Below are 112,548 nucleotides of genomic sequence, written 5' to 3' on the forward strand. Positions count from 1 at the left end.
AGACCCCCGCGCCCCCCGGAGCCTCCGGAGCCCCCCGGACCCCTGCTCTGGGGTTCGGGGCGCTGGGCTGGGGCACCTCTGCCCTGCCTGCTCTGCCCACTGTCCCTACCCGCTGTGCCCTCCCACTCTCTCTGTTCCTGCCCGCTCTCCTGCCCACCCTCCCTGTTGTCCCTGTCCGCCCTTATCCCTGCCTGCTGCCCCTGCCTGCTCTCCCTGCCCGTATCCCTGCCCACTGTCCCTGTCCCTTGTCACTGCCCCTCCCTACCCGCTCACCCTGCCCTCTATCCCTCTCCCCTGTCCCTGCCCGTCCCTGTCCATGCCCGCTATCCCTGTCCCTGCCTGTCCCCCGTCCCTGCCCGTCCCTGTCCCTTCCTGCCATACCTGTCCCTTCTCACTGTCCCAATCCCTGCTTGCTCTCCTGCCCACTCTCCCCGCTCGCTGTCCCTGTCCCTGTCTGTTCTTCCTGTCCCTCTCCCCGTCCCTTTCCCTGTCCCCGGCCCTGCCGGCTGTCCCTGCCCGTGTCCCTGTCGCTGTCCGTGCCCAGGTGGAGGTGGGCGCACAGCTGGGTATCCGCACGGTGGCCGTGCTGTCCCGCATGGATCAGCCCCTGGGCAGGGCCGTGGGGAACGCGTTGGAGGTGCTGGAGGCGCTGGAATGTCTGGACGGGGGCGGCCCCCCCGACCTGCGGCAGCTGGTCACGGCCCTGGGTCAGCGGGGGACAGGGAGGGGACACGGGAGGGGGGTGAGGGGGACACGGGGGGGACGGGGAGGGGACACGGGAGGGGGTGAGGGGACACGGGGGGACAGGGAGGGGACACGGGAGGGGGTGAGGGGGACACGGGGGGGACGGGGGAGGGGGACACGGGAGGGGGGTGAGGGGGACACGGGGGGACAGGGGAGGGGACACGGGAGGGGGTGAGGGGGACACGGGGGGACGGGGAGGGGACACGGGAGGGGGGTGAGGGGGACACGGGGGGACAGGGAGGGGACACGGGAGGGGGTGAGGGGGACACGGGGGGACAGGGAGGGGGACACGGGAGGGGGGTGAGGGGGACACGGGGGGACGGGGAGGGGGACACGGGAGGGGGGTGAGGGGGGACACGGGGGGGACAGGGAGGGGACACGGGAGGGGGTGAGGGGGACACGGGGGGACGTGGCCCAAGGGCGGCACACACGGGTCCCGTTCCAGTCCTGACCCCTCCCGCCCTGGGGTCCCCCCTCACACCCGGCCTTTACCCCCCCATCCCCAGGGTCCCACTCACCCCAGCCCTGAATCCCCCCTGTCCTCGGGGTGCCCCTCATCTCCAACCCTGCACCCCCCAGATTTGGGGTTGCCACTGCACCTCCCCGCCCTCGGGGTGCCCTGAACCCCCCTACCCCACGTTCCCACTCCCCTCCAGCCCTGAACCCCCCCCCAACCTTGAGTCCCTCGAAACCCTCCAGCCTCAGGGTCTCCCCCCCTCTGTCTGTTCCCCCCAAGCCCCTCCCGGGGTCCTGACCCCCCTCCCCTTCCCCCTGAGCTGTCTCCCTGTCCCAGGGGGTTGGGGGGGGGAGCAGGGGGGTCCCTGGGGGGTCCCCGCGGTGTGAGGGGGGGTCCCAGCCCGTGCCGGTTTCGGGGTGCAGGCGGGGTGCTGCTGTGGCAGTGCGGGAAGGCGGCGGGGGCCGCGCAGGGCCGGGAGCTCCTGGGGCGGGCGCTGGACGATGGCTCAGCCCGGAGCACCTTCGAGGCCATGCTGGGGGCACAGGGGGTGCCCCCCGACACCGCCCAGCGCCTCTGCAGCGGGACCCCCGCCCAGCGCCGCCGGCTCCTGGGAACGGCCAAGGTCTGCGAGGAGCTGCCCGCGCTGCAGGAAGGTGAGGGGGACCCCCACCCCGAGAGTCCAGAGTCCCCGTGCCCCCCCTCCGTTCCCATCCCCTCCTGCCCTCCCCACCTCTGCCCCCTCCGGGATCCTCAGGGCTTCCTTGGATTATTCCCCCCGAACGCCGGGGGTTCTCACCTGCACCCCCCTGCCCCCACCCCCTGTGTTTGGGGGTCCCCAAACCCCTCTGCCCCACACCCTGCACCTCTGGGTGTCCCTGAGGCTCCATCCCCCCGACCCCGAGTCCCCACCTGCACCCCCTGCCCCAAATCCCCCAGTCCTTGGGCTCTCCCAGCCCCCCCGTCCCTGACTCCCCCAGGCTGGGGGCTCCCCCCGTGCCTCTGACCCTCCCTGACCCCCCCAGGCTGGGGGCTCCCCCTCCAGCCCCCCACGTCCCTGACCCCTCCCGTTCTCCTCCCAGGTTGGGGGCTCCCCCCTATGTCTCCCATGTCTTAACCCCCCCCAGATTGGGGGTCCCCCCCCACGTCCCTGCCCTGCCCACGCAGGGGGTTCTCCCCCTGTGCACCCCATGTCCCTGACGCCCCCAACCTGGGGGCTCCCCACTCGTGCCATCCTGACCCCCCCCCCCGTCCCCCAAGCTGGGGGTTCCCCCTCGTCTCCCTGACCCCCCTGACCCCTCTGGTCCCCCCTGTCCCCCCATACGTCTCTGACCCCCCCCCTGCCCCCCGCCCCCCCCAGGCTGGGTGCAGGAGGTGCGGGCGCTGCCCCTGGCCCAGGTCCTGCACGGGCTGGGCGCGGGGCGGGCGCGGGCCGGGGACCCCGTGGACCCCCTGGTGGGCGCCGAGCTGCTGGTGGGAGCGGGGCAGCACCTGCGGGCAGGTAAGGGGGCTGGGGGGGGCTCAGGGACCCCCAAACCCCCTGATCACTCCCTGGTGTCCCCCCCAGGCGAGCCGTGGGTGCGGGTGCACCACGAGGGGGTAGGAAGGGTCCGGGGAGGGGGAGACGTGGGGGGCTCTCTGACCCCCCATAAATCCCCCACGTCCCCCCCCTCCCCAGGCGCCCCGCGGCTGCGAGTGCACCACGAGAGCGCGGGTGGGGGTCTATGTGCGGGTCTGTGGGGGGCTCCCAGACCCCCGTAACCCCCCCATGCCCCCCCTCCCCTGCAGGCGAGCCGTGGCTGCGGGTGCACCACGAGGGGACCCTCGGCGCGGGGGGGCGGCGGGCGCTGCAGGACGCGCTGTGCCTCGGCCCGGAGCCCCCCCGGGACCCGCCGCCGCTGGTGGCCGAGACCGTCGTGCCCGAGGGGGCCGCCCCGGCCCCCCAATAGGGCCCATTTTGGGGGGGGGGGGGTCGGGATTTCCTCCCCCTTCCCCCCCCCGGGGGTCCCGCGCGGGGCGGCGGCGCCACCTGCTGGTGGAGGCGAGGCCTGCAGGGCGCGAGGCCACGCCCCTCTCCCTTCGGCCACGCCCCCTGCCGCCAAGGCCACGCCTCCTCCCCAACAAGCCGCGCCTCTCCCGCTCGAGCCACGCCCCCGCCCGGCTCCTCTCTCCCAGGCCACGCCCCCTTCGGTCCCGATCACGCCTTCTTTCGATCAGGCCACGCCCCTTTCAGTCCAGGCCCCGCCCCCTCCCCGCTCTCCCCCCTGCCAGTTCCGGTTCCGGCGGCGCCGGCGCGGCCGCAGCGGGAGGAGAGTCCGGGGACGGGGCGGGGGTCGGAGAGAGAAGGTGAGCGGGGCTGGGGGAGCGGGGCTGGGGGAGCGGGGCTGAAGGTACCCGGGGCCGGGGGGCAGCGAAAGGGACGGGGCTGAGGGGTCAGAGAGGTCCTGGGGGTCACTGAGAGCAGCGGGAGGAGCGGGATGAGGGGTCACGGGGCATCTGGGGCGCTGGGCTGGGGGTCGGGGGTCGGCAGAAGAGGGAGGGGCAGGGTGGGGCAGGAGGAGCAGCAGGACACAGGGCGGGGGTCACAGGATGGGTGGGGGTTGAGATGGGGGGTCAGGACAGCAGGAGAGGGTCGAGGGGTATCTGGGGGTCAGGGGGCAGCAGCAGGAGGGAAGGGTCAAGGGGGTCCTGGGGGTCTGGGCTGGGGGGAGGAGCGGGATGAGGGGTCAGGGGGTGTTTGGGGGTCAGGGCTGGGCGGTCAGAGGGTCCCTGGAGGTCAAGGTTGGGAGGTCAAAGGGGCAGGAGGAGGAGTGGGCTGAGGAACCAGGGAGGGGCGGGACGGGGGTCCAAGAGCAGCGGCAAACAGGGTTGGGGGCTGAGGGTGGGTGTGGCAGTGCTGGGGGCTCCAAGACCACCTGGGGGCGGGGGCGGCTTTACCTCGCACCCCTCTGACCCTCCCGCGCCCCTCCCCACAGCCCGCACCGCCCCCGCCGCGATGCTGCGAGCCCTGCGCCCCTGCCACCCCCTGTGCCACCCCCTGTGCCACCCCCTGTGCCACCGCCCCCCATCGCAGTCCCGGAGCGCCGGCCCCGCTGCTCCGGAGCGCCCCGAGCCCCCGCGGCTGCCGCTGTGGCAGCGAGCGGCGGTGGCGGGGGCGGTGGCGGGGCTGGCGGGGGCGGGCTGGCTGTACCTGCGGCGGGAGAAGGAGCGGCGGCTGCGGCAGCGGCGGCTCCGGGACCTGCGGGCGCTGGCGCTGGGCCAGGGCGACTTCCAGCTGCAGGACACGAACGGAGCGCCCCGCTCCCGCGCCGACCTGCTGGGCCGCTGGGTGCTGCTGTACTTCGGCTTCACGCACTGCCCGGACGTGTGCCCCGAGGAGCTGGAGAAGCTGTGCCGGGCCGTGGAGCTGCTGGAGGCCGTGCCGGGGCTGCCGCCGGTGCAGCCGCTGTTCATCACGGTGGACCCGGCGCGGGACGACGCGGCGGCGCTGGGGCGGTACCTGCGCGACTTCCACCCGCGCCTGCAGGGCCTCACCGGCACCCAGGAGCAGGTCCGGGCGGCCGCCGGCGCCTTCCGCGTGTACGTGAGCGCCGGGCCCCCCGACCCCGACGGGGACTACGTGGTGGACCACTCGGTGCTCACCTTCCTGCTGGGCCCCGACGGGCTGGTCCGGGACTGCTACGGCCGCTCCCGCACGGCCGAGGAGCTGGCAAGGAGCGTCAGGGGGCACATGGAGAGCTACGAGCCGCTGCCCCCCGGGTGACCGGGAATAAAGGGCGGGGGGAACCCCCGGAATGGGCCTGGTGTGGTTTGAGGGGGGAGAAGGGGCAGAGGGAGGGTGGTGACATCCAGGGTTGTCGTGGGGAGGGACCTCCGACAGAGCCCAGTGACCCCCGGGGGTGTCACTTGGGAACCGAGGGACCCCCAGCAGAGCCCAGGTGTGTCCAGTGGGGGTGGGAGGGACCCCCTGACAGAGCCCAGTGACCCCCAGGGGTGTCACAGGGGGAGGGAGGGGCCCCTGTGGCCCCCACCCAGGTGTGTCTGCTGGAGAAAGGGACTCCTGACAGAGCCCAGTGACCCCAAGGGTGTCACCTGGGGAGGGAGGGACCTGTAACAGACCCCACTGTGGCCCCCCAGGTGTGTGTCATGTGGGGACAGAGACTTCAGGTGGGCAGGTGGAGGGACCCCTGACAGATCTCAGTGTGTCCCAGGTGTGTTCTGGGACCAGGAAACGACCTTTGAGAGACCTTGGTGCTCCCCAGGCGTGTCCCAGGGGTAGGGAGGGACCCCCAATAGGCCCCAGTGCCCCCCAGGAGTATCCCAGAGGGAGGGAGGGACTCCTAACAGACCCCACTGTGGCCCCCCAGGAGAGACCGCAGGTAGGTGGGTGGATGGGCCCTCAAAGCCCCTGTTGCCCCCAGGACTGGTTGGGGGGCTCTGTGAAGGTAAGTGAAGTGACTGCCCCCTCCACCCCCTGCAGCCCCCCAGGGACCCTCCTAATGAGGAGGGAGAGCAGGAGCAGGTGAGTGAGGTGACCCCTCTAGCCCCCCTGGACCCTCCCCACGAGGAAGGAGGCCTTGTGTAGGTTTGTGGAGTGACCCCTCCCACCTGCAGTCCCCCAGGACTGTCCTGTGGGGAGGGAGGACCCCACACCCTGGAGCTGCCAGGACCCTCCCCACAAGGAGGGAGAACAGGGGTAGGTGGGCAGAGGGACCCCAGGCAGTCCCCAGGACTGTCCCCTGGGGTGGCACCCCACAGGCAGGTGAGCGGAGCGACCCCAACAGCCCCCGTACCAGCCCCCGCCACCCCCCACCAAAGACACCTTTCCCTCACTCTCCACGGCTGCTCCTGCACACGGGGGGTTTATTGGGGGTGGGGGTCCCTGAGGGAGGGGGGCTGGAAGCCCTGGAACCTCTCGTGGGCGGGGCGCAGGGTGAGCAGCCGCAGCCGCGCCGTGTCCAGCGCCGCCTCCAGCCCCTCGTCCTGCTCCAGCTCCACCACCCCGTCGTTGGCCTGGGGAGGGGGGCACGGGGGTGGGCGGGGGTCCCGCGCACCCGGGGACCCCCTCGGCCCCCCCCCCGAGTCCTTACCAGCTGCAGCGAGGCCAGCAGGTACCGGCACACCTCGAAGGGGGGCTGCCCGGCCACCAGGCTGGCGAGGGAGTGCCACCGCCCCAGCCCCCCGCAGCGCCCCGCCAGGGCCAGCCCGTACTCCCGCATGTCGAAGGGCGCCCGGGCCTCCTGCGGGCACGGGGGGCACGTCAGGGCGGGCAGGGACGGGCTGCCAGGGCCCCACTGGGGCACTGCCCTCCCCAGGAGGTCCGTGCCCACCACAGTCCCTGCCTGCCTCTGCCCCCTGTCCCCACTGTCCCACCCATGGAGTCCCTGCCCTCCCTGCCCAACCTCTTCCCTGCCCACCTCAGCCCCCTGTCCCCAGTGTCCTGTCTGGGGATCCCTGCCCTCCCTGGGTGATCCCTGCCCATCCCAGTCCCTGCCCACCCCAGCCCCCTGTGTCCCCCTGCCCTCCCTGGTGGTCCCTGCCCAGCTGGAGGTCTCTGCCCCAGCCCTGGGGGTCTCTGTCCCAGCCCCTGCCCTCCCAGGGGTCCCTGTGCCAGCCCTTGGGGTCCCTGTGCCAGCCCTGAGGGTCCCTGCCTTCCCGGGGGTCCCTGCCCCAGCCCTGGGGGTCCCTGCCCCAGCCCTGGGGGTCCCTGCCCCAGCCCTGGGGGTCCCTGCCCCAGCCCTGGGGGTCCCTGCCCTCCTGGGGGTCCCTGCCCTCCTGGGGGTCCCTGCCCTCCCGGGGGTCTCTGCCCTAGCCTTGGGGGCCCCTGCCCTCCCGGGGGTTCCTGCCCCAACCCTGGGGGTCCCTGCCCTCCCGGGGGTCCCTGCCCCAGCCCTGGGGGTCCCTGCCCCAGCCTGGGGGTCCCTGCCCTCCCGGGGGTCCCTGCCCCAGCCCTGGGGGTCCCTGCCCCAGCCCTGGGGGTCCCTGCCCTCCCCGGGGTCCATGCCTGCTCCTGCAGCAGTGGCTCTATCCGCTCCTCCCAGCGCCGGATGTGCTGGGACAGCTCCGTCTCCTGCGCGAACTTCTGGGAGCTGGCCATGAACAGCTCCTGTGGGGACAGGGCAGTGCAGGGGGGCACCCCCAAACCTCAGGGGACACCCCAACTCTCCTGGGGGCACCCCAACCCTCCCAGGGAGACCCCAACACTCTGGGGGTCACCCCACCCTCCTGGGGGCACCTTGACCCTCAGGGGACACCCCAATGCTTTGGGGGCTCTCCGACCCTCCTGAGGGCATCCCCAACCCTTTGGGGGGTACCCCAACCCTCTGGGAGCACCCCCCCTCCCCACACTGGCACCTACCACGTTCCTGCGCACCAGCTCCTCGTATCCCAGCTCCGGGGAGTCTGTGGGAAAAGGGGGTCACGGTGGGGGCAGGGGGCACAGCACACAACTACACCCCCACACCTTTGGGGGGCACAGGGGACCTGCCAGGGACAGATGGGGTGGGGAATCTGGGGGAGGATCAGCAGCTCACCCAGGGATCCTTCTCCCAGCTCCTCTGGCACCTCGGGCTCCACATCCTCCTCCACATCCTCATGCTCCACAAAAGCATCATCTGCTGGGATGGGGAGACCCCTCAGTGCCCCCTGGGCCCCCCCCAGCCCTTGGAGGGGGGAATTTGGGGTGCCAGTACCTGCCCCTTGGTCGCAGTCAGCCCCACGCTCCTGCTCCAGCTCTGGCTCCCACAGTGGCTCCTGGAGGAAGGGGAACAGCCCTGAGCACACCCTGAAGACCTCCAGAGCCCCGGGGGGGGGGGCTGGTGTCCCTCTGCCCCCCAATTTACCCCCCAGCCCACTCACCCCCTGGCTCCTGAGCTTCCTCTGTGCCGCCAGCCGCTCCTTCAGCTGCCGCCAGTACAGCACTTCCAGGTCTGCCGGGACACAGGGATGGGGAACACGGATCTGGAGAGCACCCGCACCCAGCAGAGCCCCCCCGGCACACCATGGTCTGGGGGGGCCTTCCCAGGCTCGCCTTGCACGGTTTTGGGGTGCCCTTCCCCTCCATCCTCCCCCCACTGCAGAATCCAGGCCCTGGTCTCCCCTGGGACTGGGGACTGTGGGAGATTCCACCCTGAGGGTGCCACCTGTGCCACGTGCCCCCCTCACCTGCGAAGGTGGGGCCTTTCCTCCTGGTTTTCCGGCTGTCTGTGACGTTGTTGTCTGGGGGGAAGAGATTGGGAATCACTGGATGGCAAATCCATGGAATTGTTGAGGTTGGAAAAGCCTTCTGAGCCCGTGGAGTCCCCCCAGCACTGCCACGGCCACCCCTGCCCACGTCCCCACGTGCCACATCCACGGGGCTGTTCAATCCCTCCGGGTTTTTAAATCCTCCTGAATTCCGATCCCGGCAGGATCCCGTGGGAACCACTCACAGGCTGCAGAGAACCACCTCATGAAGTCCTGGAGCTTCCTCGGGCCCCTCCTCTTCCTCTTGCCTCCCACCATGTCGTCCAGGTTGCGGACATCAGGAAGGGCCTCCCTGCAGGTGACACAGGTGACACAGGTGACACAATGGCACTGGGGGCACGGCCACCCCGAGGGGCCGGGATGGGAAGGGGCCCCTTCCCACATCCCTCTGGATGTCATGGGGCTGGGAATGACCTGTCATGGGAAGGGGACACTGAGGGACACGTGGCTGAGAATGACCTTCGTGGGGCTGGGAATGACCCGCTGTGGGACTGGGAATGACCCGCTGTGGGACTGGGAATGCTAAGGGATGTGTGGCTGGGAATGACCATCTGTGGGCCAGGAAGGCCCCTCCACGGGGCTGGGAATGAGCTGCTGTGGGCCAGGAAGCCGAGCTGTGCTGTCCCTGCACCCCAACCCCCCTGGAGCACCCCCCCCTTCCCCGGCACCCCTCCCAAAAATTACCTTTCCTAAACGGCTTCTCCTCGGAGTCTCCGAAGGGGTCGAGGCTCTGCCACGGATCTGGCACCTCCTGGCACAGGGGTGAGGATGGAGCACAGATCCCCTGGGATCCCCCCACTGTCCTGGGGGGGGGTCACATCCCACCTGGACTCCAGAGCCCCCCGCTCCAGGCCCCCCTTACCTTGCTGTGGGCTCTGGGTCCTGGCTGGGGGGGTTTCTCCCGCAGGACGTATCCCCGTGTCCGGGGTGAACTCTGGGACACAGAGAGGGACAGTGAGGGCTGGTACCTGCAGGGCTGGGGGCTCTGGGGGTCCAGAGGTTGCAGAAGGAGGGGGGGGGCTCTGGGAAAGGAGTGAGGAGTGGCGGGGAAGGAGCGAAGGGATGTGGGGGAAGGAGCGAGGGGATTCCAGGGCCCAGGGAAGGAGTGAGGGGCTCCAGGGCAGGAGCAGGGGCAGCCCCCCAAGCCCTGCCCACACGGACCCTCTGTGCCTCAATGTGTTCATTCGGGGCCAGAGTCACTTCCACGTCGTCCCCCAGGGCCCCGGGAATGTCGTTGTCATCATCTGGTCTGCAGCACCTGGGGGGGAACAGGCAGAGGCTGGAGAGGCTTCTGGAGGCTTCCAGCCTGGCTACCAAAGAATTCCCTGGGTGCTTCTCCTGCCAGGGCCGAGGGGCACCAGAGGGCAGGAGAAGGGAATCATGGAGTTGGTTGGGTTGGAAAGTCCCTCTGAGCCCATGGAGTCCAACCAAGGCACTGCCAAGGCCACCCCTGACCCACGTCCCCAAGTGCCACATCCACAGGGCTTTGAAATCCCTCCAGGGATGGGGACTCCACCCCTGCCCTGGGCAGCCCCTGCCAAGGCCTCACCACCCTTTCCAGCAACAAATTCCTCCTCAGCCCCAACCTGACCCTCCCCTGGCCCAGCCTGAGGCCGTTTCCCCTTGGCCTGGCCCTTGTTCCCTGGCAGCAGAGCCCGACCCCCCCCCGGCTCCCCCCTCCTGGCAGGTGTCTCTCCTCACCCTCCTCCTCTCCAGCATTCCCAGACAGACACATGGACACAAGGACAACCACCTGGATCCCCCTCAGCCAGGTGACACCGCTCACCTGCCTCCTCAGAGAAGCTCAGTGCCCGGATTGGAGCCACGCTGGCACTCGGATGCTCCCACACCAGGACCAGATCCCGGAGCTCTGCCAGGGCACAGCGACAAGTGACAGTGAGAGGTGAGTGGCCCCCCCACAGACACCCCCCCGGAGCCCCCCAGGTACCTGTGGCTCTCCTGGGGCTGCCCAGGCGCTGCTCCTGCAGGTGTGTGGGGGAGAGCCCTGCCAGCTCCAGCAGGAACGCTCCCGTGGCGTGGGGGGTGCAGGTGTTCATCCGGAAATCCTTCCGGCTCGCCAGGACCTCCCCTCTCAGGCTGCGGGAACATCCTGTCAGGGACCCCCCTCACCAGGCTGGGGGGTCCCTAAAGCCCCCCTGCTCCAGCCTGGGCTCACCCCAGCCCTTTCACCGGCACGGTCCTGTCTGGATTGCCCTGCACATCCCTGGGACCCTCCTGCCTCCCACCAGAGGCAGATCCCAACAGGAATTGTGCAGCCATGGGGCTTATCCTGAGGGACTGAGGGATCCCGAATAGAGCAGGGGAGGGGGACGTTGGGTGCTCCCACCCAAGGGTCCCGACTGGAGCAGGAGAGGAGACACAGGACACTCTAACCCAGGGATCCCAGCTGGAGCAGAGGAGGGGGAACCCCCCAGCAATGGGGGGACACAGTCCCCCCACCCAGAGGTGGCTGGGGGGGTGGTGGCACCTCAGCAGGGGGTTTTCCTTCTTCTCCATCTCTTCCGGGGGGACCAGAGACATGGGGTCAAGGGAACGACGTTCACAGCCTGGCAGGGTAAGGGAATATGGGAAGGAGCCTGGGAAAGGCCCTGGCACAGGGTGTCACTGTCCCCAAGGCCACCACTCCTGCTGGAATGGCCCTGGGATTCACCCAGGAAAACCCTTCCACAGGGAGGGATATGAAAGGAGACGGGTCCCTCTTACACTGGGCCGCTGATTGCTGCTCATGTCCACGCTGGCCTGGCTGGTGTCCTTGATGTCATCCAGGGACAGGAACTGCCGGGAGAGCCACGGCAGTGTCACCCCCGGCACACCGAGGGGTCCCACAGGAGCAGGGCAGGGGGACACGGGACATTCCACCGAGGGGTCCCACAGGAGCAGGGCAGGGGGACACGGGACATTCCCACCGAGGGGTCCCACAGAAGCAGGGCAGGGGGACACGGGACATTCCCACCGAGGGATCCCACAGGAGCAGGGCAGGGGGACACGGGACATTCCCACCAAAGGATCCCACAGGAGCAGGGCAGGGGGATCCAGAACATTCCCACCGAGGGGTTCCCACAGGAGCAGGGCAGGGGGACACAGAACATTCCCACCGAGGGGTCCCACAGGAGCAGGGCAGGGGAAAGGGGACATTCCCACCGAGGGATCCCACAGGAGCAGGGCAGGGGGACACGGGACATTCCCACCGAGGGATCCCACAGGAGCAGGGCAGGGGTCACAGGACATTCCCACCGAGGGATCCCACAGGAGCAGGGCAGGGGGAAAGGGGACATTCCCACCAAAGGATCCCACAGGAGCAGGGCAGGGGGATCCAGAACATTCCCACCGAGGGATCCCACAGGAGCAGGGCAGGGGGATCCAGAACATTCCCACCGAGGGGTCCCACAGGAGCAGGGCAGGGGGAAAGGGGACATTCCCACCGAGGGGTCCCACAGGAGCAGGGCAGGGGGACACGGGCCACAGGACCCCCCTCACCTGCTCCTGCACGTCTGTGAAGGTGGCATCGTCGTCCCGGCCGTCGGGTCTCAGGGAGGTGGGCAGCTTCTCCCTCCTGAGGGAAAAACGTGGTCAGGATCCACGGGACGGGTGGGAGAGGGGGCTGAAGGGGTGGGGAGAAGCAGGAGGTCACACCCCGAATCCCAGGGGCAGTTCTGGGCCCTCAGACAGGAAAGACCTGGAGGGGCTGGAGCGTGTGCAGGGAAGGGAAGGGAGCTGGGAAGGGTCTGGAGCAGCAGGAGGGGCTGAGGGAGCTGGGGGGGCTCATCCTGGAGCAAAGGAGGCTCAGGGGGGGACCTTCTGGCTCTGCAAGTCCCTGCCAGGAGGGGGGAGCCGGGGGGGGTCGGGCTCTGCTGCCAGGGAACAAGGGACAGGCCAAGGGGAAACGGCCTCAGGCTGGGCCAGGGGAGGGTCAGGTTGGACACCAGGAGGAATTTCCTCATGGAAAGGGCTGTCCAGCCCTGGCACAGCTGTCCAGGGCAGGGGTGGAGTCCCCATCCCTGGAGGGATTTCAAAGCCCTGTGGATGTGGCACTTGGGGACATGGTCAGGGGTGGCCTTGGCAGTGCCTTGGTTGGACTCGATGGGCCCAGAGGGATTTTCCAACCTCCAGGATTCTGTAATCCCATGATTTTTGCAGATCCACACTGTGGGACACAAGGCAGAGCTGCTGGAGACAAACTGCACGTGGCAGGTAAAAATAAACAACTAAAAATGGCCAATCATGCAGGAGCCACCAGATCTCATTGGGAATGGGAAGGGAATGGGAATGGGAATGGCCAGTGATGATGGGAGCACCGAGGCAGAGACCCACAGCAGTGTTTCCATGGGGCAGCAGCCCCAGCAAAACTCCCTCTGGAAGGGAAATTCCCACTTACTTTTTATTGGAGATGCAGTCAAGTGCCTGGCAGACAAGCATGTACAGGTACTCCACCTGGAAAACAGCACCTGGAGCTGGGAAAGGTTGGGAGCAGCTTCCAGGAAAGCTACCCCACCCGATGAACCACCCTCCCCCCACCTCCCATTATCTCAGGACAGCTGGAGTTCAATTCCATGAATTCTTGTTGTTCTTTTCCCTGTTTCAGCCATCCTGAGGCCAGATTTGGGGAAATCCCTGGAATTTTCCAAAGCTAGTTTGAAAGGTCTAGTGGAAGGTGTTCCTGCCCGTGGCAGAGGATTGGTACTGGATGGGCTTTAATGTTCTTCCAACCCAAACCATCCCGTGATTTTACGAGGAAATAAGATTTTATATCCCACCCTCTGCAGAAAAATGGAAGAACAGCAAAATCCCTGCCCTTTCCCGGGCTGCCAACACCTACAAAGGAATTAAATTTAGGAAGGGTAAATCCCTTTGTTCCCGTTAATCATTTAACTCGGGTCTCTCAAAGCCAAGGGGGGGATTCCAGGGTGACCCCACGGAGCTCAGGGCTCGTGGAATGGGCCTGGGCTGCAGCAGGGCCCCCCTGGGTGCTCACCTTCCTGCTGTAGATGCAGGCAGAGCCCTGGATCAGCAGCGCCGCCTCCGTGAAGTTCATGGTGGTTCTCCCGTTGTCGAAGGAGATGCAGATCTGATCCAGCTGGGAAGGGCAGGGACGGACAGGCTGAGTCCCAGGGGGATGTGGGGGTGGAAGGGAGGGGGACGGGGCCAGGAGCCCCCCGTTACCTCCTCCAGGTACTCCCCGAGCTGGGGCGGCCACGTCCACCTCCCAGTTCTTGGTGAGGTCCCGGATGGGCTGGAGCAGGTGCAGGAATCGCGATTCCACCTCCTCCATGGCGGGATCCCGGCGGAGACACCCGGGGGGGCTCAGACCAAACAGCTCCGGACAGGGGATGGGGGCAGGTCAGTGGGATCCCGGGAGAGCTGGGGCAGGAATCCCAGATCAGCTGAGTTCAACGGAAAGGCAGCAATTCAGGTGATGTGGGATCACTGAGGCTGGAAAATCCTGACCCTGATCCTGATCCCAATCCCGATCCCAGCCCCAATCCTCACTCTGATACAATCCCAACCCCACCCAGACCCCACTCCCAATCCCAACCATGGATCACAACCCCAGTTCTGTTCCTGACCCTGATCCAGACCCTGCCACCAACCCCAATCCTGATTTTGACCCAGTCCTGACGCCAATCCCAATCCCAACCCGGGGTCACAACCCCGACCCTGACCCTGATCCCGATCCCAACCCCAATCCCGACCCTGACTCCAACCTTGACCCCCATCCAATCCCGACCCCAATTCCAACCCCACTCCCCAGACCGACCCCAACCCCGGATCCCAACCTCAATCCCGACCCCGACCCAATCCCACTCTCGACCGCATTCCCAACCCTGATTCTGACCCCCGACCATGATCCTGCCCCTGATCCTGATCCCAATCCCGACCGCATCACAATCTCGACCGCGGATTACAACTCTAGTCCTTATCCCAACCTTGATCCCGATTCTGATCCAGATCCAGTTCCGGTCCCGACGCCACTCCCAACTCCGATCCCAGTCCCGATCCCTATCCCCAACCAGATCCCATCCCCAATCCCGACTCCAATCCCGATCCCGAATCACAACCCTAGTTCCCGTTCCCCCTCACTCCCCTCTCTCTCCCATCCCCTCCCCGCTCCCCTCCCCTCTCTCTCCATCCCCTCTCTCCCATCCCCTCTCTCTCCCATCCCCTCTCTCTCCCATCCCCTCTCTCTCCCATCCCCTCTCTCTCCCATCCCCTCTCTCCATCCCCTCTCTCTCCATCCCCTCTCTCTCCCATCCCCTCTCTCCATCCCCTCTCTCTCCCTCCCCTCTCTCCCCCTCACTGCTCGCTCCCCGCCGCCATGTTCGCGTTTCCCGCGCGCGCCGCGCCGTGACGTCATCGTTGCGCGCCGCGGGGGCTCAGGGGGGGCCGCCATGGCGGAGGCGGCGCGGCCGCGGGCGCTGTTCCTGGCCGGGCTGGCCGCCGTCTATGTGGCCGCTTTCGGCTCCCTCTACGTGCAGATCCCCGGTACCGCGGGGGGAGGGACAGTCGGGGGCCGCGGGGGAGGGCCCGGGCAGCGCCGGGATGGGGCTGGGGGGGGTAGGGGTCGGGGGTCGGGAGGGTCGGGATGGGCGGGACGTGGCCGGTGGAGCCGGGATGGGGACGGGAGAGTCGGGACAGAGCCAGGACGGAGCTGGGACGGGTCCGGTAGAACCGGGATGGAGCCGGGGCAGAACTGGGAGGAGTCCAACAGAACGGGGATAGAGCTGGAAGGGGTCCAGTAGAACCGGGATGGAGCCAGGCCGGGTCCGGTAGAACCGGGATAGAAGCAGGGATGGGGCCGGTGGAGCCGGAATGGAGCCGGTACAGAGCCGGGACGGGTCCAATTGAACCGGGATAGAGCCGGGGATGGGGCAGGTAGAACCAGGAGAGAGCCAGGACGGGGCCGGTAGAGCCGGGATGGAGCCAGGGATGGGGCCGGTAGAGCCGGGATGGAGCCAGGGATGGGGCCGGTAGAACCGGGATGGAGCCAGGGATGGGGCCGGTACAGAGCTGGGGCGGGTCCGATAGAACCGGGATAGAGCTGCACGGGCAGGTAGAACTGGGATGCAGCCGGGATGGAGCTGGAACGGGCCAGTAGAACTGGGATAGAGCTGGGAGTGGGAGCAGTAGAGCCGGGACGTGACCAGTGGAGTCGGGAGTGGGACTGGTGGAGTTGGGATAAAGGCTGGAACGGGGCCGGTGGAGCCGGGACAGAGCCGGGACGGGGCTGACAGACCCCCTCGGGGCCGCAGGGCCGCCCCTGCCATCCTATTTCCCTCCCCATAACCTGATCTCTCCCTTACTGGGAAGACCAGGACTACTGGGGAGCAGCTCCTCTGCCCCCTCCACCCTCCTCAGGGGTCCGGGGGGTGCTCGGGCCCCCCCTGGGCCCCCCAGCCCCCTGCCCGCAGCAGGCAGAGGGGTCACCTCTGTCCACGTGGCCGGGCTGGCTGTGGCAGCCCCTGGGCTGCACCCGGGCTCTGCCCACTGGCTCCCGGTTCCAGCTGGGAAGCTGGGATGGGGACAGCCCGGAGCCCCCCAGTCAGCACATGGACGAGCCGGAGGTGCCGCAGGGATGAGGCCGAGGTGCTGCCGGGGGGCTCCCGGCCGCGCCGCCCCGCTTTTCCTGGGAATGCCTGACTGGCGCTCCCGTTGCAGGGCTGTACGGCAGGGAGGGGATCCTGCCGGCCCGCAGGGTGCTGCGGCTCAGCGGGAAGGGGCTGTGGGAGCAGCTCCGGGACTCCCCCACCCTGCTGTGGCTCAGCCCGCGCCTGGGGCTGGACACGGAGCAGGGCATGGAGCTGCTGTGCCTGGTGGGCATCCTGGCGTCCCTCGGAGCCCTGCTGTGCGAGTCCATGCGGGATTGCCTGGTCTTCGCCCTGCTCCGGGTGCTCTACCTGTCCCTCTACCAGGTGAGGGGCTGGGGGGGGTCCCTGGAGGGGGGTGGCACCGTCCTGTGAGCTCCTGGTGTGCTCAGATTCCCTCGTGGGGCTGGGGAAGGCGTTGGGAGATACAGTCAGGGAATCCCAGGAAGGTTTGGGCAGGAAGGGAATTTTAGTCCCGTCCCAATCCAGCCCCAGGGGCAGGGACACTTTCCACTAGCCCAGGTTGCTCCAGCCTGGCCTTGGACTCTTCCAGGGATCCAGAGGCAGCCACAGCTTCTCTGGGAGATTCATTCCAGCCCCTCCCCACCCTCACAGCCAACAATTCCTTCCCCATATCCCATCTAACCCTGCCCTCTGGCACTGGGAAGCCATTCCCTGTGTCCTGTCCCTCCATCCCTTGTCCCAAGTCCCTCTCCAGCTCCAGGCCAGGTTGGACAGGGCTTGGAGCTACCTGATCCAGTGGAAGGTATCCCTGCCCATGGCAGGGATTTGGACTGGGATGGGATTTAAGGTCTCTTACCACCCAAACCATTCCATGATTCCATGAATCCTCCCTCCTGCCACCCCGGGAGCTCCAGTGAGTCAGAGCCGGCTGCTGTGGGGGGAGGAGGAGGGTTTATCTTCCCTCTGGAATCAGGGAATTACAGAGGGATAAATCACCCGTGTTTGGCCATCCCCCCCTGGGGTAGGGAATCGTCACCTCCCAGGGTGGGGGCTGTCCCCTTGGAATTCTGTATCCCGGTGTGGCTCTGGCTGTTCTGGGCCCCTTCCCTCCTCACTCCCTTCCCTCCTCACTCCCTTTTACGGCAATGCTGGAAGCACATCCCTGGAAGCACATCCCTGGAAGCACATCCCTGCTCCTCCCCCGGGCTGGGCTGTGGGCAGGGAACACTCCCAGTGTGGAATGGCCCCCCCGGGACCCCCCCCTCCCCCCGAGCATTCCCGGGCTGTGATCCCAGTGCTGCTGTTCCCACGGCTCCTTGGGATTGGCCTGGAGCCCCGTGCTGGGAAAGGAGCTGGGGGGGGCCAGGGGGGGCTGTGCCCACCACTCTCCATGTGGGGAAGGGTCTGGGGGTCAAACCTGCCCCACTCACCCCCCGCTCCCTCTCCACAGGTGGGACAGGTCTTCCTGTACTTCCAGTGGTGAGTCAGACCCCCCATCCTTTGGGCCTTCTGGGGGGGCTGTGGGGGGCTCGGAGCTGGGGGAGATGTCCTGCACCCCCTGCAGCCCCCAGGGTGGGGGGCACAGCAGGATGGGGGCTCTGGGTGCTGGGCAGGGGGCACAAGGGGGTGGGGGACTGTGGGGACCACAGTGGGGGGGCACAGCAGGATGGGGGCTCTGGGGAGCAGGGCAAGGGGCACAGTGGTGTGGGGGGCTCTGGGGACCAGGATGGGGGCTCTGGGGGTCAGAGATGGGGGCTTGGCAGGACAGGGGCTCTGGGGACCAGGATGGGGGCTCTGGGGGTCAGGGATGGGGGCTTGGCAGGACAGGGGCTCTGGGGACCAGGCAGGGGGCACAGGGCACTGGGATGAGGGGCACGGTGAGACAGGGGCTCTTGGGACCAGGGCAGGGGGTGTGGGGGGCTCTTGGGACCAGGGGGGGGATATGGGGGGCTCTGGGGGACAAGGCCAGGGGACACAGTGGGACGGGGGGCACAAGGAGCCGGAGTCCCCAGCCCCATGTAGGGGGGGGTCTGTCTCCCCCGAGGGGGGCAGGACAGGCCCTGAGGGGTGCGTGGCACTGGGGGTTCAGCTCTGTACCCCCCCAGGGACAGCCTGCTGCTGGAGACGGGGTTCCTGGCCGTGCTCGTGGCCCCCCTGCGCCTGCTGAGGGGGGGGTCCCCCTCCTGGAGACCCCACGACCCCGTCACCTTCTGGGGGGTGCGGTGGCTCCTCTTCCGCCTCATGTTCGCCTCGGGGGTCGTGAAGCTGAGCAGCCGCTGCCCCACCTGGTGGGGGCTCACAGGTGAGGGGGGGGTTTAGGGGCTCACAGGTGAGGGGGTGGGTTTGGGGGCTCACAGGTGAGGGGGTGGGTTTGGGGGCTCACAGGTGAGGGGGGGGGTTTGGGGGCTCACAGGTGAGGGGGTGGGTTTGGGGGCTCACAGGTGAGGGGGTGGGTTTGGGGGCTCACAGGTCAGGGGCAGTGGGTTTGGGGGGCTCAGGTGAGGGGGTGGGTTTGGGGGGCTCAGGTGAGGGGCAGTGGGTTTGGGGGGCTCACAGGTGAGGGGGTGGGTTTGGGGGGCTCACAGGTGAGGGGGTGGGTTTGGGGGCTCACAGGTGAGGGGGGGGGTTTGGGGGCTCACAGGTGAGGGGGGGGGTTTGGGGGCTCACAGGTGAGGGGGTGGGTTTGGGGGCTCACAGGTGAGGGGGTGGGTTTGGGGGCTCACAGGTGGGGGGGGGTTTAGGGGCTCACAGGTGAGGGGGGGGGTTTGGGGGCTCACAGGTGAGGGGGTGGGTTTGGGGGCTCACAGGTGAGGGGCAGTGGGTTTGGGGGGCTCACAGGTGAGGGGGGTGGGTTTGGGGGCTCACAGGTGAGGGGGGTGGGTTTGGGGGCTCACAGGTGAGGGGCAGTGGGTTTGGGGGACTCACAGGTGAGGGGGGTGGGTTTGGGGGCTCACAGGTGAGGGGGGTGGGTTTGGGGGCTCACAGGTGGAGGGGGGTTTAGGGGCTCACAGGTGAGGGGCAGTGGGTTTGGGGGGCTCACAGGTGAGGGGGGTGGGTTTGGGGGCTCACAGGTGAGGGGGTGGGTTTGGGGGGCTCAGGTGAGGGGGTGGGTTTGGGGGGCTCACAGGTGAGGGGGTGGGGTTGGGAGCTCACAGGTGAGGGGGGGGTTTGGGGGCTCACAGGTCAGGGGGTGGGCTTGGGAGGCTCAGGTGAGGGAGTGGGTTTGGGGGCTCACAGGTGGGGGGGGTTGGGGGCTCACAGGTGAGGGGGTGGGTTTGGGGGCTCACAGGTGAGGGGGTGGGTTTGGGGGCTCACAGGTCAGGGGCAGTGGGTTTGGGGGGCTCATGGAGGGGGTGGTTGTGGAGGCTGACAGGTGAGGAGGGTGGGCTTGGGGGGCTGACAGGTGAGGAGGGTGGGTTTGGGGGGCTCAGGTGAGGGGCAGTGGGTTTGGGGGCTCACAGGTGAGGGGGGTGGGTTTGGGGGCTCACAGGTGAGGGGCAGTGGGTTTGGGGGACTCACAGGTGAGGGGGGTGGGTTTGGGGGCTCACAGGTGAGGGGGGTGGGTTTGGGGGCTCACAGGTGGAGGGGGGTTTAGGGGCTCACAGGTGAGGGGCAGTGGGTTTGGGGGGCTCACAGGTGAGGGGGGTGGGTTTGGGGGCTCACAGGTGAGGGGGTGGGTTTGGGGGGCTCAGGTGAGGGGGTGGGTTTGGGGGGCTCACAGGTGAGGGGGTGGGGTTGGGAGCTCACAGGTGAGGGGGGGGTTTGGGGGCTCACAGGTCAGGGGGTGGGCTTGGGAGGCTCAGGTGAGGGAGTGGGTTTGGGGGCTCACAGGTGGGGGGGTTGGGGGCTCACAGGTGAGGGGGTGGGTTTGGGGGCTCACAGGTGAGGGGGTGGGTTTGGGGGCTCACAGGTCAGGGGCAGTGGGTTTGGGGGGCTCATGGAGGGGGTGGTTGTGGAGGCTGACAGGTGAGGAGGGTGGGCTTGGGGGGCTGACAGGTGAGGAGGGTGGGTTTGTGGGGCTCAGGTGAGGGGCAGTGGGTTTGGGGGCTCACAGGTGAGGGGGTGGGTTTGGGGATTCACAGGTCAGGGGGGTGGGTTTGGGGGCTCACAGGTGAGGGGGGGGTTTAGGGGCTCACAGGTGAGGGGCAGTGGGTTTGGGGGGCTCACAGGTGAGGGGGTGGGTTTGGGGGCTCACAGGTGCGAGGGGGTGGGTTTGGGGGGCTCACAGGTGAGGGAGGGGTGGGTTTGGGGGGGCTCAGGTAAGGGGAGTGGGTTTGGGGGGCTCACAGGGGGGTGTTTGTGGAGGCTGACGGGTGAGGCAGGGTGGGTTTGGGGGCTCACAGGTCAGGGGGGCTCAGAGGTGAGGGGGGTGGGTTTGGGGGGCTCACAGGTCAGGGGGGTGGGTTTGTGGGGGGCTCACAGGTCAGGGGGGTGGGTTTGGGGGCTCACAGGTCAGGGGGGCTCACAGGTGAGGCGGGGTGGGTTTGGGGACTCACAGGTCAGGGGGGTGGGTTTGTGGGGGGCTCACAGGTGAGGGGCTGCAGGTCTGGGGGGGCACAGCCGTGCCCCCACACTCGAGGGGATGGCAGCCCCTGCCCCAGGCCGTGCCCCCCGGGCAGCCCTGTGCTCTGGGGCGCTGGGCCCTGCTCCCTGGGGGCTGCCCCTGCCCTGAGCCCCCCGTGCCCCCAGCGCTGACGTACCACTACGAGACGCAGTGCATCCCCACGCCGGGGGCCTGGCTCGCCCACCAGCTGCCCGTGTGGTTCCAGAAGCTCAGCGTGGTGGCCACCTACGTCATCGAGGTGGCCGTGCCCGTGCTCTTCTTCACGCCCCTGCGCCGCCTGCGCCTCTTCGCCTTCTACTGCCAGGTGGGGAGGGGGCACCGAGGGACCCCCGGGGTGGGGGGGTCACCAAGGGGCCCACCGGGGCTGGGGGTGGGCTCCTGGCTGTGGGGGTGCTGGGAGAGGGGGTGGTTGTGCCACTGATGGTGGTGGGGGGGGTGCCCAGTGCCCTCTGCTCTGCAGCCCCATGACCCCCTCAGCTCTGGGACCCCCGGGACCCCCTTATGCCACACCTCGTGCTGAGGGGACCCCGGGGGGGCTCCCCAGGGGCTGGGGGTTGGCTCCTCGCTCTGTGGGCACTGGGACACAGGGTGGCCGTGCTGGTGCTGGTGGTGTTGGGGTGCCCAGTGTCCTCTGCCCCCCAGCCCTGTGACCCCCTTGAGCCCCCCTCGTGCAGGGGTGTCTCCAGGGGGACTCCCCTCGGGCAGGGGGTTGGCTCTCTGTGGGCAGTGGGATGTGGGGTGGCCGTGCTGCTGCTGGAGGGATGTCCAGTGTCCTCTGCCCTCTGTCTCCATCACCCCCCAGCCCTGTGAGCCCCCCAGGCCCCCTCTCATGCTGGGGGGTGCCCAGGGGGTCTCCCCAGAGGCTGGGGGTCGGCTCCTCGCTCTGCTGTCACTGGGGGATGGGATGGTGGTGCTGGGGGGGGTGCCCAGTGTTCTTTGCCCCCCAGCCCCGTGCCCCCCCAGCCCTGTGACCCCCCCACCCCACCCCTGCTCCCCCCCAGGTCCTGCTGCAGGTGCTCATCATCCTCACGGGTAACTACAACTTCTTCAACGCGCTCACCATCGTCCTGGCCTTCTCCCTGCTGGACGAGGAGCACGTGGGGCGCTGGCTGGGGCGCCCCAAGAAGCGGCAGGGCAGCGGTGAGACCCCCAGGACCCCCGGGTTGGGGGGGGCTGGTCGTTTCTGGGGTGAGGAGGGGACAGGGGACAGGTGACGTTGTGGCTCCACTGTGGGAGCTGCTGCCAGCACGGCCCCTCCCCACCCCCATGGGACACCCTGGGAGGGCTCAGGGAGGTTTGGGGGGGTTCCCAGCCCAGCTCTGAGCCCCCCAACCCTCCCAGCCTGGCCCCCCAGCCTGGGCTCTGTGCTGGCCACGCTGCTGGAGCTCAACACCTACGGGCTCCTGCTCTACTGGACCGTGCAGTACTTCGGCCTGGAGATCAACTGGGACAAGAAGCTGCTGGACTCCAAAGTGGGTATGTCCAGGGGGGCTGCTGACCCCTCAGCCCCCACCCTGGGGGGCTGGAGAAGCCCCTCCCTGATGCCACAGCTTTCCCTTGGCTCCAGCCTTCACCTACCACGAGTTCACGACGTGGCTGCGGACGGTGACGCTGCCGCTGGTGGGGGTGGCCTTCCTGTCCCTGTCCTGGGAGATCCTGCTGGCCATGTACCGGTGGGTGTCGGGGGGCACTGGGGACCCCCGGGGTGCCCTGAGGGTGTGGGAGACCCCTGGGTGCTGGGGGAGCTGGGAGGGGGCTCTGGGAGCTGGGAAGAGGGTGATGCAGCTCCGGGAGTTGGGAGTGTTGGAGCAGTCAAGCACAGCATGGGGGGGCTCTGAACCCCTCAGCTCACAGCTGGAGCCCCCCCAGACCGGGGGGTGGTGCCTCTTTGTCCCCTGAACGCCCCATTCGTGCCCCCCAGCTGTGCCTGTGTCCGTGGATGCTTCTGGAAGCTCTGGGCCACCCTCCAGTGGGCCATCATGGCCACGGCCACCGTCAGCTTGTTCGCCGTCAGCCTGGTGAGGGGTCGGGGTGTGGGGGGCTCTGGGGGACCCCCCGAGCCGCGGTGACAGCCCCCTCCTGCCCCCGCCAGGTGCCCTTCACCTACATCGAGCACGAGTCCAACGGGAAGCTGTGGCCCGGCGTCCACCGGCTGTTCGGGGCGGTGGAGCGGTTCCAGGTGGTGAATTCCTACGGGCTGTTCCGCAGGATGACGGGCGTCGGGGGGCGGCCCGAGGTGGTGCTGGAGGGCAGCTACGACGGGCACAGCTGGACGGTGAGCGTGGGGCGGGCACGGGATGGGCACGGGGGGTGGAAGCCAAACCCTCCCCCAGCGCTGCCAAGGCCCCCGCTGAGCCGTGTCCCCAACTGCCACATCCACAGGGCTTGGAAATCCCTCCAGGGATGGGGACCCCACCCCTGCCCTGGGCAGCCCCTTCCCATGTCTGACAGTCCCTTCCAGGAATGTTCCCGATATCCAGCCTAAACCTCCCCTGGCACAGTTTGAGGCCGTTTCCTCTTGTCCTGTCACTTGTTCCCTGGTTCTAGAGCCACCCCCAGGTCCTTTCCCTGCCGGGCGGTTTTCCTGCCACCCTTTCCCACATTGCCCCGTTTCCCCCTGGAACGCTGCCCGGGGCTGTGAGGTGTCCCTGTCACAGAATCCCGGGATGTTTGGGTGGGAAGGGACCTTACAGACCACCCAGGTCCACCCCCGTGCCATGGGCCACCTTCCCCTGGAAGCTTCCCCCTGGCTCGTTCCCCTCTGGAGCCCCCGGGGTGGGCACTGGTGACTCTGGGGGTGGGTGGGGGGCTCCATATCCCGGTGCCAGCCGCTGCCATCCCGCAGGAGATCGAGTTCATGTACAAGCCCGGGAACGTGAGCGCGGCGCCGGCCGTGGTGGCCCCGCACCAGCCCCGCCTGGACTGGCAGCTCTGGTTCGCTGCCCTGGGGCACCACCACGGCAGCCCCTGGTTCAGCGCCCTGGTGCTGCGGCTGCTGCAGGGCCAGCGTGATGGTGAGGGCCAGGGGGGCACGGGGGGCACAGGGCGGGGGGCCCGGGGGGCTCTGGGGACGGATCGGGGCGTCCCCGTGGTGGTCGGGGTGTGCTCACAGTGGGCTGTGGTGTTGTCCCCCTGCAGCACTTTGGGGGGTGTCCCTGCAGTGGTTTGGGATGTCCCCCCGCAGCAGCAGTTTGGGGGGTCCCTGTGGCAGTTTGGGGGGTCCCTGTGGCAGTTTGGGGGGGTCCCTCCGGTTCATTTTGGGTGTCCCTGCAGTAGTTTGGGGTGTCCCTGCAGTTCTTTTTGGGTGTCCCTGCAGCAGTTTGGGGTGTCCCTGCGGCAGTTTTGGGTGTCCCTGTGGCAGTTTGGGGTGTCCTTGTGACAGGTGGGGTGTCCCTGCGGTTCATTTTGGGTGTCCCTGCAGTGGTTTTGGGTGTCCCTGCAGTGGTTTTGGGTGTCCCTGCAGTAGTTTGGGGTGTCCCTGTGGCAGTTCGGGGTGTCCCTGTGGCAGTTTGGGGTGTCCCTGCAGCAGTCTGGGGTGTCCCTGTGGCAGTTTGGGGTGTCCCTGTGGCAGTTTGGGGTGTCCCTGTGGTTCGTTTGGGGTGTCCCTGCAGCAGTTTGGGGTGTCCCTGTGGCAGTTTGGGGTGTTGCTGCAGTGGTTTTGGGTGTCCCTGTAGCAGTTTGGGGTGTCCCAGCAGTTTGGAGTGGCCCCATGGCAGTTGGGGTGTCCTGCAGCGTTTAGGGGTGTCCCCCCACAGAATTTCAGGATGTCCCCATGGAGGTTCAGGGTGTCCCCCTGCAGCATTTCAGGGTGTCCATGTGGAGGCTCAGGGTTGTCCCTCCTTTGTTTTGGGGTGTCCCTGTGGTGGTTTGGGGTGTCCCTGTGGTGGTTTGGGGTGTCCCCCTGCAGCAGTGTTGGGTGCCACTGTTTGGCTGTCCCGCAGTGATCCGGCTGGTGCAGGTGGACGAGTCCCGGTACCCGTTCAGCGCCCGCCCGCCCACCTTCCTGCGGGCCCAGCTCTACAAGTACTGGTTCACGGGCCCCTCGGAGGGCAGGTGAGCGGGGACGGGGCCCCCTGCACCCCAAACCCCCAGTGGTTTGGGGGTGAGATGTGGGGGCTCAGCTGAGCTGCCCCTCCCCAGCCCGGGCCCGGCGCCGTGGTGGCGGCGGCAGCACGTCCAGGAGTTCTTCCCCACCGTGTCCCTGGGAGACCCCACGCTGGAGAGCCTGCTCAGCCAGCACGGCCTCAAGGTGGGCTGGGGGGGCCTTGAACCCCCTCCCTGCGCCCTGCCCTCCTTCCTTCGTGCCCCTGATCCCCCTGCCTTGATCCTGAACCCCCTCCCTGCACCCTGATCCTCCTCCCTGGGCCTTGCCCTCCTTCGTTCATGCCCCTGATCCCAGTGCCTTGATCCTGAACCCCCTCCCTGCACCCTGATCCTCCTCCCTGGGCCCTGCCCCCCTTCCTTCATGCCCCTGATCCCAGTGCCTTGATCCTGAACCCCCTCCCTGCACCCTGATCCTCCTTCCTGGGCCCTACCCCCCTTCCTTCCCTGCCCCTGATCCCCCTGCCTCGATCCTGAACCCCATTCCTGGGCCCTGAACCCCCTTCTTTCAACACCCCTGATCCCCCTTCCCTGGCCCCTGAGCCCCCTCCCTGGCCCCTGACCCCCTTCCTTCATACCCCCACCTGGCCCCTGACCCCCCTGCTTCACCCCTGACCCCCTTCCTTCATACCCCCACCTGGCCCCTGACCCCCCTGCTTCACCCCTGACCCCCCTTCCTGGCCCCTGAGCCCCTTTTCCTCACCCCTGATGCCCCTGCCTTCCTCCTGATCTTCTCCATGGCCCCTGAGCCCCCTTCCCTCACCTTCCCATGCCCCCAGCCTCCCATCCTTCGCCTCTCACTCTCTCCCTGACCCCAACTCCCCTTCCCTTTCCCTTTGCCCTCCCCATCCCTTCCTTTGCCCCTGACACCCCTTGACCCCCTTCCCTCACCCCAACACCCTTCCCTAACCTTGATCCCCCTCCTTGACCCCTGACCCCCCTCTTCCCTCACCCCAACCTCCTCCGACCCCCTTCCCTCACCCCTGACCCCCCTTCCTCATCTCCCCTGGCCCCTGCCCCCTTCCCTGCCCCCTTCCCTGGCCCTGACCCGCTGTCTCCCGCAGGACAAGCCCCCCGTGCGGCGCCGGTCGGAGGCGGCCCTGCCGCGGCTCCTGGGCTGGGTCCGGGGCCTGGCCCGGCCCTTCTCGGGCCCCGCCCTGCTCTGGACCCTCTACCTGGTGGCCGCCACCGTGGGGGTGCTGCGGGCCCTGGGCCCCCGGGCACGGGGGGGGCCGCCCCCCGCCCGCCACAAGGCCCGGGGGGAGCGGGGGGAGCGCAACGGGGTGCGGGGAGAGGGGCGGGGCCGGGCGGGGGGCGAGGGCCACGGGGAGGGGCGGCCCGGCCCCAAGAAGAAGAAGTAGCACCCGCAGCCCCCCGCCCGTGTGCCAGCCCCGGGGGGGCCCTGGGTGGGGGGTGTCAGCTGAGCCCCGCCCCGGGGGGCTCCCGCTGTTCTCCCCCCAGTGCCTTCAGCACGGTGTGGCCATGCGGGGGGACCCTCCCCACTGCCTTGGGGACCCCTCCCTGCGGCCCGGGGACAGCTGGGGACCCCTCCCCACTGCCCAGGGACCCCTTGGGGACCCCTCCCTGCGGCCCGGGGACTGCTGGGGACCCCTCCCTGCAGCCTGGGGACCCCTCCCTGCGGCCCGGGGACCACTGGGGACCCCTCCCCAGTGCCCAGGGACCCCTTGGGGACCCCTCCCTGCAGCTGGGGACCACTGGGGACCCCTCCCCACTGCCCAGGGATCTCTTGGAGACCCCTCCCCACTGCTTGGGGAGCACTCCCTGCAGCCCAGGGACTGCCGGGGACCCCTCCCCGCTACCCAGGAAGCCCTTGGGGACCCCTCCCCACAGCCTGGGGACCGCTGGGGACCCCTCCCCACTGCCCGGGGACCCCTCCGGGCCCCGCAAGGACAGGGGGGTTCGATGTGGCTGGGGGTGCTCAGCACAGATGGGGGGCTCCTTGCCAGCAGGATAGAGCAGTTTGGGCAGTGCCAACCCTCCTCCTTACCCTGCCCAGCCCCTCAGGTGCCCCCCGGGCAGTTTGGGGTGGCTCCCCCCCGTGTCCCCCACCCCGATGGGCTCTGCCCATCCCGCGCTTCCCCCCCCGGCTCAGCCCCAAGCTCAGAGGTCCAGAGGTTTCCTATAATTTTCTAAATAAAGCCTTTGACATTCCAGCCCCACGGCTCTCCTGGGATTTGGGGGGCTCCTGGGCCCTGTCCTGCCCCCCCGTACCTGGGGTGACCCCCTGTGGGGGGGGGAGGTGACTGGCCCGGGGGGTGCGGCACAAGCAGGTTTATTGGGGAGCCCCCACGGTGGGGTCTGGGGGAGGTGCTGGGTGCTGCTGCGGGTGAGGGGCCCGGTGGGGTCCCAGCAGGGTGGAGGGTGGTCCTGGCAGGGTTGGGGGTCACCAGCAGAGCTGCCCCGGGCAGTACTTGTCGATGAGCGACTGGTAGTACCCGCGGAGCTGCTGCACGTCGGGCAGCTCCTCCTGCTTGGTGTACAGGTCGAACTTGCTGGGGGAGCACAAGGGGGGTCAGGCCGTGGGTGCACCCTCGCCCCCCCTCCCCCAGCCCCGGGGGGCTCAGCTGAGCCCCCGGTGCCCCCCGGGCACGCACTTGAGCTCGCGGACCCAGGGCAGCATGCGCCGGTCCTCCTCGGAGCAGAGGTGCCCGTAGTCCCCGTGCGCGTGCCAGGGGTAGAAGGAGTGGAAGCGAATCATGTAGAAGGCCTGGGGGGGGACAGGGACGTGCCAGCCGGGTTTGGGGGGCCCCGCCCCACACCCCCGAACCCCCACGGGGGGTCCCTGTCCCCCCAGGTGCCCCCCGGTCTGAGCTCACCTCCTTGGGCAGGGCGAACTTGTTGAACTTCATCACTTGGTACATGTACTCTGGGGAGGGGGCGGCGTGTGGGGAGGGGCTGGACCCCCACCGGGGGGGCACCCCGAGAGGGGCAGCCCCCCCTGAAAGCCACAGCCGCCCCCCGGGGAGCTGCAGCCCCTGCCCCATACCGAGGGCTCCAACCCCCAGGCAAAGGGGGCAGTGTGGGGGCAGCACGGCCCTCCTGGGGGGTCAGTGCCCCGTTTGGGGGTGGGGGCCCCTTCCCCGAGGAGGGGACGCCCCCGGCCCCCCCGGCTCACCATCGTGGCCCCAGGACATGAGGACGTTCTCCAGCCCACAGCCAGGTTGGTACATCCCACACTCGGTGCTGGGGATGGAGGGGGGTGGGGGGTGAGAGGCTGGACCCCCCCTCTGGACCCCGGCCGGGCCCTGGGGTGCAGCCCCCCGCCCCCAGCACCCCCCGGGCTCACCTGTAGCGGGGGTCCTTGGTGTCGGGGTTGTCGTGGAAGGTGGAGTCCCCGTAGACCACCGAGCTCTGCACCTTGCAGCCCACCGGGAAGGTGTCCCCCACCACCGCCCACTGCGGGGGGCACGGCGGTCACAACGGCCCCCGGAGGGTTCCCCCGACACGGGGGGCTCCCCCGTGCCCCCTCCCCACCATCCCACTCACCTGGGGCTCCCCGAAGAGCACCAGCACCTTCCCCAGGTCGTGCAGGAGCCCCACGAGGTGGAACCAGTCTGCAGGTGAGTGAGATTGTCACGCCCGGGACGGGACCCTGCGGGGCTGGGAGGGGACGGAGGGGGGGTGTGGCCGTGCCTTTGTCGGGGTGTGCCCGGCGGATCCCCTCGGCCGTCTGGAAGGCGTGGAAGGAGTTGGGGAAATCCACGTCGGGGTCCGACTCGTCCACCAGCTGGTCCAGCAGCTCCAGCGCCTCCATCACGCTCATCCTCCGCAGGGAGCACGGCCCGTACTGGGCTCTCTGGGGACACCCGGCTCTGGGGACACCGAGGCACCCCCCGGCACCCCCCCGGGGCCCCCCGTGGGGCTGGGGGCACGGGTGCCCCTCAGTGTCCCCCCGAACAGGCTGGGACGGGGCACCGGGGCTGGATTTGGGGTGCAGGGTGGGAGGGCTGTGACACCCCCCTGCTGTGGGGACCCCAGGGGGGACAGGCCGGCCCTGGGGGGGACAGGGTGACCCTGGGGGGGACACAAGGTGACCGGGGGGGACACAGGGTGACCGGGGGGGACACAGGGTGACCGGGGACTCCCACCTTCCTGCGGACGAAGTCCACGGTCTGGTGTGTGTGCATGAGCAGGTACGTGTGGTACACGCGGTCGATCAGCTTCCCCTCCTGTGGGGCAGTGGGGGGAGAACGGGGGGGTCAGGGGGGTCCGGAGAGCAAGGGGAACCCCCCAGTGTCCCCCCACCCCAGCCTGGCATGGCAGAGACCCCCAGGGCTCTCCCAGCTGCTCCCAGCCCAGGGTGGGACCCCCAGTGTGGCCACTGGGGACAGACGGGGACACAGGGACTCACTGTGGGACCCCGGCACCCACGGGACCCCCAGCACTCACCTCACACCATAGGACCCCCAGGACCCTTATGCAGGCTCCCCCTGACACCCCACCCGGTTTTGGCCCCCCCCTGAGCCCCCCTGAGCCCCCCTCCCCACGTGGGATCCCCTGGGACCCCCCAAACTCACCGTGTAGTTCCTGAACTCGGACTTGTCCTTGCCGGGTTTGGGCTCCTCAGAGGGGTCGGGGCCCTGAGGGGTGACAGGGGGGGCTCAGGGGTCCTGTCCTGTCCCCCAGCCAGGGACAGGGGCAGGGGACAGGGGCAGGGACAGGCAGAAGGGGCTCAGGGGTCCCATCCTGCCCTCTGGCCTCAGCACCGTGGGACAGGACAAGGGGTCAGGGACCGGTGGTCAGGGACAAGGGGACAGCGGCACCCAGGGAAGACCTGGACACACGGGGTCACCTGGTGCTGTGTGGGGTCACAGGGTCACACGGTGTCACACAGTGTCACAGACCATCAGAGTCACAGTGTCCCACAAAATCACGCGTTGTCACACACTGTCACTCACATTGTCACACATTGTCACACTATCACACACTCACATTGTCACCCATTGTCACCCATTGTCACCCATTGTCACCCATTGTCACCCATTGTCCCACACTGTCACACACTGACATTGTCACCCCAGTCCCACACTGTCACATTGTCACACACTCTCACACACTGTCACATTGTCCCACACTGTCCCACACTGTTCCCCCAAGGCACAGAGGGGACCCAGGGGTGCTGCCCCTGGTCCCGAGGTGGGTTCCAGCCCAGGGTGCCACTAGGTGGGGGCAGCAGCTCTGGACCCTGTGGGGGTCCCTGCACAGCCCCAGGGGTGCTGTGGGACCCCCCCAGACCCTGCAGCCCCCCAGGGCTGGCACTGACCCCCCACCATTGCCTGGGGGGTAGAGAGCAGCTCCCCATGGTTGCGGGACCCCCCTCCTGCTTGGGGGGTAACCATTGGGCTGGGACCCCCTCGGGGTGGAGTCCCCTGGGAGTGGTCCCCCATGGCACTGGGACCCCCTCGGGGTGGTGTCCCCATGGGGCAGGTCCCTCATGGGGTGACATCTCCACTGCAGGGAGGATGTCACTGAGGGGTCTCCTCTGCCCCCCAGGTTTGGGGTGACACAGGTAGGTCTGTCCCCCCCAAATGTGGGGTGACACTGTCTGCCCCCCAGATTTGGGGTGACACAGGTAGGTCTGTCCCACCCCCAAATGTGGGGTGACACAGTTGTGTCTGTCCCCCAGGTTTAGGGTGCTGGGGCTGACCCCAAATGTGGGGTGACACACTGTGTCTGCCCCCCAGGTTTGGGGTGCTGGGGCTGACCCCAAATGTGGGGTGTGTCTGCCCCCCCAGGTAAGTGGCCCCGGCCCCCCCTGCCCGCACTCACCTCCTGGAGGCTCCTCATGGTGGCTCCGGGGGGCTCCCAAGCTGCTGGGAGGCCGCGGGACCCCCGGTTTTGTGCTGGGGGGCGGCGCGGGGGGGCCCCGCCCGGCCCGGCGGGGACAATCGGTGACCAGTTAACCCGCCCCGGTTAATGTTTGACCCCGCGCCCGGCCGGGGGCTGCGGCTCCCGGGGGGGGCTGGGGGACCCCCAGCCCGGCCCCGAGCTGGGGACACCCTCCCCGACATGGGGACCCCCGGGTTGGGCCCCCCCGGCCCCGCTGCCCGCGGTGACCCCTCGGTGGGGGCACAGAGTGACCTCCGGGGACACGGGGAGCGGGACCGGCCCCGCGGCCCCGGGGCCAAGGGGCACTTGGGGGGGGCTGGGGGGCACAGCGGGGGGGCAGCGGCCCGATGTGGCACCCACCACGTGGCCACGGGGACCCCGAGTGCCCGAGGGGGCATCGCGGGGGGCGGGCACGGGCGTGACGGGGCACGGACACGGCCGGGCACGGGAGTGTCCCCTCCGGGCCCGCACGTGTGCGCGGGGGTGACACGCACACGTGTGCGGGAGGTGTTGCTGTTCCCGCTGTCCCCACACCTGTCCCCACCCCTGTCCCCCGCGGGGGTGACACGCACACGTGTGCGGGAGGTGTTGCTGTTCCCGCTGTCCCCACCCCTGTCCCCGCACCCCTGCGGGTGCCCTCACCCTCGCCCATCACCTCCTGCCCCCGGGACCCACCCCCGGCCACGGCAGCCCCTCGCCCCCCGCCCGCCCCCCGTGCCCGATCCCCCCGGGAACACCGCGCCCCATCCCAGGCTCCTCCTCACTCGCTTTATTCCACACAGACCAGAATTCCCGGCGGGAAGCAGCGACGCTCCGAGATGCGCGACACGATCGGGTCAGGCACCCGCCGGGGCACCCGGGGGAGGGGGCGAGGGGGTGACGGTCCCCACGCGCCCCTCGGGTCCCCCCCACCCCTTCGCTGGAGCCTCCTGGGACACCCGTGGGAACGACGTGGCTCCGGGTGGCACCCGTGGGATCCTGTCCTGGGGGCCTCCCGTGACACCGAGGGGATCCCGACCCAGCGACCTCCCGTGACACCCATGGAAGGGGCGCGGCTCCAGGTGACCCCCCCGTCCCAAGAAACTCATGGGACACCCTGTTCCAGCCCCCCCCGTGGCACCCCTGTCCCAGGAACATGCTGGGAAGCCCATGGGACACCCCATCCTGCCCCGGGAAGGAGGAGAGGGGGACCCAGGGCAGCCCCCGGGACTGCTGAGGGCTGGGGGCTCCGGGGAATAGGGGTGCTCTGGGGGATTGGGATGTTCCTGAGGGATTAGGGGTGTTCCTGAGGGATTAGGGGTGCTTGGGGGGGACTGGGGTGCTCCTGGGGATTGGGTTGCTCTGAGGGGCTGAGTGTGCTCTGTGTTGGGGCTGGGGTGCTCTGTGGTGGGGTTGGGGGTGCTCCTGGGGGGCTGGGGGTGCTCCTGGGGGGCTGCCCAAGTTGCTCCCAGGATGGGACTTTGGGAGGGTGACCTGGGGTCACACATCCCTGTCCCACCAGGCCACAGGGTGCCACTGGGGTGACACCAGCACTCTGGGGTGACAGAGATAACCAGGGTTCCCTCATGTCCGTGGGCCTCCCCCCCGTGCCAGCCCCCACTGAGCCCGTGGGGACACAGTGTGGGTGTCCCCGAGGGTGAGCCAGGGGACGGGGAGGGGACAGGGCAGGGACAGGAGCAGCCGTCCCACCCTGGGCAGGCCCGGGGATCCCGGGGGAGGACAAGAGGTGCTGGGGGTGCCCTGGGGGTGTCACGGGAGTGCTCTGGGGGTGTCACGGGGGTGTGTCCGTGCGGGCCGTGGCAGGCACTGGATTGCTGAGTCAGCGGGACCGCGGCCGGGGGCAGCGTGGCCGGGGGGTCTTGCACAAGGCGCCGGCGCTGCTGCGCTCAGCGGGATCCCCGGTGGCCCTTGGACCCGCCCCGGACGGACCGGCCACTGCCAGACAGCGCGGGTCACCACGGGCCACCACCAGGGGCCACCCTGAGCCACCAAGAGTCACTGCGGGCCACCACCAGTCACTATGGGCCACTGCCGGTCACTGTGGGCCACGGCTGGCCACCACGGGTGACCTCGGTCACCACGGGCCACCATCACTCAGCGATGGGCCACCTCGGGCCACCGCCAGCTCCTGCGGGGCATCACAGCCCACCATGGACCACCGCTGGCCACCATCTCCCAGCTCCGGGTCCTCTCTGCTCCCTGGGGTCCGGCTCAGGAGGTTCTCACGGCAGGAGCCCCCCGGGGACCCCCCCAGCCCCCGGCGTGGCCTCAGACGGCCGGTGCGGAGGAGCCCAGCCGCGTGTGCCCGTGGAAGCGCTTTAGTGGGTCCCGCGGGGCAGGGCGGGGGGCGCGGGGCCCCCCCCCCGCTCAGCCGTAGCTGTGGGGGCTGTTGGGGTTCATGGGGGACGAGTCCCGGCGCCCCGACTGGCCCCGCAGCTGCCACAGGCGGTGGCTCAGGTTCTGCACCTGGCACGTGCCCAGCACGCAGCCCACCCGCACCGGGTGCCCCCCGGTGTGCCGCCGGTGCCGGGGGTCCCGCCGAGGGTCCCGCCGCCGGTCGTGCCGCAGGAGGAGGCGCTGGACGCGCCACGGGGGCCTGCGGCGGGCGAGCAGTCTGTGCCGGGGGGCGACCCACGGGCCGTGCCGGGGGTCCGGGGGTCGGTGCCGGTGGGCCGGGGATCGGTGCCGGGGGTCCGGGGGTCGGTGCCGGGGGTCCGGGGGTCGGTGCCGGGGGTCCGGGGGTCGGTGCCGGGGGGTCCTGGCGGGCGGCAGCAGCAGCGCGGGGGGCTCGGGGCCAGGGGGGTCCCCGAGAAGAGAAGGGATCAGCTCCGGGGGTCTCCGGGCCGGCGAGTCCCTGCAAGAGAGAAGGGGCAGCGCTGTGGCACCCGGGGAGGGGAGGGTGGCACCGGACAGCGGGAGAACGGCGGGGACGTGGGGGCACCGCGAGTGCCCGGGGCTGCCAGAGGAGGAGGAGGAGGAGGCAGAAAGGGGGAGGAGGACGAGGAGGAGGAGGAGGAGAAGGAGGAGGAGGCAGCAGCCAGGGCAGGGGAGCCGATACCTGCAGCCACACACGTACTGCCAGCGCAGGCACACGCGTGTGCCAACACATGCACTCTGTAACCACACACACGCACACGCACATACGTGTCCCAGCACACACACACACACACACGCACATACGTGTCCCAGCACACTGTGTAACCCCCCCCACACACACTGTAACCACACACACACACTGTGTAACCCCCCAAACACACACACACACACATATCCCACACTCACACACTCCATAACCTCACACACCCTCCTGCCCCCCCCTTTGCCGCCCACCCCGTTCCCACGGCCTCTGCCCCAGCGCCCACGTGCCCCGACTGTGGCACCCACGCCTGTGCTCCGGGCACCCGGGGGGGGTCGGGCCTCAGGGCACCCCCACGGTGGCTCAGAGCTCCCCTCGCCCCTGCAGTACCCCTGTGCCTGAGTCCCCCCCCTTGCTGGCACCCTCTTGCCCCCAAGCCTCAGTGCCCCCCTCCTAAAGACCCCTGTGGCTCAGGGGAGCCCATCCCTCTGGGCCCACCATCCTGGAGACCCCCGAGCCTCAGGGGACCCCATCCAGGGGACCCCAGGGCCTCAGTGCCCCCCATTCTGGCACCCTCCTGCCTCAGTGCCCCCTGCCCTGGAGAACCCCGTGCCTCAGTGCCCCCTCCTGAGGACCCCCTTGCCTCAGTGGACCCTCAGGGGAGCCTCAGGGGACCCCATCCCCACCCCACACCGCCCCACAGCCCTTGTGGGGGTTGGGGTCCCCCGGTCCCACCTCATCCATTGCCCTGGCAGGGCCCCCCCTCCAGCCCTCCCAGGAACTGGCAGATCCCTCGGGAGCAGCCGGGGATCCCCAGGGCACCGGGATCGGCCCAGACCCGCCCCTGGAGCAGCGGCAGGAACACGCATGTACAGCATGTACACACACACACACGCATGTACAGCATGTACACACACACACACGCATGTACAGCATGTACACACACGCATGTACAGCATGTACACACACACACACGTATGTACAGCATGTACACACACACACACGCATGTACAGCATGTACACACACGTATGTACAGCATGTACACACACACACACGCATGTACAGCATGTACACACACACACACGCATGTACAGCATGTACACACACGCATGTACAGCATGTACACACACGCATGTACAGCATGTACACACACACACGCATGTACAGCATGTACACACACGCATGTACAGCATGTACACACACACACATGCATGTACAGCATGTACACACAGATGTACAGCATGCACACACACACAGAGTGCACACACACATGTACAGCGTGCACACACACACACGTACAATGTGCACACACACGCGTGTACAGTGTGCACACACATGTACAGAGTGTGCACACACACACACATGCACACACATGAGGGGGTTCTGTCCCGACCCGAGGTGCCCCTTCAGCCGGGGGTCCCATCACCCCGTAACCCCCTCCCCGGGCCCCCCCAGACTGGCACAGGCAGCCCTCGAGCTCTGCCCCGATCTCCATCTCCGTCCCAAGTCTCAGTCACCCCTCCCACCCCTCCCACCCGCCCCCCGAGATGTCCCGCGGCCCCGGTGCCCCCCAGCCCGCAGCCCCCATCGCGGGGCTCCAGGACCCTGCAGCCCCCCTGCCCCCATGTCCCCCGGGTCCCCGCGGGCAGGGGTGGGGGCCCGGCAGGAGACGGTGCCCGGGGGACCCCCAGACTCCCCCCCGGGCAGCGGCAGGGGCAGACGGGGAGGGTGCGGGGCCGGCTCCGGGGCAGGGGCTGCGGGGCCGACCCGGGCAGGGGTGCGGGAGGCGGGGGCGGGTGCAGGGAGGGTGCGGGAAAGGGAAAGGGGGGGCAGCCGCCCCGGGCAGGGTGCGGGCAGGGGGGGCCGGACGGGGGGGTCACCCCGGGCAGGGTGCGGGCAGGGGACACGGACCCATTCCGGGCAGGGGGTGCGGGCAGGGTGCTGGTAAGGATGCGGGCAGGGGGTGCGGGCAGGTGTCCGGGCAGGGGGTTCGAGCACGGGGTGCGAACAACAGGCAGGAGTTCGGGCAGGGGATGCAGGTGGGCAGGAGTCCGGGCAGGGGTCTGGGCAGGGGGTGAGGGCGGGCGAGAGTTCGGTCAGGGGTCCGGGCAGAGGTGCGGGCAGGGGATGCGGGTGGGCAGGGGGTCGAGCGGGGGGCGCGGGCAAGGGTTTCAAGCAGGGATCCGCGGAGGGGGTGTGGGCGGGCAGGGGGTTCGATCAGGGGATCGGGCAGGGGACCGGGCAAGGGATTCAGGCAGGGGGTTCGGGCAGGGGTTCAGGCAGGGGGTTCGGGCAGGGGTTCAGGCAGGGGGTCGGGCAGGGGTTCAGGCAGGGGGTCGGGCAGGGTCCCTCACCTGCGGGGCGGCAGGGCCCGGCCGCGGGGCAGCTCCAGCAGACACAGCGCGAAGCTGACGCAACCCAGCGCCAGCGGGGCCGGGGCTCGCATGGCCCGACGGGCCGCGACGGGGCGGCGGCGGCTGCGGGACAGACGGGGCGGGGGGTCGGGGGGCTCGGCGCGGGGGTCGCGCTGGGGGCCGGTCGGGCCCCGCCCCTTCTGTCCGTCCGGCCCTCGCTCCGCTCCCTCCCCGTCCCGCAGCCCGCGGGCGGTGCGGGGTCCCGGCGGTACCTGGCCGGGGTCGGGGCTGGGGTCGGGGTGCGGTGGGGTCCGGCCGGTCCCTGTTCGGCGCCGTCTCTCTCCGCCCCGGCCCAGGTTAAATATCGCCGGGGCCGGCGGGCGGGAGGAGCCGAGCGGTCGGGAGGGGCCACGGGCGGGAGCAGCCCCGCACCGCCCCTGGCTCCGCACCGGCCCCGGACCCCTGGCCGAGCACCGGCTGCGCACCTTCCCCGGCCCCGCGACCCCCCCCAGCCCCTCCTTCACTGCCCCCTGCCCCTCGTTCCCTCACTGCCTCCGCACCTCCCTCGTCCCCGCACCGGCTCCGCAAACTTTCCAGGCCCCTCACCGCCCCCGGGCCCTCACCGGCTCCTCCCGCTCCCCGGCCCCGCACTGGCTCCGCACCTTCCCTGGTCCTGCACCAGTCCCACAACCCCCCCGACCCTGCACGGCCCCCGGCCCCGCTCCGACCTCGCCCCTCCCAGCCCCGGGACGGTCCCGCAACGTCCCCTGTCCCTCACCGGCTCCGCACTCCCCCCCGGTACCTCTCGGACCCGCATCATGCCCTGTCCCGCTCCGGCCTCGCTGCCCCGCACCCGCCGCTGCCCCCGGGACCCTCCCGGCGCTGGGTGGGGTGGGCAGGGGGAGCGTTCCTGGGGCTGGGATGGGGCTAGGGGAGCGTTCCTGGGGCTGGGATGGGCAGGGGGGGCGCTCCTGGGGGTGGGATGGGCAGGGGGAGCGCTCCTGGGGGCTGGGATGGGCAGGGGGAGCGCTCCTGGGGGCTGGGATGGGGCTGGGGGAGCGCTCCTGGGGGTGGGATGGGGCTGGGGGAGCGCTCCTGGGGGCTGGGATGGGGCTGGGGGAGCGTTCCTGGGGGTGGGATGGGGCAGGGGGAGCGTTCCTGGGGGTGGGCTGGGGCTGGGGGAGCGCTCCTGGGGGTGGGATGGGGCTGGGGGAGCGCTCCTGGGGGCTGGGATGGGGCTGGGGGAGCGTTCCTGGGGGTGGGATGGGGCAGGGGGAGCGTTCCTGGGGGTGGGCTGGGGCTGGGGGAGCGCTCCTGGGGGTGGGATGGGGCTGGGGGAGCGCTCCTGGGGGTGGGATGGGGCAGGGGGAGCGTTCCTGGGGGTGGGCTGGGGCTGGGGGAGCGCTCCTGGGGGCTGGGATGGGGCTGGAGAGCGCTCCTGGGGCTGGGATGGGAGAGGCTGGGATGGGGGGGCCAGGCGGGGGTAGCGCAGTGGGGCTGGGCTGGGGCTCTTGGGGGGCTCTGGGTACCCCCCAGCGCCCGGCGGTGGCCGCGGGGCCGGGCAGGCGGTGCCCGGTGCCACGTCGTGCTGTGCCCTGCCAAGCCCGTCTCCCTCCTGGTACCGGCGGGCAGCGGGCCCCCCCCGACCCCCCCGCTGCCCTGGCGGGGAGGGCAGAGCCCCCCGGCTCCGTCACTGTTCCCCACACTCGGGGGGCAAACCCAGGCTGGGGCCGGGGCTGACCCCCCCTGCCCTGCCCAGCGCGGCCCCGTGCCCCCAGTTCGGGCAGCCCCTTCTGCCCCCACCGTGCCCTCGGGGGGCAGCACCGCGCCCCCCCATCGTTCTCCCAGGGCGGATTCCATGTTTTTAAGCATCACATGGGGCCCTGTAGAACAATTCAGGAATGTAAATCCGCGGGGATCAGACCGGTCCCGCTCCCGCCGGGAAGCAGCTCCCCCAAACTGGGGGTGGGGGGTGTCCGGGGGTGCCAGGAGCTGGGGAGCTCCTGGGGGGCTGCTCCCTGAGCCGGGCGGCAGGGGAGGGGTCCCCACAGCCCCCCTCACTGGGAGCCCTGGCCAGAACCCCCAGCTCCTGCTCCGGGATGGGGTCTGGGTGTCCCCGGTGGGAACGGGGCGAGGAGCCCCCAGCACCGCAGGGTGCCCAAGCCGGGGTCCGGACCCCAGGGTGGGGGTACCCACTCCCCCCGCCACGGCCTCCCCAGGCCGAGGGGCCGGGGGCCTCCGCGTGCTCCGAATCGCTGGGATTCTTCCGCATTATCGGGACACAAAGGCTTCACACACCGTGCCCGGTGCGGGGGGATTTGGGGCAGCACCTGATCGGGGGGCGGTGGGGACCGGGCGAGGGGCAGCGGGACAGGGCTCCTGAGCGGGGCGGTGGGCACGGCCGTCCCCAGCGCCGCGACCCCCGGCTCCCGCACGGCTCCCGGCGGGAATTTCTGAGGCATTCCCGGCTCTTCCGCTGGTTTGTTGTTGGATTATCCCGGCGAAAGAGAAACCTGGCTCAGAACAGCCCGGAGAGCTGCGGGGGTGGGGTGGGGGGGAGCGGGGCACCCGCTGCCGTGAGCCCCCCGATCCCCTCGTCCCCTGCCCCGAGCCCCCCGTGGTGTCCCCACGGCCGTGCCCGGGGGATGTCACCCTGCGAGGGCTGGGCAGGGATGTCACAGGGTGACATGTCACCCGGCACGGCTCCGGCACAGCGCCAGCGCCCCAAAGGGGACCCCGGCAGTGCCGTGCTGGGGGTCCCGCCTGGGGTCCCCTCCCGTGTGTGTCCCCGTGCAGGGCAGTGCCAGCCGCTGTCACCGCAGGGACAAACCGCCGTCACGGGGGCAGTGTCACCAAACGAGCCCGCACGCGAGAAGGGGGCTCTGGGAATGTGGCCCGGGTGCAGCCGAGCCCCCGGATCCCACCGCAGGGGCAGAGCCCGTCCCTCTGCCCTCCTCCTCCTCGGGGATCACCGCTCCCGGGGCGCTGGGACGGCCCCCGGGTCCTGCCGTGCTCACGGCCACCTCGGCATCGGGTGTCCCGACGGAGCCACACCGGGAGCAGCTGCCCCTCGGCCACCCCGTCCCTCCCTGGGGCCCGGCATCCCGCTCCCATTCCCATTCCCATTCCCTTTTCCTTTCCCTTTCTCTTTCGCTCTCCCTTTCCCTCTCTCTGGCTCCCAGCCCTGGGAACCCAGGAGAAGCTTTAATTACCTTAATTGCCTCCTGGCTGGGGCCCCGGGGGAGGGCGGGGTTTGGGAGCAGCTCCCGCAGCCCCGCTCCGCTGACCCGCTCCCCAAAAAGCGCCTTTGGGCGCTGCTGCGGGGGAGGGGGGTGGGCTGCGCCCCCGGTGTGGCCCGTGTGCCCCGGGAGGGACGGGGGGCAGAGCCAGGACCCCCAGGCAGGGCGGGACCCCGTACCGGGGGGCTGAGACCCCCCCTGAGCCCTCCGGGACCCCCGTGGCCGGTCCCCGGCCCCCCCGCAGACGGGCACGGCTCCGGAGCCTCGTCCCGCCGGGAGAGCCGGGCAGGAGCTGCTCCGGGGCACCGGGGTCCGCGGGACAGCCGCGGGAACAGCCGGGAACAGCCGGGAGAGGGGACAGACGCGTCCTCCAGCCTGAAAGCACGCGAGTGTCCCCAGGGTCCCCAAGGGTCTACGGTGTCCTCACTATCTCCAGCATCCTCAGGATTCCCGGTGTCCCCAGCACCTCCAGGATCCCCAGGATCCCCCGTGTCCCCAGTGTCCTTAGGGTCCCCAATGGCTCCAGCATCCTGCAGATCCCCAGGATCCCCAGGTCTCCAGTGTCCCCAGCACCCCCAGGATCCCAGTGTCCTCAGGATCCCCCGGGTCACCGGTGTCCCCAGTGATCTGGGGCTGTGCCCACCCCAGGGACAGGGTGGGCGGGGAGCAGGGGCTGCCCCCGGAGCCCAGAGCCCCCTCAGTCTGGCAGCAGCTCATGCCCAGCCCCACGAGGGTCCCGGGCACGTGGCACAACGGGGTCTGCACATGCCTTGGGTCCCCGTGCCCACGGCCCTGTTCCTGTCCCCACCCCTGTGCCCGGTGCCACAGGGCTCCTGCTGCCACTGCGGGTCCCACACAGCCCCTGTTCCTGTGTCACCACTGCCACCATGACCCGTGGGTGGGCAGGACCGCGGCCCTCGCAGCTGGCACCGACCCCTGTGCTGCTGATCCCTGCAGTGCCAATGCCCCCGGTGTCTCCGTGCCCCTTCCACCCTGGCACAGGGCAGGTCACACCCCGCACACCTCTCACCCCTGGGCACTTCCAGAGCAGCTCAGTCTGGTTTCCTCGTTCCCACCCTCTGGCATTGCTCCAGTCCCATGTCCTGGCTGTCACTTGTGCCAGCTGCCCATCCTTCGGGCTGTCCCCAGCCTGTCCCCTTGTGCCAGCTGCCCATCCTTCGGGCTGTCCCCAGCCTGTCCCCCTGTGCCAGCTGCCCATCTTTCGGGCTGTCCCCAGCCTGTCACCCTGCTGGTGATCCAACAGTTACCTCGGCACATCCCTGCCCTGTGCCACCCTCCCATGGGATTGCACCCAGAGCCCCACCCTGACCCTCGTGTCCTCCTTGGCCACACAGACTGCACTCTGTTGCCTCCAAGCCAGGATCTGGCCGTGGTTCCAGTTCCAGCAGGTGCCCACCAGTCCCACAGCCCTGGCACTGCTGGTAGGGCAGGAGTTTGCCCATGGCAGCACCTGGTCCTGTGCGTGGGGACACAGGGATGTGGGATGTGGGGACATGGGGACGGCCATCCTGGTGCCAGACCCCCACCCGGCCCCATGGAGCAGGCAGGCAGCCCTTGGCATGGCACATGGCACATGGCACTTGGCACATGGCACAGGGACACCTGCAGTCACTGGCCAGCACTGTCCCAGCACCAGGGACCCCCGGCACCCTCAGGAATCCCCCTGTGCTGTGGGACTGTGGCCTTTTCCTGGGTGAGCTCTGCTGGGAGGGGCACCAGCCCGGTGTGGGGGAGCGGGGGGCTCTGCGGGGCCCCCGTGGTGGTGCCTGGGCTGTGGCAGCAGTGCCGGGGATGGTGCCCCTGGCACGGAGGTGAACCCGTCCCGACACCGCACATGTCCCGACACGCGGCCGGTGACGGGGCAGGAGGTGCAAGGGCCGGGCGGGATTGCATCACACCCGGGGAGGGGGGTCAGGGGGAACCCCCGCTCTGGGGGGGCTGCTGGGGCCGGCTGGGCACCCCGGGCACCCCTCCCAGCCCGGGGGACCCCGGGATCCCGGGGGGGTGAGCCCCAGGGCCGGGGTGGGCAGTGCCCGGTGCCGCTGCAGCCCGGGGGGTTGGCACGGCCGGGCCGTGGCCGGGTCACTCAACCCGGACCCCCAGTGCCCCTCGGGGGGGCGAGGCCGGGAGGGGCCGAGCTGCCCCCCCACCCCGCACGCACCCCACGTCCCGCTCCCGCGTGGGAGTGGGAACGGGGATTTTCCCGGATGAATCATGCCCGGCTGTGCCCCGGCGTGTGCCCGTGACCCTGTGCCCCGGGACGGGCACGACCGGGGGGAGCTGAGTGGAGGCTCCTGCCCGGGACCCCCTGGGCACCTTCCTGGCCCTGGCACAGGTGAGCTCCGGGGCACGGGGGAGGCTGCTGCCGTGGGGTGGGGTGGGGTGGGATGAGATGGGATGGGATGGGATGGGATGGGACGGGATGGGATGGGACAGGACGGAATGGATTGGGATGGGATGGAATGGGATGGGATGGGATGGAATGGAATGGGATGGAATGGGATGGGATGGGATGGGATGGGACAGGATGGGATGGCATGGGATGGTGACGGGATGGTGATGCTGCCGCTGCAGCTGCTGCTCTGAGCCGGTGCCACCGAGGGCTGTGCCAGGGCTCGCTGCCACCTCGCCCCCCCCTGCATAGCCCCGGCCCTGTCCCCAGAGGGGCTCGTGCAGGTGTGGCCTGGTGGGAGCCAGCGGGGCCGAGGGACGGCGAGGACAGATCCCAGGGCGAGGACAGACCCCAGGGCGAGGACAGATCCCAGGGCGAGGACAGATCCCAGGGTGAGGACAGACCCCAGGGCGAGGACAGATCCCAGTGCCCGGGGGGACTGTGCCCATTGCACACGTGCTGCCCGTTGGCCGCGGGGCCGCTCCTGCTCTCCGAAGGCTGATCCCAGCTCCAGCCATCCCGGTGGGCACCAGGCTGGGCGCTGCATCCCCATGGGCCCCCCAACCCGACCCCTGCAGCGTGTCTGGCTGTCCGTGCGGGGAGGGGCTGCACAGCCCCCACCGTGGGGGTGTCGGGACCCCATGGGACCGGGGGCACCCTGCGCAGGGTCCCGACCCGGCGGGGGGGTTGCACAGCTGTGGGGGGGCTTCTCTGCCTCTTGGGGGGGGTCCTCACCTGTGGGGTGATTCCTAGGGGGCCGTGGGGAATCGGGGATCGTGCACAACTGGGGGGTCCCCGCATATGCACCGAGGGGGGCGTCCCCTCACGCCCGGGGGGCTCCTCCCTCACCGGGGGGTCCCGTGCACACGAATCCACGCACACACCTGAGGTGTCCGTGCACATCTAAGGGGTCCCCGCACTCCTGTCTGTGCACACGCGGGGGGTCCCCGCACCCCTGTCCGTGCACATCTGGGGGGTCCCGGCACATCTGGGGGGTCCCCACACCCCCGTCCCCGCCCCCCGGGGGGATCCCCCCGCCCCCCCCGGGGAAGCCCCGCGCCCGGCCCCGCCCCCGCCCCTTCTGGCCCCGCCCGTCCCGCCCTCAGCCAATGGGACGCGCGGCCCTTCCGTCCCGCAGCCAATGGGACGCCGTGGCCCCGCCCCCGGCGGCGGCGGGCGGCGGCGCAGGCGCGGTGCGCGCGGGGCCAAGATGGCGGCGGCGGCGGGCGGTGGGCGCGGGCGGGCGGCGGCGCCCTGAGGAGCCGAGCGGGGCCCAGCGCGGGCCCGGGGCCGGCCCGGGGCGCGCCCGCCATGGCCCGCCTGGCCGACTACTTCGTGCTCGTGGGATACGATCCCGGCAAGCGCGGTGAGCGGCGCGGGGACGCGGCGGCGGCGGCGGGGGGGCCGGGCCCGCGCGGGGCCGCCTGGGACGGCGGTGCCGGGTCGGGGGTGCGGGGCCGGGCCGAGGCTGCGCGGTCGGGGGTGCGGGGAGAGCCCGGGCCGGGTCTGCGGGACCGGCCCAGGAGTGCGGGGTCTGGTCGGAGGTGCGGGGTCTGCCCGGCCCGGGAGCGCGGGGGTCGGGCCGGGCGCCCGGGGCCGTCCTGGGGGTGCGGGGTCTGCCCAGCCCGGGGGTGCGGGGCCGGCCCGGGGCTCTGGGGCCGGGGCCGGGCCGGGCAGCGCTCAGCCCCCGCCCCCGGCCCGGCCCCGAGCCCCCCGTGCAGCCCCTCTCCGCGGAGCCCCGCGGAGCTCCCCGAGCCCGGTTGGCGGGTTCTCGGTGTCGGTGTTTTCAGAGGCTGCTCCCCCCGCCCTCCCCCGCTGTCGCCGAGCTGTCACCGCTCCGGAAACATCGGCTGGGCCTGGGGGCGGAGGGCGGGCACTGCTGCCCCCCGGGGGGGCTCCCGGGCATCCACAGCCCCTCGGACAGGGTGTTGTGCTCCCAGCCCCGCTCCTCTCGGGTATCCACATCCCCCCGGGATGGAGCGTCCTGCTCCCAGCCCTGTTCCCCTGGGATCCACAGCCCCCCCAGGCAGGTCCCCGTGCCCAGCCCGGTGCCCCAGCGGCTCTTGACCCCCAGGCGTGTCGGACACCTCGTCCCTGTGTCCTCTCCCCCTTCCCTTCTCTCCCTCAGCCGCTGTCACTGGTGGGGTTGGTCGCGGGGTGTCCCTGGTTTGGGACCTGGGGACCTCTTTCCCTTGTATTTCCTTGTGCCATCCTGCCCCCCACAGCTTTTGGTTAAAATGAGCTTTGGGGGTGTCCTAAAGGAGGTGAAGTGACCCCAGACCAGGATTTGTTGCAGAACTGCCCCCTGAGCATCCCTTCCCACCCGGCACATTCCCAGGCGGAGCAGCCGTGGGCTGGGGCTGTTCCAGGCCTGGCCTTGGAGCTGGGGAGGGAATCCTTGCTCTGCCCGGGGTTTGGGTGTCGTGGGCTGCTGGGGAGGCTGGGGCTCGGGTCACAGCCCGGGGCTTGCAGTGCTCCATGGGGAGCTCCCGGGGTTCCCTCTGGAGAGCAGGAGCCGTGGGGAGCACGGCGGGTGTCGGGAATGCTGGAGACCTGGAGGGCTGGATCAGAGCTGGGGGTTCTCTGAGGGGTTTCTGATCATGTGGTGGCTTATTATTATTATTATTATTATTATTATTATTATTACTATTATTATTATTATTATTATTAATGTTTCCCCTCAGTGTCCCAACGTCCCTTGGCATCGGGATGGGCAGGAGCTGCTCTCCCTGGCACCCTGGGCTGGGACCATCCCTGTGGTGGGAGGGCTGTGGGGGGTGGCTCTTCCACCTGGGAGTGGATTCCATGTCCTTTCAGAAGTGAGTGTGGGGCTGGGGCCGTGCTGGGCACTTGTACCCCCTTTGCTTTGCTTCCAAGTGCTTCCTCCGAGTGTTTCCTCCTGCCCCTTCCTCCTCATCTCCCTCAGCTGTGGTTTGGAGGGGTTGGTGTCTGTGGGGTGGAGGGACCTGGCGTTCCTTGGACCCGGAGTTCCTTTGCCTTGGAGTTCCTTCAGCCTGGTTTTCCTTGTCTTGATCCCCAAACCCTGCCTTTCTGAGGGAACAATGAACACCCCACGTGTGCCTGGGGTCGCTGGGGACTTCTCTGGGGGAGAGGGATGGATGGTGCTGTGAGGTGAAGTGGTGGCTGCAGTGGGCCAAAAGAAAGAGAGGAGGTTTAGGCTGGGTTTTGGGAGGGAATTCCTGGCTGGGAGGGTGGGCAGGCCCTGGCCCAGGCTGCCCAGAGAAGCTGTGGCTGCCCCTGGATCCCTGGAAGTGTCCAAGGCCAGGCTGGACGGGGCTTGGAGCAACCTGGGCTGGTGGAAGGTGTCCCTGCCCATGGCAGGGGTGGGGCTGGATGGGCTTTAAGGTCCCTTCCCACCCAACCCATTCCATGATTCCAGACAGTGGGAAGGGAAGAGTTCACACTTAGTGAATCGTGTTCCTCTTTATTTTGGGTTATTTCCTCTTTATTGACTTTATTTTGGGCTTAACTCCCCTCTGCAGGGAGGGGATGGATCCAGGACATCATGGGGAGGGGATGGGGCCAGGATGCCATGGGAAGGGAGGGAACAGGTCCAGAACACCAGCCCAAGGCTCCTCACTGCTGGGATGGCACTCACCTCTCCGGGCTGAGGCTCCAGGAGTCACATCCCCCTCTGTCCCAGGCAGTGACAGCCGAAGCAAACCCCTTCCCCTCCCAGCTGGGAGGTGTCCAAGCTCTCCTGTGTCCCCAGGGATGTGCCAAGCCCCAGGGCCTGTCCCCAGGGATGTGCCAAGCCCCAGGGCCTGTCCCCAGGGATGCAGAGATGGACCCAGGCTGCTCCTGTGGGTTTTGGGCCCGCTCTGGCAGCTCTCCCTGAGCACTGCCTTGTTTTCCTGCTCCCCCTCCCAGCTGAGATAACGTGGGAGGAAGGGCAGCCGCTCATCTGCCGGTGACTAATTGCTGTACAGGTTGGGTTGGTCCTGCAGGGCCGTGGGCTGGGCACGGTGCTGTGCCAGGATGGGCAGGATGGTGTGCCAGGATGGGGCAGGATGGGGCAGGATGGTGTGCCAGGATGGGGCAGGATGATGTGCCAGGATGGGGCAGGCTGGTGTGCCAGGATGGGGCAGGATGATGTGCCAGGATGGGGCAAGGGGCTGCACCAGGATGGGCATCTCCCCACCACCTGTAAGCAAAACCAGGCTGAGGAACTGGGGGAAATGGGGGCCTGAGCTGCACAGGGGCTGGAGGGGCCCCTGGGTGCTGAGCCCAGGGGTTGTGTGCCAGTGGGGTTCGTGGTTGGGCAGGGCCACCTTTGCAGTGGGGGCTGTGAAAGGGGAAGGTCTGGTGGGTGGTGGGACCTGAGGTGGCTCTGCAGCATCTCCAGAGGTGGAATCCCAGGATGGTTTGGGTGGGCAGGGACCTTAAAGCCCATCCAGTCCTGCCCCCTGCCATGGGCAGGGACACCTTCCACCAGCCCAGGTTGCTCCAGCCCCATCCAACCTGCCCTTGGACACTTCCAGGGATCCAGGGGCAGCCACAGCTTCTCTGGGCAACCTGTGCCAGGGCCTGCCCACCCTCCCAGCCAGCAATTCCTTCCCAATATCCCATCTCTCCCTGCCCTCTGGCACTGGGAAGCCATTCCCTGTGTCCTGTCCCTCCCTCCCTTGTCCCCAGTCCCTCTCCAGCTCTCCTGGAGCCCCGTTATGCACTGGAGCCCTGTCTCCTCTCCCAGCCTGTCCCCATGGGATGTTCTCGTGGCTCAGCACACTTTGTGGGATCAAAACCGAAAGTAGAGCTGGGCTGGGACAGGACAGGGGGGGTGTTCAGCACAGCCAGGGGGTCAGGGGGGCACTGGGTGCTGCTGGGGGACCTTGGCATGTCCAGGGGGCTTCCTGAGGTGGAGCTTTGCCTTCCTGGAGGGGCCCAGCCCCCGTGAGCGGGGCTGTGGTGCAGGGCTGTGACCACGTCCTGCTGCTCTGGAGGCAGCAGAGCAGGGCTGTTCAACCCTCTGGAGCTGGGGCTGGGGCTGTGCAGCCGCTCTGCTCCCGGCCTGGCCGGGCTCCTCTGCCTGCATGGGGTGTCTGGAGCCACAGGGGCCTGGGGACATGCCTGGGGCACACCACGGGGACAGCCTGCCTGCCACCAACGTCCCCTGTCCCTCAGCTGTGCCCTACAGCCAGCCCAGGAGGGACAGGGGCTCTGGGGAAAAGTGTGGAGCTAAATGTGTGGAGCTGAACCCTCCCAGCAGTGGGAATGGGATCCTTTCCTGCTGGTGTCTCTTGGACTGTGTGGTGATTGTGCACATTATTCTCTGTAAATGGATGGGTTTAATTCTCTTGGCTCTTCCCGGTGCTGCAGACAGATGACAGCTTTCCAGAGCTGGGATTGTGCTGGCTTTTGCCTTGGGATCTGAGGGAATGACAGCTTTCCAGAGCTGGGATTGTGCTGGCTTTTGTCTCGGGATCCAAGGGAATGGCAGCTTTCCAGAGCTGGGATTGTGCTGGCTTTTGCCTCGGGATCTGAGGGAATGACAGCTTTCCAGAGCTGGGATTGTGCTGGCTTTTGCCTTGGGATCTGAGGGAATGACAGCTTTCCAGAGCTGGGATTGTGCTGGCTTTTGCCTCGGGATCTGAGGGAATGACAGCTTTCCAGAGCTGGGATTGTGCTGGCTTTTGCCTCGGGATCCGAGGGGTTTTCTCTGTGCATCCCCCCTGGCCTGGGAGTCCAGGACAGCTCGATTCCAGATGGTGTTTAACGTGGCTGGAGGCCTTGTTTAGGATAGGGAGCACTGGAGAGGCATGGCCTCTTCCTGGGGGAGTTAGGACTCAAACAAACAAAATCCAGGGATTTCAGATCCATGTGTTTCTGGATGAGCCACTGAGGATCCACTGCTGTGCCCCTGTCCCAGCCCACCCTGGCCCCAGCACTCACCAGCTGCTCCGGAGTCTGACCAACCCTCTGAGGTTCTCCTGGGGGATTTAAGCTGCCAGAAGGCAGGGCTAGATGGGATATTGGGAAGGAATTCCTGGCTGGGAGGGTGGGGAGGCCCTGGCACAGGTTGCCCAGAGAAGCTGTGGCTGCCCCTGGATCCCTGGAAGTGTCCAAGGGCAGGTTGGACGGGGCTTGGAGCAACCTGGGCTGGTGGAAGGTGTCCCTGCCCATGGCAGGGGTGGCACTGGGTGGGCTCTAAGGTCCCCTCCCCACTCCATGACTCTGCAGTTCCTGCTGCTCTCTCTGCTCCATGCCAGGAGAGCCCGGGCAGGTGCTGTGGGGGTGGGTGGTGCTGAGGCTGCTCCCGGGTTTCCCAGAGCCGGGAGGCCACAGTGGTTTCCCATTTCCAAGCCTGGCACCGTGTCTGTGGTGCCCTGCTGGCACAGCTCCCCCACCCCTGGGGCTGGGGCACGGCCCCCTGCCCTCTGTGGGCTCCCTGTCACAGGCAGCTGCTCCGTGAGGGGGCAGGTTTGGGGGCACTGTGAGGAGCGGGGACACGGCCGGGGTGGGAGCAGCTCCTCGGGCTCTCCCTGGATCTGGTTCCCGGGGGGAGAAGCCTGCAGTGGATGCTCTGGGCAGGGCAGGGCAGTGCTCTCAGGGCTCCTCCTGCTGCTGCCCCACCCATGTTTGGGGGGGATTTGCAGCCCCTGGTGCCGCGGGAGCCCCGGGGGGGGGGGAGGTGGCCCTGTCACCCCCGAGCGTGGCCGTGGCTGGTGACTCACGGGTGTGACTCAGCCCAGGCTCCGGTGATGTGGGACCGGCAAAACCCCCCGTGGAAAAGCCACCCGGGGTTGGCAGCAGGGATGGAGCTGTTTGCTGGGTCAATATTTGGAGAGGGAGAGAGTGGATGGGAATGGCTGTGCCACGTGCAGAGCTGCTCCTGCCTGCTGGGAAGGTGAGGAGGTGGCAAGGAAAGGTCCAGAGGAGGCTGTGGAGATGAGTGGAGAGATGGAGCATCTCTCCTATGAGGAATAGCTGGGACAATTGGGATTGTTCAGCCTGGAGAAGGGAAGGCTCCAGGGAGAGCTGAGAGCCCCTGGCAGGGCCTAAAGGGGCTCCAGGAGAGCTGGAGAGGGACTGGGGACAAGGGATAGAGGGACAGGACACAGGGAATGGCTTCCCAGTGCCAGAGGGCAGGGTCAGATGGGATATTGGGAAGGAATTGCTGGCTGGGAGGGTGGGGAGGCCCTGGCCCAGGTTGCCCAGAGAAGCTGTGGCTGCCCCTGGATCCCTGGAAGTGTCCCAGGCCAGGCTGGATGGGGCTTGGAGCAATCTGGGCTGGTGGAAGGTGTCCCTGCCCATGGCAGGGGTGGCACTGGGTGGGCTTTAAGGTCCCTCCCATCCCAAATCATTCCATGATTCCAGGATTCTCTGTGCAGCCACTGGATGCCTATGGAAAGGGTCACCCTGCTCCTACAGCTCCCACAGCATCCAGCTGCTTCCAGCTGTGGCTCCTCCAATCCCAAATGCTCCATTAATACTTGTCTCCTTCTCTTTGAAGCCCTGTCTGGGCAGGGCAGCTCCCTGTGCCCCAGGACAGGTCCCAGGAGCCGGGTGCCAGCTGCTGGCAGGGATTTGGAGCTTCCCTGGGCCAGCCCGGCTCTGATGGACGGGGGTCAGTCCAGCAGGGCCCCTCTGTGCTGGGGCTGAGCCCTCCCAGCTTCACCCAGGGGGAACAGGAGAGGTGGATCATGGAATCACCAGGGGGTTGTGTTGGAAAATGGAGCCCATGGAGTCCAACCATCCCCAGCTCTGCCCAGGCCACCCCTGCCCCATGTCCCCAAGTGCCACATCCACAGGGCTTGGAAATCCCTCCAGGGCTGGGGACTCCCCCCTGCCCTGGGCAGCTGTGCCAGGGCTGGACAGCTCTTTGGACTGGATATTGGGAAGGTTTCTCCCCCTTTGGAGGGAACATTCCCGTGTCTGGCTGGATCTCCTTGCCTGGGATTCCTGCTGCTGTGTCCGTGGCCGGTGTTCCTGGTGTGTCACACCCGTGTCACTGCTTTGGGAAGGTGGGCGAGGAGGAAGCACTGACCTAAACCAGGTGTTGCAACCAGATTCTTGACCCTTTTGTAATATTTTATTTGCTGCCAGTGAGAATTCAGCCGGTTTCTTTGTGGTCTCTCACCCCCCAGCTCGTGTTTGTCCCCGAATCCGAAGCCTTTCCGTGCAGCAGGTCCCGTTTTCCCGTTCCCAGCGCTGGGCTGGAGCGGCAGCTGCGGTTTTGTGGATGCTAAAAACACAAACAAACCTCACCTGGCCTGAGGTAAAAACGTGCCCTGGAGCTTCCTGGGCTGCAGGAGGAGGAGTTAACCCCAAACCCCCCTGGGTGTGGTTCCCTGGGACACCCGGGGGATCAGGGGATGATCCGGGGGATTGGAGGGATGAGCTGGGGGGGCTTTTCTTCCCCCTCTCCCCGGGATCTGGTGTCTGCTCCTCTCTGTGGCTCCGACCTTCCTGACCACTAAGTACTCCTGTTGTGGCAGAGCAGAGCTCTGGGAGCCTGCAGGCCTCAGGGCAGGGAATTCCTGCTCCTAGGAATGTGCCTTTCCCATATCCAGAGCGTGGTTGTCCTTTCCAGGTTGGCAGCTGGTCCCAGGGGAGGCCTGGTGGGTTTGGGGACTGGTGGGACCCCCTGAGAGAATTTGGTGACTGGTGGGACCCCCTGAGAGAATTTTAGGACCCTCTGAGAGGGTTGGGGGACAGGTGAGACCCCTTGAGAGAATTTGGTGACTGGTGAGACCCTCTGAGAGGATTTGGGGACTGGTGGGACTCCCTGAGAGGATTTGGTGACTGGTGGGACCCTCTTAGAGGGTTTGGGGACTGGTGAGACCCTCTGAGAGGATTTGGGGACCCTCTGAGAGGGTTGGGGGACAGGTGGGACCCCCTGAGAGAATTTGGTGACTGGTGAGACCCTCTGAGAGGGTTGGGGGACAGGTGGGACCCCCTGAGAGAATTTGGTGACTGGTGGGACCCCCTGAGAGGATTTCGGGACCCTCTGAGAGGGTTGGGGGACAGGTGGGACCCCCTGAGAGGATTTGGTGACTGGTGGGACCCTCTTAGAGGGTTTGGGGACTGGTGGGACCTCCTGAGAGGATTTGGGGACCCTCTGAGAGGGTTGGGGGCCTGGTTTTTGGGAGCAGGCAGTGGATGGAGGTCGGGGCCTGTGGAAAGCAGCAGCGAGGGCCCTCCCTCTCCCCTCCTCCCGCAGCAATTCCAGTGTTTTTTGTTGCTGGAGCGGCTGGGAGTGCCACGTGTCCCTCTGCCGGGAGCAGCCGCACGTTTGGCAGCTCCCGCTGCCTCGTCACCGGGCTCTGAGCGTCTTGCACGTTATTTTTGTGTCTCTGGGCGCTGTCGGATGGAGATGATGCAGCAGGGGGGTTTCTGGGGAGGAAGAGCAGAGTGTGGCTGCCTGTCTGCAGCAGAGGTGTTTCTGTGGGTAGCTGGAGGAAGTGGAGCAAAGCAGCTTCTCCGGGTGCTGTGCAGCGTCTTCCTCCCAGCCTGAGCTCTGAGCTGTGCTGATGGCCCAGATAAGGCTCTTCTCAGTCTGACACAGGCACACCCTGCCCGGGCAGGGGCTGGGGGCAGGACTGGGGCTGGGCCCAAATCACCCTGCCCGGGCTCACCCAGCTCCTGAGCCCAGGGATCCCAGCCTGGGGGGCTCCGGGGGCTCGGCTCTGCAGCCAGAGGGGAGCAACAACAGCCTCCTGAGAGCCTCCCTCGAGTGCAGGGAAGGGAAGGGGCTGGAGCAGCAGGAGGGGCTGAGGGAGCTGGGGGGGCTCATCCTGGAGCAAAGGGGGCTCAGGGGGGACCTTCTGGCTCTGCAAGTCCCTGCCAGGAGGGGGGAGCCGGGGGGGGGTCGAGCTCTGCTGCCAGGGAACAAGGGACAGGCCAAGGGGAAACGGCCTCAGGCTGGGCCAGGGGAGGTTCCTGGGAAAACTCCTTCCTGGAAAGGGCTGTCCAGCCCTGGCACAGCTGCCCAGGGCAGTGGTAGTGTCCTCATCCCTGGAAGGATTTCCAGGCTGTGTGGATGTGACAAGGTGGGGACGTGGGGCAGTGGTGGCCTTGGCAGTGCTGGGGAACTTGGATTTGATGGGCTCAGAGGCCTTTTCCATCCCAAACAATTCCGTGATTCCAAGTCAGCCCCACTCCAAAACTGTGATTTTGTTGCTCTTTTCGGGTGGGAAAAGCCTCTGCCCTCCCTTTAGGCCCCTTGCCCTAATCTTTGGGGTTTTGGTGTAAACACCTGTTGTCACACATCCAGTGTTTGGGAACCCAGACATGCACCTGTTCAGTGAGACCTGGAAAACCCTGCAGTGAATTCCAGGCAGGATAGGAAGTGCCAGGTGTGTGGTTCTCTCCTGTCAGGTTTTCAGCTGTGTCCTTCACTGGGGTGAAGTTGGGAATGCAGCTCTCCCAGGGGAGGGAAGGAGCCTGAACCCCGGCAGGCGATGCTGCTCCGGCCACCCCAATCCCAACCATCCCTCTGGCATGGCCCGGGCACTCCAGGGGCTGTGGGGGCCCAGGGGTGGGGCACAGCTGTGGGAACACTGTCCTGCCCTCCCTGGAACACAGCAGCTCTGTTTGGATGAAGCCAAGGACAATTGTTCACTTGAGCCTCTCCCACCGGAGCCGCTCCGGCTCTGGCCGTGTCACGGGCTGGATTTAGGAATGGGCACAGCTGTGGCTCTCGGGGCTTCACACATCGTCCAGCACGGATGGGATGAGCCCTTGGGAGCCAGCAGGGCGCTGGGAAGCTGCTGGGCTGGCACAGCACAGCCTCCTGTGCAGAGGCAGGTGATCAGAAAGGAGAGGGATAAGCTCCTGCACGGGATAAGGGCGAGCTCGGCTCCCGGTCAGGAAGGGGATCAGACGGTGTGTGGGACCAGGGATGGACTCCTTCCTCAAGGGAGGAGTGAGATCCCAGCTGATCCCTGCAGGAATTACCTGCAGGAGCTGAAATGTCCTGCCTGGTGATGTGTCAGGGATTGCCAGGGATGAGAATCCCCACAGTGATGTTGGGAAGGCTGAGGAAGGAGGTCTGTACAATTCCTGCTCTCTCCAAGGCCCTGACAGGAGGATGGAGCCAGGGGGTCCTGCCTGGTGGAGCAGAGGGGGACAGTGGCCCTGCAGACAATCCTGGGGTGTCCCAAAGCTGTCCCCTGCCTCTCCTAATCTGGCTTCTCCCTTCCCAGCAGAGTGGGACTCTCCTTGGGGGATTTCTCAATTAAACTTATTAAACTTCGTGTTCCTCCCTCTCTGGCTTCGGCCTCTTCGGGTTCCCCTCGGTTCTTCTGACTCAGATCCATGTTTTCACTTCATATTTTCTTTCCCTCCCTATTTGGGCAGGTTTTGGCCACGTTTGGAGGCTGCTTTGCTCGTGTCACACATGATCTGCATCCACGCAGTTTCCCCCTCTCCGTGCCATCCCTGTTTTCCTTTTTCCTCCCCAAGTCCTGGCGATGGAGTCGCTTCCCCGTCCCCTTCAGCAGAGGGGGGGAGTGTTGATTCTTCTGCTTGGTTATTCTTTTGACCCGAATTTTTCTTGACAACTCTCGTGTCACAGAGGGACCTTTCATGAGTGTTACATCCCTTGGGAATTCCTCTCCATCGAGGCCGTTGGGATTCTGCAGGTTTTTTAAATGCTGGTGCACGAGCTCAAGGTGTTTGGGGTTTGTGTCTGCTCAGAAGGAGCTGTTCAGGGAGCAACTCCAAGAGCTGCTTGAGCTCCTTCACTTGTCCCTATCCCTGGGAGTGTCCAAGGCCAGGTTGGACAGGGCTTGTGGAAGGTGTCCCTGCCCATGGCACTGGGTGGGCTTTAAAGCCCCTTCCCACCCAAACCATTCCGTGATTCCCCGATTATGATCTTGGCCTTTTCAGAGGAGTTTTCACCCGAGCAAAAGCGTCTCCTTTTTTCCTACAGGCCCTTCCCAAGCATCTCTGCAGCCCTGGGCGTGTCTCAGCCCTCCCTGTGCACAGGAGGGATCCGGGTGGCGCCGGGCCAAGGAGGGGGAGTGGGATCTGTCATCCCAGCCACCCTGGGCACGCGGGGATGAATCGGCGGCGCCGGGAACGCAGCCGCGGGAGCGCGGTGGGGAGAAGTCATGAGACAGGCCCAGGGGCTGGGATCCTCTGAGTCACCGCTGGGGGAAAGCTGTTCCCGGCTCCCGGGCCGTAGGAAGCGCGGTGGGAAGCTGAGGGAGCAGCTGGGAGCCGAGGGAAGGGAGGAGTGGTGGTGGGCTGGGGGCAGCTCCTCCAGCCTGGATTCTCTGGCTTTCACCATAAAAGGAGCCGTTTTCCTTCACAGCCCGGGGGTTTAGAAGGTGTTTGTGAGCTGTGGAGTGCAAAGGGAGAAGGGAATTCTGAGGAGGGAGGTCTGGAGAGGGCCTGGGGCTCGTTCTCTCTCCGTGGGGTGACGGGGTGGGGCCTGCAGGGATGTGGGACTGGGAGATGGGGGGTGATGGGTTGGGTGCTTTGGGGCTGTGGGGTTGGAAGTCCTGCCCAAGGAGGCAGTTTCAGTCTGGGAGGTGAAGGGCTGCCTGTGACCCGCTGGGAGTGCTGGATGCGGCTCCAGGAGGGAAAACATCCTTGTGGAGTTATTGAAACAAACAGAAAACCCCCAACCCCCCCAAAATCAAACCCTCCAAACTGCCCCAGAACAGGGCCAGGGCTTGTCCTGGTGTTGGCAGCCCATGGGAAATGAACACGTCCTCGTTAAAGGGAAATTGAGGAATTTAACCCCAACTGGTCTGTGATTCCCGGGAATGCTGCACATTCCTGGGAAGGCAGCACATCTGCTCTGCTTCCCTGCTCCAGGAGAAGCATGGCACCGTGGGGAGAACGAGGATGGGGACCCCAAAAGCGGTGGGGAAGGATGGATGTGCCAGGACAGAATTGCTGGGGTGGGCAGGGAAGGGAAGGGTGGGAAGCGTGTCCTGCTCCGGAGCCGGAGGGATGAGGAGGCACCTGTGGCTCCCCGGGGCAGCACCTTGGGGGTTGCTGAGGTGTCCCCAACTGCTGTGCCAGGCTCGGGACCCCTTCCCCGTGCCCTTCCAGCTGGGGGGGCAAGGCTGCTGTGGGGTCTGCGGATCTTTGCCAGATGGAGAGACTGCCGGCCTCCGAGTAAATCCCGGGATTTGCCAGGGTTTCCTGGCCGAGACAGAGGGGCTGGAGTGGTGCTGGGATGGGGGAGTGTGGGAGGGGCTGGGGGGGGTCAGCCCTGGTCAGGGACCCCCAGAGAGGGGGGAGAGGGGCTCTGGATTGCTCCTGCCATGGTCACAGCCCCCTCAGGAGAGCAGTTCATGGAATCCTGGAATGGGCTGGGTGGGAAGGGACCTTAAAGTTCATCCAGTGCCACCCCCTGCCATGGGCAGGGGCACCTTCCATGAGCCCAGGTTGCTCCAACCTGGCCTTGGACACTCCCAGGGATCCAGGGGCAGCCACAGCTTCTCTGGGCAACCTGGGCCAGGGCCTGCCCACCCTCCCAGGATGTTGTCACTGAAAACAAGGGTCAGGAGTGGGTGGAGGGGCAGTCGGGGTGTGCTGAGCACTGGGGGCCCTTGTGTGGGCACAGCGAGGAGCTGCCCTGGTGTGGAGCTGCCCTGGGGGGTGTCCCTGCTGTGTCCCTGCTGTGTCCCTGCTGTCCCTCACCTGACTCCAGCAGCTGCACCTGAACCCCCTCGTGCAGGTCATTTGTTTGTCTGGTTGGTTGGTTGTTTTTAATGGAATCACAGAATTGTTTGGAAAAGCCCTCAGAGCCCATCGGGTCCAACCGTCCCCAGCTCTGCCAAGGCCACCCCTGACCCACGTCCCCAAGTGCCACATCCACAGGGCTTTGAAGTCCCTCCAGGGATGGGGAGTCCACCCCTGCCCTGGGCAGCCTCTTCCAAGGCCTCCCAACCCTTTCCAGCCACAAATTCCTCCTCAGCCCCAACCTGACCCTCCCCTGGCCCAGCCTGAGGCCGTTTCCCCTTGGCCTGTCCCTTGTTCCCTGGCAGCAGAGCCCGACCCCCCCCAGCTCCCCCCTCCTGGCAGGGACTTGCAGAGCCAGAAGGTCCCCCCTGAGCCTCCTTTGCTCCAGGATGAGCCCCCCCAGCTCCCTCAGCCCCTCCTGCTGCTCCAGACCCTTCCCAGCCCCCTGGCAGTGTCCAGGGGGATCTGTGTCCAGGGCCTCCAAGGTGTGGAGACATCCCTGCAGCACCAGGTGCGAGTGTTGGGAGCAGAGCTGGGATGTTGGCACACAGGAATTCCTGGGATAACCTGGGATAAGTCCTCCTGAGCCCTTTAGAGCTCGTCTGGGGGCTGGTGGCAGTGTCACCTGTGTCACTGTGAGGGACACAGCGAGCTCATCTCTGAGCTGGTTCCCCCTGGGCTGCACTGCCAGAGGGGACGGGGCTGGAGCCAGGCTGGGAGAGCTGGGGGGGTTCCCTGGAGAAGAGAAGGCTCCAGGGAGAGCTGAGAGCCCCTGGCAGGGCCTAAAGGGGCTCCAGGAGAGCTGGAGAGGGACTGGGGACAAGGGATGGAGGGACAGGACACAGGGAATGGCTTTCCCTGTTCAGCCTTCCCGTTCTCAGCCTCTGAAATCATTTCAATGTGATTATTTTGCATTATTTTGCTTGGCTCTGCCGCTCCATCCCAGCCCAGGAGGGCTTTGGGGTGCATGGAATTTTCCATGTGCTGGGTGGCTGGAAGGAGCCTGGAAAAAGGGGGATGAGTTGGGAGTGTCGTCGTGTACCACCCCAAAAGCAAAATCCTGCCTCCTTGCCCTGGCGTTGGGAAAAAGGAGGATGAGGAAGGGGCTCTGGAGGAGCAGGGGGAGTAGGAAGCTGCTCACAGCTCTTGGATCTCTTCCCAGAAATGCTTGCTGGAAAATATGGACTCTCCTCCCCAGGTCTGGAGAGAGAGACAGGGAGGTGGTGGGTTCATCCCAGCTCCGGCTTTGGTGTGGGATGTGGGGACTGGGGAGGTGATGGGCTCATCCCAGCTCCTGCTCCAGCCTGGGCTGGGTGGGATGTGGGGACTGGGGAGGTGGTGGGCTCATCCCAGCTCCTGCTCCAGCCTGGGCTGGGTGGGATGTGGGGACTGGGGAGGTGGTGGGCTCATCCCAGCTCCTGCTCCAGCCTGGGCTGGGTGGGATGTGGGGAATGGGCAGGCAGTGGACTCCTCCAGTGCTGTTCCACTGCTCCATGTCTCATTTTGGACAGCTTTGGGTCTGATTTGGGGCGTCCCTTTCTGAGCACCCAAACCACCTGGGCACGGGGATTTTGGATCTGGCAGGAGCCAAATCCCTCTGGGGCCCGACTTCACCGGAGCCCCCTTTGGGCCAACCTGTTTCCCTCGAGTGTGTTGGGATAAGCCATGCCTTCCCATCCCGGGGTTCCCAGCAGGACTCCTCGGTGTCTCCAGCGGGGCTGGAAGGCCGGTCCCGTGCAGGCCTGGGATTTGTCTGTGGGATTTATCCCCAGCCCCGTGTGCCCACGCACGTCCCGGCCCTCCAGTGGGATTATCCCGAGCTCTGTCTGTCTCCCTGAGCTCCTCTGGTGCTGATGGGGCTGTTCCTGCCCTGGGGGGGCCCGGGGGGTGCACGAGGGGTCCCTCACGTCCTTCCTGCCTGGGCTCTGTCCGTGCAGCCGGCTCGGTTTAGCTTTGCCTTGATCCAGGGCCAAGTTTGGAATACTCAAGATGTATTTTCCAACTTTCCTGGCCCTTGATGTGGTTTTTTTTTTGGTCTTTTGGGTGTTTTTTCCCGGGGTTGGTCTGTCTGGAACCAGCTGTCCGGGCTGTGTTGTCCAAAATCCCCGGTGGGACGAGGTCACTGCGAGTATCCTCAGTATTCCTGAAAATCCAAGCGGGACAGGAAGCTGGTGCTGGAGAAAACGTTGGAATTTTCTGTGGTTCTCTCAAATTTATCGCTGATTGCCACTCTATTTATGTTTTTAATTGGTTTGTTACTCATCTCTCTGTGACCTTTGGTGGTGGCTGAGTTGGTTTTGCACTCACACGACTCTCCGTGTGTCCGGTTTGGGGTTGTTTGTTTGGCTGCTGAGCGTTGTTGGGGTTGTTTGTTTGGCTGCTGAGCGTTGTTGGGGTTGTTTGTTTGGCTGCTGAGCATTGTTGGGGTTGTTTGTTTGGCTGCTGAGCGTTGTTGGGGTTGTTTGTTTGGCTGCTGAGCGTTGTCGGGGTTGTTTTTCGTTGGGCTCGGTGAGTCCCGGGCGATGTTTTCCATCCCTGGGGCTGAACGGGGGGTCACTCACTCCGTTGAGGTTTCGGAAAAACCTCAGCCTGCACCAAAGATGGAATTTAGCTGGGTCAGATTCCAGAGGTTTGCTGCCTTTTGGGAGACCGGGGTCTGGCTGTGGTGGAAGTGAAGCTGTTTGGGGGCAGAGGGGTCAGTGTTCTCCTGGGGAAGAGAAGGCTCCAGGGAGAGCTGAGAGCCCCTGGCAGGGCCTAAAGGGGCTCCAGGAGAGCTGCAGAGGGACTGGGGACAAGGGATGGAGGGACAGGACACAGGGAATGGCTTCCCAGTGCCAGAGGGCAGGGATGGATGGGATATTGGGAAGGAATTGCTGGCTGGGAGGGTGGGGAGGCCCTGGCCCAGGTTGCCCAGAGCATCTGTGGCTGCCCCTGGATCCCTGGAAGTGTCCAAGGGCAGGTTGGACGGGGCTTGGAGCAACCTGGGCTGGTGGAAGGTGTCCCTGCCCATGGCAGGGGGTTGGAAAACATGGTCTCTGAAGTCCCTCCCATCCCAAACCATTCCATGATTCCACGATTCTCAGTTTTCCTGGCAGAACAGCAGCAGAGATGAACGTTTGCCTCCTCAAGTCTGAGCAGTTATTCCAGGGCTGGAAGCTCCACGTGTGTGGAGTGTGGAATGTGCCAGGCATCTCAGGGAAGTGCACTCCTGCTCCAGCTGGATTTCCCCTCTACTCCTTTCGGGATGGGGAATTCTCTGCTGTCCCTTCCCCTGAGAGCACAGTGTTCCACCTCCCTGCTCCCGGGGGCTGAGCCCTGGCATGGGCAGCAAATGTCACCCTGGGCTGGGAGTCCCGGGGTTTGTGCCCATCCTCACATGTTCTCCGGAGGCTGGGCCAGCTCTTCCTGCCTTAAGGAATGAAAATGTGATGTTATGGCTGTTCCTGGAGTTCTGGATTGTGTCCCTGGCACAGGGCGCCAGTGGGACACGGGCCCTGCCAGCCATCCTGTGTGGGTGCAGAGCATGGCAGGAGCTCGTGGTGCTGAGCTGGATCCAGGGATTCACGGAATCATGGAATCCCTGAGGTTGGAAAAGCCCTCCCAGCCCATGGATCCACCCTGGGCCCCATCCCCACCTTGTCCCCCAGCCCAGAGCACTGAGTGCCACGGCCAGGCCTTCCTGGGACACCTCCAGGGCTGGGGACTTATCCAGGGATTTCAGTTGAGTTCTTCCTGGAAGCAGGGGATTTTAGGCTTGTGGAAGTTTTCCAGCCTTGACCTCTGCCCTCCAGGATCCACCTGTAGGGAGGTACCAGGTGTGGAGCCACCCTGGGACTGCAGGACCTGCCCCGGCCCCGGCTCTGTTGGTTTTGGGTGGAGGAGGAGGAGGTTTGTGCTCCCTTCCCGTCAGGATCTGAGCAGTGTTTCCTTGTCCTTCCCGGCACACAGAGCCTCTGCCACTGACAGGGGAGCCGGATGTGCCTCGGGTTCAGGGAATCATGGAATGCTTTGGGTGGGAACTTCAACACCATCCAGTGCCACCCTGCCATGGCCAGGGACACCTTCCACCAGCCCAGGGTGCTCCAGCCTGGCCTTGGACACTTCCAGGGATCCAGGGGCAGCCACAGCTTCTCTGGGCAACCTGGGCCAGGGCCTGCCCACCCTCCCAGCCAGGAATTCCTTCCCTATATCCCATCTAAATCTCCTGTCTTTAGCTAAAACCCCTGGGATAGTCCGGGAAGAGGCTCATGCCCTGCTGATCCTCAGGAGCCAGCCCGGGATCACCGCTCCCAGCCCCTGGCACAGCCGGAGCCGAGCGGGGTTGGCAGCTGGGACTGAGCTTGGGATGGGACTGGGAGCAGCTCCAGGTGCCTGGAACATCCTGAACTGTCAGGGACCCCCAAGGACCATCCAGTCCAACCCCCAGCCCTGCCCAGGATACCCCAGCAATCCCCCCTGTGCCTGAGCTCTGGCAGCCTTGGGGCCGTGCCCCTTCCCCGGGGGGAATTCCCTGTTCAGTGCCCACCCCCCTCTGGGGGAAGGGCCCCTCCTCTGGGGCCGGTGCCATTCCCGGTCACCTCCGTGACCTCCTGCAGCCTTCCCAGCTAATCCGTGTGTGGAGGGCGAGGTGGGTTTGGGGGTTTGGCTGTTGGTGGGGTGGGTCAGGAGCTGTAGCAGGAGCTGCCAGGGACACACACGCTAATCCCAGTAATCCCCTGGCTGTGCTCAGGGCTGGTGGCGCTCGGATCCCCATCTCCCTGCTCATTCCCAAGGATTAGAGGTGAGAAGCCATCCCGGGTCACGGGGGCAGGAGTGGGACTGTGGCTGGGCTCCGTCTCCCTGTGCCGTGGGATTTGGGGGCAGCAGGGGTGGGATTTGGGGGCGGCAGGGGTGGGATTTGGGGGCAGCAGGGTCTGCATTCCCGGGCCTGGGCAGGGCACGGCTCCTCTCCAGGCTGTGGGGTCAGGTTGGAGGGACAGCTCCGTGTCCTGGCACTGCTGGTGCTCTGTGGGACAGGAACTGCTGCCCTGGAACCACAATGGCTTCACCTGCTCAGGACTTGCCCTGGCTCGCGGGGAAATGCCGAGGAGGAAGCTGAAGGCTCGAGGGGGAGAATCACTTCCCCATCCTGGGGCAGTCTGTGATCAGTTTGATGGGGTTTCAGTTCCCCTTGGCATCGGCCCCTTCCCCCTCCGGGCTGGGCTGGCTCACCCTGAGAGGTTCCTGCGGGAGCTGCCTCGCTCCTCCTGCCCCCTTCCCACTGCCCCGGGACAGGCACAGCCCTGGGGAGGGGCCTCCCATCCCTGGGAAGGGTCTGGAGCAGCGGAGGGGCTGAGGGAGCTGGAGGGGCTCATCCTGGAGCAAAGGAGGCTCAGGGGGGACCTTCTGGCTCTGCAAGTCCCTGCCAGGAGGGGGGAGCCGGGGGGGGTCGGGCTCTGCTGCCAGGGAACAAGGGCCAGGCCAAGGGGAAACGGCCTCAGGCTGGGCCAGGGGAGGGTCAGGTTGGGGCTGAGGAGGAATTTGTTGCTGGAAAGGGTGGTCAGGCCTTGGCAGGGGCTGCCCAGGGAGGTTTGGAGTCACTGGGCTCAGTGATCTCAGAGGGCTGTTCCTCTGTGTTCACAGAATCATGGGATCATTAAGGTTGGAAAAGCCATTGGGTTCAACCATTGGGTCCAACCATCCCCAGCTCTACCAAGGCCACCACTGACCATGTCCCCAAGTGCCACATCCACAGGGCTCGGAAATCCCTCCAGGGATGGGGACTCCCCCCTGCCCTGGGCAGCCCATGCCAATGCCTGACCACCCTTTCCAGGAGGAATTTTCCTGACCCTCCCCTGGCCCAGCCTGAGGCCGTTTCCTCTTGTCCTGTCCCTTGTTCCCTGGGAGCAGAACCCGACTCCTGCCCCCTTTCTCCCTCCTCCTGTTGGGGAGTTGGAGAATGTTGGGATCATTTCCTCCATTCCAACACTCAACAGGAGTCCCTTGGTAGCTCCAGTGCTGCCGACCCCGCTGAGGCCCCTGTGGAATCTGACCTGATTCCCACTCCTGTATCCCAGATCTGGCAGCTTGCTGTGTTGTCCCTCCCTGCCCAGTTTTCCCCTCTGGATGTGCCACACTCCGGCGGCAGCTCCGGCCCTTCGGCCGCCTCCTGAGTGGGACACTGGGAACAAAAGCTCCTTCTGCGGCTGTGGGAGATGTTGATCCTGGCAGGCTCTGGATGGAAATGATCTCTGTGGGGTCGAGCCAAACTGAGCCAGTGCTTAGATCATTCCTTCTGCCCTGGCAGGATGGAGTGGGGAGGGACTTGGGCACCCGTGTGAGATCCGTGAGGAACAGCCCAGGCTGGGATTTGGATTTTGGGGTTTCCCTCTGTCCTTGGCTGCCCTGCAGGGAACTGCCTGGCACAGACAGGAGAGGGGCTGGCACTGAGCCCTTTTGTCCTGGAATTGAAGCTGGTTCCATTCCCTGTTGTGTCTGGGGCTGGATCTTGCTCCTGCTGTCCCTCTGCATGCGTTTGCCAGTTGGGAACAGCTCTGCCCTGGAGCCAGGCTGGGAGAGCTGGGGGGGTTCCCCTGGAGAAGAGAAGGCTCCAGGGAGAGCTGAGAGCCCCTGGCAGGGCCTAAAGGGGCTCCAGGAGAGCTGGAGAGGGACTGGGGACAAGGCAGGGAGGGACAGGACACAGAGAATGGCTTCCCAGTGCCAGAGGGCAGGGAGAGATGGGATATTGGGAAGGAATTGCTGGCTGGGAGGGTGGCAGGCCCTGGCCCAGGTTGCCCAGAGCAGCTGTGGCTGCCCCTGGATCCCTGGGAGTGTCCAAGGCTAGGTTGGAGCAACCTGGGCTCATGGAAGGTGTCCCTGCCCATGGCAGGGGTGGCACTGGAGGGGCTTTAAGGTCCTTTCCAACCCAAAGCATTCCATAATTCCCACCTATTTTACCCTGCAGTTTCCCTCCCAGGTGGTTGTCAGGACCCACCATCAAACACTCCCTGCTCCCTCCCAGCTCCATCCCATCCCTCCTGGGGCCCTTTTCCCTCTGCTCTGCTCTTGTGCTCTGGGAAATGTGTCGGAAACGAGTTTGAAAGGAGGTGATGCCTAATGGGAAAACGCTCTGGATGACTGGAAAGGAGACCTAAAGGTGCTGATTAAGGAAGAGGCAGTAATTAATGAGGGGGGTGGGTGGCAGTGCCAGCCTGGCATGGCCAGGCATGAACCCTGGGATCCAGAGGGATCCCAGCAGCAAGGGTGGAAGGGAATGGCCAGAGCTGGGGCAGGCTGGGACCCCAGGGCAGGAGGGACTGTGGGAGAGGGATCCCAAGGGATCAGTGGGGTCCTGAGGGATCAGTGGGGTCCTGAGGGATCAGTGGGGTCCCGAGGGATCCGTGGGTTTCCAGGGCAGGAGGGGCTGTGGGAGGGGGATCCTGAGGGATCAGTGGGTTCCAGGGCAGGAGGGGCTGTGGGAGGGGGATCCTGAGGGATCAGTGGGTTCCAGGGCAGGAGGGGCTGTGGGAGGGGGATCCCAAGGGATCAGTGGGTTCCCAGGGCAGGAGGGGCTGTGGGAGGGGGATCCCAAGGGATCAGTGGGTTCCCAGGGCAGGAGGGGCTGTGGAGCAGCCCGGGCTGTTTTTAGGCCGTGGGTAAACGTTGGCAGCCCTGTAATTATGCCCCGGGGTGCCAGTGCAGGGGGGTGATGGCTCCCCTGGGAAGCAACTGGAATTTGGCATCAGGTAAAAATAGAAGAGGTTCCTCCCCAAAACACTTTTAGCAGCTCTGGTCACGTGGAGCTGCGGCCGGACACGGCCATGGAGCTCCGGATGGGCACTGGGATCCTCATCCCGGGGAACTGAGCCACAGCTCCCACCCCGGGCCAGGGTAGGGAGAGAGTCATGGGATGGGTTGGGCAGGAAGGGACCTGAAAGCCCATCCAGTGCCACCCCTGCCATGGGCAGGGACACCTTCCACCAACCCAGGTTGCTCCAACCTGGCCTTGGACACTTCCAGGGATCCAGGGGCAGCCACAGATGCTCTGGGCACCCTGTGCCAGGGCCTCCCCACCCTCCCAGCCAGGAATTCCTTCCCAATATCCCATCTAACCCTGCCCTCTGGCACTGGGAAGCCATTCCCTGTGTCCTGTCCCTCCATCCCTTGTCCAAAGCCCCACTCCACCTGGCAAACAGGATTCTCCAGGGACTTTCACTGAAATGATGGATTTTGAGTTGTGCTTTGTACTGATTTGGGAGTTTCAGTCCCAACCCCACCCAGGCTGTGCAGTCTGAGCTGTTTTCCACGAGGTTTTGGCCATGCTGTGCTTCCAGGAGCGGGGTGGGGGATCTGTGTCCACTCATCCCCTGCCCCGGGGTGTGAGGCCATCACCTCCATGGTGGGCACCAGCCTGAGCAGCAGGGAGGCACCAGGGCAGGGGCAGGTTGGATACTGGGAAAATTCCTTCTGGAGAGGGCTGTCCAGCCCTGGCACAGCTGCCCAGGGCAGGGGGGAGTCCCCATCCCTGGGGGGATTTCAAAGCCCTGTGGATGTGGCACTTGGGGACAGGGGTCAGTGGTGGCCTTGGCAGTGCAGGGGGAGAGTTGGACTCAGTGGCCCCAGAGGGATTTTCCAGCCTAAATGATTCCATGTTTCCACGCAGCTTCCACCTCTCCAGATCCCTCCTGGTCCCTCCTGGTTTGAAGGAACCCCCTTGGACAACCATCCCACCTTCTCCCAGGCACTGTCACCTGGACGCTTTTTATAGAATCCCAGAGGATTTGGGGTCTGAAGGGACCTTTAAAGGTCACCTGGGGTCCCCTAAAGCAGCTCCTGGGCCCTCACTTGTCACAGTTCTCCCGGAGGGCTCCTCCAAGGGGATCTCCAGCTCCAGCCCTGGGCTGGAAGAGCTGTGGGGCCCAGCCCCGTGTGAGGGGTGGTTTGGGGGCCCTGGGGCCGTGTCACCCCAGGGATTTGTGGAAGGTTTCCTGTCCCAGCTGGCTCGGGGTGAGCCGGTGGCAGCTGCGGAGCCTTATCCGTGTGCTGCTGCCAGGCCCCCCCCGGGCCCGCAGCGCTTTCCTGGGACAGCTCTCGGAAACAGGCGGGTTTTTTTTTTGTTTAATTACTTCCTCTTCTGCCTTAATGTTTCTAAAGATAAACACGGCTCTCCCTTGGCACCGGCTCAAGGCACAGCCGGGCTGTGCCAGGGACTCCGCTCCGGACGGGAATGTGCCGTGTGCGCTCTGCAGCCCCGCCGGAGCCGGTGGGAAATCTGGCACCCCCTGCCAGGGCAGGGCTGATTCCACAGGGAGCTGTTCCCTCCTTCACCAAGCGTTCCCAGATCCCGGGATCTTCCCTGGCCCTCTGGGGCGTGTGTTGAGTGTGTGGGCCGGAGCAGCATCCGCTGCATGGGGACATCCGAGTGGATCTTCCCGCAGGATCCGGGGTGGGGGGAGAGCGGAGAACCCCACATTCCACAGGCCCACGGGGGCTTTCCAGCCAGAGGGGTTTGCCAGCATTCCTGATCCCATGAGGCTGCACCTCCGGGTCCTGGCAGGGTACCTGGTGCTGCCCCGGGGGTCCCACACAGCCAGGGGAGATGGGGTCTCTCTGACACTTCTCATCCTTAATTTCAGAGGGATTAGGAAGAGGTCTGAGGAATAATGACAGCTCAGGGACGGGGACCCGGGCCAGGGCTGGTGTGACAGAGCGGTGAGAGCCCTGCAGGGGGATCAGCTCTGCCCTCTCTTTCACCTGCTTCCTTTAACTGCCTGTAAACACCTCGTCACCGTGGGGCTCATCCAGAGCCTCCCGTGGGAGTGCCGGGACTGCCCTGCCGGGAATGACAGCCGGGAATTGCCGTGCTGGGAATGTGCCCTGGTCCCAGCCCCCCGTGCCAGCCGGGCAGTGCCGTCCCCGCCGACTCTGCTCGAGGATGTTGTAACTGGGAGTGAGTGACCCCGGGGTGGCTGTGCCTCCTCTGGGAAGCGTTCCGTGGCTGGAAGGAGTGTTTCCAGCCGGGAGCTGGTTGGGATTGCATTGCATGCAGACAGTGCCTCGTCACCCAGCTCCCGTTCGACCCAAGCTGTTTGTGTCTGATCGTTATCAGCCCTGTTTACAGAGTCAGGCACGTCCTCACCCATCAGCCGGGGCCATCACCAAACACTAAACACGGAATGAGGCCGCCTGTCCTTAATTTGCCCCTTTTTTTAGCTGTGGTCAGGCAGGAGTTGGTGTTCCAGGCGTGACTTGTCTCTTTGCAGAGAGTTTTGCCCCGAGTCCCATCCAAGGCCCCCTGGCAGAGCCGAAGGTGTCGGTGTCACCCTGATCCTGCCCTGCCCACCTGCAGCCACCTGGAGTTCCTGCTGCCTGGGAAAGGGTGTTGTCCTTGTCCCATGGAATTGCACTAGAACCTGGAGTGAGTGGGTTGTTATTCCTTGGGATTATTCACTCACCTGCCGTGCTGTCCCTGTGCCAGGGGGCACAGTGGCCGTGCCCACAGCAGGGACGTGGCCTCAGGGGCAGCCCAAGGGGACAGTGGGATTCCAGTAAGTGCCATCTCAGGAGGAATTTGTTGCTGGAAAGGGTGGTGAGGCCTTGGCAGGGGCTGCCCAGGGAGGTTTGGAGTGCCCAGCCCTGGAGGTGTCCCAGGAAGGCCTGGCCGTGGCACTCAGTGCTCTGGGCTGGGGGACAAGGTGGGGATGGGGCCCAGGGTGGATCCATGGACTGGGAGGGCTTTTCCAGCCTCAGGGATTCTGGGATTCATGGACACATGGCAGCAAAGTCCCTCCTCACTGGTGGGTGGCACAGGGAGCTGCCAGCACCCACCGTTGGTGCTGGTGGGGTCTGGGCTGTCCCCCCCGTGCTGGGGGGACACTGCTCGTGGCCAGGTGTGGGGACAAGGACTGTCCCCTCTCACCCTGGGCTGGGTGGGCTTTCCCCAGAGGCAGCCGTGGGGCCGTGGCGTGGCCGGAGCAGTGGGACAGCCCCGGCCCTCACACAGGCCTTTTGTTCCCCTCCATAGCAAAGCCATTCTTGGTGCTCCTCTGGGGACGACGTGAGGAGGGAACAGTGCCTACATTGTCCCGGGCACACACTCGCAGTGTTGTTCTGGGCCGGCCCTGCTGGGGCTGGGGGGGCTCTGGGGTGGGGATGGCTCTGTCCCTGCCTCGGCCTTATTCCTGTCCTCTTAATCCCCCAGAGCTTCTCCTGCTCTCCGTGAGGAGGAGCTGGACCATCCCAGCTCTGCCCTCCCTCCGGTGTTGGCTCCCGGGGAACAGGAGGGCTGAGCGGTGCTCCGGGACACCTCTGAGGATCATGGAATGCTTTGGGTGGGAAGGTGCCTTAAAGCCCCCTCAGTCCCACCCCCTGCCATGGGCAGGGACACCTTCCACTGGCCCAGGTTGCTCCAAGCCCTGTCCAACCTTTGGCACTCGGGATGGGGCTCATCCCACCCCGTGGTTGATGCAATCGCTCCCCCGTCTTGCGGAGCAGTTCCCAGGCCGTGGCGGGGCTGCCTCGGGGTTACGTGGATCTACGTGGATCTACGTGGGTCCTGCCCCGTGCCAGGAGCTCCATTAGTGACCTGCTGGGGCTGGGCCTCGTTGGCCTCTGCTGGAGCAGCTCCAGCTGTTTGGGGTTGTGGCGTCGGCACCGAGCGCTCTTGGCAGGAGCTCCTGGCCCCGGGCAGGCCGTGTGGCCTCGTGCCTGGGGGCTTTGCAAGGAGCCACCTCGGTGACTCCAGGCAGGGCTTTGGAGCACCAAGGGTTTTAGGGGGCTTTAAAACTGCTGAATTTGTCAATGATTTCTGCGCTGAGGCAGCGAGGAGCTCTCAGCTAATGATGATTCAAAGCAGGGATGAGGCTGAGCCCGTCCGGGGGGAGCTGGAAAATCACTGGTGGTGTGAAATGAGCATTTTGGAAATAATTTGATGTGTCTGAAGTAGTTGAATGTTTCTGAAGTGACCCCCCACCCTGTCCTGGCCGAGCTGACCCCTTTGGGGCTGGTGACACAGCTGGGGGGAGGGAAGGGTGAAGCACATCTTGCTCCTGTGGTGAGGACTTAGAACCAAAGGATCATGGAATGCTTTGGATGGGAAGGGACCTTAAAGCCCATCCAGTCCCAGCCCCTGCCAGGGCCAGGGACACCTTCCATTATCCTGGGTTGCTCCAAGCCCTGTCCAACCTGCCCTTGGACACTTCCAGGGATGGGGCAGCCAGTGTTGAGCTGTGTTGGCTGAGCTTTGTGTTCCCCTGGATGATATCATCCCAAATTTCCAAGGTTTGGGCTGTGGGAGTCGTGTCTGAGCCTGCAGAGGCCCCCCTGTTCCTGGGCACTGGCTGGACTGGTGGTCCCATGCTGTGGTGTTGGTCACTGGGAGTGGAGGGTGTCGGGTGGGAGGGGTGGGGCAGGACTCCTTCTGAACAAGGAAAAGCTTTACCTCAAACCCACGTGCAAACCCCTGGCTCTCCATCACCCCTGGCTGTGCAGGGAAGGGCTGGAGAAGCTGCAGCAAGGCCAGTTCCTCGCGGGCCAGGCCCTGTGGTGTCCCTGGAGCAGGACCTGGCTGTGGGACCGGGATGGGCTGGGGCCACGGGGAGTGTTCCAGGGAAGGTGGAGCCTCTCTGTGGGGTCCGGGAACGCTCCAGAGCCCGGAGATGGAGCCCTGGCTCGGTCTGTGCGTGGTGTTGGGGCTGAGCTGCCGTTGTCCCATCATTTGAGGGGCGCTGGGAGCGAGGGAAGCGCCGGGAGCCGCTGGCGTGGCTGTGACCCCCGGCCGTGACCCCCGGCCGTGACCCCCGGCCGTGGCAGGGGCCGTTCCCGCCGTGCCAGCGCTCCCGGCGGGGTCATCCTGCGGCTGAGAGTTTAACTCTGTGCTTATTTAGAACTTCCTGCATTGCAATAACATCCCGTAAACTTCCCGGTGCAGCCGGTGGGGACGGGGACGGGGCGGGGACAGGCTCCCCCAGGTGTCACCCCCGGGCTGCCCGAGCAGGAAGGAAAACAGGGAGCCAAGCAGCTGCGTGGAGGCCGAGGTTCACAGGCACACGTGCTTTCCCAGGAATCTGGGCCGGGAAAGCAGGAGAATGGATGGGGCAGGTCCAGTTCCCCCTGGCAGGAAGGGACGCGCCGATCCCACAGCCCGATAGGGCCCTGCCTGTGCTGAATGCTGGGAAGTGGGAAGGCTGGGATCAGGCTGGGATCAGGCTGCCCGAGGAGCAGCTGAGGGAAGCACCGGGAGGTTGTCTGGGATTCCTGAGTCAGGCTGTTTGTTGGTGACAGTCCCTAAAATCAGGATGTACCTACCTGCAGGTGGCTGAATGGTGTGGGAGCACTTGGCTCTGGGAAAACCCCTGGAGTCAAGTTTCCCTTGGCTCTCTGCAGCTCTTGGAATGAGCCCAGAAACACCCCCCCTGCTGTGTCCTGGGCAGGGCAGGGGGGGATTCTGCCCCTCTGCCCCCTCAGGGGAGACCCCCCTGCAGAGCTGCTCCAGCCCTGGGAACAACAGCAGGAGGACGTGGAGCTGCTGGAGAGAGTCCAGAGGAGGCCCCAGAGCTGCTGCCAGGGCTGGAGCCCCTCTGCTCTGGAGCCAGGCTGGGAGAGCTGGGGGGGTTCCCCTGGAGAAGAGAAGGCTCCAGGGAGAGCTGAGAGCCCCTGGCAGGGCCTAAAGGGGCTCCAGGAGAGCTGGAGAGGGACTGGGGACAAGGCAGGGAGGGACAGGACACAGGGAATGGCTTCCCAGTGCCAGAGGGCAGGGTCAGATGGGATATTGGGAAGGAATTGCTGGCTGGGAGGGTGGGGAGGCCCTGGCCCAGGTTGCCCAGAGAAGCTGTGGCTGCCCCTGGATCCCTGGAAGTGTCCAAGGCCAGGCTGGATGGGGCTTGGAGCAACCTGGGCTCATGGAAAGTGTCCCTGCCCATGGCAGGGGGTGGGGCTGGATGAGCTTTAAGGTCCCTCCTGTCCCAACCTATTCCATGACTCTGGGGTCTTGTATCTGTTTCCCCTGTGGATGTGCCAGCGGAGCTGCCTGCGCTCGTGGCAGGACTGGAGTGAGCCGGTGTGGAGGGCACAGGTTGGAGCCATCAGAGCCATAATCCTGACCCGTGCATCTAAAGGGATTTTCCTGTCTGGAGCTTGAGCCGGGCCCTTGGCCCCGGGAGCAGGAGCCCTTGCCCGGGGTGTGAGGAGCAGGGCTGTGCTGTGGGAGCACAGGGGGCTGTGCTCTGGGAGCACAGGGGGCTGTGCTCTGGGAGCACACGGGGCTGTGCTCTGGGAGCACACGGGGCTGTGCTGTGGGAGCACAGGGGGCTGTGCTGTGGGAGCACACGGGGCTGTGCTGTGGGAGCACAGGGGGCTGTGCTCTGGGAGCACACGGCCGGCGGGTCTGGTTAACCCCGTCCTTGTCTCTGTGTCTGCCCAGCTTGGCTCTGGCCTTTCCATTTTGGGCCTCGGGCTATAAATGGCACCTTTCCCGCTGCCCTGTCCTGCTAAATCCAGCTGTGGCTGCCGGGCGGGGAGCGGGGCCCTGGGGACGCGGCCGTACTCCCAAAATAACCCTTTGGGGCTGCGCTGCTCCTGTTCCGTGGCCAGGACCCGGCTCCCAAATCCAGCAGGCGTGGGAGAGGCCCTGGGTGGTCCCCTGGATGATGCACTGGATGTGATAATCCCTCAGCGGCTCTGGAAGGGGCTGGAGTAGCTGCCCTGGCTCCGTCACAGGCTGCCTGTGTTCATGGCTGTGCCACAATCCTCGGGATCTGTGATCCACAGCTCGATCCATGAGCAGCATCACTGCTGGAAGGGCATGGCCAGTGTGGAAGTGCCTCCCCAGCCTGGCAGCTCCTGGAGGTGGCTCAGCTGTCACCTCAGGGTGTCCAAGGAGCCTCTGCCCCTGGAGCCCTTTCCATGCTGTCCGGGCTAACTGCGTTGGGAAACAGCAGGATTTAGTGTTTGGGTCGGTGTGGGCTGGGGGGCAGGTGAGGGCAGGAGTGCTCCCAGTGCTCCCAGTGCTCCCAGTGCTCCCTGCACAGCGTGGCACCACAAAGCCACGGGGCAGCAGGAGCTGCAGGGAAGCCAAAGGCAAAGGCGAGGGCAGGATGCTGTTGTTTGGGAAAGGCCGAGTGCCAGGCTGGAGATAAGGAGCAGGGAATTGCCACTGGACCCGGGGTGTGGGATCCCTGTCAGGTGTGTGATCCCTGTTGTGTGATCCCTGTCAGGGTGTGTGATCCCTGTCAGGGTGTGTGATCCCTGTGGGGTGTGGGATCCCTGTCCATGTGTGTGATCCCTGTCAGGATGTGTGATCTCTGTCAGGGTGTGTGATCTCTGTCAGGGTGTGTGATCTCTGTCAGGGTGTGTGATCCCTGTGGGGTGTGTGATCCCTGTCGGGTGTGTGATCCCTGTGGGGTGTGTGATACCTGTTGGGTGATCCCTATCCATGTGTGTGATCCCTATCCATGTGTATGATCCCTATCCATGTGTGTGATCCCTGTTGGGGTGTGTGATCCCTGTGGGGTGTTTGATCCCTGTTGGGGTGTGTGATCTGATCCCTGTGGGGTGTGTGATCCCTGTGGGGTGTGTGATCCCTGTCAGTGTCACTAGGGAGAGGCCTAGCCTGGCCCGTGACCGGAGGTGCTGCCCCGCGGCCCTCGCGCTCCTCAGATAACGCACCAGGAACTGTTTGCTCCTGGATCCCTTGGAATTGCCGCTCTTCCCTGCTGGGTGGGCAGTGCCACCCTGCCTGTGGGACGGGCTGGGGTCTCTCCTGTGCTGCCTGTGTCCGTGGAGGGCTGACATGATGCTGGAACATCCCAGTGTTGCTTCCAGCCTGGCATTCCCGGAGGTGGCTGTGCCAGCAGGGGTTCCTGCTGCCTGCTCTCTAATCCCAGTGTTGCTTCCAGCCTGGCATTCCGGGGGGCTGGCAGTCCTCTAATCCCTCTCTTGTCTCTGCAGGGAGCGGGGATGGACAGGGACAGATCCTCCAGCGCTTCCCGGAGAAGGACTGGGAGGACAACCCCTTCCCACAGGGCATCGAGCTGGTGAGTCGCTGTCCCTGGGGACCCTGGGGTGACACCGGGGTGGGTGACACGGGGACACATCCCACAGGGTCTGATGGGGGGAGGGGTTCCCACCTGCCCCCAGTGCAGCTCCAGAACACTCTGGAAACGGTGGGATGCAGCGTGCTGGCTCCTCTCCCTGCCTCTGTGCTCCCCCTCCTCCTGTGGGCTCAGCTGCTGGGGGTGCTGGAATGCTTCCTGGAGGAGCCAGGGATGCAGCCTCACCAGCATGGGCAGGCCCTTCCCAGTGCCTTGCCCCCTCCGAGCAGGGGCAATCCCGAGGAGCTGCTGGATCCCTGATCCCTCCCAGGGCTCCGGACACGGTCACCAGCTGTCACCAGAGTCCTTTGGGATCAGCTCAGTGCCAGGTCGTTCCCAGAACGTGGCACACCCAGCTGGATGTGCTGCTTCATGGGATCCTCCAAACCAGGAGAGTGGGATTGTTCCCCTCGGTTGCTAAATTGGAATGGAAGCTCTTCCAAGTCCTGTGCTGTGCCCTGGTGCTCTGAGGATCCCGAGGGAGAGGAGCTGGAGCTCCACTGCCAGCGACAGGACAGACCCCAGACTGAGCCCCCCGAGGCTGCTCCGCTCCCCTCTGCACTTTGTGGGATCATGGAATCATTTAGGCTGGAAAATCCTCTGGGCCCACTGAGTCCAGCAGTCCCCCTGCAGTGCCAAGGCCACCACTGACCCCTGTCCCCAAGTGCCACATCCCTAGGGCTTTGAAATCCCTCCAGGGTGGGGACTCCCTCCCTGCCCTGGGCAGCTGTGCCAGGGCTGGGCAGCTTCCCATTGGCACTGGGATCAGTGGGAGCAACTGACCCCTCTTCCCACTGTCACTGGGATCAGTGGGAGCAACTGACTCCTCTTCCCATTGGCACTGGGATCAGTGGGAGCAACTGACTCCTCTTCCCACCGTCACTGGGATCGACAGTGTCCAGCCCCTCTTCCCATCACATGTTCCCCAAAACTCCAGCACGATTCCGGAGTTTTCTGGGCTGTTTTGTGTGAGGCAAAAACACACATTATTTTTCTGGTCCGAGTTTCCTGGTGTCTGCAGGGACTTGGGAACGGCCCCAAACAGGAGGAAAGCTGCTTTTTTCCCCAGGGGTCAAACCGTCCAGCCAAAAAATCCCTGGAATTTAAACAGTTGGAGCCCTGTCCTGTTGGGAGCCAGGGGTGGCTCCAGGGCTTCCCACAAGCTCTCCGAGGTGTCCCGGGGGAACAGGAACAGCACGCGGGGCTGAGCCCAGCTCCCCAAAACCCGAGGGAGCCCATCCTGGGGGATTGGGCGGGATGTGACGTTGCGGTCGCAGCTGGTTCTTTTTAGCAGCTTTTTTGGGGAGAAAAGGCTCTCTGGGGTGTCAGGGAGCTGCAGTTTGTAGCTTCTGGCCTTGCGCGGCGTCCGGCAGCGATTCCAAACACGAACATCTCGTGTTGACGGAGCCGGTTCCTCTGGGGACACACACAGGATGTGGCCCTGTCCCTGCTGCAGCTCCTCCCTCCCTGCCCAGAGCTCTCTCCTCCGGAGCCCCGGGAGCTGCCTGGAGTGGGCATTCCCAGGGGAGCAGCAGGAGAACGAGGGATCCTGGTGGCAGCGGCTGCCACGGCCCTGAGCGAGGTGTGCGATGGGAGCGGAGATTCCTGGAAATCCAGGGCCTCCATGTGCTCCAGGGAGGGTCAGGGCCATTCCCATTCTCCCTTCTGGATCCTTCCCGTGGTGCTGGGCCTCCTGTCCTTCCATACCATGATCCCACAGGTCTGCCTGACATGGCACAGGATTTTCCGTGTCCTGGGGTGGCTCTGGGGTGGTTTTGGCACCCACTGGGTGCGCCCAGGCCTCCAGATCTGTTCCACCTCTGGCAGCACAGCCAAGGCTGCGTTCCAGACATCCAGCTTCCAGTGCCTAAGGGAGCTCTAAGAGAGCTGGAGAGGGACTTTGGACAAGGGCCTGGAGGGACTGTGGCTGCCCCATCCCTGGAAGCGTTCCAGGCTGGGTGGGATGGGGCTTGGAGCAACCTGGGCTAGTGGAAGGTGTCCATGTGGAAGGGGATGAGCTCTGAGGTGTGGATGTGACTCAATCTGTTGGACTTGGTGAAATTCCCTTTTAATTGTGTGTCATGTTTTTCACTGAAGCTGGAAAATACTTCAGGTTTTGGAAAATTATTGAAGGAAAGAGGAAACAGGGAAGTAGTGGAGTCCCCATCCCTGGAGGAATTTAAAAGCCGTGTGGATGTGGCACTTGGCTGGGAGGGTGGGGAGGCCCTGGCACAGGTTGCCCAGAGAAGCTGTGGCTGCCCCTGGATCCCTGGAAGTGTCCAAGGCCAGGATGGACAGGGCTTGGAGCAACCTGGGCTGGTGGAAGGTGTCCCTGCCCATGGCAGGGGTGGGGCTGGATGGGCTTTAAGGTCCCTTCCCACCCAGACCGTGCTGGGACTCTGATCTGTGACCCAGCAGCAAGTTCTTGGGGGGCAGCAGCTCCGTGGGCTTTGGGCTCCTCATTCCTGCGATGCCCAGGAGATGTTTGTGCCGAGCTGGGAGCTCGTGGTGGAGCCCAGTGAGGGGGGAACTGTTGTGTGGGGACAGTGACACCGTGTGCTCACCCCCGTGGCTGCTGAGCCAAACCTTCCTGGGGCAGGAGCACCGGGATGGAGAGCTCCCAGAGGTGGGTTTACAGGGACACCCCTGACACAGCCTGGGAAGCAGTTTCTGGGGTACCTTTGCCTGCCCTCCCATCCCGGGTGTCTGGGGAGATCCAAGCTCCTCCTGCCCCAGTGTCCAGCTCTTACCAGAGAGGAGAGGAGGCTCCATGGGCACCATGAGCACAGGGAGTGGTGAACAGCTGGAAAACTCACCAGGTGGGTGAGTTTTGGGTTCCTGAGGGTTTGGGCTGGGGCAGTGACTCCTCGTGTGTTGTGCCCCGTGGCCGGTCTGGCCCTGGTGCCACCCCGTTCTTGTCCTCGGATTTGCTCCAGTCCCTTGTCCTCGGCGTGGCCCCGGAAGGAGCCGAGCTGTCCCGCGCCCAGGGAGCTCCCAGCACTGCCGGGAACTTTCCACAGGGCTGAGGAAACGTGGAAAAACCCCTTGAGGCTTGGAAACCTGGGGGAGTCCTGGGGCCGCTGGCTGGAATTACCCCCGGCCCTGGGAGGGGGCTTGGGAAGTCCCAGTGGCAGGTCCAGCGGGGTTGGGAGGTGGTGGCACAGCCAAGGGCAGTGTGTGCCCAGGGGAGCAGTGCCACCTCCTGGAGCCACCCCGGTGCCCATGTCCTGTGTGTGCCCAGGGGAGCAGTGCCACCTCCTGGAGCCACCTCAGTGCCCATGTCCTGCATGTCCCCGGCAGTGCAGGATCACCTTTCCTTCCTGACCTTGTGGTTGCCTGGCACCGTGGTGGGCTGGAGGTGTGCAGAGCCTGGGGGGCTCGGTGCCCTGGTGGGCCTGGGGGTCTGTGCAGAGCCAGGGGGTCTGTGCAGAGCCTGGGGGTCTGTGCAGAGCCTGGGGGGCTGTGCAGAGCCTGGGGGGCTGTGCAGAGCCTGGGGGGCTCGGTGCCCTGGTGGGCCTGGGGGTCTGTGCAGAGCCTGGGGGGCCGTGCAGAGTTTAGTTGCTTGGTGCCAGTGCCAGGGGGGCTGCAGAGCTGTGCAGGGCCCAGCAGGCAGGGGGGCTCAGTGCCAGGTGCCAGCAGCCCCTGGCCCAGCCAAGCCCTTCACAGCCCCTGTGCTGGGGCTCCTGTGGTTGTGGGCAGGGTGCCCATCCTGGCCGGGGTGTCCCATCACCCTTTCTTCCCGCTTGGGTTTCTCCAAGCAGCTCCAGCTGTCCCTGCAGAGAGGAGGGGATGGCACTGGCCCTGTTTTCCCCTGGGAGGGGGTTTGGGAAGTCCCAGAAGCCGGTCCAGGGTGTGGGAGGGTGCCTGAGGTGCAGTGGGTGAGGGGAGGGGGGGCTCTGCCCGGTGCTCTCCCCATTCCCAGGTCACGGAGCTGCCCTTCCCTGCAGTGTGGTGCCACACCGAGCTCCCTGTTCCCGGGATCCGGGGCCGGTGGGGCCGGGGTTTGCTCTCACCCCCTCCAGGGGTGCGGGGGTTGAGGGGCAGTGGTTGGCAGCCCCTCTGACCCCAGCCCTCCCTCCCCACAGTTCTGCCAGCCCAGCGGCTGGCAGCTCTTCCCGGAGAGGAACCCCCCCACCTTCTTCGTGGCCGTGCTGACCGACATCAACTCGGAGCGGCACTACTGCGCCTGCTTCACCTTCTGGGAGGCCGTGGAGAGCCCGCAGGTGCTGGGGCACTGGGACGGGGGCAGCAGTGCTGGGGGGAGCCATCCTGCTGCCAGTGGCCCTGGCCAGTGGTTCCTGCCTTCCCTGTGCCAGGGGAATCCGGGGATGGGTGGGAGTGGTGGGCAGCAGCACTGGTAGAGAAGCATCGGGCTTCCGTTGGCCCTGGCCAGTGGTTCCTGCCTTCCCTGTGCCACAGGAAGCTGGGGGTGGGTGGGAAGGGTGGTCAGCAGTGCTGGGGGAAGCATCCAGCTGCATTTAGCTCTGGCCAGTGGTTCCTGCCTTCCCTGTGCCAGGGGAATCCGTGGCTGGGTGGGAAGGGGGGTCAGCAGCGCTGGGGGAAGCATCCAGCTGCATTTAGCTCTGGCCAGTGGTTCCTGCCTTCCCTGTGCCGGAGGAATCCTGACCCTGGCACTGGGATCTTGGGAGAGGGAAGAGCACCCTTTAACCCCGTGCCCTGGCTGGTGTGTGTCTCCCCAGCCCCAGAGCCACCCCAGGAATGGAGAGGGCGAGGAGGGGGAGGAGGAGCCATCATCTCCCGTCCAACCTGCCCAGCTCTTCGCTCCCAAGAGCCTGGTGCTGGTGTCCCGGCTGGACCACGCCGAGGTGTTCAGGGTGAGTCCGGGGTGGGGGAGCCGGGATCCTGCTCGGGGAGCAGTGCTGGGAAAGGCTTCCTGCCTCTGGGGGCGAGGGCTGCAGGAGCAGCCTGGCACAGCAGCCGTGGGAGCGAGGCCCGTTCCCATCCTGCCCTTTGCATCCGGAGCCGGGCCCAGCTGTGCTGACCCCGAACGGCCGCGGGACACGGAGCCAGGGCCCCCCGTGCCAGCTGGACCCACCTGGTTCATGGAACACAGGGAGGAACAGCCTGTTCCTGCAGAGTGTTGGTCTCTGCCAGCTGTGTTTGTGTGAAGGTGCTGCATTGTGTGCCTGGGAAGGGTTTGGGAGGGCTCGGGCTGGGAGCTGGGCTGTATCCATGGGCATGGGGCTGGGAGAGCTGGGGGGGGTCACCTGGAGAAGAGAAGGCTCCAGGGAGAGCTGAGATCCCCTTGCAGGGCCTAAAGGGGCTCCAGGAGAGCTGGAGAGGGACCTGGGACAAGGCCTGGAGGGACAGGCCAAGGAGGAATGGCTTCCCAGTGCCAGAGGGCAGGGATGGATGGGATATTGGGAAGGAATTCCTGGCTGGGAGGTGGGGAGGCCCTGGCCCAGGTTGCCCAGAGAAGCTGTGGAAGGAACCTACAATAACCACCCAGGGCTGACAAAAGTCAAAGTGTGTTGTCAGGGGCATTGCCCAGATTTTGGGAACCTCGGCCAGCCCTTGCTGGGAAAGGGTCTCCTTCCCATCCCTTCCTTGGAGTATTTGTGGACTGGGAGTGCTGGGGGGCTGGAGAGCCCGGGTGTTCCCAGCCACTCTGCTCATGGAGCTGTGGGAAGCCCCTGCTGCTCCAAGGGGTCGGTGTGGGGATGGGGATGTGCTGCTGGCTGGAAGCAAACAGAGCCTGTGCCGAATATCCCACCCCTGTGGACGAGGAGGAGGAAAACCTGGAGCATTGCACCCTGGCAATCCCAGGGTGTGTTTGCCCCGGGACAAGCCCTGGGAGCCCCTCCAGGGGATGGGGTTCCACGCTGGAGGGTCTCCCCAGCTCCCAGCCCTGCTCATCCGTGCCCTGCTCCCCCCTCCAGAACAGCCTGGGGTTGATCTACACCATCTACGTGGACGGGCTGAGCGTGTCCTTGGAGAATGTCATCGGGAACCTCCTTACCTGCACCATCCCCATCACAGGGGGAGCACAGGTGAGTGTCCTGCCCCTCCCTCTCCTTCTCCATGCCCTTCCCTCTCCATGCCCTTCCCTCTCCTTCTCCATGCCCTTCCCTCTCCATGCCCTTCCCTCTCCCTCTCCATGCTCTGCCCCCTCAGCAGCTCTGTCAGAGCTGGGCTGGGGGTCCTGCTCAGCTGGGCTCTGGGTTTGCTGTGCTGGGTGAGCTGAGTGGGACCCGTGGGCAGGGCCTGGCTCCGTGCCCTGCTGCCTTCCCAAGTGCTTTGGAGCACAAACACCAAAATTCCGTGACATGGGGCCACTCAGCTGAGCAGGTCCTGCTGCTTGGCTGGGCTGCACTTCCCATCCCAGCCAGTGGCTCCTGCTCCCTTGGGAAGGAGACTGGGAGCTCGACCACCAGCTGACGTGGGTGCTGCTCCCTCTGTGCAAACACATTCCATGGGCCGTGGTCACTCTGCACTCCTGGCTCCGGTTGCCCGGAGAGCTGCTCCAGGGCCGAGTGGTCACGGGCCATCTGTGAGAGCAGGGCTGGGGCAGCTGCAGGGACAGGGGGCAGGGAGGGCCAGCCATGCCAGACAGGCAGCCTGGAGCTCTCCTTGGAGCACTGGGCTGTTCCTGTGCCTGGGCCTGTGCCCGGGCCTGGGCCTGTGCCCGTGCCTGGCCGGCGTCTCTGCTGGACAGGGCCTGTGCCCAGAGCCGAGGCCATCACACCTCCTGCCCCCCTTGGAGCTGAGTGTCCCTCCAGCAGCTCCTCCTGCTCCAGGCAGCCCAGCTGGGCCCAGCAGATGGGACGGGGAGCAGAGGGAGAGCCCAGCTGGACCCCCTGGCAGGAGGTTGGGGACAGCAGTGCGATGCCCTGGGGCTTTCCTGCCATGGTGACACCTCAAATGTCACCAGGGAGGTGTGCTTGTCTCCCCCTTCAGCTGAGCTCCTCTTCCTCCAGCACAAAGTGATATTAATTATCCCACATCCAAGTGGGGGAGTCTTGGCGAGGCTGGAACAGCACCAGAGTGCACTGGGACAGCACCAGAGTGCACTGGGACAGCACCAGAGTGCACTGGGACAGCAGCAGAGGGCACTGGGACAGCACCACGGAGAACTGGGACAGCACCACGGGGCACTGGGATGACACCACAGGACACTGGGGCAGCACCACAGACCCCCAGTGCCTCCAGACAGGGGTTTCCTTCCCCCTGTGCCCATGACCCTGAGGGGGTTCTGCTTCCTGCCCCCGTGTCTGAGCAGGTTTTTGGGCAGGAGCCCTTGGAGCTGCCGTAGGTTTGGGGCTCCCTCTGAGCCCCCAGGAGAGCCCGGCACTGCTCCCGTGTCTGCAGGAGAGGGATGGAGCCAGGCCTATCCAGTTCTCTGGAGAGGAGAGCGGGGTGGTGCCCACTGCCAGGGCACGGGGGCTGTGCCAGACACCCTGGGTTTGCAATCCAATCCCGTGGGATCTGCCTGGATCCGGTTCCTCCTGGCAGGATGAGGAGGGCTGGCCGGAGCAGGGCGGCTTCTGCAGCCGCTGTGGCTCGCTGGGTTTGGCTCAGATCCATCCCCCCAGCTGGGGCAGGACTGCTCTGTGCTGTGGGAACAGGGACTGTGTGACGGGGGGACAGTTTGGTGGCACTTCCCTTCCCTTCCTGTGCTTTACCCGTTGTCCTGCCGTGTCCAAGGCTCTTTCCCAGTGCTGTAGCCATGGCTTTCACTCCATGTCTGTGTTTGTGTATGTGGGCTCCTCTCTGAGCATTGTCCCTGCTCGTGGCTGGCTCTGCCCATGTCCGTGTCCCCCTTGTCCTGTTGTCCCTTGTCCGTGTGTCCTAACTGACTGTGCTCTCTGTCTGTCCCACCTCAGCCTGACGCGGACGACGAAGCAGCGGTACGAACTTCTTTTCTTTCCCACATTTCTTTCCCACATTTCTTTCCCGCCTTGGGGTCTGTCCCCTCGTTAACAACCTCTCTGTTAATTGCTCTGAGTGTGGCCCGCCCAGGCCCGTGTCCTGGTGGTCTCAGGGCACCCTGGGGTGTCTGTGTCCGTGTGTGTCCCGGGACGTGTCCCTGGGCTCCGGGAAGGGGCTGCATTCCTGGCTGGCCCTTCTGCCTCTCTGTGTGTTCTGGGGGTTGTGAAAGCTGGGCTGGAGAAGAAGGTCAGGGGTCTGGCTCTGCTCAGCCATGGCCCTGTCCAGCACTGGATTTTGGGGCTGTTCCTGGTGGGATCTGGGAGCTCTCGTGGCCGCAGGGAGGTGGCGAAACCTGCTATTGCAGGAGCGTGTTCCCTGGAGAGGTGTGGAAAAAGGAGGAGAAGGGCCAGAGCTCCGCTCCTGCCCCAGCCCCTGCAGCCTAGAGGGAGCCTTGGGATGTGTAAGCGTCCCTGTGCCAACTGGGAATGGGTTCAGTCTGGGAATGATAAGTGGTGTTGGGGAAGAAGCAATGAGCCTGTGCCCCGTCTGTCCGTCCCTTCACCGGGAGGCAGCAGGGCCTGCTCCTGCTGCCAGAGAGACTGCAGAGCTGCAGCTGCTCCCTGGTACAGCAGGGCTGGGTGGGCACAGACAGGGGAGCTGCTCCCCTTGGGTCCAAGGGCCTGGAGAGCCCCCGTGGCCTGGGGAGCTCTGGGGTCCTGGGGAGCCATTGTGTCCCACGTCTCCGTGCGGATCTTGGGGCGCCGGGATGTTGCTGGTGCTGGCTGGGAATACTGAAACAGGTGCCCTTCCTCCCCTCAGCCCGTGGACCCAGTCAAGCACCCAAGGGGTTCAGTGGCAACATCCTCTTCCTTCTTTCCTCTTCCTTCTTCCCTCTTTTCTCTCCCCTCTTCCCGCAGCAGCCGTGCTCCAGCCGTGCTGGGGGCGGGGGCTGTGCCAGGGGTGCCCTGTCCCCTGCACCGGGGGGTTTGGCTGCCCCTGCCCTGTCCCCGTGCCGTGCCGGGGTGATCCCGGTGACTGGGTGTGTGTTCCCTTGCAGAGGACGATCTCCCTGGGGGCAGGGGACAGGCAGGTGATCCAGACTCCCATCAACGACTCGCTCCCCGTCAGCAGCTGCAGCGTGGCCCTGCTGTTCCGCCAGCTCGGTGAGACCCGGCCCCACCCTGCCAGGGCCTCGGGGCCACAGCCCCTGCGGGTCATTCCCACCTGGCCTGTGGCTCCAGAGCCTCCCCGGGCCCTTTTCCAGGAGGGTGGGATGTGGGGCAGGGGTCATGAGGAGCAGCCTGGGTGCAGGAGGAGAGCCCAGAGCTGGTGTTGGCCTCGTGCCTCCCAGTAAAGGGCTGGGGCAGCCCGGGAGCAGTGGCAGCATCTCTGGGAAGAGGGACTTCCCTGGGTGACCCGGGAGTGGCTCTTTGGGGGATGCTGAGCTCCTCTCTCAGGCAGGGCGTGGGGATGGGGAGTGGTCTCCAGCCCTGGGGGTGGGTCAGGGGGCTCTGGAGGGGTGCAGGAGGGTCCCCCTGTTTCTGAGTGCCCTCCTGCGCCCTGCCCAGGCATCACCAACGTGCTGTTCCTGTTCTGCGCGGCGCTGACCGAGCACAAGATCCTGTTCCTCTCCAGCAGTTACCAGAGGCTGACAGACGCCTGCCGGGCTCTCCTGGCTCTCATGTTCCCCCTCAAGTACAGGTGAGGGGTCCCTGAGCCCCCCACCCTCCACCCTGTGCCAGCTCTCCTGCCTCCCCCTGCCTCCCAGTGTGACTGGGGAATCTCCCAGCCCTGCCTCCCTCCTCTCCAGGCAGGATGGGCTGAGCTGGGAAATGTTCTCCCTGGTGACCAGGACAGGGCCCAGGGAAGGGCTGGAGCTGTGCCAGGGCGGGGTCAGGGTGGATCTCAGGGAAAGGTCCTTCCCCCAGAGGGTGGTTGGCACTGACCAGGCTCCCCAGGGCAGTGGGCACAGCTCCAGAGCTCCAGGAGTGTTTGGAGAACACTCTCAGGGCCAGGGTGGGATTGTTGGGGTGTCTGTGCAGGGCCAGGAGTTGGATCAATGATCCCTGTGGGTCCCTTCCAGCCCAGGATATTCCATGATTCCATAAGCAGCAGTGAGATGTTCCCAGCAGTGTCCCCAGCCCTGTTCCTGGCTGGGGCAGCTCTTGGCAGAGGGAAGCAATCCCATCAGAGTATGGGATGTGATCCAGGGCTGTGCAATCACTGCATGGTGCACATGGGAGAGGCCAGAGGTGCTTCTGCCTCCAGAATCCATCCCTTTCCCTTCTCTCAGTGGGATCATACCATAGAATTATGGAATCGTGGAGTCCCAGGAGGGTTTGGGTGGGAAGGAACCTTAAAGCCCATCCAGTGCCACCCCTGCCATGGGCAGGGACACCTTCCACTAGCCCAGGTTGCTCCAGCCTGGCCTTGGACACTTCCAGGAATCCAGGGGCAGCCACAGCTTCTCTGGGCACCCTGTGCCAGGGCCTCCCCACCCTCCCAGCCAGCAATTCCTTCCCAATATCCCATCTGACCCTGCCCTCTGGCACTGGGAAGCCATTCCCCCTTGTTCTGGCCTTGTCCAGAGTCCCTCTCCAGAACACTTCCAGGGATGGGGTGACCACAGCTCCTCTGGGCAAGTGTCCACGAGCCTTCAGGAGCCGTGGGCAGGTGCTGCCCCAGGGGCTGGGAGTGCCAGGGGCAGCCTGGGCACACATCACCCCCCTCTGGAGCCGGGATGGGGGCTGGTGCTGGGTGTGGGTGCAGAGCAGGCCTGGGGGCTGCACTGAGGCTCTCTCTGGTTGCAGTTTCACCTACGTGCCCATCCTGCCCGCCCAGCTCCTGGAGGTGCTGAGCACCCCCACCCCCTTCATCATCGGGGTCCACTCCATCTTCCAGTCGGAGACGCAGGAGCTGGTGAGACACCGTGTTCCCTGTTCCCTGTTCCCTGCTCCCTGTGCCAGGGGAGGGCTGGGCAGGAGCAGGGGGGGTGACAGCGGGCTTGGGGGGCATCAGGCATCATCCTCGGGGTGCCCAGGGCCACAGGCTCTGTGTGCTCAACTGGGACATCCAGGTGTCCTCATGAGCCCAGTGGGAATGGCTGGGTCCAATGGGAATGGCTGGGTCCAGTGGGGATGGCTGGGTCTGGTGGGAATGGCTGGGTCCAGTGGGAATGGCTGGGTCTGGTGGGAATGGCTGGGTCCCATGAGGATGGCTGGGTCTGGTGGGAATGGCTGGGTCTGGTGGGAATGGCTGGGTCCAGTGGGAATGGCTGGATCCAGTGGGAATGGCTGGGTCCAGTGGGAATGGCTGGGTCCAGTGGGAATGGCTGGGTCCAGTGGGAATGGCTGGGTCTGGTGTAATGGCTGGGTCCAGTGGGAATGGCTGGATCCAATGGGAATGGCTGGGCCCCACGGGAATGGCTGGGCCCCACGGGGATGGCTGTGTCCAGTGGGACCTGTGGGCTGTGGGGTTGGGAAGCCAGGCCTCGTCCCACGCTGTGCTGCCCTTCCAGCTGGACGTGGTGATCGCGGACCTGGATGGTGGGACCGTGAACGTTCCCGAGTGTGTCCACATCTCCCTGCTCCCCGAGCCCCTGCTCCAGCAGACCCGGGAAGCCCTTTCCATGGTAAGTGCTGTGGCATTCCCTCCATCCCTGAGGTGCCAAAACCCTGGGAATGACACACGTGTCCAGGGAGCTGGGAACGGAGCTGGGGCTCCGCTGAGAGCAGGGTCCACTCCTTGGGGTCCTCCTGATCCTGTCACAGGGACCATTCCCAATCCCCATCCGATGGCCTCTGATGCACAGCAGTGCCAGAGAGCCTCCTCTGCCAAAGGTTTCTGGGAATGGGAAGGCTGGCTCCCAGCCCGTGGGCAGGAAGCAGCTGTGGCCCTGCAGCCCTCCTGGCTGTTCCTGTGTTCCCCCTGTGTGCCCAGGGCACTGTGCCCTGCCAACGCTGCAGCTCCTGGGCCAGGGGCACCAGGGGGGAAGGTCTCCCTGGCAGAGCCGGAGGGGCTCCCCCTTCCCTGGGAGCCCCACTCTGCCAGCAGTGCTTCCCAAGGAAGGGTCAGGCCGTGAGGCTTCCCGTGCCTCATCCCTGGTGGTTTGTCTCCAAACCCCTCAGTGCTTTTCCAGGGGGACTGTGGGGGCTCTGGGGAACACTCCTTGGCTTTTCTGGCCGGGAAAGAAGCTGTGTGTGTTCCCTGGGCAGGTCCTGGACCCGGAGCTGGAGGTGGCTGATCTCGCCTTCCTCCCTTCCACCATTTCTGCCTCTTCCCTCAAGATGCAGGTGAGTGGAGGGGGGACCCCTCGTGGGGAGGCCATTCCTGATGGACACCCCATCTCCCGGGCACCATTCCAGGCCTGTCTCCATCTCGGTGTCACTGGCACTGCCTGGGCACCGAGGGCACTGCTCCGAGCCCTGGTTGGAGCCTGGAGTGCCCCTGGGTTCGTGGCTGGGCTGGAGGCAGATGTGGAATGTTTGGGCCCTTCGGCAAATCCTGGGGCTGTGAGAGCTCCTTCTCCTCCCTGTGCAGCAAATCCTGGGGCTGTGAGAGCTCCTTCTCCTCCCTGTGCAGCAAATCCTGGGGCTGTGAGAGCTCCTTCTCCTCCCTGTGCAGTATCCAGGGGGCAGAGCGGTGAATCCAGGCTGCTGTGCCCCTTTTTCCCTGGAATCCCTGCCGTGTTTCCTGCCCTGACCCAATGGCTTGATCCCCTCCCCTCGGCCCTGGGGAGAAACTCCTGCCCCGGGAGCCGCCTCATCCACACCCTGTCCCACCTCTCCGTGGCCACTCCGTGAGCAGGGACGTGTCCCTTTCCCAGGACAAGGAGATCCGAGCCGTGTTCCTGCGCCTGTTTGCACAGCTGCTGCAGGGCTATCGCTGGTGCCTGCACATCATCCGCATCCACCCCGAGCCCGTCATCCGCTTCCACAAGGTGTGTGGGGCCTGTGCCAGGGGCAGGGCTGGGATGAGCTGGGCTGTGACAGCTGAATCCAAAAAACAATTCTGGGTTTCCAGCCGGTGACCTCCCCGACATCCCTCCGGGCCCACCTGCATCCCGTGTTTGTCCTTGAGCGTCCCGAGGGCTCTTGGATCGGGCAGCGCTTCCCTGGTCGTGCCCCGGAGTGCTCGGATGCTCCACGGCCGTGTCCCTGCTCCTGCAGCCAGGGCAGCTCCGAGGCTCAGGGAGGAGGGAGCCCAGGCCTGGAGCTGGGGTTTTATTGAGACCTTGGCACTGGGGAGGCCCCCCTGGAATCCCGGGGGCAGTTCTGGACCCTCAGCCAGGAGAGACCTGGAGGGGCTGGAGCGTGTGCAGGGAAGGGAAGGGAGCTGGGAAGGGTCTGGAGCAGCAGGAGGGGCTGAGGGAGCTGGGGGGGCTCATCCTGGAGCAAAGGAGGCTCAGGGGGGACCTTCTGGCTCTGCAAGTCCCTGCCAGGAGGGGGAAGCCGGGGAGGGGTCGGGCTCTGCTGCCAGGGAACAAGGGCCAGGCCAAGGGGAAACAGCCTCAGGCTGGGCCAGGGGAGGGTCAGGTTGGGGCTGAGGAGGAATTTGTTGCTGGAAAGGGTGGGGAGGCCTTGTCAGGGGCTGCCCAGGGAGGTTTGGAGTGCCCAGCCCTGGAGGTGTCCCAGGAAGGCCTGGCCGTGGCACTCAGTGCTCTGGTCTGTTCCTGTACCCCTGAGTTCCTGTATTCCTGTGCCCATGTCCCTGTGTCCTTGTGCCCCTGTGTCCTTGTGTCCTGCCTCTGCACACTGAGGTGACACTGGTGCTCTTCCCTTGCCACCCGTGTCCTGCTGCTGCAGGCCAGAGGTTCAGCTTTCTGTGCAAACCCTGTCCCCGTGCCCAGCTGGGACAGGGCAGGAGGTGGCACCGTCCCAGTGCCCCCGGGTGCGTGTCCTTGGCTCCGTGTCCCCCGCTGACGGCACACGCTCTCCCCCTGCAGGCAGCGTTCCTGGGGCAGCGGGGGCTGACGGAGGACGATTTCCTGACCAAGGTGTTGGAGGGCATGGCCTTCGCCGGCTTTGTCACCGAGCGCGGGGCCCCGTACCGGCCCATCGACCTGTTCGACGAGGTGAGCCCCCTTCCCGGCCACCCCGCTGGGCCCTGCCTGCCCCGGGGCCCCGATGGGATCTGCGGGGACCCTGGGGGCACACGGGGCCGTGGGAAGGGCTCCCCTCAGCTCCTGGGGGCACACGGGGCCGTGGGAAGGGCTCCCCTCAGCTCCTGGGGGCACATGGGGCCCTGGGAAGGGCTCCCCTCAGCTCCTGGGGGCACACGGGGCCGTGGGAAGGGCTCCCCTCAGCTCCTGGGGGCACACGGGGCCCTGGGAAGGGCTCCCCTCAGCTCCTGGGGGCACACGGGGCCCTGGGAAGGGCTCCCCTCAGCTCCTGGGGGCACATGGGGCCCTGGGAAGGGCTCCCCTCAGCTCCTGGGGGCACACGGGGCCGTGGGAAGGGCTCCCCTCAGCTCCTGGGGGCACACGGGGCTGTGGGAAGGGCTCCCCTCAGCTCCTGGGGGCACACGGGGCCGTGGGAAGGGCTCCCCTCAGCTCCTGGGGGCACACGGGGCCGTGGGAAGGGCTCCCCTCAGCTCCTGGGGGCACACGGGGCCGTGGGAAGGGCTCCCCTCAGCTCCTGGGGGCACACGGGGCCGTGGGAAGGGCTCCCCTCAGCTCCACCTCGCCCCCAGCTCGTGGCCTACGAGGTGAAGCGCATGCGGGCCGAGGAGGGGAACAAGCAGAAGATCCTGCGGCACATCAAGGAGCTGGCAGAGAAACTGTACAAAAATGTGAGTCCTGCAGCCCCCAGGGCAGGACTGGGAAGGTGCTGGGAGGGTTCAGGGCAGGGAAATCCTGGCTGGGTCAGAGCTCTGGTCGCTCTCTCCTCCCTCCATAAGCTCTTGGGGCATGATCCTCTCCCCCTCTACACTGTGACCCTGGTGTGAGCTGCTGCTCCCAGGAGAGGGACTCCCTGGTTTTATGGAATCCCAGGATCCCTGAGGTTGGAAAAGCCCTCCCAGCCCATGGATCCACCCTGGGCCCCATCCCCACCTTGTCCCCCAGCCCAGAGCACTGAGTGCCACGGCCAGGCCTTCCTGGGACACCTCCAGGGCTGGGCACTCCAAACCTCCCTGGGCAGCCCCTGCCAAGGCCTCACCACCTTTTCCAGCAACAAATTCCTCCTCAGCCCCAACCTGACCCTCCCCTGGCACAGCTTGACGTGTCCAGTGGCACTTGGCCAGCACAGGTCACCTGCCCATGGCACCCTCGGCTGTCTGAGATGGAGCTCCTGAGCAGGGCTTGGCTCTCTGTCCGTGGGGCTTGGGAGCAGATCCTGCTGGCACTGCAGGTTCCTGTGGAATCCAGCTGGGAGCAGTGGAGGTGGCTGAGGGACACCTCGCTGGGGCTCCTGCGCTGGCAGAGGACGTGCTGTGTCCTCAGGCCTGAAAGGAGCTGTCCTTGCCGTGGCAGGAGAACCCCTACCCCGCAGTGACCATGCACAAGGTGCAGAAGCCCACGGAAGGTTGTCACCTGCGGCTCCACCAGAAGCCCTTTCCCCGGCTGGACGAGGGGACGGTGCAGTGGATCATCGACCAGGCCACGGCCAAGCTGCAGACGGCCCCTCCGGCCGTGAAGGCCGAGAAGAAGTGCATGGTGCCATCAGGGCCCCCCATCGGTACGTGTGGGCACAGGAGGGACCCTCCTCGACCCGTCCGAGGGGCCGTGGCAGCAAAACGTGGGGGAGCAGCAGCACCTCCTGAACTCCTGCCCCTCGGGCTGCTCAGAGCGCCCTGGGGTCTGCCAGCACCCTGAGGGGGCACACCCCGGGGGCTCTTGGAGCCCAGACCCTGCCCATGGGGAACAGGGGGGCACCATGTCCCCCCCAGGGGTGCAGGTCCTGCCCTGACTGGACTGACTGAATTCTCTTCCCAGCTGCCATCCTGGAGCGCAACGGCAACGCCCTGGCCAACAGCGCCCGGCGCCTGGAGGTGGTCAGGAACTGCATCTCCTACGTCTTCGAGAACAAGATGCTGGAGGCCAAAAAAGTGAGGGGGGTCCTGAGGCTGGGGGGAGGACAGGGGCGGGTTGCTCTCCTCCGTGGCAGGGTGGGGAGGACGTTCCCTGCCCGTGTCCAGATCTTTGCTGGTCAGCTTATGTTCATGGAATCATGGAATCCCATGAGGTTGGAAAAGCCCTCGGAGCCCATCGAGTCCAACCATCCCCCAGCTCTGCCAAGGCCACCACTGACCCACGTCCCCAAGTGCCACATCCACAGGGCTTTGAAATCCCTCCAGGGATGGGGACTCCCCCTGCCCTGGGCTGGACAGCCCTTTCTGTGAAGGAATTTTCCCCAGTATCCAACCTGACCCTCCCCTGGCCCAGCCTGAGGCCGTTTCCCCTTGTCCTGTCCCTTGTTCCCTGGGAGCAGAGCCCGACCCCCCCCTCAGTAATAGAACCATGGAGTCACTGAGGTTGGAAAATCCCTCTGGGACCATCGAATCCGACCGTTCCCCAGCACTGCCAAGGCCACCCCTGCCCCATGCCGTGTTCCCCCCTGAGCCTGCCCGTGTCCCACAGCTGTTCCCGGCGGTGCTGCGTGCCATGAAGGGCCGGGCCGCCCGGCACTGCCTCACCCAGGAGCTCAACCTGCACGTGCAGCAGAACCGGGCGGTGCTGGACCACCAGCAGTTCGACTTCGTCATCCGCATGATGAACTGCTGCCTGCAGGTGGGACGGGGCTGCCGGGACCTGCTGCTCCCTCCTGGGAGCGGGGCCGGCCGTGGGAGTGGGGTCCTGGTCCCGGATCCCCCGTCACCCCCGCTCCCTTCCCCAGGACTGCACGGCCATGGACGAACACGGGATTGCCGCCGCGCTCCTGCCGCTGGTCACCGCCTTCTGCAGGGTGAGCTGCTCCGGGCCCCGCGGCCTCAGAGTCCCTGGGGAGGGCAGAGCCTGAGGGTGGAAGGGCAGGGAGCCAGGGGGTTGTCCTGTTGGGGCTTCTCAGAGCACAGCTCCTGCCCAAACCTTCCAGCCCCTCACAGGCTCCTGGGGTGGCTGGAACACCTGCGGGAAGGGCGCTGCTCTGGAGTTCCAGCTTCATCTGTTGCTCTGGAATTCCAACTTCATCTGTTGCTCTGGAATTCCAGCTTCATCTGTTGCTCTGGAATTCATCTGTCCGTCAGGGCGGGCTGGGATGAGGTTCTGCCTCCTGTAAAACAGTGGCACTGAGGGCTCTGGGTGGGCACTGGGCAGGAGAAGAGTTTTCCAGGAATCCTGGAGGAGCTCTGGTGCAGATGTTCCCCCTGCCTGCCCAAGGACTGGGGGCTGTCCCAGCAGGTGGCTAGAGCAGGGATTGCCAGGGAGCACAAAGGCCACGTTTGTATGGACCTTTTCCACCTTCTCCCTCTGCAGAAGCTGAGCCCGGGCATCACACAGTTCGCCTACAGCTGCGTGCAGGAGCACGTGGTGTGGACCAACATCCAGTTCTGGGAGGCCATGTTCTACTGCGACGTGCAGAACCACATCCGGGCCCTGTACCTGGACAGCAACGAGGAGAACCACGCGGAGGAGGTGAGGAGACCGTGACTGAGTCCGGGGGTGATGAGCAGCTCTTCACAGAGGTCTGCAAGCTGATCGTGGAATCATGGAATGGCTTGGGTGGGAAGGGACCTTCCACTAGCCCAGGTTGCTCCAAGCCCCATCCAACCTGGCCTTGGACAATTCCAGGGATCCAGGGGCAGCCACAGATGCTCTGTGCTAGTTGCCTGTTCTGGGCAACCTGCTCAGATGAGGATCAGGGACCTCATCCTGGTTCTGTGAGATTCCTGTGGGAACGGTGAGGTGAAGGCGGGTGGATCTGTCCATGCCAACAACCACCACCTCCTTCCCACCCCTTCAGGAGAGCACGGAGGAGCCCCAGGAAGCCAAGTCTGCCCTGGAGATCGCGTCGGAGCAGCTGCGGCTCTGGCCCACCATGAGCCGGGAGAAGCAGCAGGAGCTGATCCAGAAGGAGGAGAGCACCGTGTTCAGCCAGGCCATCCACTACGCCAACCGCATGAGCTACCTGCTCCTGCCCCTGGACACCAGCAAGAACCGGCTGCTGCGCAGCTCCGGCCTGGGGGACGTCGAGAGCGTCAGCAACAGCTTCGTCACCAACAGGTGAGGGGACGCGCGGGGGACACCCGCCACAGGGACGGCAGCTCCTGGGGCACCCCGGCCAGTCACTGCCCTCGGGACACGGGAGGTGTCCCTGCTCACTGCAGGGAGGTTGGACCAGATGGACTTCAGAGGTCCCTTCCCACCCCAGCCACGCTGGGATCCTGGGATTCTGTCAGGATTGAGGCAGGTTGTGGTGCCCAGGGGGTTTCTGGGAGTGGGAGTTCTCCTGTGTTCCTGTCAGGAGTGGGAGTTTTCCTAGATCCATACCAGGAGTGGGAAGTCTCCTGGATCCACATGGGGAGTGGGAGCTCTCTTGGATCCATATGAGGAGTGGGAGCTCTCCTGTGTTCCTATGAGGACTGGGAGCTCTTCTGGGTCTGTATCAGGAGTGGGAGCTTTCCTGTGTTCCTATCAGGAGTGGGAGCTGTCCTGTGTTCCTATCAGGAGTGGGAGCTGTCCTGGGTCTGTATCAGGAGTGGGAGCTCTGCTGGAGCTCTCCTGCATTCCTACGAGGAGTGGGATCTCTTCTGGGATCCTGCCAGGAGCGGAACCTCCCTGGAGCTGCTCCCGGCCCGGGTTGCAGCCAGGCAGGGCTGTTCCAGGCTGACCCTCCCCTGCTCCCCGGGCAGCATCGCCGGGAGCGTGGCCGAGAGCTACGACACTGAGAGCGGCTTCGAGGACGCCGAGAGCTCCGACGTGGCCAACTACGTGGTGAGGTTCATCAACCGCTTCGTGGACAAGGTGTGCACCGAGAGCGGCGTCACCAACGAGCACCTCAAGGGGCTGCACGTCATGATCCCAGGTGGGTGCGCCGGGGGTGGGCACGGGGGTCCCGCGGGGGCAGCGGAGGGCACGGGGTGGGCAGGGCAGGGCTCTGCTCCAGCCTCACCCCCTGCGTGTCACAGACATCGTGCAGATGCACATCGAGACCCTGGACGCCGTGCACAGGGAGAGCAAGAGGCTTCCTCCCATCCAGAAGGTATGGGGGGTCCCGCTGGGACGGGGCTGGAGCCGTGGGGGGCTGCGGAGACCCCCCTCCCGTGCTCCTCGGGGGCTGAGCTCCCCATTGTCCCCCCCAGCCGAAGCTGCTGCGCCCCAACCTGCTGGTGGGGGAGGAGTGTGTGATGGAGGGGCTGCGCGTGTGCCTCATGCCCGACGGGCGCGAGGAGGCTGCCGGGGGCAGCATCGGGGGGCCGCCCCTGCTCCCCGCCGAGGGAGCCATCTTCCTCACCACCTACAGGATCATCTTCAAGGGAACCCCCACCGACCCGCTGGGTGAGGGGCTGGGGCACCACGGCCTCGGGGGGCAGCGGGGCTCCCTGGGGAGCACGGGATGGTCGGGGATCCCTGGGGAACATGGGATGGTCGGGGGTCCCTGGGGAGCAGTGGGATGGTCGGGGATCCCTGGGGAGCAGTGGGATGGTTGGGGATCCCTGGGGAGCAGCGGGATGGTTGGGGATCCCTGGGGAGCACGGGATGGTTGGGGATCCCTGGGGAGCAGTGGGATGGTCGGGGATCCCTGGGGAACAGCGGGATGGTTGGGGATCCCTGGGGAACAGCAGGATGGTCGGGGATCCCTGGGGAACAGCAGGATGGTCGGGGATCCCTGGGGAGCAGAGGGATGGTTGGGGATCCCTGGGGAGCAGCGGGATGGTTGGGGATCCCTGGGGAACAGTGGGATGGTTGGGGATCCCGGGGGAGCAGTGGGATGGTTGGGGATCCCTGGGGAACAGTGGGATAGTCGGGGATCCCTGGGGAGCAGAGGGATGGTTGGGGATCCCTGGGGAGCAGCGGGATGGTTGGGGATCCCTGGGGAACAGTGGGATGGTTGGGGATCCCGGGGGAGCAGCGGGATGGTTGGGGATCCCTGGGGAACAGTGGGATGGTTGGGGATCCCTGGGGAACAGTGGGATGGTCGGGGATCCCTGGGGAACAGTGGGATGGTTGGGGATCCCTGGGGAACAGTGGGATGGTTGGGGATCCCTGGGGAACAGTGGGATGGTTGGGGATCCCTGGGGAACAGTGGGATGGTTGGGGATCCCTGGGGAACAGTGGGATGGTCGGGGATCCCTGGGGAGCAGCGAAGGGAGGACTTGTTGGTGATCCCTGGGGAGGAAGGGGCTGGTTGGGGATCCCTGGCAATGAGGGGCCTGGTTGGGGATCCCTAAAGAGGAAGGGTGTGGTTCATGATCCCAGGGGAGGATGGGACTGGTTGGTGAACCTTGGGGAGCAGGAGGATGGTTGGTGATCCCTGGGGATCAGGGAGCTTGTTGGAGATCCTTAGGGAAGAGGGGGCTGGTTGGTGATCCTTAGGGGGCTGGTTGTTGATCCCTAAGGATGAGGGGCTGGCTGTATCCATCCTGCCCTGTTTCCAGCTGCTGTGTCCTGGGGGACTCTGTGGTGGGCACAGCCACCGAGGGTGGCCCAGGGTGGCCCGTCCCTGTCCATGCCAAGGCAGGGACCAGCCTGAGCCATTGCCATCCCTGTGTGCAGTGGGGGAGCAGGTGGTGATCCGGTCCTTCCCCATCGCCTCGCTGACCAAAGAGAAGAAGATCAGTATCCAGGCCCAGGCGGATCCGTTCCTCCAGGAGGGATTGCAGCTGCGCTCGTGCACATTCCAGGTGAGACCCCGGGCTCTGGGGGGCTCTGGGGGGCTCTGGGGGGCTGTGGCTGCTCCCTGGCATTGCTGTGTCTCAGCTGGTGAGACCCGTGTGACCGATGCCCACCTCGTCCCCCAGCCCAGAGCACCGAGTGCCATGTCCAGGCCTTCCTTGGACACCTCCAGGGGTGGGCACTCCACCTCCTCCCTGGGCAGCCAAGAAGGTGTGAGGCATCCCCACATGGGGCTCCAGGAGGTGGTTCTGCCAAACCTTGTGCAGGTCCTGGGGGAGAGAAACACAGCAGGGAGGGATGTCACAGCAACTGGAGTTATTGGGCATTTTACATCTTTGGGAGATGTGTGGAGGTGGAGCAATGGACTGGGAGAGAGCTCCTGAATTTTCTGGCTGCTCCTGCCGTGCTCAGAGCTGCCTTGACCAGTCACTGGGACACCCTGGAGCACCCTGGAGTCTCCAGGAGGAAAGGGAATGGGACAGAGTAACCAGCACAGAGGGTCAGGCGGGGCAGCCTCCCAGCCTGGCCCGTGCCTGCTGCGCTCCCAACGGGATCCGAGCCCTGCCCCGATCCCTGGGAAGGTGGGTGACCCCCGGGCCTGCTCCCTGCCATCCCCAGCTGCTGAAGATCGCCTTCGACGAGGAGGTGGCTTCGGACAGCGCCGAGATCTTCCGGAAGCACCTGCACAAGCTGCGCTACCCCCAGCACGTGCGCGGCACCTTCGCCTTCACCGTGGGCCAGTCGCCCAAGCAGGCCATGCAGCCCAAGGCCAAGGAGAAGAACCCCTCGCTCAGGTACCTGTGCTGTGGGGACAGCCACGCCTGGGATGGGCCTGATCCTCTGGGACACCTCGGGGCTCCTCCTGGCCCTCCTCCAGCCCCCCCAGCTCGGCCACCAAACAGGGACCACTCGGGGAAATGGGGCACAGGGGCCTGAGCTGGACGTGGCTCCCTGAGCCCACCTTGCTCAGACCTGTCTTCACACAGGATTTCCCCATGTCCCCGTGTCCCCAAGTGCCACATCCACAGGGCTTGGAAATCCCTCCAGAATGGGGACTCCCCCTGCCCTGGGCAGCTGTTCCAGGGCTGGACAGCCCTTTCCATGAAGGAATTTTCCCAATATCCAACCCGACCCTTCCCTGGCACAGCTTGAGGCCATTTCCCCTTGTCCTGCCCCTTGTTCCCCAGGAGCAGAGCCCTTCCTGTCAGGGAGCTGTAGGGTGAAGAGCTGTAGGATGTCCCATGTCCTGCAGAGGATGGGTCACACTGGGACCCAGGAGTTTGCTGCACTGGCATCCCCAGCCCTGCTGAGGAGGTGTCCCATGGGAGAGGTTCCAGTGGGCTGGGTGACTTGGAAATATGATCCTGCAGTGCTGGGTGACTTGGGGACATGATCCTGCAGTGCTGGGTGACTTGGGGACATGATCCTGCAGTGTTGGGTGACCTGGGGACATGGTCCTGAAGCACTGGGTGACTTGGGAACATGATCATGCAGTGCTGGGTGGCTCAGACACACAGTTCTGCAGTGCTGGGTGGCTCAGGGACACAGTGCTGGGTGACTTGGGGACACGGTGCTGCAGTGCTGGGTGAATTGGGGACATAGTGCTCCTGCTATGAGTGACTTGGGAATGCAGTGCTGCAGTGCTGGGTGACTTGAGGACATGGCCCTGCAGTGCTGGGTGACTCAGGGACACAGTGCTCCTGCACTGGGTGGCTCAGGGACATGGTACTGCAGTGCTGGGTGACCTGGGGACATGGTCCTGCAGCGCTGGGTGACCTGGGGACATGGTCCTGCAGTGCTGGATGACCTGGGGACATGGTCCTGCAGTGCTGGATGACCTGGGGACATGGTCCTGCAGTGCTGGGTGACCTGGGGACATGGTCCTGCAGTGCTGGGTGACCTGGGGACATGGTCCTGCAGCGCTGGGTGACTCAGCAGTGCAGTGCTCCTGCACTGAGTGACATGGGGACATGGTGCTGCAGGGCTGGGTGACATGGGGACATGGTGCTGCAGGGCTGGGTGGCTCAGGGGTGCAGTGCTGGGTGACCTGGGGACATGGTCCTGCAGTGCTGGGTGACCTGGGGACATGGTCCTGCAGCGCTGGGTGGCCGCTCTCGCTGTGCCCTGTGCCCTAAGCGTGTCGGTGTTTGTGACAGCTCCCAGCAGGTGACCCATCTGTTCCAGGGCCTGGCAGGGGGGGTGCTGTCCCTCGGGCTCCTCAGCCATCCCAGCACGTAAGCTGCCTCCGGCCTGGGCGGGCGCTTCCGAGGTGGTGGCTCCGGCTCAGCCGTCCCTGCTCCCAGGGCTCCCTGCTCCAGGGCTCCCTGCTCCAGGGCTCCCTGCTCCCAGGGCTCCCTGCCTGCTCTGCATGTGGCTGTCCCTCGGGAATGCCCTTTCCCAGGCTGCCGGGTGTGGGATCTCTCACCATCCTCCTGGGGCTCCCTGGCACTGCTGGGTCGCAGGAGCTGGGCCTGTACCACTGACTCCGGGGGTTTCCAGAGCTCTGGCCTGTGCCCCGTCTCAGAAGTTTGTCTGGGTTTGTGACATGAGCTTTGTCACCCTTCCCAGTGCAATCCAGTGCCCCCACTGTCTGCAAGTCTTGTCCCTCTGGTTAGGAAGCTCTCCCGTTCCCAGCCTCTGTTCCTGAGCTTGTTCCCAGGCCAGTGTTCCTTCTCAGTCCTGAGGCTTTCCCTCCCTTGGTAGTTGTAGGGAGCATTGGGATTCCCTCACTGTCCACTTTGCAGAGCAAAACGAGGCACCTCCTGGCCTCCCTTTGGCCCCCACCTTCAGAGGAGGAAATCCCAGGAATCTTAGCATCAGCATGGCTCTTGTCCTGGGCTGGACAGGGCTCCTTCCCTGGCTGATGGATATCCCACATCCCCTGGGCTGGATGTGGCCCCTTCCCTGTATCCCACATCTCCTTTATTTCCCTCCTTGGAGCCCAGGACTCACCGAGATGGTGACAAGGCCGAGGTCCTGCGTGTGGTGAGGCCATTCCTGCCTTCAGGAATTCCTGCCCTCTGGAGCTCTGTGGAGCAGAGCCTGTTCTGACCACGCAGCCCAATCCCCGTGGGTTTGGCAGCTCTCCCTTCCCGAATTTCCCCAAGTGCCTCGGGAGCACCTGAGCCCAGCTTTGCTCTCCCTGTTCCTGCTGTGCCATCAAGGTCACCAGCCCAGGGAGGAGCAGCCCTGCACCCGGGATGGGCTGGCAGGGACCCCCTGCTCCCTGTGGAGGGTCCCCAGGTCCCTGCTGTGGATCCCCTGATCCCAGCAGCAGATCCCCTGGTTCCTGCCATGGATCCCCTGGTCCCTGTGGCAGATTCCCTGGCCACTGTGGTGGTTTCCCCGGTCCCTGTCATCGATCCCCTGGACCCTACCATTGATCCCATGATCCCAGCAGCAGATCCCCTGGCGATGGATCCTGACCCCTGCAGTGGATTCCGTGGCCCCTGTGGCAGATCCCCTGTCCCTGCCACGAGCTGGAGCCCTCTTCCTCTGGGATGAGCCGTGGTGGCTCCGATGTGGAGGACACTGTTAGTGCTGGGATGAGGCCGGGTCCCCTCGGATCCAGGGGGGCTCTGCCCCTGCCCTGGTGCCCCCAGGGCCGAGGTGCTGGCAGGTGACACGTCCCCTCCCACGTGACAGTGACTGAGCGGGGCCGGGGCTGCTCCTGTCGCTGCTTTGCCGGGTGACAGTGTTGTCTCTGACCCTCTGGGCTCCTCTGGCCGCGCTGGCTCCGGTCACACCCGGGCAGGAGGTGTCACCGGGCTCAGGGCCCTGTCTGGTTTCCCAGGACGCTCTCCAAGAACCTGGTGAAGAACGCCAAGAAGACCATCGGCCGGCAGTACGTGACGCGCAAGAAGTACACGCCGCCCGCCTGGGAGCAGCGCGGCAGCCAGCACTTCCCTGAGGACAACGAGGACGAGATCTCAGGTGGGGAACGCCCCGGGCAGGGATGGGAGCATCGCCCACCGGGGAGAAGCCCCTTGTTCCGAGGGGAGCAGGGTGGGAGCATCCCTGGTGCAGAGCACTGCCCCCATGGGCCCCTCTCCCCGTTCCCAACAGCCCCAGCTCTTGGCTGCTGGTGGTGCCCAGTCAGAACTCAACCTGCTTCCAACACAGAGGGAGGAGGGAGGTCTTTGGGCAGTGCCCTCGGCTCCTCAGGTGGAAAATCATGGATTTGAGGTGCAGGAGGGCAGGTGAGGGTGGACAGAAGAGCTGGACTGGTTTAGGAGTAGCGAGAGACTGGAAGGCACAGGAGCCCTGTGTGTGGAAGTTTAGAACCTTCCAGGTGGGAAGCCTGGAGGAGGTGTGGTGGATGGGATTTAGGGTTTCCATGGGGGATCCAGTCTCAGTTCTGCCCAGCGCTCTGGTTTCAGGTGAGGGAGCCAGGAGACAGCTCCATCCCTGTCCTGCCCCTGCAGGTTCAGAGATGCCTCCATCCCATCCCATCCCACCCCACCCCACCCCATCCCATCCCATCCCATCCCACCCCATCCCAACCCATCCCACCCCATCCCAACCCATCCCACCCCATCCCACCCCATCCCACCCCATCCCATCCCACCCCATCCCATCCCATCCCACCCCATCCCACCCCATCCCATCCCATCCCATCCCATCCCACCCCATCCCACCCCATCCCACCCCATCCCACCCCACCCCACCCCACCCCATCCCATCCCATCCCATCCCACCCCACCCCATCCCATCCCACCCCACCCCATCCCATCCCATCCCATCCCATCCCATCCCATCCCACCCCATCCCTCTCCTCCACGGTGGGACACCGTGTGTCCATGCCGAGCGTGTCCCCAGACCCCAACTTGTCCCCGCAGTGTCCGAAGACATGGACAGAAGCACTTTGACCCCCAGCACCACCATGAGGCCCTCGGACAAGATGACCAACGCGCACGTGGTGGAGCGCGCCTGCTGCCGGGACTACCAGCGGCTGGGGCTGGGCACGCTGAGCAGCAGCCTGACCCGCTCCAAGAACGAGCCCTTCCGCATCTCCACCGTCAACCGCATGTATGCCATCTGCCGCAGGTGAGCCGCGCCCGGGGGGTCCCGCCCGCCCCGGGGGGTCCCGCCTGCCCCGGGGGGTCCTGCCCGCCCCGGGGACCCCACTGAGCCCCGGGGACCCCGCTGAGCCCCGGGGACCCCACTGAGCCCCGGGGGACCCCGCTGAGCCCCAGGGACCCTGCTGAGCCCCGGGGACCCTGCTGAGCCCCGCTCTGTCCCGCAGCTACCCCGGGCTGCTCATCGTGCCGCAGAGCATCCCGGACAACACCATCCAGCGCATCTCCCGCTGCTACCGCCAGAACCGCTTCCCGGTGGTGTGCTGGAGGAACTCCCGCACCAAGGCCGTGCTGCTCCGCTCGGGGGGGCTCCACGGCAAGGGCGTCGTCGGCCTCTTCAAGTCCCAGAACGCCCCGACCGCAGGTGCCCGTCCCCCCGCCCCGGGAACGCGGGGGCTGCAGGGCCCCCCCGGGCTCTGGGGTGGTCACGCTCGGGGGTCTCCCCTTCCAGGTCCCTCCCAGACGGATTCCACGAGTCTGGAGCAGGAGAAGTACCTGCAGGCCGTGATCAATTCCATGCCCCACTATTCCGATGCCAGCGGGCGCAACACGCTCAGCGGGTTCACCTCGGCACACATGAGCAGTGCAGGTGAGGGAGGGGGGCACGGAGAGGGGTGGGGGGCACGGAGAGGGGTGGGGGGATGCAGGTGGGCTCCTACCAGCCCTGGGTCCTGCTGTACATCCCAAGTGACCTGCTCTCTCAGGCTCTGGCATCCAAAGGAGGCAGCAGAGCCTGTCCAGAGCTCCTGGCTCCAGCTGGATCCCCGTGGCTGGTGGTGGGGTTGGGTTTTGGGACACCTGGTGAACACTGGGAGCCCTGATTTTGGGAGATGCAGTGGCTGTGGACCTGTGAGCACCGAGAGCCCCAGGGAGTTTGGGAGACCCAGTGTCCCCAGATCTGTGAGCACTGGGAGCCCTCAGTGCACTCTCTGGAGCTCCAAACTCCAGCTGGGACTCCGTGGCCGGTGGTGGGGATGGGTGCTTGGGATGGGTGCTTCGGGCACTGGGAGCCCCGAGGGGTTTGGGAGCCCCGGTGTCCCTGGAGCTGCAAGCACTGGGAGCCCCAGCCTGTGCTGGGATCCAGGCACTCGCCGGGGCCGGCAGGGACAGACCCTTCCAGCCAGGATCTCGGCACCGTGTGCCCCCCACGCACACGGCTGGGGTCTGTCCGGGGACCCCCGGTAAGTCCGGGCACACCTTGATGCCCCACCAGTCGACCCTTCCCAGTCGGCCCTTCCCTGCAGGACAGAGCTCCCCCCACCGCCCTGCTCCAGCACCGACCGTCCTGTCCCAGCCATTCCGTCCTGTCCCAGCCATTCCATCCCGTCCCAGCCATTCCGTCCTGTCCCAGCCATTCCATCCCATCCCAGCCATTCCATCCCGTCCCAACCATTCCATCCCATCCCAACCATTCCACCCATCATCGCTTCAAGGGGGGGGGAAGCTGGGGGGTCCCTGAGCCGGGGGGGGATAAAGGACATGCCGACAGCCCCTCCGAGGTCCCTCCCCGGCGGGGGGACATGCCCGGAGGAGGGGGCTCAGCCAGCGCTGGGGGGGCACAGTGACCTGGCAGGGCAGGGGCTGGGACAGGGTGATCCCCCACCCGTGGGGGCAGGGCCGGGTCGAGCCCCCTCCCACACGGCCGCACCAGGCGCCTCTTGGCCGTGGCTCCAGCTGGGCGGTGCTTCCCACACGCTGGGCTCTGGCTCCTGGCTGCGGGTGGACGGTGCTTCCCTGGCTCGGGGGGACGGTGCTTCCCTGGCTCGGGGGGACGGTGCTTCCCTGGCTCCGGGGGGACGGTGCTTCCCTGGCTCGGGGGACGGTGCTTCCCTGGCTCGGGGGACGGTGCTTCCCTGGCTCGGGGGACGGTGCTTCCCTGGCTCCGGGGGGACGGTGCTTCCCTGGCTCGGGTGGACGGTGCTTCCCTGGCTCCGGGTGCGCGGTGCTTCCCTGGCTCGGGGGACGGTGCTTCCCGCTCACCGGGCTCCGCATCCCGGCCCCGGGGGCTCCGCTTGCTGCCGCTTTCTCTGAGCCCCTTCCCCTCCCTCGGAGCAGCCGAGGGGAGGCCGGGAGGGCCCTCGGGAGCTGACGTTCTCTTGGTGCTGCAGATTTCTCCGACAAGAGGCAGCAGCCTAAGCTGGGATCGCTCATGAAGCAGGTGATGGGAGGGAAGGACGAAGGGCCTGGGACTTTTAGCCGCGGAGGTGAGGACGTGTGGGGGGTCGCTGCCTCGGGGGGCCTCGCCGAGACCCCCGGTCCGGGCAGCTCTCGTAGAGTAGACGCTCCCCGAGCCGAGCAGCCGCTTCTGCTCCGCGGGGCGGCCGCAGGGAGGGGGGGGAGGGACCCGCCGCACCCCCGGCGCCATCGTCTCCATCCCACCCGCTGTCCATCGCTCCGCCCCGTCCCTCGCTGAGCTCGCTTTGTCCTGTGCCCCCAGGGCTGGGTCACAGAGCCCGGGTCATCACCCTGTCCACCCCCAAGTGCGCGTCGCCGAAGGGCCGCGAGACGCCCCGAGGTACGAAAGCGCGGCCGCCCGACCTGCCCGGGCACCCACTGACCCACTGACCCCCCACTGCCACCCCTCACACCACTAATGCCCCAGTAACCCCCCTCAGTCCCCACGCCTGCTCCGAGCGTGCCACGGGCACAGGTAAGTACCGGGCAGCCTCGCCAGGTTTGCTTTGGGCTCCTCGTGCCGCTGCGGTGCCGGGTGGCGGTGCCGGGGCTGGGTGCGGTGCCGGGGCTGGGTGCCGGTGGCACGGCCGGGGTGCAGGTGGCGGGTCCCAGCGATGCCAGAGCGCAGTTTGGGACGTGGAGCAGCCGGGGTCAGGCTCCAAATCCAGCGGGCAGGAATTCCTGCAGCACCCAGCAGGGAGCAGGAGCCAAAGCAAACCTGGTGCCCAGCACGTCCCCGGCATGTGCTCCCAGGGCTGGGCTGGGGGGCGCAGCACTCGGCCCCCCCGCTCGCCCTGTGGCCCCCCGGCTGGGGGTGAGCCCCCGGCCCCGCATCCCGACCCTGTGGCTCCCGCAGGGAAGTGGGGCAGCATCCGGGCCAGCGGCCGCATGAGCAGCTACGCCCTGAACGTGGAGATCGGGTCCCGCCTGGCCGGGAAGGACCTGCTGGGGGCCCAGCACAACGGGACCCCCGCCGAGACCACCTTCCTGCGGCAGCACCGCGCCTCCCTCTACATCATCGGCGACAAGTCCCAGCTGAAGGTGAGCCCACCCCCGGCACGGCCCGCGGGGAACAGGGCTGGGGAAAGGAACGGAGCTGGGAAGGGTCTGGAGCAGCAGGAGGGGCTGAGGGAGCTGGGGGGGCTCATCCTGGAGCAAAGGAGGCTCGGGGGGACCTTCTGGCTCTGCAAGTCCCTGCCAGGAGGGGGGAGCCGGGGGGGGGGAGTCAAGCTCTTTTCTCAAAAAACAAGTAACAGGATCAGAGGAAATGACCTCAAGCTGTGCCAGGGGAGGGTCAGGTTGGATGTTGGGGAAAATTCCTTCTGGAAAGGGCTGTCCAGCCCTGGCACAGCTGCCCAGGGCAGGGGGGAGTCCCCAGCCCTGGAGGGATTTCCAAGCTGGATGGATGTGGCACTTGGGGACAGGGGTCAGTGGTGGCCTTGGCAGAGCTAGGGGATGGTTGGACTCGATGATCTCAGAGGGCTTTTCCAACCTCAGCGATTCCGTGATCCTGAGGGTGGTGGTGGCTCTGCTGGGGGTGTCCCTCAGGACATCCTGACTCTCTGCTCCCGCAGGGGGTGAAGCCGGACCCGCTGCAGCACTGGGAGGTGGTTCCCATCGAGGTGTTCGACGTGCGGCAGGTCAAGGCCAGCTTCAAGAAGCTGATGAAGGCCTGTGTGCCCGGCTGCCCCTCCAGCGACCCCAGCGTGGCCTACCTGCGCTCCCTGGAGGAGTCCGAGTGGCTCTCCCAGGTCAGGCTCACGCACAGCCCTGGGGCCTGTCCCCCCCTTTGCCCGTGGGCTCCTGTGCTCTGCCCTCCCGGCCACCCGAGGACGGGGGTCCCGGTGCCCTGCCCAGAGCACCCCTGGGACACGGAGTGGGGACACGGCTTGGTGTGAGGGGCAGGGATGGAACAATCCAGAGCTCTGCTCCTGGTGCTGGACGTGGGCGCTGCAGGTCTGGGGCAGCTGCTGGATGGGGAAGCCAGACAGGACCCCCAGGAAACGCCCCTCTGGAGGGGCTGGGACGAGGCAGCTGCCTGGGGAGACTGGTCCCAGAGTGAGCTGTGGGAGGGGTCCCACTCTGGCTGCGGGAGGGAGTGAGGGTCTCCTGGCTCTGCTGCCACTGCCGTGTCCGAGTGTGGGGTTGTGGCCCCGTGTGACTCCTGAGCGTGGCCTTGCTTGGGAGAAGGGGACAGTGCCCCAGCACCCAGCACAGGAGTTCCCTGCACCCTCCTAACTCCTGGCCCTGCCCTTGGCAGATCCACAAGATCCTGCAGATCTCGGTGCTGGTGGTGGAGCTGCTGGACACGGGCTCCTCCGTGCTGGTCAGTCTGGAGGACGGCTGGGACATCACCACGCAGGTGAGAGCCCACCAGGGCCCGAGGTGGCTGTGGCCCCCCCAGCAGTGCCTGGAGCCCCCTGTCCCTGTCCCTGTCCCCACAGGTGGTGTCACTGGTGCAGCTCCTCTCGGACCGGTACTACCGGACGCTGGAGGGGTTCCGGCTGCTGGTGGAGAAGGAGTGGCTTTCCTTCGGCCACCGCTTCAGCCACCGCGGTGCCCAGACCCTGGCGGGGCAGAGCAGCGGCTTCGCCCCCATCTTCCTGCAGTTCCTGGACTGTGTGCACCAGGTGAGCCCCGGGATCTGTGCCAGGGGGCCCCCGGGCACCCACCGGGACCCCCGAACATCGGGAGCACTCCAGGGGCAGTGGGAGGGGCCCGGGGCTCCGTGTGGTTTGGGGTCCCGGGGGTCCCACCTCGCCGCTCCCCACAGATCCACCTGCAGTTCCCCATGGAGTTCGAGTTCAGCCAGTACTACCTGAAGTTCCTCAGCTACCACTACATTTCCAACCGGTTCCGGACATTCCTGCTGGACTCGGACTACGAGCGGATCGAGCTGGGTGAGGGCACCGTGCGGGGCCCACGGGGGGGCACCCAGACCCCCACCCCAAATAACACCCCTTCTGCCCTCCGTGCCCCCCAGGGCTCCTGTATGAGGAGAAGGGCGAGAGGAAGAGCCAGCAGGTCCACAAATCCATCTGGGATTACATCGACCGGATCAACAGGAAAACTCCCGTGTTCTTCAACTACATGTTTGCTCCCGAGGATGGGGAGGTGAGAGCTCCTGTCCTGGGGCGTCCGGGGGGCTTGGATGGGGTCTCCTCCCTGCTGGAGAGGCTGGAGTTGATGTTTGCCCACCAGGGAAGGGACCTTAAAGCCCATCCAGTCCCACTCCTGCCATGGGCAGGGACACCTTCCACCAGCCCAGGTTGCTCCAAGCCCCGTCCAACCTGGCCTTGGGCACTTCCAGGGATCCAGGGGCAGCCACAGCTTCTCTGGGCAACCTGGGCCAGGGCCTCCTCACCCTCCCAGACAGGAATTCCCTCCCAATATCCCACCTCTCCCTGCCCTCTGGCACTGGGAAGCCATTCCCTGTGTCCTGTCCCTCCATCCCTTGTCCCCAGTCCCTCTCCAGCTCTCCTGGAGCCCCTTTAGGCTCTGGCAGGGGCTCTCAACTCTCCCTGGAGCCTTCTCTTCTCCAGGCTGGACACCTCAAATCTCCATGTGGACACATTGTCCCCTCAGCCTGGCTGGGAATGTCCTTCCTGATCCCAACCCTGCCCTTCCACAGGTGCTGAGGCCATACAGCAACATTTCCAACCTGAAGGTGTGGGATTACTACACGGAGGAGACGCTGTCCGAGGGCCCCTCCTACGACTGGGAGCTGACGCAGGGGCAGCCGGAGCAGGTGGAGGAGCCGGACCGGCAGGACACCGGAGCCCCCCAGAGCAAGCGCAGGATCATCTGGCCCTGCTACGACAACCGGAGCCGCGTGGAGCCCGACGCCATCTCCAGACTGCTGCAGGTCAGGGCTCGGGGGGGACACGGCGGGGGGACACAGGGACACACGGGGACACACAGGGACACACAGGGACACACAGGGACACACGGACACACAGGGACACGGCTCCAGCAGGGCTGGGCTCGGTTGGGTCCCCAGGATGGGGACAGCAGTGCCAGGGATGTTGTCCCCAATGGGGCTGATGCCCAAATCCCCCCCAGGAGCTGCACAACCTGAAGACGGAGCTGGGGCACGTCCAGGAGCGCTGGAAGGAGACGTGGGACGGGGTGAAAGCGTCGCAGAGAACTGAGGCACGGCAGGAGGGCAGCAGGGTAGGTGGGGGTGTGACAGGGCTGGGACAGAGGCTGTGACAGGGCTCTGGCATGGGCTGGAGAACAGGAGTGGCTTTACCCACAGGTGCCCTGAGCAAAGGGCTGTTTGTTCCCGAACCCCAGGGCCAGGGAGGGGTCTCGGTGCTGGGTACTCAGTGCTGTGTTCTGGTTCTGGGTGCTGGTGCTGGTTTGGGTGCTGGTGCTGGTTTGGGTGCTGGTGCTGGATGCTGGTGCTGGTTTGGGTGCTGTTCTGGGTGCTGGTTTGGGTGCTGGTGCTCAGCCCCACGCTGGGGCTCCCGGGGGTCACGGCCCCCTCCCCGTCACGCCGTTCCCTCTGTTGCAGACCCCCAGCTCCCTCCTGATGTCCTCGGGGCTGTCCCACCACCGGCGCTCGCTGGGCGTGTACCTGCAGGAGAGCGGGGTGGGCTCCACCCTCAACCTCAGCCTGGACAGCGACACCAGCAGCACCTCCACCCCGTCCAGCGGGAAGCCGGGCGGGCGCCGCAGCACCTCCACCCTCTACAGCCAGTTCCAGACCTCCGAGAGCGAGAACAGGCACGGGGGGCTTGGGGGGCTGGGGGGACCCCTCCCTGAGGGTGAAGTGCTGCAGGGCACAGCCCTCCGTGGGTCCCCGTCCCTGATCCCTGTTCCTGGTGCTCCTTCCCACCCACAGGTCCTACGAGGGCTCCCTGTACAAGAAAGGCGCCTTCATGAAGCCGTGGAAGCCTCGCTGGTTTGTGCTGGATAAAACCAAACATCAGGTACTGGGGGGCGGGGGGGCCCCGGGGTCTGTCCTGTCCCTCCCTCCATCCATCCCTCCCATCCCAAACCCTGACAGGCGCATCCCCTCTCCCACAGCTCCGGTACTACGACAGCCGGATGGACACGGAGTGCAAAGGGGTCATCGACCTGGCCGAGGTGGAGTCCATCACCCCGGGGACCCCCACCATGGGGGCCCCCAAGACAGTGGATGAGAAAGCCTTCTTTGATGTGAGTGTGCCCTGGGGGCGCTGGGCAGCCACGGCCCCACCGGACACTGCAGGCTCCGGCTGTGGTGCCATCAGGAAGGTGGTGGGGATGAGAAAATCAGGTGGGAATAGGGCTGTTGTCAGTGGGAGTGGCTGAGAGCAGCATCACTGCTCAAGTGGAGCTGAATAACCCAGGCTGAACAGTTAACTGGGCCCCTGAGGCCACAGGCAGGGAGCGGGTCCCAGGGGAGGTTGCCCAGGCCGTGCCCCGGGATGGTGGGAGGGCAGGGCGGGCTGAGGGGCCCCGCCTGGCTCAGCTCCCGGCCCCGCTCACCCCCTCCCCTCCCGTCCCGCAGCTGAAGACGACAAAACGAGTTTACAATTTCTGCGCCCAGGACGTGCAGTTGGCCCAGCAGTGGATCGACCGCATCCAGAGCTGCCTGTCGGACGCGTGAGCGGCCCCGCGGAGCCGCAATTCCAGGCACGGCTGCCGGCCCCGAGCCGGGAGCAGAGGCAGCGCCAGGCTCGGCCTGAGCCTGGGACTGAGGAGAGGAGGGATGGCCTTCCTCCCGCCCGCCCCGGGCAGGGCGGGGCCGTTTCCCGGGGGTAGGACGGCGCAGGGAGGGATTCCTAAGGCATCCCTCGCGTTGGAGCGGGCGGGGGGACCCGGCCCCACCCGGCCCTGTCTGAGCCCTGTCGTGACTCCGTGTCCTCCGTGTGCCCGAGCCCCATCCCACGCCCTGGGCAGGGGGGTCCTGGCCCCGCGCCCCCCACCCCCCACTGCTGGAGGAGCAGGAGCTGCCCCTCATCCTGCCACCACTTGCATGTCCTGCCAGAGCCCCCCGGAACCTGCCCTGCTCCTCCCACCGGGAGCGTGTCCTGGGCTCCGCTCCCGTCCCGGAGCCGGGGATGTGCAGCGCAGGGGATGGGGACACAGCGGAGCCCTGGGACCATCCTGTGTCCCAGCCCCGGAGCCCCCGCGCTCCCAGCACAGGATCGGGAGTGCTGGGATGCTGCAGGCGCCGTGTCCCGGAGGGGACGTGGCCGTGGCTGGAGCCCCCTCGGGCTGTGCCGGGGTCCCTGTGCTGGCTGGGACAGTCTCTACCTCCACGGCCAGACCGGCTGTCCCGGGGGGGCACGTTCCCTGTGGGAGGTGCCAAATGCTGGAGCCTCCTGGGTGCCCCTCTGACCCCTCGTGTCGGGGGGACCAGCCCAGCCCCCTCCCCAGGATGAGGGTCCCCCCCGGGCGGTGGCGATGACGGGGCTGGCACAGGCGGGACAGTGGCCCTGCAGGTGCCACCCGGTCTCTTTGCACAGGTCACCCCCCAGAACCCCCTGTGTGAAGGGGGGCAGCACCGGGAGGGCACCACACACGCTGAGCTCTTCTCCCCCCACCCCAGGGCTGTCCCCTGCCCCAAAGCCCCCCCTGTTCCCCCCTCTGTGCTCTGCCTGGGGGGTTGGCTGGAGCCCCCGGCCCCCCGGAGGGCAGGTCCGTGTCCCCCCCGCCCCTCCCCGCTTGCTGCCGTGTCAGCGAGGGGGACCCTCGGTACAGACCCTGCTCCTGCAGCCCCCCCGCACTGGTGTGAACTGGGGGTTCAGCCCCAGCCCAGGGGCCGTGGGGGGAGCCCGACCCGGCACCGTGTGGTCTCTCTGACCCCGCTGCCCCCCGGGACCCCCCCGGCGCCCCCAGACTGCCCCCCCACCCCCGTGTTGTTTTTAAAGCCCCCTTCCCCGTGCAGAGCCCCTTGTACAGTCCCCGTTCACTGCCCCAGCCCGGCTGTGCAGGTGTAACACGGAGGTTTGTAACTTACCTGAGCAGTTGTAGATTATTGAAGTTTCTGTACATTGTGTCAAACATGCAGAGTCCTTGTATTGTATTTGTGCCTAGAGGAAAAGGTTATTCTATAAAGAGAAAACTAACGGAATTTAATAAAAAAATTAATATGACAGCTGCCCTTTTGTCCCTCTGAGCCTCCGGAACTGGGAAAACACCACGGCAGGCACGGGATCCAGGCTGAGCTCCTGCCCTCGGGATTCACTGTCCTGTGTCCTGGGACAGAGCTCAGGGAGGGATCTGGCACAGCACCGGACACACGGACAGACCTTTGTCCTGTGCTGGATCTGCTCTGTCCCTCCTGCCACCCATCAGACCTGCCAGGAGGGGGGAGCCGGGGGGGGTCGGGCTCTGCTGCCAGGGAACAAGGGCCAGGCCAAGGGGAAACGGCCTCAGGCTGGGCCAGGGGAGGGTCAGGTTGGGGCTGAGGAGGAATTTGTTGCTGGAAAGGGTGGGGAGGCCTTGGCAGGGGCTGCCCAGGGAGGTTTGGAGTGCCCATCCCTGGAGGTGTCCCAGGAAGGCCTGGCCGTGGCACTCAGTGCTCTGGGCTGGGGGACAAGGTGGGGATGGGGCACAGGGGGGATCCATGGGCTGGGAGGGCTTTTCCAACCTCAGGGATTCTGGGATTTGCCCCTCTCTGAGGGACTGGGCCGACGATCCCCTGTCGGTGTCACCAAGGCTCAGCTGTGCTGGGTCCCTGCCTGGGCTCAGGACCTGCAGCAGAACCACCTCCCAGGAAAAGAGGAGAAATTCAGGTTGGGCACTGGGGAAATTCCCTCTGGAAAGGGCTGTCCAGCCCTGGCACAGCTGCCCAGGGCAGGGGGGATTTAGGAGCCCTGTGGATGTGCTCCGTGGTGCTCCAGGGCAGCAGCAGGGTCACCTCAGCCCCTGTGCCTTTGTACCTTCTCCAGGAGCTGGGATGCCCCAAATCCATCCCACGGAGGCGTGTCCTGCAGGATGAGGAACCCACCACTGGCACATGAATTTTGAGCTTTTATTGATAGTTGGAATTTACAGCCTAAAACTGACAACATAGAGAGATGCAGACTTTTTTTTTTTTGTTTTTCCTTTTTCTTTTTTTTTTCTTGTGTTTTTTCGTTGCTTTTTTACAAAAAAAAAAAAGAAAAATAAAGAAAAAAAAACCCACAAAAAAAAAAAAAATCCAAACCAAAAACCAAAATAACCAAAAAGCCACCAGCATCAGATTTACAATATAAAAGTTTTGACAGTAGAGAGACTAAAGTACATCTGGAATTACTCAGAAAAATAAACAGGGCAAAAGGCAGTAATTTAAAATTTGTCCCTCATATATACACATAATACACAGACATTGCTTACAAAGACCCGGATTCAACATTTAAGGGCAGTTGGCATCATGAGAAAAGGCTCCCCCACGTCATTGCACTAATTAAGGACCCCCGGGGGCACCCCCTGTGCTGCCCCTTCCCGCTGGAGAGGCCGCCCGGAGCAGGCCGGGATCAGCTCCCGGGATCAGCTCCCGGGATCAGCTCCCGGGATTCGGGATCAGCTCCCGGGATCAGCTCCCGGGATTCGGGACCAGCTCCCGGGATTCCCCTCCCTCGGGGCCGCTCCGTGGTTTTATTGCTTTACAGAGCTCGGGCCCGGCCCGGCGGGAAAGGCATCGAGTGCCCCCGACTCGCTCTTCCCACCAGGAAAACCCCTCCCTCGGGACGGCCCCGCCGGGCAGATTTCCAGGGAAACTCCAGACACCACGACGGGATTTTGGGACGAGCGGGAAAAGGAGCTGCGGAGCGACGCTGAAAACCTGGGCCTGGCACCACCACTGCAACATTCCCAAATCCACGGATCCCCATCCCCACGGCGGCAGCGCCTTCCCCTGCTGGGATTGCTGGATTTGTGGGGTCTCCAGTCCTCAGGAAAGGCTCCACCTCACATCCCACAGCCCGGAATTAGCTCTGCCTCGGCTGGGACACGGGGACGAAGAGGGGGCCATTCCCAAGGGCTCATCCCAAAGAGCCAAGGCCAAGAACTGAGCATGGCCACGGGCGCCCTGGGATGGCCACGGACCATCCCGGATGGAATCTGCTCCCTCCGGAGCTGCCTGGATGGCCCCGGCAGCTCCCAGGCACCCCTGTGTTCCCAGAGCCTCCAGCTCTCCCAGAAACCAGGAACAACTTGAAAACCCCCCAGTTTTGGTTCATTTTTAGTTTGAACGGGAATTTCGGGTCCCTCGGCCGGAGGGTTTTCCCAGGGGATGGGCCCTCAATCCCTGGTTTGTGCTTAACAGTCAAAGAGCCGAAGGTTCCCACTGACCCGGAGCCCAACAAACCCTGGGAGGGATGGAAAGCCCTGGAGACGCCGCTCCGGAAGCTCCAGCTGAACAGCAACGAGTCTGGAATATTCCCCCGTGTCCGTGGGCGGGTGAGGAGCCTACGGAGGGATTTGTGGGGATTCCTTGGAGCAGATTCCCCCTGTACAACCCCCCTGGAGCCCTGGAGACTGGGGGGTGATCATGGATATCATGGATATCACCCACTCCACGACCGCCTGGAGCAGATCCCGTGCCAGGACCTGGCGTGGGATAAAGAAAAGGTTTGGAAAACATCAGATCCAGAAAAATGTCCATAAAACTTGGCCTTTCCACCCAAACTCCTCCCAACCGCCGCCGCTCCCGGGTCGGACACGAAAGGCAAAGACAGAGACAAGGAACAAAAGGGAAAACCCACGACCTGCTCCGTGAGCCCAACGCCAGGGACACCCCGGGGCTGCCCAGGGAAAACGGGAACGGGAAAAAAGGGAACGAGTGGTTCCATTGTCAGCCCTCAGCCCCCGGAATTCCCCCGGAATTCCCGGCCCCGCCCAGTCCCTGCGGTGGGTCGGGCTGGGCTCCTTTGTACCGACGCCCTTGGAAGGTGCAAAACTCCCGCTCGAGGAGTTCTCGGCAAAGCCAAAAGCTCTGAGGAAAACAGGATTGGGGGGACTTCAGAACCCTCTGGAATATATTTATATAAATAGTCCCTATTTACAGCAACAACCGGGGTGGGGGCGGAGGGAGGGAGGAGGAGCCGGGACACGCTCGGAGCCACCACCCCTCGCCCTCGGGATGCTCCTGCCTGTCCCAGCAGTGTCCCAGCAGTGTCCCAGCAGGATCCCAGCAGGATCCCAGCCCTCTTCCCACGGATCCCTCACCCCTGCGATGTCCTACCTGTCCCAGCAGTGTCCCAGCAGAATCCCAGCCCTCTTCCCACGGATCCCTCACCCCTGCGATGTCCTACCTGCCCCAGCAGTGTCCCAGCAGTATCCCAGCCCTCTTCCCACAGGTCCCTCACCCCTGGGATGCTCCTGCTGCAGGAAGAAACCATTTTCCTCCCTGGAATCCCAAAGATGCTGTCAATCCCAAGGTCCCTCCTTGTCCATCTCACGGTCCAACCCTGGAGTCCCGCTGGACTCACCAAATGGGAAAGCCCTGGGAAAGGCTGTCACTCCCATGGATGCTGGGAAATGGCTGTGAGTGGTGTGGGGGTGAGGCCTTGGTCAGAAATTGGCCATAACTCCACGTGCAGCACCGGGAGGCTCCGGGATCCTGCTGCACCCCCCCAGCTCCAGCGCCAGGAGTCCTTCCCTGTGTCCTCCTGGGAGCCCAGCCAGGGAAAGGCTGATCCCAGCCACGGGAATCCTGACCCCAGCCAAGGAAGGTCCAACACAAACCAGGAAAATGCCGCCCCCGACCAGGGAAAGCCTGACCCCAACCAGGGAAAGCCTGACCCCAACCAGGCCGATGCCAGAGGGTGCCAATTCCATACAACATTCCCGGGGTTCTCTGCTCTTGGCATCGGCTGCGACGGAAGGGATGAACAATTTTAAGGGGCAAAAGCTCTTCAAGGATTTCTCTGGGACTGTTTGGGCTGGAAAATCATTTTTCATTGCAAAAAAAAACCCCCCAAAATTCACCAGAGGAATATTTATATTCCACAAGGGGAAAATATTTACAGGCCAGGGAGGTTTTAATTTAAATTACACCTTAAATAATAAAATATTTGGTATTAAATATTAGTTCTATTCAAGCAGAAAAAGAGGGATAATCCATTTTTTTGGTGCTTTTAAGCCCAGTTTCTCTCCCGCTCGGACAGATCCGACGCCCAGGTTGGAGCTGGGATCCATCTGGAGCTGATGGCAGGACACAGACACCACATTATCCCTGCATCCCAAATCCATGGCAAGTCCAGCAGGGGAGGGGAAGGGGCCTTGGGGGTCCTTCTGAATCCTTGGGGGTCCCTGGGGCAGCTCCCAGTGACCAAGTCCTGGCTGGCTCCACTGGGAGCTGGAATTGAGCCGGGGCTCTGGGGTGACACCAGGGATGGACTGAGTGGGATACAGGGATGGACTGAGTGGGATACAGGGATGGACTGAGTGGGATACAGGGATGGACTGAGTGGGATACAGGGATGGACTGAGTGGGATACAGGGATGGACTGACTGGGATACAGGGATGGACTGACTGGGATACAGGGATGGACTGAGTGGGATACAGGGATGGACTGAGTGGGATACAGGGATGGACTGAGTGGGATACAGGGATGGACTGACTGGGATACAGGGATGGACTGAGTGGGATACAGGGATGGACTGAGTGGGATACAGGGATGGACTGACTGGGATACAGGGATGGACTGACTGGGATACAGGGATGGACTGAGTGGGATACAGGGATGGACTGACTGGGATACAGGGATGGACTGACTGGGATAGAGGGATGGACTGACTGGGATAGAGGGATGGACTGACTGGGATATAGGGATGGACTGACTGGGACAGAGGGATGGACTGACTGGGATACAGGGATAAGCAGCTGAGAGGTGTAAGAGGAGGAGCACAGGGAACAGAAATACCTTTGCTGGGATCTGGGTGGGTTTAAGGCACTCGGAACAGCACTGGGATATTTGGGAATGGTCACTGTCTGCACAGTGTGGGCTCTGGGATGCAGGATGTTCCCTTCCCTGTCTCCTGGTGAGCTGGGATGGAACATGCCTGGGCTCCAAGCTGGAATGAGAAGCAATGGCTCCTTCCAGACTAAATCCAAGGCCCTGGGATTACACTGGAACTTCCCTTGGATCAGTGCTGGGCCCTGCAGAGCTCAGGGCTCCGAGGGAGCAAAATGCCTTTTCCTGGGAAAGCCACAGCAGGTCCAGAGAAAGGGGAGGAGCTTGGAGCTTCCCATGGGAATAGCAGGGAGGTGATGCAATACATGGGAATTACATGCAAATTAACAGGATAGAGGGAAGGGAAGGGAAGGGAAGGGAAGGGAAGGGAAGGGAAGGGAAGGGAAGGGAAGGGAAGGGAAGGGAAGGGAAGGGAAGGGAAGGGAAGGGAAGGGAAGGGAAGGGAAGGGAAGGGAAAAGGGAAAAGGGAAAAGGGAAAAGGGAAAAGGGAAAAGGGAAAAGGGAAAAGGGAAAAGGGAAAAGGGAAAAGGGAAAAGGGAAAAGGGAAAGGGGGAAGGGGGAAGGGGAAAGGGGGGATTTTCCACACAAAGCCATTTTTCCAGATGTGCTGTGGCCAGTGAGTCACTGTTTGGAGTTTGAACCTTCTTGGGATGATGGGAGAGAGGAGCAGGGAAAGGGCTGAAGTCTCAGTGCAAAGTCACTGCCACAGAAGGGGAGGAGCACAGAACGACTGCCAGGACCATGGAAGGACTGCAAGGATCAAGGAATGACTGCCAGGACCATGGAAGGACTGCAAGGATCAAGGAATGACTGCCAGGACCACGGGATGACCGTGAAGAGCATGGAAGAGCTGTGAGGAACAGGGAACAACTGCCATGCCCACGGCAGGACACACGGGAGGCCCTGGGACACACCCCAGAGCTCGCTCCAAACCCACCACCAGCAGGGGAATCTCTACTGCATCCCTAGAATTCCTACAAAGTTCTGCAAAACTACCTCTGAGCATCAAAATTACAGGATAAAAGATTTTTTTTCATAGTTTACATCTTGTCCAAGGAATCTGAGGGAATCAAAAATAGAAGGGGAAGGATCTGCCCTCTAGAAAAGCCCCGACGCCAGGGAGGGAAGAACATCCCTCCCTCCCCATCAGCATCAGATACAAAAATACACTTTACACAGGAATGTCCCACTGTCCCACTGCTGCTGGGAGGGGGGACAGCCCCCGGAAATACAGGGAATTCCTGTACAAATCCAAGCAGGAGGTCACCACAAAGCCCTTCCAGGGATGAGGTAAGTGAGGTTTGGATGAGAAAAGCCAAGGTGGAGGAGCCCAATTGTTTCATTTTCTGTACATCTGTCACAAAGTTCAGCCACAAATGTGGGTGGAAAAGCGGGTTT

The 112,548-nt window shown here is 65.5% G+C and overlaps 7 protein-coding genes and 1 long non-coding RNA gene across 14 annotated transcripts in view; 5 read left to right on the plus strand and 3 right to left on the minus strand.

Annotated features, from left to right (window-relative positions):
* The window catches only part of TYMP (thymidine phosphorylase), a 3,751-nt gene extending 466 nt beyond the window's left edge, over positions 1–3,285 (plus strand). Inside the window, exons 3-6 of the mRNA XM_064656868.1 lie at positions 545–707; positions 1,624–1,854; positions 2,559–2,699; positions 2,987–3,285. Of these exons, the coding sequence (XP_064512938.1) occupies positions 545–707; positions 1,624–1,854; positions 2,559–2,699; positions 2,987–3,147 (696 nt within the window). The 3' untranslated portion in view covers positions 3,148–3,285. The remainder of the gene's footprint in view (positions 1–544; positions 708–1,623; positions 1,855–2,558; positions 2,700–2,986) is intronic.
* A 119-nt stretch (positions 3,286–3,404) lies between these two features.
* Positions 3,405–4,993, plus strand: LOC135415214 (protein SCO2 homolog, mitochondrial). The gene is made up of 2 exons (XM_064656877.1): positions 3,405–3,544; positions 4,174–4,993. Exon 2 carries the CDS (start codon positions 4,194–4,196, stop codon positions 4,959–4,961), a length of 768 nt encoding a protein of 255 aa, XP_064512947.1. The 5' UTR covers positions 3,405–3,544; positions 4,174–4,193; the 3' UTR covers positions 4,962–4,993.
* Positions 4,994–6,041: 1,048 nt separating this feature from the next.
* Positions 6,042–14,889, minus strand: NCAPH2 (non-SMC condensin II complex subunit H2). The gene is given in 24 exon segments (XM_064656894.1): positions 6,042–6,211; positions 6,289–6,438; positions 7,203–7,304; positions 7,557–7,600; positions 7,732–7,812; positions 7,891–7,951; positions 8,057–8,127; positions 8,363–8,416; positions 8,629–8,718; positions 8,721–8,735; positions 9,128–9,194; positions 9,306–9,377; positions 9,605–9,692; positions 10,223–10,284; positions 10,339–10,540; positions 10,932–10,989; positions 10,992–11,010; positions 11,168–11,239; positions 11,942–12,017; positions 12,840–12,895; positions 13,437–13,538; positions 13,625–13,648; positions 13,650–13,845; positions 14,760–14,889. Coding segments are annotated over 23 exon segments (1,800 nt in total). The 5' UTR covers positions 13,734–13,845; positions 14,760–14,889; the 3' UTR covers positions 6,042–6,061.
* On the plus strand, positions 8,657–12,685 carry LOC135415229 (uncharacterized). Its single transcript, XR_010431017.1, has 3 exons — positions 8,657–8,750; positions 10,160–10,346; positions 12,602–12,685. It is a non-coding gene; the product is annotated as an uncharacterized LOC135415229 (long non-coding RNA).
* Positions 14,841–26,847, plus strand: LMF2 (lipase maturation factor 2). The gene is made up of 14 exons (XM_064656819.1): positions 14,841–14,944; positions 16,118–16,371; positions 17,459–17,487; positions 18,114–18,310; positions 20,698–20,876; positions 21,574–21,712; positions 21,914–22,048; positions 22,140–22,245; positions 22,494–22,590; positions 22,665–22,847; positions 23,418–23,586; positions 24,514–24,625; positions 24,713–24,821; positions 25,738–26,847. Exons 1-14 carry the CDS (start codon positions 14,851–14,853, stop codon positions 26,032–26,034), a joined length of 2,100 nt encoding a protein of 699 aa, XP_064512889.1. The 5' UTR covers positions 14,841–14,850; the 3' UTR covers positions 26,035–26,847.
* Positions 26,848–26,950: 103 nt separating this feature from the next.
* On the minus strand, positions 26,951–30,561 carry MIOX (myo-inositol oxygenase). The gene is made up of 10 exons (XM_064656876.1): positions 30,464–30,561; positions 29,212–29,274; positions 28,783–28,863; positions 28,328–28,490; positions 28,181–28,248; positions 27,981–28,090; positions 27,810–27,877; positions 27,511–27,560; positions 27,289–27,401; positions 26,951–27,186 (listed from the first exon to the last, which is right to left on the minus strand). The coding sequence occupies exons 1-10, from the start codon at positions 30,479–30,481 to the stop codon at positions 27,078–27,080; spliced, it is 843 nt and encodes a 280-aa protein (XP_064512946.1). The 5' UTR covers positions 30,482–30,561; the 3' UTR covers positions 26,951–27,077.
* A 716-nt stretch (positions 30,562–31,277) lies between these two features.
* On the minus strand, positions 31,278–36,463 carry ADM2 (adrenomedullin 2). The gene is made up of 2 exons (XM_064656890.1): positions 35,955–36,463; positions 31,278–33,377 (listed from the first exon to the last, which is right to left on the minus strand). Exons 1-2 carry the CDS (start codon positions 36,044–36,046, stop codon positions 32,891–32,893), a joined length of 579 nt encoding a protein of 192 aa, XP_064512960.1. The 5' UTR covers positions 36,047–36,463; the 3' UTR covers positions 31,278–32,890.
* Positions 36,464–42,821: 6,358 nt separating this feature from the next.
* Positions 42,822–106,341, plus strand: SBF1 (SET binding factor 1). Of its 7 annotated transcripts, XM_064656797.1 has the most exons (43): positions 42,822–42,972; positions 71,196–71,281; positions 75,424–75,561; positions 76,039–76,173; positions 77,239–77,349; positions 79,183–79,206; positions 80,286–80,391; positions 80,797–80,929; positions 82,039–82,147; positions 82,746–82,859; positions 83,443–83,520; positions 84,054–84,167; positions 85,173–85,301; positions 85,919–86,017; positions 86,700–86,904; positions 87,162–87,274; positions 87,807–87,956; positions 88,063–88,131; positions 88,641–88,799; positions 89,128–89,387; positions 90,017–90,189; positions 90,293–90,366; positions 90,467–90,662; positions 91,881–92,008; positions 92,619–92,794; positions 95,794–95,933; positions 96,839–97,046; positions 97,246–97,442; positions 97,530–97,667; positions 99,187–99,282; positions 99,516–99,593; positions 100,110–100,294; positions 100,828–101,004; positions 101,514–101,615; positions 101,698–101,883; positions 102,027–102,153; positions 102,237–102,367; positions 102,885–103,118; positions 103,316–103,426; positions 103,770–103,981; positions 104,100–104,187; positions 104,285–104,416; positions 104,751–106,341. In XM_064656797.1, exons 1-43 carry the CDS (start codon positions 42,918–42,920, stop codon positions 104,847–104,849), a joined length of 5,775 nt encoding a protein of 1,924 aa, XP_064512867.1. In that variant the 5' UTR covers positions 42,822–42,917; the 3' UTR covers positions 104,850–106,341. The 7 variants fall into 7 exon arrangements, with proteins under 7 accessions (XP_064512867.1, XP_064512869.1, XP_064512870.1 ...); XM_064656799.1 differs by lacking the exon at positions 99,516–99,593; XM_064656800.1 differs by lacking the exon at positions 99,187–99,282.
* Positions 106,342–112,548: the final 6,207 nt, after the last annotated feature.

The sequence above is a fragment of the Pseudopipra pipra genome, chromosome 5 (assembly GCF_036250125.1).
Source record: "Pseudopipra pipra isolate bDixPip1 chromosome 5, bDixPip1.hap1, whole genome shotgun sequence".
In the NCBI taxonomy this organism is placed as follows: Eukaryota; Metazoa; Chordata; class Aves; order Passeriformes; family Pipridae; genus Pseudopipra; species Pseudopipra pipra.

Coding starts and splice junctions, on each gene's coding strand:
- LMF2 (XM_064656819.1), top strand. CDS start 14,851: ATGGCGGAGGCGGCGCGGCCGCGGGCGCTGTTCCTGGCCGGGCTGGCC. Junction 14,945..16,117: donor CCTCTACGTGCAGATCCCCG/GTACCGCGGGGG, acceptor CTCCCGTTGCAG/GGCTGTACGGCAGGGAGGGG. Junction 22,848..23,417: donor ACGACGGGCACAGCTGGACG/GTGAGCGTGGGG, acceptor GCCATCCCGCAG/GAGATCGAGTTCATGTACAA.
- SBF1 (XM_064656797.1), top strand. CDS start 42,918: ATGGCCCGCCTGGCCGACTACTTCGTGCTCGTGGGATACGATCCCGGC. Junction 101,616..101,697: donor GCTGGGACATCACCACGCAG/GTGAGAGCCCAC, acceptor CTGTCCCCACAG/GTGGTGTCACTGGTGCAGCT. Junction 102,368..102,884: donor TTGCTCCCGAGGATGGGGAG/GTGAGAGCTCCT, acceptor GCCCTTCCACAG/GTGCTGAGGCCATACAGCAA.
- LOC135415214 (XM_064656877.1), top strand. CDS start 4,194: ATGCTGCGAGCCCTGCGCCCCTGCCACCCCCTGTGCCACCCCCTGTGC.
- MIOX (XM_064656876.1), bottom strand. Junction 28,864..29,211: donor CCGAGTTCAGGAACTACACG/GTGAGTTTGGGG, acceptor ACTGCCCCACAG/GAGGGGAAGCTGATCGACCG. Junction 28,091..28,180: donor TGCTCTTCGGGGAGCCCCAG/GTGAGTGGGATG, acceptor TGCCCCCCGCAG/TGGGCGGTGGTGGGGGACAC.
- ADM2 (XM_064656890.1), bottom strand. CDS start 36,046: ATGCGAGCCCCGGCCCCGCTGGCGCTGGGTTGCGTCAGCTTCGCGCTG. Junction 33,378..35,954: donor CGGGCCCTGCCGCCCCGCAG/GTGAGGGACCCT, acceptor TCTCTCTTGCAG/GGACTCGCCGGCCCGGAGAC.